Genomic DNA, 144,179 nt, shown 5'->3' on the forward strand with positions numbered 1-144,179 from the left:
CAGCAGTTTCATTTAAAATGCTCAGGACTATATTATATTAAATGTGTTAGTATCCAATGTTAATTCTGTAATACTAAAACAACTCTCATTTGATCAGGATCTCTATCCAGAAGAGTGTAATCTGATCGTGAGCCTGAATTATTTTTCTTTTCAATGCATTTTCCATTCATTTCTATAGAGCGTACAGTGAAGCGTGAGGTGATGAAGCGCGTCACACGTCTTCTCTCGGGCGAGTGTTGAGGGACTCAGACTCGAAAACATCATCTTCCATTCCTTCTTCTATTGGCTTCATAGTCGTGGATCCTTTTGGCAGAGGATTTTTCTCTGTAGAGAGAGAGAGAGAGAGAGAGAGAGAGAGAGAGAGAGAGAGAGAGAGAGAGAGAGAGAGAGAGAGAGAGAGAGAGAGAGAGAGAGAGAGAGAGAAACAACACTTGTTGTCAATGTGCAACGTTATTTCATAATAACAGTATCTTGTTACATATTAAGATTCAAGTGTAATGTTTTATAAAGTCATATGGAGGCAAAATGTATCATTCGATGTATTAAGGGTATTAACTGTTTCCACAGCTCAACAATATCATCACAGTAATGTGAATAAAATCACTCAAACAATAAAATGACAACTCTGTTAAACACACTCTGTGCATGTTATATCACACTTCTGGTTCTGTTGACTTCCATTTATACGTATGTGAACGCGGGCGATCGCAGAACGCTGACCTGCAGATTCATAGCATTGCATTGCAGGAGTGGAGAAGATAGTATTTTGTTTTTTAATTATTATTTATTATATGTTGAATTTATGGTTCACTGGACCGTTGGAGTGTCTGAAGAAATTCTGCATGCCCAAAGTCCAGTGTGACCCTGGCAGTGTTTTAATAGTGACCTTTATTAATAATGTCTGAAACGCATGCTTTCAGAGTGCATTAGTTTACACACCCCTTTCATAATCTTAAACTTTTCTTTTATTTAGAATTTAAAAGATAATAAAGAAAGATATTGTTCGAGAGCTGTAGTTCCAGCCATGCAAGTTTGCGATGCTTTTTGCGAATGTTCGTTGGAACTGTGGTTTCAGGAGACGTTAAACTACAGTCGTAACGACAGAACTTGGGTAACGATGCTTTGGGTTCGTACAAGGTGATTAAAGTGCTTGAATTTGACTTTTGGAAATTGAAGTCTTGGAAAACCCTTGAAAACAGCCATTTTTATGAAGAAGTACTTGAAAAGTACTATTTATTTATTTTAAATTTATTGATAAAACTATCTTTTCACACAAATTAATGCTGGAGCCCGCGATTGGCTCACTCTCTCTCCTCCCCCATCATGAGTGGACATGCCCCCTACTGCTGATTGGCTCACTCTCTCTCCTCCCCCATCATGAGTGGACATGCCCCCTACTGCTGATTGGCTCACTTTCCCTCCTCCCCCATCATGAGTGGACACGCCCCCTACTGCTGATAGGCTCACTCTCCTCCTCCATCATGAGTGGACACGCCTCCTACTGCTGATTGGCTCTATCTCCCCTCCCCCATCATGAGTGGACACGCCCCCTACTGCTGATAGGCTCACTCTCTCTCTCCTCCTCCATCATGAGTGGACACGCCTCCTACTGCTGATTGTCTCTCTCTCCCCTCCCCCATCATGAGTGGACACGCCCCCTACTGATGATTGGCTCACTCTCTCTCTCCTCCTCCATCATGAGTGGACACGCCTCCTACTGCTGATTGTCTCTCTCTCCCCTCCCCCATCATGAGTGGACACGCCCCCTACTGATCATTGGCTCTCTCTCCTCCCCCATCATGAGTGGACACGCCCCCTACTGCTGATAGGCTCACTCTCTAATCCCCCATCATGAGTGGACACGCCCCCTACTGCTGATAGGCTCACTCTCTCTCTCTCCTCCCCCATCATGAGTGGACACGCCCCCTACTGCTGATAGGCTCACTCTCTCTCTCTCCTCCCCCATCATGAGTGGACGTGCCCCCTACTGCTGATTGGCTTACTCTCTCTCCTCCCCCATCATGAGTGGACATGCCCCCTACTGCTGATTGGCTCACTCTTTCTCTCCTCCCCCATCATGAGTGGACACGCCCCTACTGCTGATTGGCTCACTCTCTCTCTCCTCCCCCATCATGAGTGGACACGCCCCTACTGCTGATTGGCTCTCTCTCTTCCCCCATCATGAGTGGACACGCCCCTACTGCTGATTGGCTCATTCTCCTCCCCTGTCATGAGTGGACACGCCCCCTACTGCTGATTGGCTCTCTCTCTCTCTCTTCCCCCATCATGAGTGGACACGCCACTACTGCTGATTGGCTCACTCTCTCTCTCCTCCCCCATCATGAGTGGACACGCCCCTACTGCTGATTGGCTCTCTCTCTCTCTCTTCCCCCATCATGAGTGGACACGCCACTACTGCTGATTGGCTCACTCTCTCTCTCTCCCATCATGAGTGGACATGCCCCCTACTGCTGATAGGCTCACTCTTTCTCTCCTCCCCCATCATGAGTAAACACCAGGGGCATGTTCAAGATCACAACGGTGCGCAACGTTTTGCTACGGTTTCCGGGTTGAACGTCATGTTTCCTGGAAACGGGGTGCACCGTGTGCAACGGGGTTTGAGATGTGTTTTCTCTTGTTTGGTGGGCGTGTCAGAACTGCAGTCCAATCAGCAGCAACATGTATATAAAGCACACGGTATTAAAGAGAACTCGCACAATGGAAGTAATTTACAAATGTGTTCCATACGCAACAACTAAGGATATCAGAAGACATGTTTGTCACAAGTATTATTGTAAAAATATAGGATATCAACATAATGATGTAGTTGTTTATATTTTTAGCTTCATTGCAAGTGTGTGGCATTTGGTATAGAAATAAACAATGCATGTAAAGTGCTTTTCCTAAAAATGAGAAAGAAAATACAGGGTATTAATAAAACATTATGAACAACAAGAATGTGGGGCTAAATAGATGTGTTTTAGTCTTTATTAGGTAAGATGTGCTTCCATTTCAGTTTCCACAAATCCCTTCACTCGATTGGGATGTTCTCTTGTGTTCTGGGCGGCAAGTGCAGTAACTGTAACATCGGGCATATTTTGTAGTATTAAACATATTTATACCGACTTCATCAGGCTCCGAAAATTCTTCACAAAGAACACAAAAAGCCTTCTCAGCTGCCGTAGTTGCAACTCTTGCGTCATCACAACAGTGCGTTCAACGCATCACCGTTTCTGTTTGAAAAACGTTCTGCAACGTTTTGTCGGCGCTGAACGCAGCCCTGGCTTGTGAACAATTCAGAATTGAATTGAGAATGACTCCTGAATTCCAATTCAATTCTTGAATTTAAATTGATGTCAAAAACAGGATCTAGAATTACAATTTGAATTTGAATTAAAGGAAGCAGAATTAGTCACATGACCATCATGTTTTTTAAATACCTCAGTTTTCACAGTCCACACTACAACACGAAAACACCGTTTTAAAATGTATAGCGTTTTCAAAAAGCTTGATTTTCATTAATAAAGACGCCGTCTCAGTGTGACGGAAGGCCAGACCGGAGAGGAAAAGATGCGTTTCAAACGGACACTCAATAGTGTGGACAAGGCCTCAGTTCTGAAGGCGAAAGTGGGTCCGACCCGCTACTAACAAAGTGTACCTAATAAAGTGGCCAGTGAGTGTACAGTGCAGTGCTCATTATATCATGATGAACTCAGTGAAAACTGTACGGCGTGATGTTATTGGGAAAACTCATCAAATGCAGTGTGCCGTGTGTTAAAGGTTAACTTCATAACAGGTCTGGTTATCAGAATTCACGTGTTCTTATGAAGGTAAAAGAGTAGCAATACTCGAGAGCACGTAGATGTGAATTTGAGAACTTGTACAATAAATATTCGTTCTTGTATGTGAACATTTACACTCACAGCTCCAATGTGAAAACCTGTAAAATAAAAATCTGAAGTTGAATGTTGAAATTTGCACTCGCAGACAATAGTCACAAACCTGTATTCTGAATCTGAAGCTGCAGACAAGTAGTCACAAATGTGTAAAATGCCATTCAAAAAGATACAACGACAGACACAAACTTGAAATACAAATTTGCACTTCTTCTAACATTCAAATTCTCAGTACAACCTCAAATTAGCACTTGAACTGTCACTGCAAGTTCAAATTTCGCGCCTTGACTTTTGCTACTCTTTTCGCGATATATGAGGTGCAAAACTGATTTGTGCACTTGTAACTCAGTGGCGGCGAGAGAGAAAAGGGGGCGGGAGCGGGGGGTGAATTTGTGTTGAATGTTGAAAGTTTGTGTTTGTGTTGAAAGTTGAATTTGTGTTTGTGTTGAAAGTTGAATGTTGAATTTCAACATTCAACTTCAGATTTTTATTTTACAGGTTTTCACATCGGACCTTTGAGTGTAAATGTTCGCGTACACGTACGAATATTAATTGTACAAGTTCTCAAATTCACATCTACGTGCTCTCGAGTTTTGCTACTAATTTACCTTCATATGTTCTGAGCACGAGAAATGAGTTAATCTACGTTCTGGTTATGTTTCAAAATGACAATTGGGTCATTTTTTGTTGGGGTTGAGGAAGAGAAAGACAGTGAGATATAAAAAGAAAGCATCTTACAGCCCATCATCAGGCCCGATCTGAGGTCACAGCTAGAGGAGAACAGGAGAGACGTCAGAGTTCACACAGCACAGGGGTACACACACACTGACATCACACCTGTGCGCATGCACTGGACTACTTGCACAACTACTCCTGCATTATACTCATACATCTCACGAGTGTCCGGTAACAGCAGTCAGCACGTTTACAGTCTTTTACCGTTAAAATTACAATCATTCGTATACAGTGTATATCATATTTTGTATTCCATTTTTATATGAAAAGGAGATGCGTATTGAATATTCTAAATATACATGTCTTTTTTTCTGCATACCTGTTTGGAAAAACATGAGGATGAGTAAGAAATGACAGATTTTGTGTATTTTTGTTGAACTATTCATGTATTCAATACTACATTTTCTAAATGTCACAAACATTTGTTAACGCCGCGAGTATCGGGCTTGTGTGGAACCATCCGCCATGTCCCGAGCACTTAAAGGCTGATGATTGGTTTTTGGGGGAGGCAAACCCAAATCTTTTCTACCCGGACGTGCATGAAGAGGTCATGAGATCGCGGGAGTCTCCTTTGACTTTTCGCGACTGCTCAGCGGCCTCTTCCTCCTCCTCTGCCCTCGCAGAGGCCGCGGACAAGGGTACACTGGGGTTCCCTCCGTGGAATGTTCTGTGGCAACACATCTGTGTCCCCACAGTGCCTCCACCTGGCGTGGCAACCCTAAGCACCCCTCCAATGCCTGTAGGTTGTTTGTCTACTCCGGTGGCAAAGACCTATAGAGCTTTAAACCCACTGTCCCCTTCTCCCCCGGGTGAAGGGGGGGTCCGGAGCCTACGGATACCCGTCAGGGTTGCAACTCTCGCCATTTCAATTGTTTTTCACCGAAGCGGGTTTCTGGAGCGGACCCGAGGCATTTGATTTTCATTCCTGGGATGGCTAGGCCCGGAGACCTGTAATGATCCTTCCGCAGGTTCACCTACGGAAAACTTGTTATGACTTTTACTATCTCTAGATGGTCAAGTTTGATCGCCTTCTCGACGCTCCACCAGAACCCAGCGAGAAGCTCCGGCGGGGCCGATCCAATAAACCACCCAATCGGTAGTAGCGACGGGCAGTGTGTACAAAGGGCAGGGACTTAATCAACGCAAGCTTATGACCTGCGCTTACTGGGAATTCCTCGTTGATGGGAAACAGTTTCAATCCCCAGTCCCGATCACGAGCAGGGTTCAGCGGGTTACACGCACCTCTCGGCGCAGAGTAGGCACACGCTGATCCGCCCATTGTGGCGCGCGTGCAGCCCCGGACATCTAAGGGCATCACAGACCTGTTATTGCTCCATCTCACGTGGCTGAACGCCACTTGTCCCTCTAAGAAGTTGGACGCCGACCACTCGGGCCGTGTATCTAGTTAGCATGACGTTCGTTATCGGAATGAACCAGATAAAACGCTCCACCAACTAAGAACGGCCATGCACCACCACCCACAGAATCGAGAAAGAGCTATCAATCTGTCAAGCCTTCCCGTGTCCGGGCCGGGTGAGCTTTCCCATGTTGAGTCAAATTAGGCTGCAGGCTCCACTCCTGGTGGTGCTCTTCCGTCAATTACTTTAAGTTTCAGCTTTGCAACCATACTCCCCACGGAACCCAAAAACTTGTGGTTTCCCGCACGCTGCCCGGCGGGTCATGGGAATAACGCCGCCGGATCACGGGTCGGCATCATTTACGGTCGGAACTACGACGGTATCTGATCGTCTGCGAACCTCTGACTTTCGTTCTTGATTAAGGAAAACATTCTTGGCAAATGCTTTCGCTCTCGACCGTCTTGCGCCGGTTCAAGAATTTCACCTCTAGCGGCGCAATACGAATGCCTCCGGTCGTCCCTGTCAATCATGGCCCCGGGTTCCAGAAACCCACAAAATAGAACCGGAGTCCTATTCCATTATTCATAGCTGCGGTATTCAGCGGCGATGGGCGGCCTGCTTTGAACACTCAAATTATTTCAAAGTAAACGCTTTGGGCCCCGAGGACGAGACACCCAGTTAAGGGCATCCGGGGGGCGCCGTGAGGCAGGGGTCCGGGTCAGGCGGTGGCTCGCCTCGCGGCGGACCGCCGGCCCGCTCCCGAGATCCAACTACGAGCTTTTATCTGCAACAACTTTAGTATATGCTATTGGAGCTGGAATTACCGCGGCTGCTGGCACCAGACTTGCCCTCCAATGGGTCCTCGCCCATGGGTTTAGGATACGCTCATTCCAATTACAGGACCTCGAAAGAGACCTGCATTGTTATTTTTCGTCACTACCTGTCCATGTCGGAAATGAGTCATTTGCGCGCCTGCTGCCTTCCTTGGATGTGGTAGCCGTTTCTAAGGCTCCCTCTCCGGAATCGAACCCTGATTCCCCGTTACCCGTGGTCACCATGATAGGCGCCGAATGTACCATCAAAAGTTGATAGGGCAGACATTCGAACGAGTCGTCGCCGTCGTGGAGGGCGCGCGATCGGCCCAAGGTTATCTAGAGTCACCAAAGCGGCCAGGGCGGCTGGAGCCGCACCCAGATGTGTTTTGGATCTGATAAATGCACGCGTCCTCGACCACCTCGGGGGGAGACGGGTTGGCGCTCGTTTGCATGTATTAGCTCTGGAATTGCCACAGTTATCCAAGTAGTGGGTGGAGCAATCAAAGGAACCATAACTGATTTGGTATATGTTTATTTATAAGGGTATTCTGCGTCTGCTCCCCTCATATCTGTGTGAATATATTCAACCAAAAGGGGCTGGACTGTATTCTTTACGTTCACAAGACTTACTGCTAATGTCTCTACCAAGTGTCCGCACTGAAGCGGGTAAGGTGGCATTTCACTATTCTGCCCCCACAACATGGAACAACTTACAAAATTTCTGGAAATTAAAGGAACTGGTTTCAATAGGCCAGTTTAAACTTTTGCTCAAAAGTTTGGAAAAGAAATCTATGGTTTGTGAATGTTTTTAAATAGTCTTATGAAATTGTTATGAAATTGTCTGTAATGTACTGAATTGTTGTGATCTGTGCCGCTGTCTTGGCCAGGACTCCCTTGAAAAAGAGATTAGTAATCTCAACGGGATTTTCCTGGTTAAATAAAGGTTAAAATTTTTTTTAAAAATAAAAATAAAACCATAACTGATTTAATGAGCCATGTGCAGTTTCACTTTACCGACCGTGTGCACTTAGACCTGCATGGCTTAATCTTTGAGACAAGCATATGCTACTGGCAGGATCAACCAGGTAAGAAATCCTGGGAAGGAGAACCGTGACACGCTGGCTTCCTACACACGGGTCTCGCTCCGCTCGGGCCCCGGGGGCTCAAGGACGGCGCGGCCGCTCATAGGGCGTGTGCGGAACCCTCCTCCGTGGGGAAAAGAGGGGGGTGTGTGGCCGCTGAGTCGAAGCCGCAACCGGTAAGGGTGTTTTTCGGGCGGGGCGAAGGTCGGCTCGAAGACTGGAAGGGGCGAGCGTCACCTGGCCCCCCGAACCGTCCGATCCTACCTACGCGCCCACATCCTCCGCCGCCGTCACAGACATTCATTTCCAATAGAGCTGCGGGGCAGGCTGCCGCCTCACTGCATGTTATTGCCATCTTTCAGGGTGCTCAATGACATGCACGAGGGTAGGGCTGATTCAGGGCTCATCCAAGAGCGGCCTGCCACCACCGAACTCGCTCTACGAGTGACGAAGGTGACCGCACGCTCCCTGAGTCAGGTGATGTCCACATGCGTGGTCAGACATCTCTGGCTTAACCTGGTTGATTTGCGCGAGGCTAAGCGAACCTGCTTCCTCAACTCCCCCATATCCCAGGCTGGCCTCTTCGGCGGCGCGGCTGCCCAACAGTTCTCGGCTGCCCAGAAGCAGACTGAGGCTACCAAACTTGTTCTGACCCCGCGGCCAGCTGCTGCCACCCAGACGCCGGCTCAGACACCTCAGTCCGCTTGCCACTGAACGCGCCCTCCTGGGACTTCCGGTCCCTCCCGCCCAGCCCCAGCAGCACCGGGCCGCGCAGGTGGTCGAAGGGAAGGCGCCCCTGCCCATTCCAGTCCCGCAGCCTGCTGAACGCCAGGCGATGCGGCACTCCATTTACGGGCAGTTCAGACATGGGTTGCAGTTCTTTCAGGAAGTGGTTGCAGGGCCACTCCTTCCCCCGGTGGAGGGCCGGGGGAGAACCTCTTCTCCAAAGAACTGACATCCCATCTCTGTTGCTAGATCCCTGACAGAGCAGGCCCCCGTGGAACGCTGGTCCTTCCCTGGCCTTCCTCTGTCAGGATTCGGCATATGATTGTGCCCCCACATCGGGACACTCCACCTCCCACGTCTGGGCCAGTCATTCTGCCTCGCTGCCCCATCGTGGGTACGTCTGTGGTTCACATGACCCCGCTGGTTCAGTTTTGAAGCTTCCAATCTGCCCCACTGGCTCACGAGAATCATCAGCCTCGGCTTTGCGATTCAGTTTGCATGGTCTCCTCCCCGCTCTGGGGAATCCACTATACCGTGGTGGGTGGCAGTGCCCCTGTCATGCGTACGGAGGTCACCCTACTGGGAAGGTTACAATCGAGACCACCCCTCCAGCCGAAATGTAGTCCAGCTTCTTCAGCCCCGACCTCATTGTACCCAAGAAAACCGGTGGGTTTGACCAATCCTGGACCTGCATGTCTTAAACCACTCCCTTCTAAAAAGGTTTCCGTTCAAGATGCTCATGGCCAAACGCATTTTCGAATGTGTGCGGCCACAGGATTGGTTTGCAGCGATCAACCTGAAGGACGCCTACTTCCATGTCTCCTTTCTTCCTCGACACAGACCGTTCCCTAGGTTTGTTTTCGAGAGGCGGACATACAAGTACGCGGTTCTCCCATTCGGGCTAGCCCTGTCTCCTTGTGCCCTTGCCTCAAACAATACCGCAACAGTGGCGTACATCTTCCGACAAGGTGGTCCACGCTCTCGCCGTTTAACGCAACTCGCCCGTCACCTCCTCTTATGGAGTCAGAAGCATCTGAGGTCGCTTCGAGCCATTATATTCCGGGAAACCTAGATAGCCTCTTCCTGGATAATGGTGACTCCCATCCCCAGTCGGATCAGCTACAGATAGACCTGTTTGCCTCCCACGACTTGTCCCATTGCGACCTGTTTTACTCCCTGTCCGAGGGCACGCTCGGCACGGACGCACTGGCGCACAGCCAGTTTACCCCAGTGAGCCTTCTTGCACAGACCCTGTGTAAGATCAGGGAGGACGAGGAGTAGGTCATATTGGTTTCGCCTTATTGGTCCAGCCGTACCTGGTTCTTCAAACTTGTACCCTTTGCGACAGCGCCTCCCTGGCCATTTCCTCTGAGGAAGGACCCTTTCTCAGAGACGAGGCACCCTATGGCACCCTCGTCCTGATCTTTGGAACCTCCACGTGTGGCTCCTGGATAAGACAAGGCAAGTTTGAGTACCCTACCACCAGCGGTGGTGGCTACCATCAGCGGTGGTGGCTACCATCAGTTCCGCAAGAGCATCGTCCACGTGTCATGCCTACGCGTTGGAGTGGAACCTCTTCGTCAACTGGTGCTCTTCTCACCAAGAAGACCCCAGATGGGCCCTATGAAATCCGTTTTATTTATTTTTTATTCATTTCGACTTAACGTAACGTAACCGAGACGTTCTCTGCATTAACATGAATTATCTTGAGCCTGCTGAAATGTTCCTATAAGTATATTTTCTTTACAACTGTGCAATCTGAATAATAAATATATTTCCCACTAACCTGCATCAGTTCAGCGCTCGCCTTCTCATTAATAATTTTCCTGATCATATTTCCATTTTTTAATGAATTTGACTAATAAAAAGGATTGCTCGTGTGCGCTGGTGCTTTTATTCCAGTCTTTTCAAATAGTTGAATGAATTAATGCGCGGTACGTGCCTTAAATAAATGTAACGATGGTAATATTTAATTAATCTTGAACAGTAACACACACAGCGTAGAGAATGACAGTCAACTACTTTGAATATTAATGACCAATTTTGTATTTTGACCAATGAAAAATGACAGAATAGTGATTAAAATATTTAATACAAATAAATAAATGTTCATACTGATCTGATTCTTCACTAGTTTAGACGATCAGCTTGGTGTATTCTGTACACAGTAATCATCAGAATATCTATTTTCTCGTCTCTGAAAATGTCAAAAAATGTTGGTAACACTTTACTTGAAGGGGTGCGCATAAGACTGACATGACACCTTCATAATCATGACATGACACATGTCATGAATATGAAGGAGGGTTTATGCATGTTTACGATAACTGTCATTAAGTGTCATTCGCTCAATTATGTCATTTTTAATGCAAATATGAAATTGTTTGGGATGTCTTTGTTATGACAACTTGACATAAACCAATACATCATAACCTGTCAGTGTCTTGGTAATGGCAACTTGACATTACTAAGACAACACAACACAACCTGTCATAAATATGTCATAAACATGACATAGCAGATTAATTATCAAACTTAAGAAACCACTTAGCTTTATGGGTTAACATTACATTAAACTCATTACCAAGACATTGACAGGTTATGATGTATTGGTTTATGTTAAGTTGTCATAACAAAGACATCTCAAACAATGTCATATTTGCATTATGAAGGTGTCATGTCATGATTATGAAGGTGTCATGTCAGTCTTATGCACACCCCTTCAAGTAAAGTGTTATGGATTTTTTAAAACTCTTCTTGCAGACACTCCTTTTAGTTTGCGTTTATTGAACTCGATGACTACAAGTACATTGAAAATATACATAACCGGAAATAATTTATATGTATTATATCAAAAGGGAAGTGTGTGACGCAGCTCAGTGCAAGTAGCCCGTTCCACAAGTGCAGTGTCTGTGAGCTCACACTGGAACCGCTGGACATGATGAATGAGCATTAGAGAAGTTTATGACAGAGACTTGTGTTGTGGTGTATATCAGCATTTGTGGGCATGAAGGGTCTGATGTCAAGGCATACAGGGGTTAGTAGGGTTGGGTATCGTTTGAATTTTAAATATTTTGATTCCAATAAGGTAATAAAAAAAAAATCTTTGATATCATTGACATTTATTCTTACTGCAACACATTTAATTGTAGCTGAATATCATGAACAAAAATCTACAGGCTAAAGAACACTTACACAAGGAACGCTTGTCTGAGGTTTAAAAATACCATAGAAGAACAACTAGCCTAACTAATATACATTTCAAGCATTATTAAAGACAACTAAACACTCAGTAATTAAAGTAAGTAAAAAATTTGCAATCGCAAAAAAAGGTTACAACTGAACAAAGATACGATTGAAATAAACAGTGTTTTAAGATTTTCAGGTAGAAACTGGAATCAAATGTAAAATAACACTGTACTTTATAGATAACATATACAGTATAAATATAGTTACAAAAGTTATTCAGTCAAAAACGAGTGAATTTTCTCTTTGTCTTTTGTTGTGTGATTAGTGTTATTATAGAGATGGCAGGAATATTAGTGCTGTCACTTTAAGAGCTGCACGGATCCAATATAATGATACACATGAACACAGCGAGTCGTATCACGCTTGAATTTTTTAAAGTCATATTGAAATGCTCACAAAGGAATCGATAAGAGGAATCCAAAATGTAATTTTATTACAAGTATCCAATTCCTGACCTCAAGTATTCGATTCCCAACCCTAGTGGTTAGTGCTAGTGGTGATTCTGTAGCGCGGGAGACTTACGCAGTGAGGATCCGGTGGATCCGCCTCTCAGGATCTGGTTGAGCACGTCGTCGGTGTCGCTGGTGCTCGCCATACTGTTCCTCATCTGCATCATGGAGAGCTGAGAGCACAGGCTCGGCTGGCGGTCCATCTTCTTCACAGCCTACGGTACAATCAGCTTCACTTCAGTTAATCCCAGCACACACACACACACACAAGTGAATCCAGACAGCAACATGAGCCGCGTTTCCACCGCAGGAACTTTCCCCAGGAACTAGGGACTTTGGGCTGGTTCTCGGTGTGTTTAACCCGCAGGAACCAGGGTCTAAATGAAGTTACGGTTAAATATTTACAAGGTAGTACCAGAGCCCGACTGTGTATGACGTCATTGACATTTTAAAAGACTTTTTAAAGCAAATAAGTGACTCTAACACCCAACAATGTGTAATTTCTTTGCATTTCATTTCGAATACAACATTCAAATTACTAGACAAAAAATTATATCCTGAGAAAAGTGGATTTTGAGGGGTATAGCTCCATAGACCTCCATTCATTCTGCACTCGTCCTGTGAGCGCCCTCATATGGAACCAGAGTGGAACTGCAACCAGTTCAGAAGCCGGAAGTTTACTGAGAGTTCTCCCCTTATTAGACATTCTCTGGTAGTACTTTTCCAAAGTTCAGGAACTTTCAGGAGTGGGACTTGGGCTGTCACAGGTGTGGTGCAGATGAAGACAGGCTGAGTCAAAAGGCTCCAATTCAAACATTTACTAACTCAAACTGATACAGGCAGGCAAACGGGCAGAGGGTACACACACAAAGTAACATTAACACTACATAACATTGACGAGAACCGACAAGGACTGACTGAACAGAGGGAAACTAAATACAGATACAAATGAACACTAACGAGGTGAGGACAGGTGACACGGATGATGATGACGATGAACAGGTGTGTAATGAGGGAGTGAGTTCAGGTGTGAAGACACGATGGATTCTGGGAAGTGTAGTGAAGACGAAGACAGGATGGTGCAGACGATAACTGTGACATGGGCGCTGAACATGCTGATTGGTTGAGTTAATGCCGCATTTTGATTTGTTGACTCGACGCAGAATTTTATTTCAACCACCATTTTTTTAAATCTGTTGCGCCGCGTGCAGTAACAGTTGTTTGCTATTCGAATTAATAATGGATTTTAAAAAATATGACAGATGGACCGACGACGAGGTTCAGGCTTTATTAAGCTTAAATTCAGAGGATGAAATCCAGCGGGAACTGTAAAGTAGCACGCAGTCCTATGTCACCGGACTAATTTGCCTAATCTTCAAGGTACTTTAGACCATGGTGGAAAAGCAGACAGCAACAGGTCTGGGGGAAAAACAGTTCCTAGGACAAATTGTTCCGGGTAATTTCGCTGGAAACACGGCTATGGTGTCGGCCCAGATCCAAATGTGGATTCCATGCATGCCGGATCTAGGCCGACACTACAACAAGTATGCATTGAAAACATTTTATGAAAACGCTATTTCTGAAAGTTCTCTGAAAATTAGTTCTTTGAAAATGTTTTTCTAGGGATGCAGTGCACCGATATGAACATTTTGGTCGTTACCGATAACCGATATATTGGCCAATAATCTAAATACAGATTTTTATATAATTTTTGAGAGCCTGATTACAAAAACAAATGTCTCACCATTAAAAGCCATGTCCCAAACACAATTATAATGATGTGCTCATTATAATGTTATGTATCTGATATGACAGACTTGCGCTGCACATGTTGCACTGAACTGTATTTTCCTTTTTTGAAGTGATTCTAATCATATTTCAAGCAATTCAAAACCATCATGTTGAACAGTGTGCATCTGAAGCGTCTCAGCTGAAGGAAATAATACATTATTTATTTGGCTTTAATATATCGGCCGAATCTTCTTATCAGGCTGATAATGATAACATTAAAAATGGATACGGATATGGTGGCCGATATACTGTATCGTGCATCGCTAGTTTTTTCTTGGTTATGTGAACGTTAAGGAAAAATTCCATTTCATCGTTCTTCAAACATTCTGGGAACGTTACTTTAGAATGTTCTCGGCACGTTCCGAAACAAGTAACATTTAAAAAATGTGTCTCCAATTTTTCTTTATATATAAATTGCATAATCTCTGAAGTCAAATAAGTGGTTAATCATCTTGAAACAATAGACAAGAACATCACCAGTCAGTGTTTGGTTCTCATTCATTACTATTTTCCATATTTTAGTTGTTAAAATTGTGAAATAACACATATGGAAGTATGGAATTATGTAGTTACCTAAGTTATGGATTTATGTAGTAAACTATATTTGAAATTCTTCTTTGTCTTTATTCCAGCTCAATCTGTGCACTTCCTCAACCAACTTTATGAGAAGCATCCATGCTTTTAAATATTGGACTGTTTTTGTTTTTTATATGTTTTTAGCAATTAGACTGGTTTTCCTTCACTATTCTCATTTTAAAGCTGCTGTCCGTAACTTTTTTAAGTTAAAAATAATCCAAATTAGTTATTTAAAAAAAAAACATCTTCAGCCAGTGTTCAAAACTATCTGCTTGCCATAGCTAGATTCAAAACGGTTAGCTTGTAATAATGATTTTAATTCCAGTGGTACTGGTGGGTTTTCGCGGGAAATTCGAGCATGTCTTTGCGTCATGACGTCACACCCGTACACATAAAGAAGGAGTTTCGGCTAGCCGGCTATACTGCGCGTGAGGAGATGTAGAGATAGGCTTTTCTCGCAGCACTTTACATAATTAAACTTATGGCATCCAGAAAGATCCAAACAACAATCATCAGTGTCAACTGGAGATTCAGCAGTTATAAAACCCAAACGACTTCGTACTTCGGATTTAAGGTGGAAAGAGAAAGAAACCGTCTCATGCGAACACAAGGATACACATCGGTGGGGCTTTTGAAAGGTGCGTGAACTCCCGAAGGGGTTCGAAACGGAAGAAGAGACGGCTTTTTTCTGCTGAACAAGTAAGACATTTCAATATTTCAATCGTGTAACAGTACGTTTTCTTAATTCACACAGTTATGGAGTTTCCTTTGTTGTGCCTTTCTCGTTTAGCTATTATGGAGAATATGAATTCTGAACTACACAGGTAATCATAAAACACATTAAATAACGTTAGTCACGCAATGCTGATGTTGTTAACATGAACAATTTGAGAACAAAGTAGGCTATGATTTGCACGGTTGCTGTAAATCGCGTTGATTAAATCTAACGAAGCTTGTCATGTCGAATGCTTTTCCCCCCTTAGTTGGTCAGAACAAAAATGGATGTTACTTACTTGTTCAGAAGACATTTTCCGGTGAAAATTCTTATGTTGGTCAAACTTTCAAAAAGTGAATCTGTGATTCTGAATGACAGTATATCCACACAGCGCGGTGACTGACAGCAGCACTCGCCTCAAAGCACTGTGTTCATCCGCGCTGTTTCATGCCGATTTACAACCCACGTAAAGATGATAATTCCGCGAATCACTGCAGTTACAGATTTCGAACAGAGATGGCGACAAAAAGGGAAAAAGCTACGGACTGCAGCTTTAATAAGATTAAAATTTGTATGTAGCCACAGATTATATTCGTCTACAAAAATAATTTTAGGAACATAAGTGGGCATTTAAGATCATCAGAGTCAAAGTCCATTTTAATATATTGTAAAATGTCATTTATTTCTGTGATCAATTTTCAGCATCATTACTCCAGTCTTCAGTGTCACATGATCCTTCAGAAATCATACATAATACATTAAAGTAACACCAGGGAACTTTTGCTCTCGGGGTGGGGTCCCCCTACAGTTGGGAAACAGTATTGTCCTCTAGACCTCTACTACTGTCGTAAACTCTGTCATCCTACATGCACGTGCAATTGTTGACAACCACGATAGCCCTGAACACTGTAGGAGGAGGTCACATGCAGGTGTTCTGCTTGCGTCGCGTGTGAAATGTCTTCATCCGAGGTACAGTGGCATATATTTCAGCTTGTCATATGAATATAATTTAATGGGTTTTATTTTTTTTCTAACGACAAATGATCGCGATGATCACGTTTACAAGCCAGCGTCATTATAGTAGCCTAGTCTATTGGTTACCGTTTTACTGGATCTATACTTCAATGCAATGTTTGAGTGGTTGATAATAACCATATATCGTCAATATTATAATATCAAGCTACCATAAATGAATCTGCAAATTTTACAAATCGATTTGCATTATAGCTTGAGGCAAGACAAATAAACAAATATCACAGACATGTTAGGTATCCTAAAATATGATTTTGTACATCTTATGTATTTACTTGCAAGAATGTAGCCCCTACCAAACTTGTGCACGCCGTTTAGACACAGGCTTTCATTTGATTTTTTTTTTTTGCCAAGTCCGCATCGGTCGGGCACCCCTCCTCCTCCTTCAGCTCACGCCAGCGAGAAAATGCTGGCCCAATGTTGATCCTCGTTCTGCCTTTAACGCGATCACTTTCTCTTTTTCTCTTTTTGCTTTGCTCCAATAAAACCTTTGCTTTCTTGTTTTTCTGTGCTGCTTCGGCCATGACTATAACATTTGGCTCGCACGTCCGATTTTAAGGAAGTGGGGGTGGTGGTGGAAGTGACGTATATGCCGTAAAGCAGTCGAATTTTGTAGTTCTCTTTGTTCGCCGTTACTACCCGAAACCCGAAGTTTAAAAGTACGATTAAAAACGCTACAGACCCCGTCAGGCTATGGCAGACGTGTCATTCAACCTATTGTAAGTCGATGTACCATCACAAGAGACTTGGAAATATATTATGAAGGTTGAAAAGTAACCTAGTGCTGCTTTAATTTATCTTAGAAATATTTTTTAACATTACAAATGTCTTTTGATCAGTTTAATGCATCCTTACTGAATAAAACTGTTTTCAACACTGAAAAATACTCATAAATGTTTCTCTATCATCAAATCATCATATTAGAGTGATTTCTGAAGGATCATGTGACACTGAAGACTGGAGTAATAAAGCTGAAAATTCAGCTTTGATCACAGGAATAAATTACACTTTACTATATATTCACATAGAAAACAGCTGATTTACATTATAATAATATTTTTACATTTTTACAGTATTTTTTTATCAAATAAATCAGAAGAGACCTCTTTAAAAAGAAAAATATTTAAAAACATCTGTATTATTCCAAACGTTTGACCAGTAGAGAGTAACTGGATCTGCCCTGACCTTGTCGCTCAGGGTTGGGTCGTTGAGCGAGTAGAGCTTGTTGGTGATGTCTTTGCCGATGAGGTACCGGAAGACCTCGTTCAGGAACGACTCGGACTCCAGGAAGTACGTCAGACGCTCCCTGGACCAGCACAGGAGCTTGCAGTTCTCCTCAGCGGTGATCGTCACCTGGACAGTCCGGCACAGATCAGTATAAAGAGTGTGTATGACAGGGTACAGCGTGCTTGAATTTGACTTTTTGAAATTGGAGTCCCGGAAAACCCTTTAAAACAGACATATTTATAAAAAAGGTACTTGAAAAGTGTTTGAATTATTGAAAGAAAATGTGAAATTAGTGTTTAATTTTATTGATAAACAAATCTTTTCATGCAATATTAATGCTGGAGCCCGTCTGATATAGATATAGATATTGCTCATAAAAACCCAAGTATATGATACAGCTTTCATTCTTCAGGTCAATCATATATTCATGAGGAAAACAATCAGTTTGAATAAGAAAGCGATATCTTTATCAAAGTATCCTCTCAATGGTTAAAGTTTCCACTGTTATTACATCTGCTGCACTTTATTTGTACCATTTTTTGTTATTAGTTTATTTTTATTTATCCATTTACCTTTTTTTAGAATTTGAAAGATAATAAAAATATTATTTAAAAAGTGAGATCTCTGATTGTAGTCCTACAAAACCAAAAAAGTAGTGCTTGAAAAGTCCTGGAATTTTATCTTACAGCATCTGTACGAATATATATAGTGTCTCCCCACATCTGGGACATGTGGACTCCACGCATACCAGATGTGGGCCGACACTATGTTGCTCTCTGGATTGTTTTACAGTATTATGGAATATGATATATCTATCATATATTTCATATAGTATATATACACTCACCTAAATGATTATTAGGAACACCATACTAATACTGTGTTTGACCCCCTTTCGCCTTCAGAACCGCCTTAATTCTACGCGGCATTGATTCAACAAGGTGCTGAAAGCATTCTTTAGAAATGTTGGCCCATATTGATAGGATAGCATCTTGCAGTTGATGGAGATTTGTGGGATGCACATTCAGGGCACGAAGCTCCCGTTCCACCACATCCCAAAGATGATCTATTGGGTGGAGATCTGGTGACTGTGGGGGCCATTTTAGTGCAGTGAACTCATTGTCATGTTCAAGAAACCAATTTGAAATTATTCGAGCTTTGTGACATGGTGCATTATCCTGCTGGAAGTAGCCATCAGAGGATGGGTACATGGTGGCCATAAAGGGATGGACATGGTCAGAAACAATGCTCAGGTAGGCCGTGGCATTTAAACAATGCTCAATTGGCACTAAGGGGCCTAAAGTGTGCCAAGAAAACATCCCCCACACCATTACACCACCACCACCAGCCTGCACAGTGGTAACAAGGCATGATGGATCCATGTTCTCATTCTGTTTACGCCAAATTCTGACTCTACCATCTGAATGTCTCAACAGAAATCGAGACTCATCAGACCAGGCAACATTTTTCCAGTCTTCAACTGTCCAATTTTGGTGAGCTCTTGCAAATTCTCCTCTGACCTCTAGCATCAACAAGGCATTTTCGCCCACAGGACTGCCGCATACTGGATGTTTTTCCCTTTTCACACCATTCTGTGTAACCCCTATACATGGTTGTGTGTGAAAATCCCAGTAACTGAGCAGATTGTGAAATACTCAGACCGGCCCGTCTGGCACCAACAACCATGCCACGCTCAAAATTGCTTAAATCACCTTTCTTTCCCATTCTGACATTCAGTTTTGAGTTCAGGAGATTGTCTTGACCAGGACCACACCCCTAAATGCATTGAAGCAACTGCCATGTGATTGGTTGATTAGATAATTGCATTAATGAGAAATTGAACAGGTGTTCCTAATAATCATTTAGGTGAGTGTATACAGTCAAACCAAAATTTATTCAGACACCTTCAACAGTTCTCACATTATCTCAGTTTATTCGCTATAGTTTAGGAAATGGTGATAAATATGAGCAGAACTCAGAGTTCTCAGATCAGTGGATATTTGACTGGTTTTGTCCGTCCTTCTGTTAGACTCTCACACATGAATTATGTTGAATATCTGTCAGCTGTTAAATTTAAGAACACAATTAGATAATACCAGTTTAGCTCAACCAGTGACCAAGCAATGCTTCATGTTGTTCAGTCTGTGTGTAAAAAGAGCATTAGCAATTACAGAAAACACACTGAAGAAAAAAACATGATCAGCTCAAAGTGGAGGAATCATTTCTGGTCCCGAATGTGTATAAATGTTACTGGTAGTCACTGTATGAAGAGTTATTGGGTATAATATGTTTACTTTATTTTGCTCTCCTCACTTACATAAATGAACTATAGTGTCCTGCACACACTAGTGAAACATATCAAAAATGTTATCTGGTGTCTGAATCATTTTTGGTTTGACTGGTAATAACAAGAAGCACATATTCAATGGGTATTATGTTTAAATGTCACTCTTACCTGAAACCTCTCTCCCCTGTTCAACTGAGTGGACCTGAACTCAGGAGAGTCGATGAAGGCATTGGTGTAGATATTATGCAAGAAATGGCCGCGGTACGAAACCTTCATCCTGTGTGCAGTGCAGAAACGTGGTCATAAGTCACGCAACACACAGTATTATAGGAGATCTGCACTCTGAGTGACGTAACGCACGCACTTCCCCTTGAGGAGAATGCTGAGGCGCTCGTCCACGGATGTCTTGTCTTCGGCCGCGTAGATCTGGCTCTTCTTCAGGGTCTGGATGGTGCAGAACTGGCCGGTGAGTCTCTGAAACAGAGCTTCTCGCACGTGTAGCGGCTCGAACATGCGCTTGTACACTGACTTCAGCTCCCGGTCGATCTTAATCTGGAGTTAAACAGCACACACACTCAATTCACATTTATTTCTATCGCGCTTTTCACAATACACATCATTTCAAAGCAGCTTTACAGAAAATGCACGAGTCCACATTACAGTTTACAGTGATCTGTTATCAGAGGAAGCTGTCTAAGGTATGCATTTCAGAAATGTACATATACTTTATTAGCCTGACTTCGTCATACTCATATTCTAGTCAGATGTGAGTCTGATGCTGCTCCATAGGGCTTTGATTATGAGGCGTGTCTTAACCGAACCAGAAAAAACAAAAAAAACTCTGCACTCAATTGGATAGACCTACAACCAATCAGAGCAACGCAGTAAGCCAGCTCCATAGTTGCATAGCATATTGTCAACAGAACTCAACTGCACGCACGCTGGAAGAAGTAGTAAAATAATGAGAGTTGCTTCTTTTACTTGGTCCTCCATGAGTGCGACCAAAGGAGAAACCACAACGACCACAGGGCTTTCATTGCGTTCCATCTTCTTAGTGACCATCGGAGCCAGCTGATAAAATAAACTTTTGCCGAATCCCGTAGGAAGGACGGCAAACACATCTTTCCGATCGACAAATGCCTTGTTTGCAGTTCTCTGTGCGTCTTTTAAAATTAATGCGCTGTCGATTTCTTCTACAACAGACGCGATAGCGAAATCTCTACATCTCAGTTCTCCAGCTGCAGTCTCTGAGGAAAACCAGTTAAGCGCTCTTTGATAACGTGAGGATTACGTAACTGCAGATCATCTGTCCATCATCGTATAAAGCCCGCCCTGGCAATTTGATTGGCCCGACTAATTCTGAACCGATCATAATTACTCCTCAATGGATCGAGTCCAGACCGAACTTCCCGACCAAAAAATGTTGTGGGCGGGGTTCGGGCTGGCATCCAGGCTAATACTTTATTACAATTAATGGCAAAAGGAATGTTTGGTAATGTAAACTGATATTTCCTACTGACACACTACAGCAAAATATATAAATCTTTTTTTGTTTTTTGGGGGTGAAAATACTAACGTGCCAGTACTCTCTATATTTTACTAAATAATTTGGACCCTGAAATTTCTATAAAATGAAAGGCAAAAAATTCAAATTTGAAGTTGACGTCACGAAAATTGAGGCCCTTTAGCAAAAATATCCATCAGCCAATAACCACATTAGATTTATTAGTCAATTTCTGTCACAATATCCCTTCTATCACGAAACAGTCACCAAAGATGGAACCTAGACCTTTTCCAAAAATAGCATTTTTTGTCAAGATTAGAAAAAGTTGATTATAAAATAGATAGTGCAGTCAATTTTGTAATATGAATTATGACTCCACCCATTAGGGGGTGGAGCCTACTAAAAGCTTTTAAAGTACCGTTTCCAACACAATGTCCAATTTCAAAACAGTGTTAACAGGATGAATACTGAGGGTTTAAGCTTTCGAATAATACCTCATTTATTAATAAGTATGACGTGACAGGATGAAGAGGCGATAAAAGAAGCCGTGAGTGTATCAGTGATGTCCAGCTGAACTCACCGGTCTGCGTTTATAGAGCAGGAAGAAGAAGTGCATGAAGTTGACCAGCAGGAACACCACGTTCCACACCATCACATCCAGTGTGCATCTGTACAGCGCGGCCCAGGCGATGAGCAGAGAGCAGCCTGAGGTCAGAGGTCACATGATCAAACATCATCAAACATGATCACATGAGCAACACCTCCACCGCTGCACATGTGCACAGATCAAACACCATCAAACTGCAAAGCTTGCCCAGGAATTACACTTTTTTATTATTGAAGGGACATACTTTTTTTCTTTCTCATAATTCAGTCATCTCATAATTCATTCATTTAGACTTTCAAAATATTTATATATTTAAAATGTTAATAAATTAAATAAATATGTTAAAATATTCTTTGCAGATTTTCATATTATTTTTAATTATAACTGATACGACATGCCTAAACATTTATTATTGTTTTCGTGTGATTAAATGTGCTTTTGTCAATTTTATTAGTTTTAAGTTGTTTTTAATTATTCAAAGCTTTATTATTACAATTGTATTTTTTGTAATTGTAGTATACCTATTTCAACTTTCTTTCTATTTTCTTAATTTCTCATATTAATATTTTCTTTATTTTATTTCAGTTTATTTCAATTACTGAAAACAGAATTGTTACAAGTTTAGTGTATCTCACCTTATACTATCACATGTTTTTAAAAGTACATTTAAAGATTATCCGTTCACGATTAATTTAAATTAAAGGTGCATTGTGTAATATTTAGGAGGATCTGTATCATACAGCTAGGATGACTTGAGGGAGAGTAAATCATGGGCTAATTTTCATTTTTGGGTGAACTATCCCTTTTACTATATTTTACTTCCAAATAATAAAATTGTTTCAGTGCATTTGAATGGCATTTTTTATTTTCATGTTAATAAAATGCAATGTTCTACTTCTAACTTCAGAAAGTAGGCTAGGGTCGTATGCACGGGCGCGCGCAGGTGAAACTGCGGTGTCGTGAGTTGTGTGCACGGGCGCGCGCGCTGTACCCGTGATCAGCAGCAGTCTGAGCAGGATCATGTGCAGTGTGAGGGTGGTGGGGATCAGCAGACCCACTCCGAGGCTCAGGTGGGCCAGGTGGAACAGCAGGTGATGAGACTGGGCCCAGTCCTGGCATGACGTGGCGTTCGCGTCACCGGGGAGCGCGGGCACGCTGGAGAGCAGTGGAGATGAAGTGTAGGACAGAGACACGGACATTCTCTCGAGCTGAAGAGGAGATGCAGAAACTGTTACAACTCACACATGCATGAAGCACAAACACGCCAGAATGGTTCCTACAGAAGAGCTTTTATGGTGCATTCTACACAACATACATTTTATTTCATGTCAAATGTTTCTCGTTGCTTTGTCTAAATTGATTCAACTTCGCAAACATTTATCTTACGTGAATAACACACACATATATTCACTGGCACATTCATAAAGCAAAAAACACGCCACAATGGTTCCTTACAGTAGAGGTTATGTTGCATCTGCTATTTTTATTCAATTCAATTCTCATTTATTTGTATCGCGCTTTTCACAATACACATAATTTCAAAGCAGCTTTACAGAAAATACATGAGTCTACATTACAATTTACAGTGATCTGTTATCAGAGGAAACTGTCTAAGTTATGCATTTCAGAAATGTACACATCACAGTTAGCTAAAAATTTATTAATTTAAGTAATGTAATAATTTAAGGCAGAAACAATGAGCTCATTGAAGTAATGAATATTATACAAGAGTGTGCGTTTCATGTTAATTTGTTCTCGTTGCTTGATCTAAATTGATTCAACTTCACCAACATTTATCTTACGTGAATAGCACACACACACACACATGCTATAAATGTCAGTCTGCGCTCCGCAATTATTAGTGACGTGAAAACACTGAAAATTTAAGTCATAAATCGAGAACGCGAACAGAACTATCCTGGAGATTTGCCAACCGAGCAATGCAGTCAGTGTCCTGTGTCCTCCAGTAAACTTTCTAATGAAACACACACACGTGTATCAGCTGTTCTCCGTGTGAATCTCACACAGCTTCAGTTAAAAGAAGATGGCACTTTATAGTACATTATTATAGATATTATTCACAGTATTGCCTACTCACCGGAGTTGAGGTTGAAGTTGTAATGTGCGCGGTCTGGAGGAATGTCCAGTAGAAGATAACAGATTGTGTGTGTGTGTGAGAGGAGCGCAATGACAGGCATTGACTTAAAATGGGCACAAACCAAGCGGCCACTCCTCTGCGCGTGCACGCGACTCCACCGCTAGAGGGCGTCTGTTTTTCCTCAATAGACTATTTAATAGGTTTAATATGTTTCCTGAAATGCACAGTTCGTGTGTAAAGCAAAATAAAAAAAAAACTAGTGAAACAGAACAATCTCAGGTCAATAACAGTGTTCTGTTTCATATGACGGACGATAGATGATGTACTGATAATACAGAGGAAATTAATATGAGAGCTTATATTCAGCTAAATGCTGAAAGTGAATCTCTCATCCATCCAAACACAGCGTTCCCACAAACACAGACACGTTACAACGGCACAACACTTCTCCTTCAGAACAGCTGATTCTAGTGATGTTCTAACTGTGATTTCTGATCATACAAATAAATAAAACAAGGACATTTTGGGGGGGAAACATCCCAAGTGCATCCCATATAACTCATCTTTGATCACCAGAGTGACATATTTAAAGTTTTTTCCTTGAAAAAAAATTCTTCATGCCTTAAAATAGAGATAATCGGATGGTGTCAGGTCCGTGTTATGTACGTCAGGTCTGAAAGTGACAGCAGCCTAATATACTTGCTGCTGTCTGTGCCATTAAAGGGTTAGTTCACCCAAAAATGAAAATGATGTCATTAATGACTCTCCCTCATGTCGTCCCAAGCCCGTAAGACCTCCGTTCATCTTCAGAACACAGTTTAAAATATTTTAGATTTAGTCCGAGAGCTTTCTGTCCCTCCATTGTAAATGTATGTACGGTATACTGTCCTTGTCCAGAAAGGAAATAAAGACATCATCAAAGTAGTCCATGTGACATCAGTGGGTTAGTTAGAATGTGTTGAAGCATCGAAAATACATTTTGGTCCAAAAATAACAAAAACTACGACTTTATTCAGCATTGTATCGTCTTCCGGTTCTGTTGTGGATCCGCGTTCAGTGCCGCTGCTGATGTAAGACGCTGCTGACGTGTGTCTGGTGCGCCCGAGCTTCGTTTACAGTCTGAGGGAGACGCACGCTGGAAACAAAACAATCTCCGCAAACATGTCTAAGGATTTCCACACAGAGGAACACATTCCACACATTTTTTTGCCCAGCCATATTTATTTGAACCCGAATACACGGACACACCAGAGACACGTCAGCAGCGTCTTACGTCAGCAGCGGCACTGAACGCGGATCCACAACAGAACCGGAAGACAATACAATGCTGAATAAAGTCATAGCTTTTGTCTAAAATATCTTAAACTGTGTTCCGAAGATGAACAGAGGTCTTACGGGCTTGGAACGACATGAGGGTGAGTCATTAATGACATCATTTTCATTTTTGGGTGAACTAACCCTTTAATGTTAATTAAAGTACAAAAGACAAAGAGAAAATCACTCACTGCTCTTGACTGAATCACTTTTGTAGATTTAAAGGTGCAGTACGTGATTTCTGAGACACAATCTAAACAATAAACCACAAGGACAAGATTTTTGGGGGAAAACATCCCAAGTGCATTCAAGATTAAAAAACAAAACAAAACAATAAATGGCAGAAATTAATAATGACAATCGATTAAGAGTAGACATGTGGTGCGCGCTTCTCACGAGTCTCTCTCCGCCGGTTTGGCTTCACTCTCTTCCAGCACTCGACGGGATTCACTCGTGTGTTCTCCAGCCGGCTCTGGCGCGTGACAGAAGCTCGGTAACCGCAGATCGTAGCGGAACCCGCGCGCGTCGAAGGCCCTGTCGTTCAGAGAGAAGAGTTTCTCCGCGATGTCGTTGCGCACGAGCAGCGCGAAGATCTTGGCGATGTAGCGGTGGCGCGCGAACAGCAGGTAGAGCTTCTTCCTTCGCCACGACACGAACCTGGAGCGCGTGTCCGCTCGCAACGTCACCTGAACAACACAACACGGCCCGTTACACACCACACAGCGGGAACGCATAATATGAGCTATTTAATAATCATTCACCTGGAAAAATCCTTCTTCTGAGGGTCTGAGGGAGTCCCACTCTGGGGAGTCCAGGAACTGAAATGGATGGATGAAGTGCAAAAACTCCCCGTTCACCGTCACCCGGATCCTATTGTGGAGAGAGATGTGCGATATATATCATCTACTATAATATGCTATAGTTGTTTTAACAATGAGCGATGTGACATTATCGAGTATGTATCCTTTACAGAAACATATGGAGCTAGAAATGTGTCTTTATTACATGCGAGAAAATAAATGATCTGAGAGAAAAAAAAAAGTTTGAGAGAAAAAGTTATCACACTGATAGCAAAAAAAGCATTTCATGAGAGAAAAAATAATATTTGAGACTAAAAAAAGTTTTGAGAGAAAGTATTTTCTCATAGAACATAAAAAAATATAAATTTGACATTTTTAAAATTATTTCTGAGAAAAAAATCTCTCTCAAAATACTTTGAAAAAAATCTTAAATATATATTTTTTGCTATCAGTGTGAAAACATTTTCTCTAAAAAAAAAAGTGTTTCTCTCAAACCGCTTTTCTTTGCTCTCAATGCATTTTTTTTGCTCTCGTGTCAGGATTTTGCTTTCGCTGTGAAAATTGTGTCATGGGCGGGGCCACGTTCTTTTTTTCCTATTGGAACGTTCCTATTGGCCAGTCGGGTGAGCATCGTCTTGTCTTGGGAGTCGAACTGAATCATTACACCATTGTTCGCGTTCGGTTCACCGTCGTAGATAGATGCCTCCTCTGCCTTAGTTGAGCACAGACACTCCAAAGTTTGGGTAAAATGATGACACACACACACAACTCGATGGGTTGCTGGCTGAGCAAGTTCAGCATCACTGAAGATTAAACATTAAAAAATAGCACTCATGCAAGTTTACCTAGCATGATGGCTAATTAATAATTAAGCTTTACTAGCGGTTAGCAAGCTAATAATATAATACACATTCATTCATGAATATGAGTGCTATTTTTAATGTTTAATCTTCAGTGATGCTGAACTTGCTCAGCCAGCTAACATCCAGTTGTGTGTGTCATCACCTTACCCAAACATTGGAGTTTCCGTGCTCAACTTAGAGCTTAGATCGGGCCCAAAAAATCAAGCCCGACCCTACCCGAGCTGTGCACGTTGTGTCCGAGCCCGGCCTGACACATTAACTATAATTATGAGCCCGAGCCCGATTTAAACCCGGCCATTTTAATACATGGGACGTTATGACTGACGTTCTCAACTACTTTCTATGTTACTTTCTCCTCCTCCTCCTCTGTTCTGCACCTCCAAAAGACCAAATACTTTCAAGTTAGCCTACGTGTCGCCATCATACACATCACCATAAATGCTCACTGATAAATTATTTGTTATTAAAGCGGTGAGGGGAGTCTATCTTAAATGCTTCTGATTGGCCATTGCGTTCAAGAAATCAACACATATGTCTGTGATTGGCTACATCGCTCAACGCTGCAAACATGTTATAAAACGAAACTCTGGCCTGTAAATCATTTGTATTTTGTTTTAGTTGTTCTTGTTGCTTTTCTGCAACAGATGAATAAAAATGTATTCGTTTTTATGTTTTATTCATAGATATTTCTAGTTTGCGGGAGTCCCACGAATCGTTTTATTCTCCCTGAACCCTCACACACAGAGTGAGAGCATTACAGCCCGCGCCCGCGCTCGCACTCGGCCATCAAATCTAGTCCCGCGCCGCACTCTATTGCGTTGGGAGTGCACGTCTCTAGATCAAAGGCCCGGCCCGGCCCGGCCCGGCCCGAGGATAGTGACGGGAAATTTCGGCCCGACCTCAGGCTCGGGCAGAGAATCTAAAGGCAGAGGAGGCATCTATCTAGGTGAACCGAACAATGGTGTAATGATTCAGTTCGACTCCCAAGACAAGACGATGCTCACCCGACTGGCCAATAGGAACGTTCCAATAGGAAAAAAAGAACGTGGCCCCGCCCATGACACAATTTTCACAGCGAAAGCAAAATCCTGACATGAGAGCAAAAAATTGCATTGAGAGCAAAGAAAAGTGGTTTGAGAGAAACACTTTTTTTTTTTTTAGAAAATGTTTTCACACTGATAGCAAAAAATATATATTTAAGATTTTTTTTCAAAGTATTTTGAGAGAGATTTTTTTTCTCAGAAATAATTTTAACAATTTCAAATTTATATTTTTTTATGTTCTATGAGAAAATACTTTATCTCAAAACTTTTTTTAGTCTCAAATATTATTTTTTTGCTATTGATATGAAAACTTTTTCTCTCAAATATAATTTTTTCTCTCATGAAATGCTTTTTTGCTATCAGTGTGATAACTTTTTCTCTCAAACTTTTTTTTTTCTCTCAGATCATTTATTTTCTCGCATGTAATAAAGACACATTTCTAGCTCCATAGAAACACACCTAGAGCGCGCACGCATACACTACATAATGTAGTCTAGTATGGTTCGTGCTTGCGCATTTAGAGCGCACGCATTCACTGCGCGATTTAGTCTATTAAAATGCATTTAACTGCACAGAATATTCAAGATAAGGGGGCAAAAATACCTCTTTATATATTTATATAATTTAATATAGTTAATCAAGATCACAAAAAGAGTGCCGTTTTTTCTCCAAATAGTATCAGCATGATTAATATGTTATTAATTTTATCCAACAGTTCAATAAACAAGAAGTTAATATTAAGTGACTTACATTCTTGACACAATATCACCTGTTTTTGCTCTATTTCACCAATGAAAAGTCAGTAGCACCTCATTGCAGTACACGAGATCCAGGGGGCGGAGTTGGATCCAGATCTAAGGGGTGGAGATGGGTAGGATTAGGGGTGGGGTTAGGGATCAGGGGGTGGAGATGGGTAGCTTTAGGTATTTGTAAGGTGGGAGGAGTTGGGAGGCAGGACTCCTCCCCCTGGATTTCGTGTTCTGCAGTGAGGACCATCTCAAAATAGTTCCAAACAAAGACATGGACTGTTTTGTGTCTCTGTTTCATTACTGAGTGAATGATCCGTTATTTGTTGCGTAGTGACGTGTGTGTTCAAGTAAGCCAGAAATGAGCAGATTCTGCTCAATACGCTGTATTTAATATATCATGAGGACTCACGAGTTGCGTATTTGCGCAGATTTGGCTTACACGAACTTCCCCAGCAAAGAAAGTGAGTAAGAAATACGCCGGATTGGCTCGTGATTTGACAGCGTTACCCGCCAAAGTTCATTTTTACCCGCATTTGGTGGGTTGGAGGGTGTTAATTTCTGTTTGTCATTGTGCATGAAACTTCACGCCAATAAATCATCAGAAATATTGCTGACTTCCGCGTCTCAAGCATAGGTCTCAAGCGCCCTCTTTACGTTCGTCCTAATGCCTGTTGGGTGTCCGTGGATTTGCCTGTATTTGGTGATGAAAATGGAAACGTCTTTAGACATGGAAAATCGATTTTACAATCGATTCAATGAACACTTATGTCTCAAAAATCGAACAGGATTTTTTCACAAAAGTGACAGCCCTACTCAGCCGTGGTTTGAATGAATCGGTTGAAACTCAATGACTCACTCATTAACAGTGACTTGCTGCCATCTACTGGCGGTTTTAATTTCACTTTTATGATTTTTTTTTTTATCATATCAATATTCAACGTTTTATGTTTAAAACATCAAAACATTATGCATGTGTAACTGCAGGTTAAATGCATTCATGTCATTAAACAGTCTGTGGAAATGCTTCTGTGCATTGCAAAGATGAACTTTGTTGATACTGATTTCTTTTCCCAGATCCGGGCCACATCTGGTACACGTGGAGTCCACACAGCCCAGATCCGGGCTACATCTGGGCCGACACTACAGTACACTATGTTGCTTTCTGGGTTGAGTGGTAACAGTCCTATTGTGTTTTAACTGATTAAATGTAAGAATTTGACAAAATATGATGCATACTTTTTTTTTTTTTTTTTTTTTATGGCTTTAAAAAGGTTACAAAAAAATCATATAAAAGGTTAAAAAAAAGCAATTTAAACTTATTGGAAAAGATGATTTCTGTCACTGCTCTGAACTGACCAGCGCACACAATATGAAGAATATCAAACACTTCAGGATCTCTGTTCACAGAAGTCCTTAACCTGCCAAAGTACCAATAAATAATACACACACTCAGCAAAATATAGTCTAATTATTGTTATCGATAAAATCCCAGAAAATATGAATATATCATTTTTTGTCAATATCGAACACCCCTACATACAGTCAGAAGTATCTTAAAGGAGTAGTTCACTTTAAAATGAAAATTACCCCATGATTTACTCGGTCTCAAGCCATCCGTGTATATGACTTTCTTCTTTCAGACGAATACAATCAGAGTTATATTAAAAAATGTCCTGTTTTTTTTTTCAAGCTTTATAATGGCAGCCTTTTATCATGGACAGATGCACTTTTATGATGGACAGATGCACTTTTATGATGGACAGATGCACTTTTATGATGGATAGATGCACTTTTATGATGGACAGATGCACTTTTATGATGGATAGATGCACTTTTATGATGGATAGATGCACTTTTATGATGGATAGATGCACTTTTATGACGGATAGATGCACTTTTATGATGGATAGATGCACTTTTATGATGGATAGATGCACTTTTATGACGGATAGATGCACTTTTATGATGGATAGACGCACTTTTATGACGGATAGATGCGCACTTTTATGATGGATAGATGCACTTTTATGATGGATATATCCACTTTTATCATGGACAGATGCACTTTTATGATGGATAGATGCACTTTTATGATGGACAGATGCACTTTTATGATGGACAGATGCACTTTTATGATGGATAGATGCACTTTTATGATGGATAGATCCACTTTTATCATGGACAGATGCACTTTTATGATGGATAGATGCACTTTTATGATGGACAGATGCACTTTTATGATGGATAGATGCACTTTTATGATGGACAGATGCACTTTTATGATGGACAGATGCACTTTTATGATGGACAGATGCACTTTTATGATGGATAGATGCACTTTTATGATGGACAGATGCACTTTTATGATGGACAGATGCACTTTTATGATGGACAGATGCACTTTTATGATGGACAGATGCACTTTTATGATGGATAGATGCACTTTTATGATGGACAGATGCACTTTTATGATGGATAGATGCACTTTTATGATGGACAGATGCACTTTTATGATGGACAGATGCACTTTTATGATGGACAGATGCACTTTTATGATGGATAGATGCACTTTTATGATGGACAGATGCACTTTTATGATGGACAGATGCACTTTTATGATGGATAGATGCACTTTTATGATGGATAGATGCACTTTTATGATGGACAGATGCACTTTTATGATGGACAGATGCACTTTTATGATGGACAGATGCACTTTTATGATGGACAGATGCACTTTTATGATGGACAGATGCACTTTTATGATGGATAGATGCACTTTTATGATGGACAGATGCACTTTTATGATGGACAGATGCACTTTTATGATGGACAGATGCACTTTTATGATGGACAGATGCACTTTTATGATGGATAGATGCACTTTTATGATGGACAGATGCACTTTTATGATGGATAGATGCACTTTTATGATGGATAGATGCACTTTTATGATGGATAGATGCACTTTTATGACGGATAGATGCACTTTTATGATGGATAGATGCACTTTTATGATGGATAGATGCACTTTTATGACGGATAGATGCACTTTTATGATGGATAGACGCACTTTTATGACGGATAGATGCGCACTTTTATGATGGATAGATGCACTTTTATGATGGATATATCCACTTTTATCATGGACAGATGCACTTTTATGATGGATAGATGCACTTTTATGATGGACAGATGCACTTTTATGATGGACAGATGCACTTTTATGATGGATAGATGCACTTTTATGATGGATAGATCCACTTTTATCATGGACAGATGCACTTTTATGATGGATAGATGCACTTTTATGATGGACAGATGCACTTTTATGATGGATAGATGCACTTTTATGATGGACAGATGCACTTTTATGATGGACAGATGCACTTTTATGATGGACAGATGCACTTTTATGATGGATAGATGCACTTTTATGATGGACAGATGCACTTTTATGATGGACAGATGCACTTTTATGATGGACAGATGCACTTTTATGATGGACAGATGCACTTTTATGATGGATAGATGCACTTTTATGATGGACAGATGCACTTTTATGATGGATAGATGCACTTTTATGATGGACAGATGCACTTTTATGATGGACAGATGCACTTTTATGATGGACAGATGCACTTTTATGATGGATAGATGCACTTTTATGATGGACAGATGCACTTTTATGATGGACAGATGCACTTTTATGATGGACAGATGCACTTTTATGATGGATAGATGCACTTTTATGATGGATAGATGCACTTTTATGATGGACAGATGCACTTTTATGATGGACAGATGCACTTTTATGATGGACAGATGCACTTTTATGATGGACAGATGCACTTTTATGATGGACAGATGCACTTTTATGATGGATAGATGCACTTTTATGATGGACAGATGCACTTTTATGATGGACAGATGCACTTTTATGATGGACAGATGCACTTTTATGATGGACAGATGCACTTTTATGATGGATAGATGCACTTTTATGATGGACAGATGCACTTTTATGATGGATAGATGCACTTTTATGATGGATAGATGCACTTTTATGATGGATAGATGCACTTTTATGATGGACAGATGCACTTTTATCATGGATAGATGCACTTTTTTGAGCTTCAATCTGGTGGTTGCAATATGCTCGGAAGCGTCAGGGTCAGGCCCGTCGCCAAGGGGGGGGGGGGGGGAGGGGGGGCATTAGATAAAAAGTCGCAATTATCTTTTTTTTTTTTTATTCCGTGGCGAAAACAAGCTTCCATATACTTCTGATTGCTTTTAGAGGGATAAGCTGTCCATAAATGCTGGTCTAAATGCCGTTTTCTCCGTAATAAAAGAATATTGGCTAAACTCCGGTGTTTTGAGCGGTGAGTGGATTAGTTCTACGCGCGTGCAAATCCTCTCGTTATAATAAGCAGTTAGGCTATGCAAAGGCATTATTGTGTATCAGCTTTACTGATAGCCTAGGAACTTTGTGAGATCGCGATGAAGTTGTATAACCGCTTTTTAAAGATAATAAAATAGGCGCTCTTTGCGAGCTTTCTGCCATGTCAAATCCTGCATATAGCCTAGTAAATGTTTTAAAGGGGAAGCGCATATCCTCATGGTGTTGGTTCACCCTCCGCCTATGATCAGAAACTTAATATTTTGTGTTTTGGTGTTGTTTAAATATAGAATTTGGTCTATTTCACTAATATTACACTAAATAGGGGATGTTATTGTTTTTGTGACTGTCTGTTTTGTAGATCATAAAAAGTCAGGGTGTTGTTTAATAATATAACTTGATTGTATTTGCCTAAAAGAAGAAAGTCATGTGACTTGACGGTGAGTAAATCATGGGCTAATTTTCATTTTTAAGTGAACTACTCCTTTAATACTCACCTGCCTGAGACCAGAACTGAGAGTTTGTCGATCGGGGTTTTGCCCTCTATGGCGAAGCATTGCTCTTTATCTATAGTGTGGATATCGCCCTCACAACACTCAACGATCTTCCCAAAGTGAATTAAGGACACCCCCAGCTTTTTGAACATGTAATCGTAGAGATTCTGGAACTCCTTCTCGAAAGTGACTCTTCGCAGTCGGTAGGACACGTGCACGAGCTGCGCGAGACTTAAGGCGAAGAGAGCGAAGGTCCACGAGAACGAGTCGCTCGTGCACGGGTCGGACCACGACCAGATCGAGCAGCACAAAAACCCCAACGACAAGAAGCAGAACATGTAGAGTAGTCCATAAAAGCCACTGCCTCCCATGAACCCTAAAACCAGCAGGATATGAGCGAGGTGAAACATTGATCCTTCGGGATGTTCCTTCCATTCTGAGCACACTGGATACTCCAGAGACTCGGTCGCGTTATTCTCTGGGAAATGAGTCAAAGGATCCATGACGGGAAAGAAGAATCAACACGCGCGCTGTATATTCCTCAACCTCTCCCTCTCTCCCTCTCTCTCTCTCTCTCTCCCCCCTCTCTCTCTCTCTCTCTCTCTCCCTCTCTCTCTCTCTCTGAGATGGGATCTGCTGTGAACACACACACACACACACACTCGAGCCTGCAGACACACACAGGATAGTTTTACTTGCGCAGTTTTGGAAACGTAATGGACTTCAAGTTCTCAGTTGTCATAGTTCGAGTGTGTGTGTGTGTGTGTGTGTGTGTGTGAGTCTGGGATGTGTTTCTCCCGAAATCCCTGCTTGAGATCTAAGTTGTGAATACTTTTGGAACATTATATCTAATTTTAGTATGATGGCATGAATTAAATCAGCTGAAATACAGAAAAGCCGATTATATGACATTGTTCAATCACTACTATTATTATGTAGCAGTGAAGTTATAAGGCTGTTAAAAATAACACGTTTTTTCTTTGCATAATATTTTCAGTTTAACACGTTAAAAATATAGGTTGCCTAAAAGTTTACAAGGTTCCATTTGTCAACATGAACAAACATGAAAATGTATTCTAAAGCAGAGTTACAGGATCAGGCTAGATGTCCAGCTCCGAGAAGCGAGCGAGGATGTTTTGCAAGTAAGCCTGTCCTGATCAGCCAATCATTCATTCAAGTGCTTTTTACCATTCGCAAAAACTCAATGCGGCTCAATGTGACACACATCACAGTGTCCTCGCAAGCACGCTTAAATTAGTTAAAAAGTCTTAAATTAACGTAAAGGGCTGGGAGAAAATGGGATTTGTGGTCTGTGTCATGTGCGTCAGGTCTTAAAGTGACAGCAGCCTAATAATTATTGCTGCTGTCTGTGTCATTAAAGCTAATTAAAGAACAAAAGATGAAGAGAAAATCACTCACTGCTCTTGACTGAATCACTTTTGTAGCTTTAAAGGTGCAGTCCGTGATTTCTGAGACACAAACAATCAACCCAAACAAACACACCAGATGTAGATGCTTCCATGTATTGGTGACAAGAGTTGAGATGACCATTATTTAGAGCCGAGACCTGGAGAAGTGGAGATGGTAGTGGTACAGTAGCTCCTTCAGTTGAGAGTGTCGCCGATGCCCTCCCTGGCTGACTCTGCAAGTCGCTAATCTCCTTTGTTGCTCCCTCTTTCTGCATTTTAGCTGAAGGTGAGAGTACATGCTTTCATGTAACAGGTATGAACCATAGACTGTAAAAAAAGATGGACGACGCCCCTTCGCTCTCTTCCATTGGTCAGAAGTGAAGCCGCCAGTATCCCGATTATGGTGGGATAGTGAGCAGGAAGTAAAGCCGCGAAATCAAGGCCCCGCCCCCACTCTCGCAGAATCAATCGCCAGCACACGCTCCGGCACTTTTTTAAAAATAAATTATTGAAATTTATATATTAAATTTAAAGCTCCAAACTCCTCAGTCCTCTGAAGATCCCGAAAAAAAAAGTCTGTTGGTGCTTCAGTGACTACTTTGCTCAGAGAACCTGTCAATCACAGTTGTCAATCATGACGTCACAGCACCGCACCAAATAACTAACTAAAAACAAACTTATTTTAAAAACAAACACTTGAAATTACATCAGCGTGATAAAAACTATCGTTAATGACAGAAATCATCTTTGGAATAACGATATTTGAAGTGTAATTTAATTGTTTAGTTGGTTGAATAACATGGGGGGGTTTATGACCTATACTAGGACCGGCCACCGGGGGGCGATCGAGACGCTTTGGCTTCACTTTTCAGGGCTTGTGCGGCACGCTTGGTGTGAACAGCTTAGAACCATAGACAGTAAAAGAAATGGACACAGCGACCCCATTGATTTCAACGGAGAAAATTGAAGCCCGTTAAAAGCTGATCGCCAGGCGTACTGCAATTATTAAGGGAATAATTCCCTTCCGAATCTCAGGAGTCAGACGGAGAGAGTGAGTATTAGCTGTCCATGAGCAGCAGCAGGATCAGCTTTATGACTCTCTATGGGCTTCTCCCTCGACTTTATCGGACTTTATACCTCCACGTCCCCCGAATGCCTGCGAGCTTCTCCTCCTGTCTATACGGTAATTTCTCTACTGTGCCACGGAGAGTCGATTCGTTATGACGCAATCGTTAGCCTATTTTTACAAAAACTGCTTCTACGGGGCCATAATGCAAGATACAAGGTAATGGAGCCTTTTATACATTGTCGTGTTTCTTTAGAAATAAATAATGGACAAATGGAGTCTTTGGACGCCTCAGATGTAAAGTTATTCACTGTCAAAGTGACGCCAAAATGAATGGGAGTCAATGGAATGCTAACAGCAGGAGAAGGCTTGCTAGCCAATGGCGGCCCCCGGGAGGCTTCAGTTTCCGGCGGATGGATTACCCCCTTGCTTAGAACGTACGGTTTGCTGAGTCTGGCGGCAGTAGCAGAACAGAAGCCCTGTTCTAGGCCCTGTCCCAAATGGCGCACTTCATGCGGACTTTCGGACTGGACTTAAATTGCGCGTGCTCGCCGAGTCTACGAGTCCGTAGGCCGTCCCATTTAGCATTTTAACGCTCTGAAGTGTGCTCAGCAGCGCCCCCTGTGTACCGTTGAAGCGGTCTTCCGCGAAGCCCGCATAGATGCAGGCTCCACGCACTTTAACTACCCAGAAATCCTTGCAAAAGGCCAATCAGACGACGGATGGGAGGAGATTTCGCTCACGGACAATTGTTAACATGGCTGAGAAGAAAATATTTAAGTGTAATTATCATTACGGTTTTTATGACAAGGTTATACAAACATTATGATCATCGACCAGTGGTTGATGTCTCAAACATAGGCTAATAATAGCGAGCTGAATAATACGATCGCATTATGATTCATTAAATAAATAGAACAGTATGTCCGGGCTTTACTGAGTCATATGTAAACACAACAACAATAGGCAGCATATTTCCCCGAACCTGCAGCTCCTGTCCATAACAACAACCAGACCGTCTTCCTGTTTCCGGCGTGACGATCGAGTCTGTCCCAAAAATACCTCTCAATGCGCCCTCGCGGACTCGCGCTGAGGGCCCTATAGGCCTGCACTACATGACGTCACCGAAGTGTGGACTCTGAGGAAGTCCACAAGTCCGGAGTGTGCCATTTGGGACAGGACCATAGACGGAAGTTGCCGGTGTGTTGAAGTATTGGGTCCCACTGAAGTGTTGAGTCCCAGCTAAGGACCCCAGCAATCCGATTGGTTCAAAGCACGTTTTATGGGTAATCGTTTTAGTGCCTGGTTACAAATCAGAGAAAAGCACTTTATTATAGAAGACGTTTGAACTACGTTATAACGAGTCATTAATGTTTTTTTAACTTATATGTTTCATAAACTAGTATATAACCGAAGCTATAGATTGTAAATTTAAACATTTCTCGTTCTTTGTGTTTTTTAAAGTTAGCTTACATAGTAGCATAGCATACAGCTATCGGATGATCGTGCTAGCTGAGGTTTACCCATAGACAGTAAAAGAAATGGACAGAGCGATCTCATTGGAACTCAGTTGAGACAGTTGAAGCCCATTTTTAGTGATTTTTGAGCACTTCCGTTCCTGACGCGCAGACTCAGACCGACCCAAACTAAGCTTGATGACGTGAGCAACCTGTCTGACAGACGTTAATCTTCTAGTAGCTGTGCGTGAAAACTGCCAACGTTAATCTTGCAGAGACGGGGAACTTGAGCAAAGAGTTCTTTGGTGTGAGTGAGCAGGAGTAAGAATTCCGTTGCTTTTATGGACTCATTATCTATGGGCTTCTCCCTTGACGGGACGTCCCCCCGATTGCCTGCGAGCTTCTCCTCCTGTCTGTACGGTCATTTCTGTACAGCGCGACAGAGAGTCGAGTGGTTATGACGCAATCGTTAGCCTATTTTTACTAAATCTGTTTCTACGGGGCCATAGTGTAACATAGAAGGTAATGGAGCCCTTTATACATTGTCGTGTTTCTTTAGAAATAAATAATGGACAAATGGAGTCTTTAAACGCCTCAGATGTAAAGTTATTCGCTGTCAAAGTGACGCAAAAATGAATGGGAGTCAATGGAAATGCTAACGCAAGTGAAGTTCTGCTACAAGATGGCGGTACCCGGCCGGCTTCAACTTCCGGTCGATGGATTACCCCCTTGGGTTTACCTGAGCTTATACTGCCTTACCGTATTCACAGCGATTCGAAATGCAATCATAATTATGTCATTATTTTTATCGCAATAATCAGCGCAATATGGTGTACAAGTTTTGTTATTAAAAGAACCATGTAATAATGTTAAGTTGTGTTTATTACTATTTTTCTTATTAACAGTTTATCCTTTTAAATAAATTACAGAATGTTAGCTATGTTTTGTGTGTACTTAGTATAAATATTAATTGGTTGTCTAGCCTTGATTACAGAACAGTGTAATAAAAATACGGAATCACAAATCTTAATGTAATCAATCAAACCCCTTAATTCATATAATAATCTTGTATTTTTATTCTGATTAATGAAAGAAATTGCATTTTCAGGTATGTTTTGCAACGTTAAGTCATTTGTTATTAAGCAATAAGGAATAATTTGTATTTACATGCATGTCATTTTGTACTAATTCATATGATTTATGTCATAATTATTTCTTAAAACAGAACATCATTCAATACAATAACATTCAATGCAATAAAATGAGTGAACCAAAACTTACAGGCTATAAAAAATAGATTTTTGTACTAAATTACACAATACAAAATGAATTCAACTGAATTATGAGATGTAATGGATTACATTTTTATTAACACAAAACTACAAGCAAAATGCACATCATTTTTGGACATTTATAGAGCAATACAAAGCAGCTTTAAACAGACATACTGTAGTGTGTCATTCATTTCCTAAATACTTCTGTGATAGTCCTCTGGCTATACAGTGTGAAGATTAAAAAAATAATAATGTTGAGTTAGCTGTGTTAAAAATGTTTAATGAACTGTAAAGTTACAGATTTTCAGAGAAAGTTTTTTTTAGGTCCATCCTGGATAAACTAATGAGACCCAAATAGATGCAGTGTCTTTTGCTGTATGTCAAGTCAAATCTGTAGTTTGAAGTAAATCGTATTGTGTGTGCAGACAGTTCTTTGTGGAACCATCCTGAGGCCTAGATGATGCAGTCAGGTGAGATGTGCCGAGGCACCTAAAACCACGAGACGAGGAGGCTGAGGAACTCTGAAAAACACACACACATGCTGTAACGTGCATTTGTACACGCGCAAAGTCTGTTGTGCTGTGTCAGCCTGATCTCATGAAAATCCATCTCTATAGCACGCGTTGTGTTTATCGTGCAATTTATACGCAAAAATGAGTTTTTACGTGCATGATACGCAGTTTTCGCGTGCATTTGATACGCACTTTATTGCGTGAAATACACACGCACCCCACACCACTACTAAACCCTATGCGTATCATATGCACGTAAAAACTCATTTTCGCGTATAAATTGTACGATAAACAATGCGTGCAATAGAGACGCATTTAATTCAATTCAATTCAAATTTATTTGTATAGCGCTTTTCACAATACATATTGTTTCAAAGCAGCTTTACAGAAAGTGCATTTCAGAAATGTACATAGAAGAATATAGTTAGTTAATCATCATGTATTAATTTAGGGCATAACATATCGCCGGCGTTGAGTCGTCTCTTCACAGGCGTCGAGTCGTCTCATCGCAGGCGTTGGGGCATCAGAAGTCTCCGTGAGAGGCTGGATACAAACTGGAGCTGATGAACGCTATTTACCTCGGGACTAGCGTCCCGAGATAACAGCAGAAAAGCAGATGGGAAATAATTAGCGTAGCTGCTGTTCATAATATTAATGCATTCGATCTGATTCAACAGTGGTATAAAAGGTAAGCATTATGTGAATGCTTGGCTGAAGAGATGCGTCTTTAATCTAGTTTTGAACTGGGAGAGCGAGTCTGAGCCACGAACAGTATCAGGAAGGCTATTCCAGAGTTTAGGAGCTAAATGTGAGAACGCCCTCCCTCCTTTAGTGGACTTAGATATCCTAGGAATGACCAGAAGCCTCGAATTTAGGGATCTTAAAGAACGCGATGGATTGTAGGGCGATAGAAGGTCCATTAAATACACAGGAGCTAAACCATTTAGGGCTTTATAGGTCAGTAGTAGTACTTTGTAATTGATACGGAACTTAATAGGTAACCAGTGCAGAGATGATAAAATCGGTGTTATATGATCATATTTTCTTGACCTAGTAAGAACTCTAGCGGCTGCATTTTGCACTAACTGTAGCTTGTTTATTGAAGATGCAGGACAACCAGCTAATAAAGCATTACAGTAATCTAGTCTCGAGGTCATGAATGCATGAACTAACTTTTCTGCATCTGAAACAGATAGCATGTTACGTAATTTAGCAATGTTTCTAAGGTGGAAAAAGGCAGTTCTTGTAACATATGAAATATGATTTTCGAAAGACAAGTTTCGGTCTAGTATAACCAGAGGTGGAAAGAGTACTAAAATGTTCTACTCAAGTAAAAGTACTATTACTTCAATAAAATTTTACTTAATTACAAGTAAAAGTACCGGTCTAAAAATCTACTCAAGTAAAAGTAAAAAGTAGCTCATAGAGTAAAAGTTGCTGAGTAACTTGTTTAACAGCGGGGGTTGGGTGGGGGACTCTCCCATGCAGGGCTGTATCCTATGAGTTTCACACTATGATAACCGTCTCAGAAAATATCACGGTTTATATAAACTGTATTATTAAATTATGGTTAAAATTAAAATTACCGTATTTTCCGCACTATACGGCGCACCGGATTATAAGGCGCACCTTCAATGAATGACCTATTTTAGAACATTTTTCATATATAAGGCGCACCGGATTATAAGGCGCATAAGATACTGCAGTCAAACGTTTGACTGGGTTTGCGTTATGCATCCACTAGATGTCAACAAATGTCAACAAAACAGTCAGATAAAGTCAAACTTTATTAAGTGTTCTGACAACTCCGTTCACTCCCATGGTAACGTTGTTCACACGTTAAAGGAAAACTCCGGTCAATTTTAACATTGAGCTCACTTTTTTGTAAATTTGGAGTGCTGTCAGTACAGATAACAACGACAAAAAACGGTGTGGCCTACACCGTGTTATCCTCTTTTTAAAGTTTGCACCCTGTTGACTTAAATGGGAAAAGTTTTAAACCTGCTTTTAGCCTCTTAACAACCTTAATGTGTCATTACAAGTGCACAGCCATGTGAGTGAACACGGAGAATCTGACTCCAGTAAATGTGAAAGATATGAATAAAAATGATGTTTATTCAGCCAGCTCACATACCCGTATTTTCTTCCTGTTTTCGGTCGAAGTCCACAGTAGGCGATTGTCAAGTGTGCGCGCGCGATCATTGGCAATTAAGCAACAGTGGAGACTCAGACTGTCAGCCGATGACGGTGCTGTGTGGTGTTCTGAGAATATCAGCTCAAATGCATAGTTCATCCGAATCAGATGTTGAACACACGGAGGAGGTTTGATCGCGCGCGCGAACTCGATAATCAACTACTGTGGACTTCGGCCGAAAACAGGAAGTGAATACGGGTATGTGAGCTGGCTGAATAAAGAGATTATTCCTGCCTTCGTGAAAGCTCGGATCACAGTTGAGACTGATATATCAGCCCAGGCATCCACGATCCATTGGCAGATAGTCGCGTAAGTCGCCCGGCGCGGTCTCCCCGTCTTGGTGAACGTGTGTACACCATCCATATATAAGGCGCTCCGGATTATAAGGCGCACTGTCGTTTTTTGAGAAAATTAAAGGCTTTTAAGTGCGCCTTATAGTGCGGAAAATACGGTATGTCAGTTAAAATGACATAAATGAAATAAATGAAACATTTGTTCAATAAAACATATCTAATCTACTAATTTCAATAATTGTTTATGAATTAGATTAACAACTTATTTGTATCATTAATAACTAATTAAAATGTTTAAAAATAGAGTTCTATGAAATGTTTCTTATACAGAATTTTTTTTCTTTTTATGATTTAATACAAATATATTATCAAAAACGGTGGTAATCAAATAAAAGTTTAGCAAACGTTTTATCCTTTTAGTTTTTGGCAAAGTGCTGCAAAACAGATTTACTCAAACCATTGACAAATAATATATATTCCTTAAATAATGTTTAAATACATTGTAGTATTATTATTGTTGTTGTTAATATTATTATGAGAAGTACATTCTATTGTAGGCCTAAAATCGTAGTCATAATTTCTAGTAAAACCGAACTTTTATTTTGACGGGTTGTTAAGTCCTGTTTCAGAGTGTATTTGACAATGGTTTTTCTCAAATAAAATTAGGAAAATGCTCAATAGGCGTTCTCTCAGAGCAGCTCTGGAAATGTTTATGTATTCATGTAGGCCTATTCGTATTGTTTGTGAGATGCTGAAAACACCATGAGCGCGTCGCGTACTTGAGTAGTAAGTAGACGAAACAGCACAGTTCATTCACACAGAGACACGCAGAACAAGCAGATTATATATTTACATAGCAGTCTTTTGTGCTTTAATATTCACAGATCATGGCGTGATTTGATTTATTGTACAGCTTTACTTTCGATTTATTCATCCATTATCTGCATGTTTTACGTGACATCTGCATTATACTGTAAATTCCATTTTCTTTCTATATCCAAAGTATTCCCTGACCAGGGCTTCACATACCGGTTATGTGTGCGAGTGAGATTTCGACAGCATTTCGCGTTCAGCTGGGTCTGCATCACTGTCTGTCTTGTCCGTCACCTTCTCCATATTGTTTTGTGATTTTAGCGCGTTTGTTCTCCCGCCCTTCAATCAATCAATGCTGTAGTTTCCGGAGCGCGATGTTTTTTTTACTCAGTAACTGATATGTTTTAAAATGTAGCGAATTACAATACTGCAAACAAAACATACTTAAGTAAAAGTAAAATTACAGATTTTAAAAACTACTTAAAAAAGTAGAAGTACACAAAAAAACTACTCAATTACAGTAACGCGAGTAAATGTAATTCGTTACTTTCCACCTCTGAGTATAACACCCAGGTCTTTTACTGTAGTCGATAAGGTAACAGGACATCCTTCTAAATTAAAGTTGTATTGTAAGAGATTTTGTGGGTAGTTTTTTGGACCAATAAGTAATACCTCCGTTTTATCTGGATTTAATAGCAGGAAATTACACGTCATCCAGTATTTTATATCTTTAAGACATTCTGTCAATTTAGATAAGTTAGTGTTTTCATCTGGTCGTGATGAAATATATAATTGAGTGTCATCAGCATAGCAGTGGAAATTAATTCCATGTTTTCTTATAATATTACCAAGTGGCAGCATATATATTGAGAATAGCAGAGGGCCTAACACCGATCCTTGCGGCACTCCATAGTCTACTGATGTTATCTTCGATTTTTCCCCATTTAAACAGACAAAATGGTAACGGTCTGATAAGTACGATCTGAACCAGCTTAATGCCTGTCCCTGAACACCAGTGTAGTTTTGTAGTCGATTTAGTGCTGTGTAACATCACTCACTGTTTTAACTTAGATGGTCACACTGGAAGGCACAACGCAGCAGACGTAGTTAACTCGCTGAACCTTGTCGTGTGTAACATCACTCACTGTTAGGATGTTGTGACATTACAAGGCCATTTTAATGACACACTCCACAAGATAAGATATCTCAGCCCAAAAGTGACTGAATGCTTCCGTTCGTCTCAGTATTATAAGGCTGATCTGAACAACAAAAGATTAAATTTCTTAATTAAATATATATGCTTAAACACAGTGTTGTCGATGTGTCCTAGAAGTTCCTCAACATGTGCTGACAAGGCTGGACGAAAGCTCTTTGGTTGTGACATTTTCCCAGTCTTCGTTTGCCACCATTATTTGTTCCACGTAGGTTTCAGTGAGCCTTTCACAAATCCTTGGAACAACTCCTGAAAAAAATATTTAGTATAGCAAACAATATCTAGACATTTTTAATTTGGTAAAAGCTTATATGTACCTGAATTTCAGTGTCACTGACAAGAGAACAAATTCTTTTTTCCACCTCCTCAACTGTCCTATATTTTAAAAAGCATCGATTTACTTGAATTATTAAACGTATAAGTTGGTTTATATGAATGAGGACACACATTTTACACATGCCTTTTATACGTCATTGTTTTCCCCTACGGGGTAGTTTTGTTTGTATTTTTGTTTTGTTATTATCTTTAAAGAACCCATTATCTCTGCACCTGAGTCCTCGCTCCTTTCACCTCCACCACACCTGACAGTCATATGCTGCCGTTCATGATGCGTGATATCTTCTCAGATACCACAGATCTTCTCCCTCGTTTTTCATAGAGGTCCATTTGTTCCTCACCTCCATTTCTGCCATCTAATGTAATAAACACAGTTGTTAAAGTAATGTAGATGTTGTACACAAAAAAATATAAAAATAAAAACATTTATTTAACTTACTGTACAAACCAAAAGCCCACAGTTGTTAGAGTCAGCCAGCCTCCACTGTTCTGAGTACTCAACAGTCCAGTTTCTCAAGTCCCAGGTATTTCGGAATGCATTGCTTTTGTACAAAAGAAAAAATATATTAATGGTACAATATGTAAGAATTTTGTAATAAAATATCCAAAAATCACGTGCACAGTGTGATATATTTCCTGCAGTTGTATACTTAAAAAATCTTTGGAGACTTTTGGGATATTGTATTTCAGAGAAATTCCAATTTTAAATTAGTGGCCGTCCCGGAAAAAAATGCCGCCTGTCAATGACGCAATATCCGCGCTATCCTCGGTTTCCGCTCGTACTGCCATAGCCATGACGTAACCATTGCGACAGACGTGGACAACTGCGTAGTGCGTAACGTTTAGCGGCACGCAGTTCTCGTTTCTTTCGAACATATACCATGGCAAGGAGTCTTTGGGACACACAAGGAGAAATAAAATGAGGATCAATATCAGCGTGGCGTTTGTGAGATGGCGAGAGCTAGCGTCCGCGACTAACTTGGACTCGACAGAGCTTCACGAGTCACGACTTGACAGCTTTATTAGACAGGTGAGCAAATGTACATAAAACAAATTAATGTTAAATAACGTTAGCTCAACATGATGAATATGGTCAGTATGTTATTCTAATGTTGATCTAGCTTACTGCTAGTTTCCTATAGCAAACGAACTAACACGTAGTATAACATTATAACTTTCAACACACATTTAAATGCCGTTTAGTGTGATAGTGTAACGTTAGACCAAGTGAAGCAGCGCTGCGTTACCTCACAAGTTTAAATCGTCTAATAAACGGACCTGTGTGAGTAATCCAGCACTCACGGGTAGTTCGGTAGAATTAAATGTCCTTATTCCTTTATATCCGTGGGACTCGCGTGTGATATCTGTCTCTTTAGCAATCGCGACCTGCTTCATACCACTGTAATGTTAAAAAACATGAATGTTTGCACTCATCCATAAACATTATTAGATCCTTCAGCTTGACAGCAAGTCCCATCATTAAGCTCATCACTGCGTCATCAACCTACGCCTTTGTTATTGTTGGAAACTGCGCCCTCTTGTGGCAAAAAAATCTTACATATTGTGCCTTTAAGAAATGTACATTAGTAAATAAAGATACATTTTGTGTCATTTACAATGCACAAAATACCATAGTATAGCCAGGTCCATCTCAGAAATTGATTTGTAGTTGCCAGTCGGGTCGTACACTCGGATATGATTCAACAAACCATCCAAGACCTTTACAAAACAAACAGAAACCGCTTTAACCACAAAGAGTAACAACTGTTGAGCAAAAATGTTGTTGTTTTTTCACACATACCCACAAAATGAAGTGGTTTCCCTTTTCAGGGCTCTGTCCACCAACAATTCTTGGAATAAGGACCTAAAAAAGGGACTGAGTTGCCCGTTCCTGATTTAAATTTACAAAGCACCACAGTACATTATATTATATACACATTGAAGAATTATATATTTAATATTGCAGTACATCATATTAGCTAAGTACAGAACAAAAACTTTTTTTTACCTATATTATCAACAGAAAACTGTTTTTAAAAGATCTTTTAGAAAGGCTTGGTCTCTTTTAAGCCTTTGCCAGTGATGCTTGATTTCTTTCAAGACAACATACTCTGAAATTCTTCCCATCCCATACATGAAAAATACATGCTGTGTTGGTGATATCATATTTTATATATTAAAATATTCTTACATAGATACACATATATGAAATAAAATGACACAACCCTGTCTCTTTTTGTTAAATTTCAATTTTATTGATCAATAATAGCCATTATTAAAGTAGCCTATACAAGTCAAGAAATAAAGCAAGTTAAAAGATTCAGTCAAACATAAGTCAGCAGGCTACAACGTTAAAGTTAAATAAATATATAAAGTTATGAAACTTCACTTTGCCCTCAGCCAAAACGATTTGCCAGGGCACAAATCATAGATTAATGAGACCAAAGATCGCCCGTTAGATATACACAAGCCGATTTATATCCCATATTTGACCACTAGACACAGAGCCCGCGGCAAACGTCAGAAGCACTAGCCGAGGTAAGGCTGTTCCAGGCGGGGTATATGAGCGCTGAGCGCCCGCTGATCCCGCTGGATCTCACAACTCCGAAAACATCAGATCAAATTTTTAAATAGGCGCTATCTTTATAAATAAAGATTTGAGCTTTAAACAACTACATTGAAAAACTCTTAAAACTACTTTTCGTGAGACAATAACAGTAATATTTTTAAATTTCGCTGCCTTTCTCCTCTGCTGTTGACGCAACCTACTATGAAAAGCGCTAAACAAATAAACGTATTACTTGATGGAAACAAACTGCTTTTATCTTTTATTTTTCTCTTAAAATAAAAATTTTAAGCAGCAGGATATCAGCGGGATTTAGATTCTAGGCCTACATAAAGGTACCACATAAAGCTTAAACAGCTCACGTTAGCTACAAGTTAGCGCGAGAACATAATCAGGCATTCTTCTGGCATACTATGGGGTCTTTAGCTGGGACTCAACACTTCAGTGGGACTCAACACTTCACCACACCGGCAGATGCAATTGACCCGTCGGTAAGCCCCTCCCCTCGAACGCAGATCAGCCAATGGCAGTCGAGTGTCAGTTGCACGGGAACTCGGACATCTTTAGGTTTCAGCGCCATAGAGAAGCATTGGAAGATCTGAAGCTCTCGTGGGTTTGATGGTGTTTATGGTAATGTTAAAACAATGTGCGCTGGGTTCTTGTCAGACTGACTTCAGGATCCTGAGAGGGTATTCATGTATTGAATCACCGTACTGTGCGCGCGTTCACCGGCTCAATTCAAAAGAGTGATAAGATTTGAGCGAACGGACCAATTATCTGCGCATTACGACTGAAGCCCGGTTTATTTATAATATCACTGATGTGAGCGCAGTAACCTGGTTCCCTAAGGATTCAACCCCAATCCCGATGAAGACGAAAACGTTCATTTTCTGCTTGTCACACTGTCATTAAGTTACAATTTAAGTTAGTGAGTCCATGCTAACGTACAAACCTAAATAGCTGTTCTCCCGTCATGTTCAGTGTAGGTCGAAACACATAAACGACGGTCTACATGTCAGTGCCTCTTCATATAAACTGGTTAAATGTAAATTAATGTAATCTTATGAACAGTGTTGATCCTGGATGTTGTTCATCTGAGATCGTGACGAGCGTAACATGAGCTTCTCCCGCTTGATCTGTAAACCCTCGCTCACAAATTAATCTTTTATTTATTTTTAAATCTTTTATGTATCCCTCCATAGCATATTTAAGTCCCACTTGATGCTCCTCGACGAGAGGTGGTCCTTCTGTCTCCAAACTGTGTCAAAAATATCTTGTGACGAGGTTTTCACACTGACGGCTGTCATTGTAAGACAGTTAGCAACTCTGTTTGTTTGTCTGAGTTAGCAACAGTAACTAAGGGGGGCGGGGCTTACCGATAGGTCAATTGTAGCTGCGGCTCCTTTAGTAGGCCGAGATTTATCTCTTTCTCTGCTGCCTCACTCAGCGAGGTGAAGGTGAAGGTGTGTATGCTTTCCTATAGGACAGCGGTAGAGTTTAAGGTGTTGTTTAGCCTGGGATGGTACTGTTATATTAACCGTCGGCAGATGTGTTCGTAGCTGCGGCCTCATAGTTGACTAAGTTCCCATTTTGTTTCTGAAGTCACAAACTACTTTTTAATGTTGTTTATGTGTCTATGTGGTGTTTTTAATATGCTTTAAGACAAACCATGTGTAAATTCATAAGTCGACAGCATTGCTGAGTATTTTCTCCTTAAAACTGCAGTGAACCAAAGACATTCTCAAAAACACGGTTTGAAATCACTGGTGTTTCTGACGTCACAAACGACCTTGTAACCAATCAGATCAACGTGTGATCGTCAACCAGTGGATCTCTGAGCTGAGTGAGTGAGTGGAGGCGGGGCTCATTTGCATATTCATAGAACCGCACATACTAAATGAGGCAAGGGTGTCGAGTTACATTCAAGACACTTTAAGGCATGAAGACATTTCTTTTTCACACGGCAAATTTTTTAAATATGTAATTTTGGTGATAAAAGATACGTTTTAAGGGATAACATGATTGACTACAGGGGGACTTTAATTTATGTGACTTTAATAAATTCCTTAGTCTATTAAAAATAATGGAATATTTCATGCCCATGGTTATTTACATTTCTTTTGGTGTCTATATAAGCAAGATCCATGAGATATTTTGAGAATACAGTAAAACCTGTTATGGTCCCATGCTTAAAACCCCTAATATATTAAATTTAAAACCTTTTCAACTGACTAAAAAAACATTTTGTAATTTGGTAAGAAGTATTCAACAATTCATCAATTTTGAATGGAATTTACATCACATAATGTTCCTAATTACCCTAAATAGACTACTTGAGAATAGCAATGAAGTAAATCGAGTGCTGTATACCCCCAAAATTACATACAAAACATATAAACATATTTGTTATGTTAATAAAGGTTGCATGTACAATCCAAAATTTTTCAAGGACTTTGCTTCAGGATTAAAGGAGAATGTCAGGGAGTGTTTTTGGCTGAAACATCTCAGTAATGAGGCATGAGATCATGACTCCGGGACGCTACTGTTCTCCTTGGGACACAAATCAGGGTGTTTCAATTTTGTTCTGGTTGAAAATAACTCCTGGTTAACAGCCCAACACACACACACACACACCCCACTCCACAGTCTGGCAGCTGAAGGTGCCTTTCATTCACACTCTGGGGTAAAACACACTTCACCTGAGGAGGAAATTGAGGACAAACCATCTCTACAGACTCAGGGATCAGTGGAAGTGCTAATAAACATGGCATCCTTTGAATCTCTGTGCTTTTTCTCTGTATAAACATGGAGATCGTAGTAGAGTGTGTTGTTCAGAGCTGAGTGTGTTGTTGAGAGAGTGTGTTGGAGGGTCAGACATGAACTGGCTATCAGACACCAGCACTCTATATATAGATCCACACCCCAGTCCCCGGATCCTTGTGTGTGTGTGTGTGTGTGTGTGTGAGTGAGTGAGTGTGTGAGTTTGAGTGTGTGTGTGTGTGTGTGTGTGTGTTTGAGAGTGTGTTTGTGTGTGTCTCCCTTGCTGCTGGTTTGTGTCTGTAAGCTCCGTATAGCTTTCTGTTTTGAATCTCTATTTTACTATCATTCCTTGTTGTTTTTATTTGCTAAATTTAACTTACTCATCAACATATATTAGATACTGTCTAATATTGCCTATCACATTAATCTTACATCGCTAGCTTTTAACTAAATTGTTATCGCTAGCACAACACGCTAGTATCTCGCTAGCCTGTTAACCTGCCATCCGTGCTTGCCGTCTTTTTTCTCCTGTGCACTCGCGCCTATTCTATTAGTCTATTAAAGGGGTCATATAATGCCATTTTTGTACAAGTTAATATGAATGTTTAGGGTCTAAATGAAAACTTTGTAATATACTTTTATTAAAAATTCTCATTAGAATTGTAAGAAAACACTAATTTTACCTGGTCAAAAACAGCTCTGTTTTCAGCACGCCGTTTCAGTGCATATGCCTTTAAATGATAATGAGCTTCGCTGACTCCGCCCCTCTGTTCTTTGGTGCTTTGACACAACGCACGTGGAGTGTTGCCTTGACAACAGTTGAGGGTATATTTTGGAGAAAGAATGGCAGCGGGAGTCTCTGAGGACACATCTGTGCAACCGTATCAGTTTGAACCAGAGTCGCACCCGGAACAAGATGACGGCCCCGAAGGAGTTCGACAATAAAGGCTCGAACAGGACGTTTCTGAATGGTTGGTTAACGTAATGTCACTTTGATCTATCTTTGTATGCACTGGCAGGGCCGAGTAGTGAGATACGAACGCTATGTGTTTACTGATGTATACGTTAGTTCATTGACAGATTGACGTTACAACTAATGGTCATGAAAAACTTTTTTCCGCTATTTGCAAAGATTAATATAAAGGTCAATAAAACTTTACACCCACTTCTTCTGGAGGTGCAGCAGGGACATGAATAGTTGGTACCGATTCTTTTTTCAGGAGGAGCTTCTTAGCAAAACCAGCTTTATACTGACCCTCGTTTATAAAGCAGTCTGGTGAGAAAGGATTCGCGCAAACATGAGAGCATTGATGTTGCTTGTGGGGAATATTCCCTTCGAAAACAAAACTCAGCCACTGCGTCTTCAGCGGTTCGGATTTAGGAACATCAAAATGACTGTGTTCGTTATTACACCCAAGAACAGAACACCACAGTCGCTTAGACGCCATTCTGCTCCAGCGCATCAACAATGACGGACTATGATGACAGCTCGCTCAGGGTGTGTTGAAACGCTGCTGTCAATCAACAACCGTGGGAGGGGCGTCCGATCTAGTGACGTCACACGGTCAAACGGCTCGATTTGAGACAGGGGAAAACATATAAGGAGATTAAAACAAAAACACTGGATAGATTTTTATCGTTATATGATGGTTGTGTACAGGCACTGCCAACACACATTTCAGTACAATCACCTTGTAAAAGGGCATGTACCATTATATGACCCCTTTAAACAACTGTGGTGAGTAGGATCAGTCAACAAACACGGTGAGTAATGTCTTTTCCTTTTATTGTCACTTGCACTTCGTGTCACATGTATAGTATAGCATTCTCTGTCAGCGATGAGGGATTTACATGTGATAAATGCAGGGAGACAGTCAGGCTGATGGAGAAGATTTCAGAACTAGAGACACACATCCAAACTTTCATCGAGGATAGTAAGAGTGCAAGGGCTTTAGATACTGCTTTGGATGTGACTAGTTTAGTGAACACTGTACATTGTTCGGTTCCGGTTGTAGGAGGGCAATTGGGTGACCGTGAGACGCTGTAGTCGCGGGACAAAACACCGCTCTTCCGTTACGATTACCATAACAAATAGATTCTCCCCACTCAGTAAAACACCCACTGTGAATCCTGTTGAATGTGCCCTAGTTATTGGCGATTCTATTACACAGAACGTGAAAATAGAGACACCAGCCACCATAGTCACATGTTTGCCGGGAGCCAGAGCGCCTGACATCAAAGCAAATTTAAAAGTGCTGTCTAATGCTAATCGTAAATTCTCTAAGATTATTATTCACGTCGGCACTAATGATGTTCAACTTTGCCAGTCGGAGACCACTAAAATTAATATTAAAGAGGTGTGTGAACTCGCAAGTATGATGTCAGGCACTGTAATTTACTCTGGCCCCCTTCCTGTTCGCAGGAGTGATGAGATAGTTAGTAGACTGTCCTCACTCAATGGCTAGCTGTCGAAGTGGTGTCCGCAAAATAATATAGGGTTTGTAGACAATTGGAAAAGTTTTTGGGGCAGACCTGACCTGTTAAAAAGAGATGGTATTCATCCCTCCTGGGATGGTGCTGCTCTTCTTTAGTAATATGACACAGTCTTAGAGCTCAAACATGACAATCTGGGGCTCAGGTCAGGAAGCAGACAGACTGGCTAAACCGACCGTCTGCTAGCGGCCTCGCGTCAAGGTCAGATAAATCCCATCACATAGAGCCTCTTTCACCTAGATATCATCATATAGAGACTGTGTCTGTTCCCCGAATTTGGAAATACAAAAAACTTCCAAACCCATTTAAGGGTAAAAATGTAATTGATGTTCAACAAATAAAAAACAGATATAATACAGATGAACAAATGATAAAGCTCGGGTTGCTTTATCATTTCGAATATTCGATCCCTTACTTCAAAAGCACTTACTGTTAATGATATGATTACAGATTATAACCTAGATGTGCTGTGTATGACAGAAACCTGTCTAAAACTAGACGATTACATTACTTTAAATGAGTCCACCCCCCAAGATTACTGTTATAAAAACGAGCCTCGTCTGAAAGGCAAAGGGGGAGGTGTTGCTGTAATTTATTAGCCTGACTTCGTCATACTCATATTCTAGTCAGAATGTGAGTCTGATACTGCTCCATAGGGCTTTGATTATGAGGCGTGTCTTAATCGAACCAGGAAAAAAAACTCTGCACTCAATTGGATAGACCTACAACCAATCAGAGCAACGCAGTAAGTGACGTATGTTGAGCGACTCATATCAACAGAACTGAACTGCATTGCACGCACTCTGGAAAAAGTATTTAAAAGAAAAATGAGTGTTAACGACCTTTGCCGGTGTTGCAAAAAGAATTTAAGGATTTGCAGAGTGCTTGCAAACTCGAAAAACATTTTTGAACGAAATAGAAAATGTGAATGTATATACGAACAAGTTCTCCGGTTAGGATTAGATCTCGACAGTAAAGCTTAATCTACTCGCATTTGTCTGACCTGTCTCAATTTTATAACAGGGTTGGAGCGCGACTTGACTGATTTTAATAAATGGAGAGACGACGAAAGACACCAGGCTGAAGAAGCGTGTTCATTTGAGTCTTCAGAGAAAAGAGACCGGGAGCCAAAATTATGTTTTAATGATGATTTAAATACAAAATGATGAGTAATTCTTGTACTTGTACTTTGTCTTGTTTATTTGTTCTGTCTTGCGTGGTGTTTTGGACTAACCTGACTCCGCCAGATGGATTTGCTCCGCATATCCATCTGGAAACCTTCCGTTGAAGTAGTTTTGGTAAGGGGCGAAAATACTGGTTAGCTGATTGGCCTATGTTGGTGATAGACGGGCCAAATCAACCAATCAGATCAACGAAGCATATGACGTACTAACAGAGCGACGACAAAAACACAACCACAAGCCAGGCTACTCTTGCTGCTGCAGGTAAAGGCTCGTTAGCTCAGCAAATAAGCAACATGTCGGCAAAGGATATTTGCCGTTTATGTAACTACAATTTGCGAATAAAAGGCACAATTTCAGGTGCCCGGTCCATATTTCACAAGAAGGATGCAAGAGAAAAAAGCATTAGCGAGCAGCTAAAAGAATTAGGACTAACGTTACCGCTGTCTGAAAATGTTTCTAGATCAGTTCGTATTTGCTTGCGTTGCTTCCGCTTGATTGGTAGACTAGAGGAGGATTTCGACGTTTTTAGAAGATGGCAGAGAGCAGAGAAAGAGAACTGTCGCGCTTCTCGTTGCGTCACACCTCAACCCGCCTCAAAGCCAACGCTGATTGGACGTTCGTTTGGTGAACTGCTCCCAAATTTTCTTTAACGGAAAGTATCCAGACTGATCTGCGAGTGAAACCTTGAAAGCTCGCGAGATCAGGATGGTCTCACGAGGCTAGTTTTGGACATGAGTCTGGCAAATAAACTGAATTGAGTAACATCATCTAATGGTTTATTTAAAAAAAATAAACCGCTCATAAGGGGTACAGTGATTACCAGTATCGGTATGGTGTGCGAGTACAGTATGACAAAGCGTCACCATTGTTTGATGTAGCGATGGCTTTGACATGAGTTGCATCGCCCTGATGCCCATTTCGGTTGCTTCTTTTACTTGGTCCTCCATGAGTGCGACCAAAGGAGAAACCACAATGACAACAGGCTTTTCATTGCGTCCCATATTCTTAGCGACCATCGGAGCCAGCTGATAAATTAAACTTTTGCCGAATCCTGTAGGAAGGACGGCAAACACATCTTGACGATCGACAAATGCCTTGATTGCAGTTCTCTTTTCGTCTTTTAAAATGAATGCCCTGTCGATTTCTTCTACAACAGACGCGATAGCGGAATCTCTACATCTCAGTTCTCCAGCGGCAGTCATCTGTGAGGGAAACCAGTTCAACCCAAGCACTCTTTGATGACGTGAGGATTACGTAACTGCAGATCATCTGTCCATCATCGTATAAAGACCGCCCTGGCAATTTGATTGGCCCGACTAATTCTGAACCGATCATAATTACTCCTCAATGGATCGAGTCCAGACCGAACTTCCAGAACAAAAAATGTTGTGGGCGGGGTTCGGGCTGGCATCCAGGCTAGTAATTTATAGTACATCTTCAGAATTACTGGGAAGTCTTGTTTTAAATATAATTCTTTTGAAGTGTTGGTGCTTAATGTAACACTATCTAGTGTAAACGATAAATCCCGCTGGACATTTGTGCTAGCTACTGTATACAGTTTATCAAAGAATTAGTATTAGTATTAGTATTAGAGTTAGTATTGGCTGCAGATAAAGTCCTAATTGTTGGTGATTTTATTATACATGTAGATCATTAAATGCCAATCCCAATGCATCTTTTTCGAGACATGCTGAACTCTATTGGAGTTAGACAACACGTGTCAGGACCTACTCATTGTCGAAATCATACTCTAGATCTAATATTATCTCACGGAATTAATATTGATGGTGTTAAAATTCTGCAGCAGAGCGATGAGATCTCAGATCATTATCTAGTCTTGTGTATATTCCATTTAGCCAAGGCTGCACGCTTAATAAACAAATTACAGCTGGTCCAAAACGCAGCAGCTCCAGTTCTTACCAGAACCAGGAAGTATGACCATATTAGCATATTAGTGTTCTGTCAACACTGCATTGGCTCCCTATTAAACATCGCATACATTTAAAAAAAAATTGCTGATTACTTAAAAAGCACTAAATGTTTTATCTCCGCAGTACTTGAGCGAGCTCCGCATTATAGTCCTTCACGTCTATTGCGATCTCAAAACTCCGGCCAGTTGATAATACCTAGAATATCAAAACTTTGGAAACAGTCTTCCTAACATTGCCCGGGAAGCAGACACAGTCTGTCAGTTCAAATCTAGACTAAAAACACATCTCTTTGTGTGTGTGTGTGTGTGTGTGTGTTTCAGTGACAGATGAAGCACCTGTTCGGTCATTAATCTCCAGAACAGCTCTGAGTCTCGGGACCGAGGACACCTTCGCTGAGAGAGAAATGCAACCCTGACACCTGTGCGATCCTCAGTGTTTCCTACAACACATCTGATTATGTCCTAAAATATCTCTGACAGCGCAAGTGGAGAGTCTCCGCAAATAATGCTTTAATACACGCCTGGATGTGTCAACATGAACAAATATTTTCCCATGTACATTTGTATGGTATATGTGTTTACAACAGTGTTATTTTAGTGTCATTGAGATACTATTAGTTTCTGTATATTCATATATTTTTTTTATGTCTTTTTAAAAATGGAAGTTTTTTTTCGTATTTTATTTTATTTCAGTTAAAGACTATTTCGAGTAACGAAAATAATGAAAGTTATTTTTATCTTTTTACTTAGGCCTAACAATAATAACCCTGGTATAGGGGAGACCGGGGACGGTTGTAACACTTTTTTCTTCAGCACCTAAAACGACCTTTTTTTTTTAGCTACACGTCTGAAACTTTTAGGCAAAGTACCCATATTTGTCTACTACAAATGGCAACAATTTAAATTTCTTCAAAATATATCACAGACTTTGTGAGATGATCATGAATACAAGGTGGTCCTTTGTTACAACCTACCCCACTACTGGGGTAGGTTGTAACACATACTGGGTAAGTTGTAACAGGTAGACAAAATGCACAAAAACTAAGGGTATTCCAAGTGATATGCCAGAACATCATTTTTATTTTAAATGAATGGCTGCAACAATAAAATATGTGTGAATATGGGGGTGTATGTGCATATTTCGTGTTTGTGCATGTGTAAACAATGGTGACAAGAACAAACAAATTAAATGCATTTTTAAGTCACAATGGTGAAAAAGAACAAAGAAATGAAATGCATTTTAAGTCACAAAGGACTTATACACTAACACAATAACACTTTCAAAACACGTGTTACAACCTACCCCGCCACTGTCACAATTGTTTAACTAGCTGTATTAGCATGGTGCTTTGAAATTACCAGGAGATTGATACACCATTCTTTACTATAGAAACTACAGTTTGACCTGATATAACTCATACAACATTATCTACAACGGTAGAAGTACTAAACAAAATATTATCTTGTTATGTTTTTTTACTTTCTTATCTCAGAATTAGATTTTCTGCTGTAGCTTCAGGAGAGATTGCAACAAAGACTTGAAAACCTCAAAAACCTCCGTGTGAGATCGTAAAGGAAGCCTGAGGAAACTAAAACTGTCACATGACTCCTATCTTATCCCTGATTGGTGGAATTGGTAGTGTTACAACTAGCCCCGTGTTACAACCGTCCCCGGTCTCCCCCTGTGATCATGGACATTGGAAATATATAATAGTGTAATTTGTCCCGTTGCCCCCTTTGGCATGAGCTTTATTTACACAAACCTTGTCGGTAATATTTATATTTATAATATAATATTTATATTTATAATATTGTAATGTTTGCTCATATTTCCTGTTGCACTGTGAAGTTTTGTGTCGAGTCGGAGACACGTGTTGAGTTTAGACTCGAGTGTGTGATTAAAATACACCACAACACCATCTGTGTGTGTGTGTGTGTGTGTGTGTGTGTGTGTGTGTGTGTGTGTGTGTGTGTGTGTGTGTGTGTGTGTGTGTGTGAAACCCACGCTACTGTTCTTCATGACGCATGATCTCATCAGCTGATGATCTTCCTCAGAGAAACACACTTCAGACCAGGGGCGGTTTCTTCATTAGGGCGATTGGGCGACGCACCACCAAAGTGTGAAAGTGACTTTTTCAATCACATTCACAATCTCATTCAACCACAGAGTTACGCTAGCCGGGTCCGTGTCACTATAATCCAATCAGCGTCATGTCACGTTCTGTGGAGTACCGCCTCTTTTTGGGCGATTTCACTCTGGCTGAGAATCGCCCCGAGTGTTCCCATAGACTTCCATTCAAAGATGTTTTTTTTTCGAATTGGAGGCACTGCAATGCATTCTCTATGGGTTCCGGGAGGGCTCGCACTAACGTGCTTACGTCATCATACGTATCCTTAACTTGTGCAGCGATTGGTGGGAACAAACATACACTATTAAATATCTTTAAGATTAAGTGACAAATAATATTTAAAAACAATTTTGAATTTGAATAACAAGAAAAAATGAAACACTACTATAATATCTTTATCAAATGTGATTAAAAAAAATAAAAAATAAAAAGAACGAGAGCGAGAGAGACTGTTGGGTTGGGACATCTCGCGACTCGCGCGTTGAGGCCAGCTGAACTTGAACAACGTCATGGCAAACGCAGTCATTTATCGTGTCATTAAAATAAATACCATTCAGCCCGTCGTAGTTATCAGCATACATTGAGCAGGAGCAAGTAGCAACAGGAACAACACGATCTAGGAGGGCCTTGGGAGAAGAAGACAAGCAGAGGCTGTCTAAAGAGGTATTGCTGAACAATCAGACGCCCGTTACTAATGAGTAAATCCTGCATACGCATACAGTGATACACATTATAAAATGGCTAACAATATAGTAACAAATTAATGGTTTTACTAGCATGCAATTGAGGGGGGAAATGGTACGATAAGCCTAGAATAAATACTACATATTCATTTTAATTTTACTTTGTCTCATTTAATGTAACATTGATTTAAAAATCTGTATTTATTTGGACTCAATAGCCTAATTAAACACACGCACACACACACACACACACGCACACGCACAAATTTCAGGACCACCGACTCACATTTCCTTTGTTCTCATGTTTTCTGCAAAAATAATCTCTGGAGCAGGAAATGAAAAAGATTGAAGGAAAAAGTATAGTCTCATATGAAAAGATAATATGTAACAAACATATGACAAACAAAACAGCAGTCGATGTAGAGAGGTGACTTTACCCCCGCCCCCTCCCCCTCCCCCTCCCCCTCCCCCTCCCCCTCCCCCTCCCTCTCCCCCTCCCTCTCCCCCTCCCTCTCTCTCTCTCTCTCTCTCTCTCTCTCTCTCTCTCTCTCTCTCTCCCCCCCTCCCTCTCTCTCTCTCTCTCTCTCTCTTTCTTTTTCTTTCTTATGATGACTATCTTTGTTCTCTTAAAGACACAGTGATTTTATTTTATAACTGTAAAATGAGACACAGAAGAGCCTAAGCCAAACCAATCCCCCATTCCTGAAATCTGAAGGCTGATATAAATGTTGCTCCAGAACCAACAAGGATCATTCCCGGTGAAACAATGGTCAGTGGTCAAATTAAAATAATTTTACATGAAATTAAGGAAATGTGTGCTCTTGTGATGTATCAAACTAAGGCTTGAGCTAAGAAACAATGCAGGGTCTCCAACTCCTACACACTCCCTCTACACACACTTCAGCCGCTGCAATCATACTCAAGACTGTCCCAGAATGCCGAGTGAGGTGTGTGTGGTGTGTGAGGGTCAGTGGTGTTAATCAGTGGAGGACAGTGGGGGTGTTCGGACTTCTGATCATGCATATTATTAATGACGCACAAGAACCACTCGAAAATAACTTCAGCAGGCTCTTCAAAGTCAGCATTATCTTCAGTTATTATTATAATCTGTGATGCTGAAACAGATCTGAGCAACAGAGCACAACCTTGAGTATTGGGTCAGCATCGGTGACCTTTGACCCCTGAGGAGCCGCTCACTGATGTTTATTGTGCGCCACCTGGTGGATGAACAGTTATATGGTGTTTAGCTGTCCTACTTAAATCAGTTTATTCATAAGAATATAGGACCAAGACATTATTTATTATTATTTATCATTTTTATGATTTGCCTTGGAAATAAAATCATTACAAGTCAAACCTATATTTGAAGGATATAACCTGCACTACTGTGAGATATAATCTCACATCTTTAAAAGTGAGATTTTTGAAAGAGTCTCTTCTGCTCACCAAAGCTGCATTTATTTAATCACAAATACTGTAAAAATAGTAAGATATTATTCCCAAATATTATTCACATTTTTCTATGTGAATATATTATAAAGTGTAATTTATTCCTGTGATCAAAGCTGAATTTTCAGCATCATTACTCCAGTCTTCAGAGTCACATGATCCTTCAGAAAACACTCTGATATGATGATTTGATGCTCAAGAAACGTTTATGATTATTATCATAACAGGTATGCTGCTTCAGATTTTTGTGGAAAACGTCATACATTTTATTTTTCAGGATTCTTTGATGAACAGAAAGTTCAAAAGAACAGCATCTTGGTGAATAAAAGTATATATATATATTTCTGAGCCCAAACTTTTGAATGGTTATATTGTATAATTAACAGTTTATTTATTTCATTTCTACTTTTGGAGTGTAAAGTCTTAAGCAGGATCATCAACAACCTTTCTTTCTCTGATCAACTGAAATACAATAGATATGAAGAGCTGAAGAACAATGTATTAAAACTTATTTGATCTTTATTATGTACTACCAAGAAATACATTTACTTGTGAGAATCAAAGCACTGTGCATTAAATCATACACAACATCAAAACAGTTTCTTTTAGTTCATTTAAAGAAAGAAATATTTCTTAAGAGTATGTATTTTGCATAATTTCAGAGAAAAATTTACCAAGACCTGCAACAAAATACAAGTTGTAAAAGGAATTACATTCATGCAAACTGAATTCTTGTGTTAATGCTGTACTGTATTTGCTCCAGATAATTCACAGACAAATATATGATATAGAAACTATTCTCTTACTATCAGTGTATCACACACACAGATACACACACACTCTCACTCTCACACACAGACACACACTCACTCACAGATACACTCTCTTAGACACACACACACACACACACACACACACACACACACACACACACACACACACACACAGATACACTCTCTTACACACACACACACACACTCTCTCACACACTCAACACCGGAGCAGGATCCAGTACTTCTGTCAGCTTTAGCTCTCATCTTATCTGATTGCTTGCCAAATGATTATAGCAAAGATTGTTGCCACTAGCGACATGACAAGAGCCAGAATACACATCCTCTTGCGGGATTTTCTCTTAAAAGGAAAAAAACACACAATCATGAACAGTTTCTACCAGCACTGAGACGTTAACATAGCATCAGTCACAATGTGTGAAGGTGTGGTGGTCATACCTGATAGTAAGCGGCGTGCTGGATCTGCTCGGCCCCTCGCTCCACATGCACCTCTGCACTCTCCACGTTAGCTTCAATGCTATCTGTATATGATGACACAAGGAAAGCAGGCTTTAACATGTGTGAACGACTGAACCTGTGCAGAAAATGAAGAGAGAGAACTAGTCTAACCCACCTATCATGTCACCTTGGTCATGGATCATGACTGCGAGATCCTTGAAGATCTGATTCACATCCATGATGTCTGACTGAATCAAGAGCAGAAGGCAGCTGAGACATTGTACAATAACTCATCACCCAATTACCATTATCAATAAGTGATGACAATGTATTAAAGTGTGAGTAAAAATAATACCAGGTTATATCTAACTTAAAGATGAACTGAACTGAAATTTGAAAAACGGTGATATAACAGATCTATTTTATTTATTATCATTGGTACAATTATTAAAATGGCAGAATTTGTTAAAAGGGATAAAACTGTACGTTGAAAATGTTGTTTTTGTTACATGGGCGCCGCCATCTTGGATTTCAACATTCGGCTACGTCACTGGCATGGTAGGCTACTCCGTTGCCAACCAACACCAGCAGAGCAGCCATTAGCATGTAAATAGTCTGAGGCTAGCTGACATGGCTGGGGAAACAGAAACCAACAGGTCTAGGGGGGGTTCATACTGTATTGCCCCTGGCTGTAGTAATGAATTGTATAGGGCTAAGGCAGCTGGGGTTACGATACATTTTCACAGGCTACCTTTGACAAGGAAACCAGCCCTCAAGTCAAGGCTAGCTGCCTTTAACTGTCTAGCCCTCCGACAGCCCCTGGATTTCGAGTCTGTAGTGAGCATTTTTTAGTGACAGACTATTTAGTAGGCCTGTCGCGATAGTCAATAAATAAATTAATCACACGATAAAAAAATTAGCTCGATAATTTTTCCGGCCGCGATAATTTCCATTTGCATGCTTGTTTGTTTTCCTCGTCTCTCTCTCTCTCTCTCTCTAGCAAAGAGACTGGATGACAACTCTCGGTTCCTTAGCATAGGAAGAGTGAACTAGAGCTTATTCTGCCCGAGCGATATTTCCCGACACTATCCTTGAGACGGCACTCCCAACGCAATACACAAGTTTATGAGCCGTTTCCGCTCTACATCCTAAACTCCTCCCGTCGATGCAACCCACTTCCGTTCTGGCGGGCTGGGTTTGTTTTGCTAGCTAGCTCCGACAAAGCGCTGATATCGCAGTGACATAACAATTACAACATGAAGAAATGTGGTTCGGGAACGATGTGTGTGGTAGTTGGTTGTAAACACTCGAGAAAGCACCTGAACGAGTGGTTAGATAGAGAGTGCTACGACCGCAAACCAGCTACGAAGAGGCAATGTCCATGCGCTCCATTGTTTACACACAAACACACTCACACACAGTATCGCGCCCGCGCCTCTCTCTCTCACATACACAGTTCGATCGCCTAATTATTATCATCATGGCACACACAAACACTTTGCACTCTAGCTAAGAAGTCTATGATATAGTTCGGATACCAACGTCAGGAAGACATTCACTGACAGCGCGTTCTCTTTTGTCTTGTCGCGCATGAGTGGTTTAAACTAAAGCATTTGCGTGAATAAGAGCATGGTCATAACCCTAGCTAAAGGATGACAGAAAGAACATGCTACTGCATTTTATGGGTTAGTTTCGACATTTAAAGGTATTTTAACAGGTAAAAGGGCTGGATTTTGACAGCAGGCAAAACAATGCAGAGTCATAAGGATAATTGCAAAAGAGATCATGTCTTTATTTATAGCTCAGCAGTAAGTCATGTTATTATAGGTTACAGTCCGTTTTCCAAATACAAACACGTATTCCATCCGCAACAACAGGCTTCTTTTATTTCCTATAATCATGTAAATGTCATCCCTGATTAAGCTATAAACTGCAAACACTTATTTGGCCACAATTGTTATTATTATGTTAAAAGAAACATTAAAGTATCACACAGATACATTTGCTATTACCACGGACATAAACTGATAGTTATTTGCACGTTACTGTTTGATCTAGCTGTGTATGACATGACACAACCGACTTTGTTGCTGTGCAGATATTGATATGCCTCGGCTTTCAGATTGTCCAATTGCTTTTCCATCTATTGCCATGGATTGCACGAAGTAGGAGCAAATCTCGCTGTACGTTATGCTGGGCCACGTCGTCATGTTAGTGTTCTGCACTGAATTCGGGTGGATTTTTTTTTTTTTTTACCGTCGCTGTGTTTACGGTTTACACCGGCAGACGCTGTGCAAACCACTTCCGGCGGAAATGAAGTGCATTTGAGTAGAGTTATGGCGGCGCCCATGATTTGGCGCGTAAACTTGTGTATAGAGTGCTGCGCGGCACTAGATCTGATGGCCGAGACTCCGAGTGCGAGCGCGGGCGGTTACACTCACTCTGTGTGTGCGGGTTATAAATAAAACGATTCGCGGGGCTCCCGCGAACTAGACATATCTATGAATAAAAAATAATAGATTTTTATTCATCTGTTGCAGAAAAGCAACAAGAACAACTAAAACAAAATAGAAACGATTTACAAGCCAGAGTTTCTATTCATAACATTCTATTCATAACAACGCTTTAACATCGCGTCGAGTGATGTAGCCAATCACAGTTATATGTTTTGCTTCTGATCGGCCATTGCGTTCAAGAAATCATTTAAGATAGACATTTTTTGTAACAGAGCCTGTTGACTCCGGTGCAGTGTCCATGCTCCGGCAGCTCACACACCCACACCAGTCACTTCGCCCAAACGATCCTGTGCTGTAGGCTATGTGGAGCCTGAAACTGATCCTCCATGTGGTGGTGGTAGTCAGAAACTACTGGACTGTCCCTCACAGGTTCAAATGCGTAACCCATGCTGTTAAAAGTGCTTATTTTCGTCTGTGTATTAGGACCTGCAGCTGTTGCCTATGCACCTTTGCGTGTCCTACCATGCCAGTGACGTCATCGAAACTGCCAGCGTAACAAGCGCAATTTTTGTGTTGCTTAAAAAAAGCTATATTGATATTTTTAATAAATTTTTTTAGTGTAATTTACTTTTAATTGTCATAAACAACACGTTATCAACGTCGATTTTTTTCAGTTCAGTTCATCTTTAAGCTTGACAGCAACATAGTGTCGCCCCAGATCCGGGCCATGTGGATTCCACGTGTACCAGATGTGGGCCGGATCTGGGCCGACGCTATGTTGCTGTCTGGGTGGGGTCTTCATTTATTTTCAATCTGTAGCTGCTGCTTTGACTAAATTACTATTTTTTTTTTAATTTACAGTAGTTGTAGAGTAGTTGCTAGATTATCAGCGAGAGCAGTTCAAACTATTATCACGTAAATAACGTCTCTATGCTGATTGGCTGATCAACTTTTTTGAGAGAGAGAGTAGCTAAAGCCTGCTCAAAAAGCCGTTAAATGTCTCTAGATGACGCAGTGCAGCAACCGTTTTCTCTGCTAATCCGTGCTCATATACTGTCTTTTAATATTATAGCCGAATCTACAATAAAGCTGTTCCATTTGCATATTTTCTGTCAGACAATGGAACAAGTATGATATAGTGACTGACTACATGTTAACCAGCAGTTCAAAATGTTGTTAGATTTGACGTTTCCCAGACAGTGTCGGACTTTTTACATTTTTTTTAAAAAGCGACGACCTACTTTTTAAAAAAGTCTGTAAAGGGGTCTGATAAGTTGCTAGTTGGTGGTAAATATACCTGTCACAAATTGCTCAGAAACACACAGGTTGAGGATCCAAATGCAGCTGTTTATTGGGGCAATCCAGAATCATAATCCAAAAGACAGGCACATTTTCAAAACCATAAGGAAAACAACCCAGATAACAACTGGGTAGAAAACACAGGCAAACAGGAAAATCCAGAAAACCAGACAGAAGGGCCCAATCCCAAATGGCACACTTCATGTGCACTTTCGGTCTTGTGGACTTACAATGGCTGCCGCGTGCGCGTGTCCGTTAAGTCCGTGAGACCGCAGTGTGTCCCATTTGTCATTTTTAGATCTCAGAAGGGTGCTCGCGAGCGCCCCCTCTGCGGTCGATTTGCGCCCTTGATGCGCACTTTTGCCGAGCCCGCGCGGATGCGGACTCCACAGCAGACTTCTTCCCGACATTCAAAGCGGCGTTACGTCGCGAAAGTGCGGACTCAGAGGAAGACCGTGAGTGCTTAGGGTTCCACTTGTGACAGGGCCAAGATCAAAAACCATGACACGGGAAACCAGAGCGAACACTCGGAAATGCAGTGTGACCCTAACAAGACTTTGCAATGAGTGAGAGAAAACATGAGGCTACATAGGCAGAGCTGAACAATATAATGAGACTCAGCTGAACTTAATCACAACATTATAAGTCCAAGCAATGGGTAATGGGAATTGAAGTTCATGATGAGATAGCCCAGGATTCGAGAGGAGTGCCTTTTAGTGGAGATTATGGACACACCAGCCGGTGGATGAGACATAGCCACATCTTAATGAGAGTACTCCAGACGCTCCTCAAACAGTGACTGAAATCCAAGAGGGAGGTGGAGGTGGGAGGTGGGAGGGGGGCCAGAGGGCGGGACGGAGGGCCAGGTCCATGGGACTGGTGACTACCAAGGTGGAGCAGATGACCACCACAGAAGAGTAGATGGGACTGCAGATTCCAACAGCAGAGCAGGACACTAGCACAGCAGAGTAGACGACCACCACGGCGGGGCAGGCATAGCTGAGGAGCACCACAGTGTAGCAGGCAGGACTAGTCACCACAACAGCAGAGCAGGTGGAACTGGAGAAAAGAGCACAGAGAGGTTAGGGTTGGCCTCTGGGGGTGTGTCAAAGTAGGCAGGGAGTTCAGTAATGGCCTCTGTGGCCATTAGAGGACAGGCAGGGAGATCATGGATGACCTCCATGGTTGAATCAGGGCAGACAGAGGGATCAGGGATAACCGCCATGATTTTCTTAGGGCAGACAGAGAGATCAGGGATAACCGCCATGGTTGTATCAGGGCATACAGGGCGATCAGGGATAACCAGTGGCGGATTTAGCAAATTGGGGGCCCAAGGCGAAGGTAGTATGGGGCCCCCCCATCCGATCTTTAAAAGAGAACGAAAAAAAAAATGTTTTTTCAGAATTTAAAAACAAAACAAAAAAACACATTAAATGGCACTTTCTGGAGAGTTTTGTGCAAAGAAATATGGAAAAAAAGTAGGTCTAGCAAGTCTTATATTTCTGTAATTCACACAGATCAAACAGAAATATGCTGACTGAATAGATTGCTAGTTGAGAAACACTGCTTTAATTAATGTTTTTATGATGACTTTGTGAAAGGTTAACTAAACAGCATGAGCCGTCTTCCTGCTGGCTAGTAAGTTATTTGGCAAATGTCATTCATACAGATCTGTATTATGCTATAGTTTCTGATAGTGTTATTATACATTTCTTACAGATAATCACGATGATCATTGCGTTTGTCTTACCGAATGTGGTAGCTTTATGCAATTACAGTTTGTCTATAAGCTTTTTTTTTTATTAATGCCGACAGTAAAATGTTGCCAGATATTGCTACGAAAAACAAGAATTAAAAAAAAAAAAAATTCGGATTATTGTCTTTTGGAAATAAGATTAATATATCATTAACCCTAACATGCAACTTTCCACTTTAATAACTTCCTAAAGTGTCACATTAAATCAGAAAAACAGGTCCAGAAGACTACTGCCACCTTTCCATTAGGTGGATCTGGCAACACTGGATCTGGCCCTCACTCACAGCGCGCTCTCAAGCCCCGTTTACTGCGCTAGCTTCTCGCAGCAACATGAATTGCAAACACTCATATGAGGTGGTTTAAACGGCTAATTAATCATTCAGAGAGTTTGACATTTTATTTTTGAATGTAAAAAATTACAGAGTTCCCGGCCTCGGCCACCTCATAGCTGGTTACGGCCATGGAGTTGTAACAAATCGTTAGCACCTACCGGGCATCACATACAAGTTTGTTACCTTCTGCAATTTTGCTAAAAACGTTTTGCTTTCCTCCCGCTTCCTGCTTTTTCAGCACCGCTTGGGTAGCTTCTCTGTCTGTCACTCTGTAGCCTACACTGTCTGTCAATCACTTCTTTTTCTCCGTCAGTTTTTTGGCGCATTACAGCTTGTCACTTTCGCACCGTTTCGCACGCAGAAAGTGAGATAATGGAATAGTCCGATGTAGTGAGGTGGGGGGCCCTCTCCTGTCTGCGACACTAATGATTTGATGCCTTTTTTCGCAAATGTTTTTTAGAAATATATAATTAAAAAAAAAAAAAAAAAAAACTTAAGTATAATTTAATGGGGCATTTTGGGGGCCCCTAGGTAGCTCGGGACCCAAGGCAATTGCCGACCTTTGCCTAATGGTTAAGTCCGCCCCTGGGGATAACCGCCATGGTTGTATCAGGGCATACAGGGAGATCAGGGATAACCTCCATGGTTGTTTCAGGGCAGACAGAGAGATCAGGGATAACCGCCATGGTTGTATCAGGGCAGACAGAGAGATCAGGGATAACCGCCATGGTTGTATCAGGGCATACAGGGAGATCAGGGATAACCTCCATGGTTGTATCAGGGCAGACAGAGAGATCAGGGATAACCGCCATGGTTGTATCAGGGCAGACAGAGAGATCAGGGATAACCGCCATGGTTGTATCAGGGCATACAGGGAGATCAGGGATAACCTCCATGGTTGTATCAGGGCATACAGAGAGATCAGGGATAACCGCCATGGTTGTATCAGGGCATACAGGGAGATCAGGGATAACCCCCATGGTTGTATCAGGGCAGACAGAGAGATCAGGGATAACCGCCATGATTGTATCAGGGCATACAGAGAGATCAGGGATAACCTCCATGGTTGTATTAGGGCAGACAGAGAGATCAGGGATAACCGCCATGGTTGTATCAGGGCATACAGAGAGATCAGGGATAACCGCCATGATTGTATCAGGGCAAACAGAGAGATCAGGGATAACCTCCATGGTTGTATCAAGGCCTACAGGGAGATCAGGGATAATCTCCATGGTTGTATCAGGGCAGACAGAGAGATCAAGAATAACCGCCATGATTGTATCAGGGCAGACAGAGAGATCAGGGATAACCTCCATGGTTGTGTCAGGGCATACAGAGAGATCAGGGATAACCTCCATGGTTGTATCAGGGCAGACAGAGAGGTCAGGGATAACCGCCATGGTTGTATCAGGGCAGACAGAGAGATCAGGGATAACTGCCATGGTTGTATCAGGGCATACAGAGAGATCAGGGATAACTTCCATGATTGTATCAGGGCAGACAGAGATATCAGGGATAACCTCTGTGGTTGTATCAGGGCAGACAGAGAGATCAGGGATAACCGCCATGGTTGTATCAGGGCAGACAGAAAGATCAGGGATAACCTCCACGATTGTATCAGGGCAGACAGAGAGATCAGGGATAACCGCCATGGTTGTATCAGGGCATACAGGGAGATCAGGGATAACCTCCATGGTTGTACAGAGAGATCAGGGATATCCGCCATGGTTGTATCAGGGCAGACAGAGAAATCAGGGATAACCTCCATGGTTGTATCAGGGCAGACAGAGAGATAAGGGATAACCTCCATGGTTGTATCAGGGCATACAGGGAGATCAGGGATAACCTCTGTGGTTGTATCAGGGCAGACAGAGAGATCAGGAATAACCTCCATGGTTGTATCAGGGCAGACAGAGAGGTCAGGGATAACCTCCATGGTTGTATCAGGGCAGACAGAGAGGTCAGGGATAACCGCCATGGTTGTATCAGGGCAGACATATAGATCAGGGATAACCGCCATGGTTGTATCAGGGCATACAGAGAGATCAGGTATAACTTCTATGGTTGTATCAGGGCATACAGGGAGATCAGGGATAATCTCCATGGTTGTATCAGGGAAGACAGAGAGATCAGGGATAACCTCTCTGGTTGTATCAGGGAAGACAGAGAGATCAGGGATAACCTCCATGGTTCTATCAGGGAAGACAGAGAGATCAGGGATAACCTCTGTGGTTGAGAACTCTGGCCTGGCGTCCATGATGGCTGAAGACTCTGGCCTGGCGTCCATGACGGTTGAGAACTCTGGCCTGGCATACATGATGGCTGAAGACTCTGGCCTGGCATCCATGACGGTTGAGAACTCTGGCATGGGTCCATGACGGTTGAAAACTCTAGAATGACGGCCATGACAGCTGAAGACTCTGTCATGGCATCCATGACGGTTGAGAACTCTGGCCTGGCGTCCATGATGGCTGAAGACTCTAGCCTGACATCCATGACAGTTGAGAACTCTGGCCTGGCGTCCATAATGCCTGAAGACTCTAACCTGGCATTCATGACATTTGAGAAATCTGGCCTGGCATCCATGATGGCTGAAGACTCTGGCCTGGCATCCATGACAGTTGAGAACTCTGGCCTGGGGTCCATGATGACCGAAGACTCTGGCCTGGCATCCGTGACTGCTGAAGACTCTGGCCTGGCATCCATGACGGTTGAGAACTCTGGCCTTGCGTCCATGACGGTTGAGAACTCTGGCCTGGCGTCCATGACGGTTGAGAACTCTGGCCTGGCATCCATGATGGCTGAAAACTCTGGCCTGGCATCCATGACAGTTGAGAACTCTGGCCTGGGGTCCATGATGACCGAAGACTCTGGCCTGGCATCCATGATGGCTAAAGAGTCTGGCCTGGCATCGATAACGGCTGAGAACTCTGGCCTTGCGTCCATGACGGTTGAGAACTCTGGCCTGGCGTCCATGACGGTTGAGAACTCTGGCCTGGCATCCATGATGGCTGAAAACTCTGGCCTGGCATCCATGACAGTTGAGAACTCTGGTCTGGCATCCATGATGGCTAAAGACTCTGGCCTGGCATCCATGACAGCTGAAGACTCAAGCCTGGCATCCATAACGGCTGAAGACTCAAGCCTGGCGTCCATGACGGTTGAGAACTCTGGCCTGGCCTCCATGTTGGCTGAAGACTCTGGCCTGGAATCCATGATGGCTGAAGACTCTGCCCTGGCATCCATGACAGTTGAGAACTCCGGCCTGGCATCCATGACGGCTGAAGACTCTGCCCTGGCATCCATGACGGTTGAGAACTCCGGCCTGGGATCCATGATGGCTAAAGACTCTGCCCTGGCATCCATGACAGTTGAGAACTCCGGCCTGGCATCCATGATGGCTGAAGACTCTGCCCTGGCATCCAAGACGGTTAAGAACTCCGGCCTGGCATCCGTGACGGCTAACGACTCTGCCCTGGCATCCATGACAGTTGCAAACTCTGGCCTGGCATCCATGACGGCTGAGAACTCCGGCCTGGCATCCATGATGGCTGAAGACTCTGCCCTGGCATCCATGGCGGATGAGAACTCTGGCCTGGTGTCCATGACGGTTGAGAACTCTGGCCTGGTGTCCATTACAGGTGAAGACTCTGGCCTGGCGTCCATGACGGTTGAGAACTCTGGCCTGGCATCACAGATCAGCTTAGATTGTAACGGCTTGTTAAATCCATAGTAGACATAATCAATGAGAGCAAAGTCTGGGAAGTCAGTGAAATTAGCAATGTCCAGAAAGTCCAGGATGTGGTCCTTGAGTGAGCGAGTTCAGTGGCGAAGGCGGACTAGAGTGACTGCTGGATCCATTTGTGGCAAAGTTTTCTGTCACAAACTGCTCAGAGACACACAGGTTCAGGATCCAAATGCAGCTGTTTATTGGGGCAATCCAGAAACGCAACCCAAAAGACAGACAAATGATCATAACCATAAGGTAGAGATGTTTCAGCAGAATTCATGATGAAAAACTACATTGCTCATGATGCAGTACAGAAAATTACACTAATCAGAGAGTTGAAACAAGCAAAACATGTCAAAAGAGCTTTTTAGCTCCGGCCACTCTCATGAAGCACTGCAAATGACATAATCGAGTCTTCCTACGCTCTCAAAAGTTCACAGTCTTGTATCTTTGTATTTTTATCAGATTTTCTAATACTTGTTTTGCTTCAAATCAAAGTTTGTAATGTTGTGATTCTCCTCTTAGCTTGCTTTTTTAATCCCTATGGGAGAAATGAATGGGAAAAAATACTTCGGGCACTAATCTATACTCGACAATGATTGGTTATTTTATTTTTTTACCAATGGAGGCAAAAAAATCTGGCTATTGATTTTGTGTCCTGTCCTCTTCTCTATTCACTCAGACTCGCCGTATAGAATAGTTTTCCGAATGGCTGTAATTACATCGGCATATCTGACACGATCACAGTAAAGAGTAATTCAGTATCATTTTATGGTGTTAACTTACAATGGTGAAATTACAAACAAGAAATACACATTCTGAGACATGAAATGATAACTAGGAATTCAAAATTAAATCATTCTTCTCCCATTTCCCAAATAAGTGTTGGGTACGCTGTGACGATCCGCCACTGATTTTATGCCAGATTAGCTTGAATGCATATGGGTCTTGAAGAAAAGATCATTTTGGTACGCTGATGATGTCATACAGGAAGTGCTCACTCACCTCCAGCTGACGGATATTGGTCTCTCTCTCTTTAATAAGCTCCAGGTCCTCTTCAGTGACAGGCTCCTCATCTATCTGCATTCGCCACCCTTCATTTCTTTTCAAATAAACATGTCTGCAATCAGATCTCTAACCAGACCCACATTGTTCAGATTTGATTCAGATCATATCATCAGCATTAGTTCACCCCAAAAATGAAACTTATGTTATCATTTACTCACCTTCATGTCAATCTAAAGAGTGAAAACAAACCTCATTGTTTCTTGCACAAGTTCAAACGTGCTGTTTTATCTTTGTTGCCAAATATCAAAGCCATAAAGAACTAAGTTTGGCACAAATCAAATATTTCCCCTTAGTACAGGCCCGTTCACATCATTATTTTCTTAATGCTTTAAGGTTTTGTCACAGGGCTTTCAGCAACCCAGACAGCAGCATAATGTCGGCCCGCTGTCTGGGATGCGGGCGAGTAAATGATGACAGAATTTCCACTTTTGGGTGAAACTCTTTTCACACAGATTTGAACACTACAACAGAGACTCAATGAAGTCATGCCTCAATGAATATGTTGAACCTACTTTTCAAATGTCACAAGCTGTTCGTCTTGATTGAGCTCATCAACCTGCAAGATTAAAGGCTTTTTTTACTTTTTAAAGGCTTTTTTTTAGGTAATGACACATAAAAAAATAAGCAGTAGATAATGATGAAATGTGTGTTATTTTCCTGCAGTCTGGATCCGGCCCGCGCCCGGGCCACGGACTCGCGCTCCCTCTCCGCGGCTCGACGCTGAACCACCTGGAAGTTGTTGAGCGCGGCGGAGAAGTCGTTCATCAGACGGTCCTTCTGGATCCGCTGCTGGCGCTGTGAGAAGACTAGCGTAAGCATGAGCGCGAGGGGTCGAGCGGATTTATCCGAGTGTGGGATAAATTTCCTACATAATATATATGATATCTCTTATTTATTACACGGCTCTGTGGAATGCTTGATTCTTATTGGTCAATCGCACCATCCGGCGGTATATTATATTATTCCCAGATAACAGCCCCTGAGAACAGAAACACAGGCTCATCCGGTCACTGAAGTCAGCAGCGCTATACGCTCGCTAGGAACGTTTTTTCTTTGTGGAAGTTTTGCGTTTGGTGAGCTAATAAAGTATTAAAAGTATATTTTGTGTACAGTTATTTAATTATGCCATCCAGTATCGTGGACTCGGTCTCTCTATTGTTTCATACAAACGCAGCGGCGGCCATTTTGTGACTATTGTTTTGTACACTGTTGAATTATAAGATACAAAGAGGTACGATTTTAAAACAGTTTAATCTGAAATCAATATCTCTTATCCCCATTATTAATTTGTTGAAATGCTGTGTAAGTGTTATGACTGTATACCGTATCTCTTAAATGTCCGTCTAGTTTGATCTTGCCGCTGAAACTGTTCTCTCCGTGGAAGCTTTGTGTTTAAAGACCTAATAAAAAATTTCAAATCAGATCAATATTTTGTGCCTAATTGTTTACTTATGTGGCAAGTAGCCGTGTAATAATCGGGATAATGTACATCCAGCCGGTTGTTATCTCAGAATGAACCCCTTCAGGCTGATGGAGACCCCTCCGCTTCGCGTCCTCATCACCCTGACGGGGGTTATTCTCAGAGAACAGCCGGCTGGATGTACATTACCGCTTATATAGTGATATAATATGAGCGAGAGCTGTCTACTCACCTGTTCTGAAGGGGACCGGGGCTGTGGCTGAGAGCCTAGCTCCTTCAGGTGTCTGTTGGTCTCTTTCGCTAGCTGGTTTGTGTAGTGCTGCATTTGCTGGCTGTGTGCAACAATACAGAGATTTAAACCACCAGTGATTGTTATTATTTATTACACTCTCTTCCCAGCAAGCAAATTTGTGTTTAAAAGACGTCAAATAGCCGTCCAAACACAGCCCAGACGTCTAGTCAGTGGAAATTTAATAGACCATAGCCCAAGAATAGACTAATCATCAATTAGATAACAAAGAAATGAAATGAGGGAAGAAATTAAACCAAACACCTTGTAATCACTGTTGACTTTGCTTACATGATGGAATATCAAACATCTCGCAAGTTATTCTGGCAAAAACGACATGTTACCAAATTCAAGGTTATTTTGGCTAAGAGTGTGTTACTCATAGCCGGACTATATCAGGTCTATAGTTAACCTAGATGGTGAAATGACGGCTATTGCTTGAATTCATTGAATTTCAGACCAAAATGAGCTGAAACAGTGTGCCTGGGAATCTCTATAATCAGGGATGGGCAGTTTTCCCAGAGGAAAGATTGCGTTATCCAGTCAGTCTTGATAGTTAAGCAGTTGTTGTTTTCATCAAGTAGCAAGTCAAACGTGTTTAAGCGTTACTGCTTGCTAGGACTGACTGATATGACGATATATATCATGGAATTGATTAAACCTTTTACATATCATTTATATATCGTTGTATGCAAATATATCCATGTAGATTTTAGTGGACAGACGTTATTGACACATTAGAGCGATAAAGAAACAAGGACGAATCAGTAATAAAAAGTGGGGAGTGCTTGATGTTAAAAACAGTTATTAAAGGAACACGCCGACTTTTTGGGACTTTAGCTTATTCACCGTATCCCCCAGAGTTAGATAAGTCCATACATACCTTTTTCATCTCCGTGCGTGCTGTAACTCCATCTGACGCACCCACCGCTAGCCTAGCTTAGCACAAAGACTAGATGTAAATGGCTCCAGCTAGCATACTAATCCCAATAAGTGACAAAGTAACGCAAACATTTTCTTATTTACATGTTGTGATTTGTATAGTCACAGAGTGTACAAATAACAAGATCATATGAGACACATCCATCTTTTAACCGTATAAATATTGGGAACTATATTCTCAGAAGGCGAAGCACTGCTACTTGGGCGGAGTGATAACCGCAGCACCCGAGACACACCGTGATGAGGAGCAGAGAGTTCGCTCAGAGTTGGCTTTATGCACAGCTGCACTACTTCCTGAACTTTAGCCAGCTCTTTTGTTTCCTGTCTGCCATTATTGGACAAACTGATTAATCCAGGTGTGCCTGGCCTCAGTAACAATAATCAGGCACACCTGGATTAATCAGTTTGTCCAATAATGGCAGACAGGAAACAAAGGAGCTGGCTAAAGTTCAGGAAGTAGTGAAGCTGTGCATAAAGCCTATTGGAGTAATAGAGTCAGCAATTACTAGACAGTAAAAGCATAGTTTACAATCATGGGTGTTCGCTGTATTGTAAAGAGCTGCGACAATAAACAGTGGAGACCAGCTAATATCATGATGTTTCATAGAATTCCAACCAAAAACGCTGACCTGATGAATCAATGGCTAAGTTACTTGCTCTGGATATAACGATAAGATCCACATTCCACACACACCTGAAGAGATCATCAAGGACTGACACGTCGTCCCTCTGTGCGTCGCATCATAAGTCGGTCCCCATTAAATTAGATCATACCTTTGATAAAGATACTGTAAAATATTTAAGAACAGCTTACTTAAGATTTCCTCTTCCTCCCAAAGCAAAAGAGACACACTTTAAGATTCTAAATGTTAAAAGCCTGTTAAGCTTCACCAAGCGTAACGCTCTGAAGCGTTTTTTTTTTTTTTTAAATAGTTCAAAGTTACTATCATAATTAATGTTATTAACTTGACAAACTTTACATCATTAAAAAGATATAAGACTCAAGTTTCAGTATTTGACCACTATTGTATTCTGAGAAACTTATAGTGACAGTTATGTCTTAATTTGTGTCAGGAGTTATAAAATAAAAAAATGAGCCGTTACCTTTAATATGAATTATGAGCGTCAGCTGCTCTCATTCAGCAAAAAACTCCCGTGCGATCGTAATAACAGCGCTTGACAAAACAACGTCCCTCAGGGCTTTTAGCTCAAACATGTGCAGATTTGGAGAAATATTGATAGATTCTCATAGGTTTACATCAGATTTCTATAGACAGGAATAATGTTTATTGAATTTATACCCAAATGCGTCGATGTAATCATTATGAGCGCTGTATACTCTGATGTACTGTGTTTTCAATTCATACTGGCAGTCTGGGGGCGCTGTTTGTTCAGTAAAGTCCATATATGGAACACACGAAGAAGTGCATAACCATGTGACATTCAGGAAGTCCTGCCACAAAAACAAAGCTTCCAGAGATCGCTGTAAAGTGCAGATTACTGCCCTGTCCCAAATGGAACCCTAAGCACTCGCGGTCTTCCTCTGAGTCCGCACTTTCGCGACGTAACGCTGCTTTGCATGTCGGGAAGAAGTCTGCTGTGGAGTCCGCATCAGCGCGGGCTCGGCAAAAGTGCGCATCAAGGGCGCAAATCGACCGCAGAGGGGGCGCTCGCGAGCACCCTTCTGATTTCTAAAAATGACAAATGGGACACACTGCGGTCTCACGGACTTAACGGACACGCGCACGCGGCAGCCATTGTAAGTCCACAAGACCGAAAGTGCACATGAAGTGTGCCATTTGGGACAGGGCCAAAGATGTTTTGAAGACAATAAACATGATTGCAATGATATTTGAGTTACCTGTGTTCTTCAAGCCATGCCAGGTATTTCATAATAATAGATTATATTTATAATGTAATGCTAATCGATATAGATTTCATCATCGTGCAGAGCACTATAAATAATACATTTTCTGTCTGATTTTTTTTTTATCTGAAGCCAAATCAGATCACAGAAGATTATTTAAAACACTCGACTTGCGTTATAAAGTAAGTTTGGAGAACAGACATGGTTTTAATCTCATAAATGGTCGTGTATTGATGGTGTGCTAAGCTAACATGCTAGCTAGCCCAGGTGCACCTGCTATACCAGCAGTTATTGTTTTATGATTTTTTTCTAAATAGGAATGGTTACTGAAATGTTTCAGTGCATTTGATACCAGTTTCAAATATTTAGTGAGAACTTTGATAAAAGAAATTAGGGTTTGAAACCCTATGAATAGCCTGTGAATAGCCAGTCGTTAGTAGCTATAATGCAGATAAAAGAAATGCATATTTAGAGCCATAACTAGTCTGGAGAGGTGTAAATGTGTGCAGGGGAGACTGAGACTGAATGTTCCTCGTTTTGCACCACAAAACAATAGCTAGACAATAGACTGAATAGATGACTAAACATCAGTTTGCATTGAAGATACTAAATCAGTCTAATCAAAATAAAGTAATTTGACATGATCTTGAAAAACATTTAACTAAATACAGAGTTTTAGACTTATCATTTTCAGATTTTAAATATAAAATGGTCACACATATGGCTTTAGCTGCAGTGCATTTCTAGATTGCTCCAGGGCCAACTTCAATTTTATTTTCATGAAGATGTTTCATAAAAATAAATTTCTAATAACTTTACAAAACTTTGAAGCTATTTTAAAAAAAAATTCATTATGACAATAATTAATTCTACATTTACAATAAACTACCAGGTGTAAGCTTTCAAATGAGATCATACTTGTGCTTTTAGTGCAAAGGGTTCATGAACTGTATCTGTTTCAGTTTGGGAAGGCCATTTCTGGGGATTTTTCAAAAGTGGGCTTGCAGCTTAACAGGTTAAAGTGAATTTCGTTATGTATAAAATTGTATCTTAATTTTAATATTTTTTCCATCAACCAATTGCCAGTATTTAATAAATAAGAAGCAAATATAGCAGACAATATAATCATGACATGGAGGCGCCGGCGCGGTCACCTGCATTGCACGTAAACTAGTGCACATCTCAATATAAATTAACCAAAACTAAGCTTATGCCTCACAGTCACAGACATGAGAAATATATCTATATAGAGTGCTTGACATGTCTTTAAACGAAACAATTCAAAACGTAAAGAAATAGGCTACTCTCTGATTATGTAAACCATTATGTGTTTCTCTCTAGGCCCCTTCATTACGGAGATTGCGATCGTCAACTTCTTTTTAGCAGCCGACACTGACTTATTAATAAAAAATAGGCCTAATGCACTCGTGTCACCGGATTTACAAATGCACATCTTGAATAATACGCACACATATTATGTCGAAATAATGAGATATTATGTTGAAATAACATTATTTATAAAATATATATTTAAGAATATTTGATTGAATGCTGAATGCTGTGCTTGTTCAAATTAATACAATTAAAATTTTAATTGTGATAATTAAAATAATTGAATATTAAATAGAGTGGCCAAGTTTTGCTAATTTATTAATATATAGGCCTATATATATATATATATATATATATATATATTGTGATTAAAAGACTGTCTTATATTTTGTCATTGTTGATTTCTTGAAAATAATCGGCTATTAAAATACTTTCTTGTCACCTTCTCATGAAAACAATATCGTGAAAAGTTTCATGTTGTGTATTCGCCCATATGGTCAACTGTGTTCTTACCCACCATCAAAAGTAAAAACTCAGAATGACACATTCCAGAACATTGTGTTTATAGATTATAATTAATTAATTTATCTGTTCAACTTTAAAGTTGTTGTTAATAATTGTGTAAATTACATACAATTGTGACTTTGATGTTTAAAAAAAAAAATGTATTAGGGACCGTTCGGTATTTATGGGAAGGGCCACCGGAGGAAAATAGGGGAGGGTCATGTCTATTTATTCTTTGTTGAGGGGAGGGTCACCCAACTTTTTTTAGTCTATAGGGGAGGGTCACCCAACTTTTGTATTCATCAAAACAGCTAAATTTCAAAGTGGCTTGTTTGGTGCATATTTCTTTCCATGTAGCTACAGCTCTCTCGGTCTCGGCCCCCCATCGCTATCAGATGGGTCTGACCCAACAAAAATCCAGTTTGGCGCTGTTTGACAGTGCGCGCGCGCTTACGCGCTCAGAAAAAGTGCATTAGAACAGAACGCCAATGAAATGTTTACCCGGCAAAGCTTTAAAGCACGAGCAAATAATGAACTTTTGTGATTGCGAATAAGTGCAGTGTCCTGTGAGTGTAACTCTACCGCTACATTAACATGTGATGTGAATGTACGTCGAGTTTTACTGTATTGGGACTGAGGCGCCAGAACTGCAGCTGATATAATGTGCACTGTAGCACGATACTACCATATTTCAGTTTCCATTCTTATTGTGTTTCCACAACAATTTTAGTGAGCAAATCTACTGAAATTGCCACAATAACAGTGGAGTGTGATGTGTTGGACATAGGGCTACCACATTTTTAAATTACTATTATTTGAAGTTAACATAATAAAATACAGACCTACACTATAAAACTAGTTGAGGATAAATTCTTTAAAATTGGGCAATTCCAGCGTCATGGACGTGACATTTGCAGTCAAAACTTGAAATATAAATTCTCAGAAAATGCATTTAATACTGAAACGTCTGTTTATATATTCATACTCCCTTAAGGCGGGCTTACACGGTGCGATTTTTTGCTGTTTTAAGAGCTTGCAGATCATTTTTTTCACTCGGGAGAAATGGCGTGGAAATCGGTTGTGCTCGCATGTTGCGGCTCATGTCGTGTGCTAGGAAGATACGAGCCGAGCCGAAACTCTCGACCTCACGATAATTTTTAAACATGTCTAAAAAGTTTGGGAGCTGTAGGCTTGAATTCGTGAGGTGTGTGCGCTGTGCGGTTGAATGAGCCGATTTGTCAATCTATCTGAATTTGAGCAATCAGGAGCTGAAGAAATCCACAGAAGAAAGACGAAAATGGCAGCGCGCGAATTTGGACTATTGAAAGGGAAGCCTACTACTTTATTATGATTTTAGTATCATAATGATTAATAAATGCATGCACAATTATCAGTGAACTTGATAAATGTTGCAGATATGTTTTACTATGCACAAACAAATGCCTTTTTAACTTGTGTGCAAAATTCTGAATTAAATGAATGTGCAGCAATTTGTACAAATAGAGTGTTGTACAAATATGTGTTGTATGTGTTGTAGCCATAATAAGCGCATTTAGTTTCATATTTATTATGGTTTTTTTTCCATCTATGTTTATTATGAAAAGTATAGCCTACGCAATATATCGGGAGACATGGCCAGACATGATTTTGACCAGTTCATTAAGTGTTGTTTTGTAGAAAGCCTTTCTTTAAAGTGAATTTCGTTTTGTATAAATTGTATCTTAATTTTAATCAATTTTTCATCAACCAATTGCCTGGATTTAATTAATAAGAAGCAAATATAGCTGGATTTACAAATGCACATCTTGATTGTTGCATGCACACATGACATAATCACAACAACCATCTATCGAATTGTCCTGGTTTGAGACTGTTAATTCACATAACACAAAATATTATTTTTATTTTTTCGTGTTCGCATTTATGAGGGAAAAAACAATGTTACGGGCCTGACAGTTCTCCATTATGGACATGACCGCTCTGAAAGTGACTTTAAAACTTTCACAGATACCTCAAAGAAAAAAGCACAAAGCCTTTCTTAAAAGTGAATTTCGTTTTTTATTAATTGTATCTTAATTTTAATCAATGTTTCATCAACCAATTGCCTGGGCTGGATTTAATAAATCAGAACTTAGTAAATAGTAGAAAATCATCATGACACGGAGGCGCCTGCCTCCAGACCTGGACTCTGGTCTAATAAATGAACCGAAACTCAGCATATAGCCTAAGGTAGGCTACTTGCCTCACAGACCTGATAAATATATAGAAAACTTGACATGACTACTTTTTAACAGAACAATTAAAAAAGAAAGAAAACAGACAGACTGCTCTCTGCTTATGTAATCCGTATGAAATGTGCATTTCTCTCTGGCGCGTTCACTATTGCGAAGATCGCGAGTCAGCATCGTCACCTTTATATTTGCAGCCGACACTGACAAAGACTTGTTTATTAATAAACAATTAAAATGTCCCCTTGCTATATTATTCATAATCATTACTTTTGCCGGTTCTTTGTGGCAGTTTTAAGATATATTGGCAGCGCCACCCTTACTTTACATGAACGCGCCACCACTGCATCAGCACCGAAAACATGATTTTTGATTTATTTTATTTTTTTAATCAAAAATCGTGATACGAACCGAATTGTAGGTTTGGTCTATCGTTACAGCCCTAGCAAGATGAGAAAGCAGGAGTTTAGTCGTTTATCATGGAATGGCTATCTGAACATCTTTGCCAAGCGCAAACCAGTACAGAAGTTATCAATAAATTATCGGGGAGGGTCATGCCTTTTTTCACAATCATTTTGGAGGGTCATAGAAAACATTATTGCTGGCGAAGGGAGGGTCAAGTCTTTTTTGACTACAGATCTCAAATCTCCTCTGGTGGCCCCTTAAATAAATATCGAACAGTCCCTTAGTTTGTAAACAATTCAGAGATGACATTGAATATATAATTGATACAAATTGTGTATTGTATACAAAGTTGTATATCATTAATGTCATCAGAACACAAGCAAATAAAAGAAAAAAGTTAACAATGATTGATAAGAAAGATAACCAAGCAAAGCTAGGGAAAAAACACAAGGGTGAGATATTAAAGCTGCAGTAGGGAGTTTTGAGAAAACGTTGATTTAGCCTGAAAATTTGAACAAGCACAACTTACAGGTCCCGCCCCCTTGCTCTCTGCTGCACTACAGCCCTCCCTCCACAGCTCGTCCTCCACAGCGGAGCGCGCAGTCGTGAACGCGCAGGCTAGTAAACAGGGCCACACATAACGGCGGATAAAAAGTTATATGGCACATTCACTAATAGGGACTAAACGTCAACAATATGCTTTACATTGACTATGGCCTGCCCATACTTTGACTACAAACTTGGTCCTCAAATCATTATGTATTTTCCAATAGCCTACATGTAACTTTATAACGTTGCACTCTTTCTATAAGTTATAAATAGCTAGTAAGATAACGTTAATATAACGGTAACTAACGTTACAGTATGTAAGTAATTATTCTAGCGATATATAATGCTAGATAAGGTGTGCTAGTACATTATTTCAGCAACATGACAAGCCAGTGAATTAGCAGGTTTCAATTGTTGCTTAGCAGAGTGCGTGACATTTTATCTACATGTTATTATCGTCATCGGTCTTTTTCCTTTTACCTCTTTGTTTTATGAGCAGGTGTCACTCGAAAATTGGCCGTTTAGGTTGTTTCTCCGTCATAAGCACAGCTGCAGCACGTCGGCAATCTTGAGTTTGAACCGGTTTGAACGACGGCTCGCGCTCCGGCGCTCGCGCTGTGCAAGAGAGCGATGTGATCAGCGCGTACACGAGCGTGATTGACACCGCTAAGACACTCCTCTCGGCTCTGATTGGTTGTTTCTGACCGGGAGCGTGTATTTCTTGCAAATGGCAATAGGACCACTGGGAGGAGCCAGAGGAGCTTGATTTTTACACAGATTATCTGTCTCATATTCTACTGTCAGGACATAATGACAGTTTTAGCAAATACATGTTTTCAAAAGTTACCTACAGCAGCTTTAATTTATTGTGGTGGCAATGTAGTTTTTTTTAATGAATGCAAACACTGAATACAACAAAATGGCTGGTGGCAACATGGTAGCTCAATGAGTAGTTCAATGTGGTGCGACGACGTTGGAGTCACACGTAAGTTCACGCGTCTGTGGTGCGACGACGTTTGAGTCACAGGTTAGTGTCACCCGTCTGTGGTGCGACGACGTTGGAGTCACACGTTAGTTCACGCGTCTGTGGTGCGACGACGTTGGAGTCACACGTTAGTTCACCCGTCTGTGGTGCGACGACGTTAGAGTCACAGGTTAGTGTCACCCGTCTGTGGTGCGACGACGTTGGAGTCACACGTTAGTTCACCCGTCTGTGGTGCGACGACGTTAGAGTCACAGGTTAGTGTCACCCGTCTGTGGTGCAACGACATTGGAGTCACACGTTAGTGTCACGCGTCTGTGGTGCGACGACGTTGGAGTCACAGGTTAGTGTCACCCGTCTGTGGTGCGACGACGTTGGAGTCACAGGTTAGTTCACGCGTCTGTGGTGCGACGACGTTGGTGTCACAGGTTAGTGTCACCCGTCTGTGGTGCGACGACGTTGGAGTCACAGGTTAGTGTCACCCGTCTGTGGTGCGACGACGTTGGAGTCACAGGTTAGTTCACGCGTCTGTGGTGCGACGACGTTGGTGTCACAGGTTAGTGTCACCCGTCTGTGGTGCGACGACGTTGGAGTCACAGGTTAGTTCACGCGTCTGTGGTGCGACGACGTTGGAGTCACAGGTTAGTGTCACCCGTCTGTGGTGCGACGACGTTGGAGTCACAGGTTAGTTCACGCGTCTGTGGTGCGACGACGTTGGTGTCACAGGTTAGTTCACGCGTCTGTCGTGCGACGACGTTGGAGTCACACGTTAGTTCACCCGTCTGTGGTGCGACGACGTTAGAGTCACAGGTTAGTGTCACCCGTCTGTGGTGCGACGACGTTGGAGTCACAGGTTAGTTCACCCGTCTGTGGTGCGACGACGTTAGAGTCACAGGTTAGTGTCACCCGTCTGTGGTGCAACGACATTGGAGTCACACGTTAGTGTCACGCGTCTGTGGTGCGACGACGTTGGAGTCACAGGTTAGTGTCACCCGTCTGTGGTGCGACGACGTTGGAGTCACAGGTTAGTTCACGCGTCTGTGGTGCGACGACGTTGGTGTCACAGGTTAGTTCACGCGTCTGTCGTGCGACGACGTTGGGAGTCACAGGTTAGTGTCACCCGTCTGTGGTGCGACGACGTTGGTGTCACAGGTTAGTTCACGCGTCTGTCGTGCGACGACGTTGGAGTCACAGGTTAGTTCAAGCATCTGTGGTGCGACGACGTTGGAGTCACAGGTTAGGTCACGCGTCTGTGGTGCGACGACGTTGGAGTCACAGGTTAGTTCACGCGTCTGTCGTGCGACGACGTTGGAGTCACAGGTTAGTGTCACCCGTCTGTGGTGCGACGACGTTGGTGTCACAGGTTAGTTCACGCGTCTGTCGTGCGACGACGTTGGAGTCACAGGTTAGTTCAAGCATCTGTGGTGCGACGACGTTGGAGTCACAGGTAAGGTCACGCGTCTGTGGTGCGACGACGTTGGAGTCACAGGTTAGTGTCACCCGTCTGTGGTGCGACGACGTTGGAGTCACAGGTTAGTTCACGCGTCTGTGGTGCGACGACGTTGGAGTCACAGGTTAGTTCACGCGTCTGTGGTGCGATGACGTTGGAGTCACAGGTTAGTGTCACCCGTCTGTGGTGCGACGACGTTGGAGTCACACGTTAGTTCACGCGTCTGTGGTGCGACGACGTTGGAGTCACAGGTTAGTGTCACCCGTCTGTGGTGCGACGACGTTGGAGTCACACGTTAGTTCACGCGTCTGTGGTGCGACGACGTTGGAGTCACAGGTTAGTTCACGCGTCTGTGGTGCGACGACGTTGGAGTCACAGGTTAGTGTCACCCGTCTGTGGAATCACAGGTTAGTTCACGCGTCTGTGGTTCGACGACGTTGGAGTCACAGGTTAGTGTCACCCGTCTGTGGTGCGATGACGTTGGAGTCACACGTTAGTTCACGCGTCTGTGGTGCGACGACGTTGGAGTCACAGGTTAGTGTCACCCGTCTGTGGTGCGACGACATTGGAGTCACAGGTTAGTGTCACCTGTCTGTGGTGCGACGACGTTGGAGTCACACGTTAGTTCACGCGTCTGTGGTGCGACGACGTTGGAGTCACAGGTTAGTGTCACCCGTCTGTGGTGCGACGAAGTTGGAGTCACACGTTAGTGTCACCCGTCTGTGGTTCGACGACGTTGGAGTCACACGTTAGTTCACGCGTCTGTGGTGCGACGACGTTGGAGTCACACGTTAGTGTCACCCGTCTGTGGTGCGACGAAGTTGGAGTCACACGTTAGTTCACACGTCTGTGGTGCGACGACGTTGGAGTCACACGTTAGTGTCACCCGTCTGTGGTTCGACGACGTTGGAGTCACACGTTAGTTCACGCGTCTGTGGTGCGACGACGTTGGAGTCACAGGTTAGTGTCACCCGTCTGTGGTGCGACGACGTTGGAGTCACAGGTTAGTGTCACCCGTCTGTGGTGCGACGACGTTGGAGTCACACGTTAGTTCACCCGTCTGTGGTGCGACGACGTTGGAGTCACACGTTAGTTCACCCGTCTGTGGTGCGACGACGTTGGAGTCACAGGTTAGTGTCACCCGTCTGTGGTGCGACGACGTTGGAGTCACAGGTTAGTGTCACCCGTCTGTGGTGCGACGACGTTGGAGTCACAGGTTAGTGTCACCCGTCTGTGGTGCGACGACGTTGGAGTCACAGGTTAGTTCACCCGTCTGTGGTGCGACGACGTTGGAGTCACAGGTTAGTGTCACCCGTCTGTGGTGCGACGACGTTGGAGTCACAGGTTAGTGTCATCCGTCTGTGGTGCGACGACGTTGGAGTCACACGTCTGTGGTGCGCCGTACCCCTTCTCTCACGTAAAAGTACACGACTGTCACCTTCGGAAAGTTATCCGTGGCACTATCCACTCGTTATACGCGCCTACATTTGAAATAACAAACTTGAGCGCGCAAAAGATGCGACATGTGAGCAGGCCCTAATGTTAGTATTGTTTTGTCTATCGCCCCAGTAACAAATGAGCGGAGCTAGAGGTAAACTCAGGACTGTAGCCTTCACCTTGCTAATGAATCAGAATTATTTTTATTTTTTTGAGAAACAGTGACCTTGTCCAGTACGGGTAGGCTACTGTCTGTGGGTTCATTGTGCAAAAACCATTTGCCTTGTGCAAGTTGTGTTATTACTTTCCCCTTATTCTAGCCTATTGTAATGCAATTATCTAACATTACTGTATTATATGCTGTTGAATAGTCAAGTCAAGTCAAGTCATCTTCATTTATATAGCGCTTTTAACAATGGATTGTTTCAAAGCAGCTTTACAGAGATAAACATATAATTTAAGGTAACAGAGATTGTTTTGGCTTTATAGCGGTTCTCAAATAATGTTATTTCCAGCTAAAGTTAATTTTGATTGATTCACCACCGTCGAAATGATCAGACTTTAAGCGCGAACCTGTGATTAACGCTGACGGCGTTCACATGCACATTCAGAATTGATTCTATAGTTATGTGCTTTTGAAAATATGTGCGCAGGTTTGTAATTCCATACAACCCAGCCTAAACAAACTACTTGTCTTGCCTATAAATTGTGATACAGAATTTTGTTTTATTTTATCACTTCGGGGTACGCGAGCCGAAATTCACAACGCTTTATCTGTAGAGTGGGAAAGGGATCCTCCATTGGGTTGGAATACATTGGGTTCAGCTGTAATTAATTGCATTTAAAATATATCGATTCCTGTAATAATAATTCTTTATTCGTGTTCTGTGATATTTATTAATCAGGTCAGCGTTTTTGGTTGGAATTCTATGAAACATCATGGTATTACCTGGTCTCCACTGTTTATTGTCGCAGCTCTTTACAATACAGCGAACATCCATGATTGTAAACTATGCTTTTACTATCTAGTAATTGCTGACTCTATTACTCCAACTCTGAGCGAACTCTCTGCTCCTCATCACGGTGCGTCTCGGGTGCTGCGGTAATCACTCTGCCCAAGTAGCAGTGCTTCGCCTTCTGAGAATATAGTTCCCAATATTTATACGGTTAAAAGATGGCTGTCTCATATGATCTTGTTATTTGTACACTCTGTGACTATACAAATCACAACATGTAAATAGGAAAATGTTTGCGTTATTTTGTCACTTATTGGGATTAGTATGCTAGCTGGAGCCATTTACATCCAGTCTTTGTGCTAAGCTAGGCTAGCGGTGGGTGCGTCAGATCACACCCACCGCAGAGTTACAGCACGCACGGAGAAGAAAAAGGTATGTATGGACTTATCTAACTCTGGGGGATACGGTGAATAAGCTAAAGTCCCAAAAAGTCGGCGTGTTCCTTTAAAAGTGCAATATGCCGCAAAGGAGAACTCATATTTAGTATCCGAACACTGACAATCGGCTAAAAGGTCAAATACACACAATTTTATTTTGATTAAATCTGAGTATTCATAACAGGTGACAGCAGGTTTATTTAAATAAAAATATATTTCACACAGTGTTTAGTATTTTATTTTGAATCATTTCATATTTTTATTTTAAATAAATAATCATGTATTTATGCTCATCTCTGGATATACTCTGGATATACTCTACATTCATTCCTGTTGTGATTGGTTTTGAACAGTTCACATTAACTGTATTTTTTTGTTGCTAAAGTTAACACTTAAATGCTATTAGTATTAGCAATTTCACTTTGGCTAAAGTATTTATTTCAGTATACTGAGTGCCTTTTGCTTTCCCTACATAATATACAGTATATAATATATCTTTTATAACAATATAGAGTGAGAGCAGCTTGGTCAGGGATGGAGGACACTGGACTCACAGTCTGTCCTGGAGCTCCGGTGTGTCCGGTCTGGTACCCAGTTGGAACAGCATGCTCTTGATTTGGCCAGCTATGCACAGAAAGCACACATAATGAGACATTATAGCACTGAATTATGGGAAAAGACTGCAGAAATATGCTATTACAACCCAGACTGGAACATAGTGTCGGCCCAGATCCGGCCCACACCTGGCACGCGTGGAATCGACATGTCCGGATCCGGGCCGACACTTGCTGTCTGGGAATTGAGTTATATTAGAACATTTATGACAAACGTAATCTTCTCTGTAAGTGAAATACTCACTGTTTTGTGTGATTTTCTGGATGTTTGAGCTGCATGTTTGAGTGAGATTGTTGAAATCTCTCGGCTGTGAGTGACAGCTGTCAATCATTCCGTAAGACATGATGACTGAAAACAACACAGCTGTTTGCATCAGATGCCTTCCAGTTGATGATATAAATGTGCTTTGCCAACATTATAACGGACAATTGTATTATAGGTTACATGCTTTCTGATATTACCGTAATAGATTAAAGAAAAAAAAAAACGTAAATCAATAAGGCTGAGAAAATCTGAAAATACTGCGCATGCAATGCAATAAGACATTTCATATGAGTTCGGGGCGGGCTGAACAGGCCTTTGATCAAATATTTACTATTTTTAATGTTATATGTCATCTTATATAATGCAATAACACTTGCAGTAATGTCAACATAGCGAACAGTTTAAAAAAAGAAAGCGTGAGAGAATGAATCGCGTACCTGTGATGCTCAGATGCGGGAACGCGCTGCTCTCCTCTCACAGAAATACACCAGACGCGTAGGAATGACGAACACAAACACATGAACGAGCATCGAGTGGGAGGGGCTTATCGGGAAGTTTCGACGGGTCTAAATAATTGCTCTTATATATTTGACTATTCGCTTTGTTTAATAACTATTAAAGTTCTCAGAACGTTATTAAGGTGTGAAATAATGTCTATAACCTTGCTGAAGCAGAAAAAGTGCGACGTTGTCAAATGTTCTTTGTTACTTTTCTCAGCGCTTATCAAGGAGGACCAATCACAGTCGACTGTGAATTCTGGACAGGCCATTGTGTTTAATAATTGTGTATAGTTTTCTAGGTCATTTTCCCGTTTATATGTCAGTTAGTTACCAATCTTTGGAGGAAAATTAGACCTAAACGCTACAAGGTGACCCGTTTCGAGCACAAATGTCTCTATACACATCAATGTGGGTGAATGAAGGATTCTGTGTTGAGCCACCGCGCGCCACCTACAGGATTTATATGGTTTTGTTTCTGTTTGAAGTCACTTATCTCCTCTATGAATTTGACTTTTCTCATCTTTTCTCATTTATGCCATGGAAATCTTTTTATTTTATTTTATTTTTTAGCGAATGTAAGGTTCCATGTGTCCTCTCTGCACTAATAAAAAGCCATAAATAATAGGCCTTATTTAATATACCATTTAATATTGAGTGTCTGGCTGTGTGTTTAGCTCTGGCAGAGTCAGGCTTCTGTCTCATGACTTTCACAGGATAATAATCTCTCATGATCACATGACTGCAGTTACACTGAGCCTCTCTCTCTTACACACACACACACACACAAACACATGCTTATATGTTAAACTAAAGATTAGACTATGAAAGAAAACGCATGTTTTGAAGAAAATCAAAAGGTAATAACGACTATAACATGTTCTGTTGTTATGTATTATTATTAGTTTATGGTATATTCAAGTATTCTCACTCTAAGAAGTGGAACACAGAGGATTGTTCTTATTTTCTACTCGTATAAATAAATATTATTAATTTACATTTATGTGATTAAATGTTAATGTAATATAGGCTGACATTCAAGTCCAGTCACCTTTATATAGCGCTTTATACAATAGAAATAGTTTCACGATAAATATCAGCTTCACGATATTTAATAAAGACATAATAAAGACTTTAATATTAAACGGATTTAGGCCACTGTTGTAATCTGTCAATATCTATAATATTACAGATGATAATATTATACCTAAAGTGTGATATCAGTCTTCACAATAGGGTTGTTATACTGTTTTTTCCTCGCATTTCATTTAAGTTATTTGAATAAGATTTAATGTAATATTTGATAAGTCATAGAGCAACACCGAGTATCGCCACTGGAGGGCGAGCGAACACCAGCCTCTGTTCACAGGACCCTAACCCTTCCTTTAAAACACTGTCATAACAGAAGTGTAAGAAATATATATATATATATATATATATATATATATATATATATATATATATATATATTCCATGGAATTGATTCTCTGACAATGACTATTATTATCTGAAAATGCCTATTTAAATCTCTTTCTCTCTCTCTCTCTCTCTCTCTCTCTCTCTCTCTCTCTCTCTCTCTCTCTCTCTCTCTCTCTCTCTCTCTCTCTCTCTCTCTCTCTCTCTCTCTCTCTCTCTTTCATCTTTTATCTAAGAGCCAATCAGAATCAATATGCAAATTACATACATTACCAAGATTATTTTAATGTTTTTGAAAGAAGTCTCGTACGTTAAACCAAGCTTTTAAAAATACAGTAAAACAGTGAAATATTATTCCAGTGTAAATCAGCTGTTGTAAACATATAGTTAAGTGTAATTTATTCCTGTGATCAAAGCTGTATTTTCAGCATCATTACTCCAGTCTTCAGTGTCACATGATCCTTCAGAAATCACTCTAATATGAGGATCTGATGCTCAAGGAACATTTATGATTATTATCAGTGTTGGAAACAGTTGTAAAAAATTTTTTTTACGACCAATCTCACAATTTAATGCATCCTTGCTGAAAAAAAAATAAAAAAATTTTTTTTTAAAAGCCCGTTTTGAACAGATCTTGAGACGCACAATGCTGCAACACTTAAAGACATTATTTATCAGATTTTCAAAAGAAAGCACTTAAAAGAGCGTTAAATAATGTGTTTTTGGATGTTTATAGGATAATAAATGCATTATTATCATTATGATTATTGTTAATCTTTCATGATGTTGCATGGCAGGATCATCAGGTCATTTAAACAGTCCGGCGAACGCTTGCCTCTGTTTGTTTCTCACTGAGGTCAAAGGTCATAGTGCATTCCCACTTTTTCTCATTGTGTCATTCATTGATAAAACATCTCTCCTCAGTTACCATCTCTCTCTCTCTCTCTCTCTCTCCCTCTCTCTCTCTCTCTCTTATCACTCTAGGTCGTTCATCACCTCTCTTTCTCTTTCAAAGTTCCTTCCCCTGTCATCAATACGACCTTAGCATCTCCCGTTTGACCTCTGACCCCTCTTCCCTCTCCCTGTCCTTCCTCAGACATTCATCCGCGTCGATCAACCTTTTCACAGAGTGTGTGTGTTCATATACGTGGACATGCACGTCACCCATGATTGGCCGCGCCGGACACTGACTAACTTCATTGGGTAAGCTGGTGTGTGTTGGGAAAGTACCCTGAAGAGCTCATGAATCCCAGTGTGTGTGTGTGTGTGTGAGTCCTTGAGGGATTGCTATGAAGAATACACACTTATATGCCTGATCTACCTGTTCTTGTAAAAGCCTCTTACACAATGAAGGCACTTGGGTAAGAGAGTGTTTTCCGGGACAGTGTGGATGTGTGTGTGTGAGTCAGTGAGAGCTATAGATGAACACACGGCCAGTAGTTTCAGAATCCTGTTGAACACACTCGTGGATCTGTAACCGCGGGTCGTGACCTGAAGTGGGCTCTCGTGATAAGATTACGACACAGAAACAGAGACTTATTTTAACCCCTTCAGGGAGACTTCCATATCTCCTGTTGTTAATGTCGAAGGCTGTGTGTAAGAGCATTATTATATCCGTCACTTCATTAACTCTTTCTGAAACGGGACCGTAAAGTCCACACTAGACACTTCATAACTACTAAAGTTACTAACTAACTCTCGGTGTACTCTATTCAGTTTTAACCCTCTATGGTACGCAATATGATCTACATGAGGATAAAATGATGTGTGGTGTTTTTCCTGCTTAAAATTCTGACACTATAAAAATATCAATAAACATTGTAAAAGTTTGAGGCAACATTGGACCACAACGGACAAATTGAAACATTTGACATTTTCACATAGAAAAAAAGAAATATATTTATTGAAAAAAAACATATATATATTTTACCAGACACTTCAACAAATACATTTATCCAGTTTATAATGTATTACAACTTTCATATTTAATACAAAGTAGCATTTCATATCTAGCTGTTGCTCTGTACCATAGTGGAACACAAGTATTACCAAAGTTATCATGTCCATATCATATATATATATATATATAAAATACTCTTTTAAGTGTTGAAGGACTAGTGTCACACGGCTCTGTCTTCCACAACTACAATATTTGGATTATATTTTAAAATAAGGTAAACATTTTTAACATCAGTCGATACATTAGACATCTCGACTTAGCAGTGAACAAAATCATTTATTATACTTTATTATATTATTATATTTTACAGAACGTATTAAGCTATGTTAATTATAACAAGTATAAGTTGTTTATTGTTGCTTCATGTTTAAAGATAATTAATGTTAACTGTAGGTAATTTTTACAAACTTATAGATGTTATTACAGTTATGGCGAATGAAGGACTAACAGGTATGTTAGAAATATTATAATGTTAATACAATATAATAGCCTATAATATAACACAATATAATATAATATATTATAAAATAATAATATAATATACTAATCATTTTGATGCGTAAGTTTTGACTGTGTGTGTCTAAAGTTTTCAGGTTCACTAATTTTAAGAACAATTTTGTTACGTTTGTATGATCAGCAGTTTTGGTGTGTAAAAGCATATTAAGTTCAGATCTGCTGATAAATGACTTCGTTGGGCTTTGAGAAGACAGTGTTCACCGCTGTTTAAGGGAAACCCCTGGACGAGGCTTTGAGAAGACAGTGTTCACCGGTGTTGGACGGTCCACTAGCGGAGCGAACACTGAGGCGAGATCAGGCGAGAGCACTGAGGCGAGATCAGGCGAGAACACTGAGGCGAGATCAGGCGAGAACACTGAGGCGAGATCAGGCGAGAACACTGAGGCGAGATCAGGCGAGATCAGGCGAGAACACTGAGGCAAGATCAGGCGAGATCAGGCGAGAACACTGAGGCGAGATCAGGCGAGAACACTGAGGCGAGATCAGGCGAGATCAGGCGAGAACACTGAGGCGAGATCAGACGAGATCAGGGGAGAACACTGAGGCGAGATCAGACGAGAACACTGAGGCGAGATCAGGCGAGATCACGCGAGAACACTGAGGCGAGATCAGGCGAGATCAGGCGAGATCAGGGGAGAACACTGAGGCGAGATCAGGCGAGAACACTGAGGCGAGATTAGACGAGATCAGGCGAGAACACTGAGGCGAGATCAGGCGAGATCAGGCGAGAACACTGAGGCGAGATCAGGCGAGAACACTGAGGTGAGATCAGGCGAGAACACTGCGGCGAGATCAGGCGAGAACACTGAGGCGAGATCAGGCGAGAACACTGCGGCGAGATCAGGCGAGAACACTGCGGCGAGATCAGGCGAGAACACTGAGGTGAGATCAGGCGAGAACACTGCGGCGAGATCAGGCGAGAACACTGAGGCGAGATCAGGCGAGAACACTGAGGCGAGATCAGGCGAGAACACTGCGGCGAGATCAGGCGAGAACACTGCGGCGAGATCAGGCGAGAACACTGAGGCGAGATCAGGCGAGAACACTGAGGTGAGATCAGGCGAGAACACTGCGGCGAGATCAGGCGAGAACACTGAGGCGAGATTAGACGAGATCAGGCGAGAACACTGAGGCGAGATCAGGCGAGATCAGGCGAGAACACTGAGGCGAGATCAGGCGAGAACACTGAGGCGAGATCAGGCGAGAACACTGTGGCGAGATCAGGCGAGAACACTGAGGCAAGAGGCGAGAACACTGAGGCGAGATCAGGCGAGAACATTGAGGCGAGATCAGGCGAGAACACTGAGGCGAGATCAGGCGAGAACACTGAGGCGAGATCAGGCGAGAACACTGAGGCGAGAGGCGAGAACACTGAGGCGAGATCAGGCGAGAACACTGAGGCGAGATCAGGCGAGAACACTGAGGCGAGATCAGGCGAGAACACTGAGGTGAGATCAGGCGAGAACACTGCGGCGAGATCAGGCGAGAACACTGAGGCGAGATCAGGCGAGAACACTGAGGCGAGATCAGGCGAGAACACTGAGGCGAGAGGCGAGATCAGGCGAGAACACTGAGGCGAGATCAGGCGAGAACACTGAGGCGAGATCAGGCGAGAACACTGAGGCGAGATCAGGCGAGAACACTGAGGCGAGAGGCGAGAACACTGAGGCGAGATCAGGCGAGAACACTGAGGCGAGATCAGGCGAGAACACTGAGGCGAGATCAGGCGAGATCAGGCGAGAACACTGAGGCGAGATCAGGCGAGAACACTGAGGCGAGATCAGGCGAGAACACTGAGGCGAGATCAGGCGAGAACACTGAGGTGAGATCAGGCGAGAACACTGAGGCGAGATCAGACGAGAACACTGAGGCGAGATCAGGCGAGAACACTGAGGCGAGATCAGGCGAGAACACTGAGGTGAGATCAGGCGAGAACACTGAGGCGAGAACACTGAGGCGAGATCAGGCGAGAACACTGAGGTGAGATCAGGCGAGAACACTGCGGCGAGATCAGGCGAGATCAGGCGAGAACACTGAGGCGAGATCAGGCGAGAACACTGAGGCGAGATCAGGCGAGAACACTGAGGCGAGATCAGGCGAGAACACTGAGGTGAGATCAGGCGAGAACACTGAGGCGAGATCAGACGAGAACACTGAGGCGAGATCAGGCGAGAACACTGAGGCGAGATCAGGCGAGAACACTGAGGTGAGATCAGGCGAGAACACTGAGGCGAGAACACTGAGGCGAGATCAGGCGAGAACACTGAGGTGAGATCAGGCGAGAACACTGCGGCGAGATCAGGCGAGAACACTGAGGCGAGAACAGGCGAGAACACTGAGGCGAGATCAGGCGAGAACACTGAGGCGAGATCAGGCGAGAACACTGAGGCGAGAACAGGCGAGAACACTGAGGTGAGATCAGGCGAGAACACTGAGGCGAGATCAGGCGAGAACACTGAGGCGAGATCAGGCGGGAACACTGAGGCGAGATCAGGCGAGAACACTGAGGCGAGATCAGACGAGAACACTGAGGCGAGATCAGGCGAGAACACTGAGGCGAGATCAGGCGAGAACACTGAGGCGAGATCAGGCGAGAACACTGAGGCGAGATCAGGCGAGAGCACTGAGGTGAGAACACTGAGGCTAGAACACTGAGGCGAGATCAGGCGAGAGCACTGAGGCGAGAACACTGAGGCGAGAACACTGAGGCGAGAACACTGAGGCGAGAGCACTGAGGCGAGAACACTGAGGCGCGATCAGGCGAGAACACTGAGGCGCGATCAGGCGAGAACACTGAGGCGAGAACACTGAGGCGAGAGCACTGAGGCGAGAACACTGAGGCGAGATCAGGCGAGAACACTGAGGCGAGATCAGACGAGAACACTGAGGCGAGATCAGGCGAGAACACTGAGGCGAGATCAGGCGAGAACACTGAGGCGAGATCAGGCGAGAACACTGAGGTGAGATCAGGCGAGAACACTGCGGCGAGATCAGGCGAGAACACTGAGGCGAGAACAGGCGAGAACACTGAGGCGAGATCAGGCGAGAACACTGAGGCGAAATCAGGCGAGAACACTGAGGCGAGAACAGGCGAGAACACTGAGGTGAGATCAGGCGAGAACACTGAGGTGCGATCAGGCGAGAACACTGAGGCGAGATCAGGCGAGAACACTGAGGCGAGATCAGGCGAGAACACTGAGGCGAGATCAGGCGGGAACACTGAGGCGAGATCAGGCGAGAACACTGAGGCGAGATCAGACGAGAACACTGAGGCGAGATCAGGCGAGAACACTGAGGCGAGATCAGGCGAGAACACTGAGGCGAGATCAGGCGAGAACACTGAGGCGAGATCAGGCGAGAGCACTGAGGTGAGAACACTGAGGCGAGAACACTGAGGCGAGATCAGGCGAGAGCACTGAGGCGAGAACACTGAGGCGAGAACACTGAGGCGAGAGCACTGAGGCGAGAACACTGAGGCGCGATCAGGCGAGAACACTGAGGCGAGAGCACTGAGGCGAGAACACTGAGGCGAGATCAGGCGAGAGCACTGAGGCGAGAACACTGAGGCGAGAACACTGAGGCGAGAACACTGAGGCGAGAGCACTGAGGGGAGAACACTGAGGCGCGATCAGGCGAGAACACTGAGGCGCGATCAGGCGAGAACACTGAGGCGAGAACACTGAGGCGAGAGCACTGAGGCGAGAACACTGAGGCGAGATCAGGCGAGAACACTGAGGCGAGAACACTGAGGCGAGAACACTGAGGCGAGATCAGACGAGAACACTGAGGCGAGAACACTGAGGCGAGAGGCGAGAACACTGAGGCGAGATCAGGCGAGAACACTGAGGCGAGATCAGGCGAGAACACTGAGGCGAGATCAGGCGAGAACACTGAGGCGAGATCAGACGAGAACACTGAGGCGAGAACACTGAGGCGAGAGGCGAGAACACTGAGGCGAGATCAGGCGAGAACACTGAGGCGAGATCAGGCGAGAACACTGAGGCGAGATCAGGCGAGAACACTGAGGCGACACCGGGGCTTTAGGAGGATTCGGATGTTTGCAGAAACACACCTTTGGACAAACGGAGTCAGTGCTTGCTTTCCTGAAGCGGGATCGTTTTTCAGAGGACAGAGGGTCAGATGGCAGCGATTATCTCCCCCCCCCCCCACACACACACACAGACACACACCGGTCAGCGGTGGGCGACGGCTCAGACTATAGGAGCCACCATCACTCTTCCTCATGGCAGATTGGGCCCCTAAGGGCCGTCTTGCCCATCTAACCTATACACTTTTCCCTCTGTTTTCTTTATCTCCTACTAATTATTAGTGTGAAGACACCATGTGACTGGTCTGTCAGACGGGTCTTGGACTTGTTCTTCGTCATAAACAGTGTGGAATGTGTGTATCAGTGTTTCCAGTGCTGGATCTGATCGCTCAGTTGCGCTGACATAGACCATTCTTAGAATAGAATTTATTAGAATAGAATTTATGATCTGTGTTTCCACTCTTGTGTGTTTGTGCAGCGCAGACCCTCAGTCTGTGTATATGAGCAGAGGATTGTTTTGGAAACTTGTTTCCACCATAGAATAAAAAATAAAAAAGGTAATTGCGACTTATTATCTCACAATTCTGACTTTTTATCTGAAAATTGCGTGATATAACGTCGCAATTGTGTGTTATAAGGTCAGAATTGTGTGATATAAAGTCATAATTGCGTGATATAAAGTCATAATTGTGTGATTTAAAGTCATAATTGTGTGTTATAAAGTCACAATTGTTTGTTATAAAGTCATATTTGCGTGATATAAAGTCATAATTGTGTGATTTAAAGTCATAATTGTGTGATATAAAGTCACAATTGTGTCATAAAGTCAGAATTGCATGATATAAAGTCACAATTGTTTGTTATAAAGTCACAATTGTGTGATATAAAGTCACAATTGTGTTATAAAGTCAGAATTGCATGATATAAAGTCACAATTGTTTGTTATAAAGTCACAATTGTGTGATATAAAGTCACAATTGTTTGATATAAAGTGACAATTGTGTTATAAAGTCAGAATTACATGATATAAAGTTACAATTGTGTTATAAAGTCAGTATTGCGTGATATAGTCACAATTGTGTTATAAAGTCAGAATTGCATGATATAAAGTTACAATTGTGTTATAAAGTCAGTATTGCGTGATATAAAGTCAGAATTGTGTTATAAAGTCAGAATTGTGTGATATAAAGTCACAATTGTGTTATAAAGTCAGTATTGCGTGATATAAAGTCAGTATTGCGTGATATAAAGTCACAATTGTGTGTTATAAAGTCAGTATTGCGTGATATAAAGTCACAATTGTGTTATAAAGTCAGTATTGCGTGATATAAAGTCAGTATTGCGTGATATAAAGTCACAATTGTGTTATAAAGTCACAATTGTGTGTTATAAAGTCAGTATTGCGTGATATAAAGTCAGAATTGCGAGATATAAGGTCGCAATTGCGTTATAAAGTCAGAATCGCGTGATATAAATGTGCAATTGCAAGAAATAAAGTCAGAATTGCGAGATGTAAAGCTGCAATTGTGAGATAAACAGTCGCAATTATCTTTTAAAATGTTTCATTCTGTGGGGAAACGCTTCCACATGTAGTTCAGTGACTCTCTTCTCTGCTTATATTGTATGCCAGTGGCGGTGCAAGTCTATGAGTGAGTCATTGTATTATTCACTCCACTGATTGGTTCAAAAACACTGATTCATTCGCAAGCATAACTACTAATATTGTAAACGTTATATGTTGCTTTTAGCCCACGTCACTCAGTCTCACAGCATCATCCAACTCAGGACATAAATCACTCCTTTAACACTCTCGAGTGTGTTGCGCCGCTCTGTTTAAAGTTTGAAGAAAAAGAAAAAGTCTTTCAGAAGACTTTTATGATGCTTTTTAACTTTATTACTTTTATTATAACTTTATGTTGCTTCAATGATGTTTTCTGACCTTGATTAATTGACAAAACCTGCTGTTTAAATAAATAAATATATTCTGGGAATGTCAAATTATGGGGTTTCACTGTAAATTATTAAATATGATTTTTTACTTCCAAAAACTGTAGGCTACATTTAACAGTATTTAGTATTTACTGTAATATTCCATGAAATGTCCCAGTATGTTTTTCACCATATATATATATATATATATATATATATAGTACAGTAACTTTCAGGTAAGGTTTGACCAGTGCATGTTACAGTCTTTTACCGTTAAAATTACAATAATTCGTTTACAGTGTATAGCATATTTTGTATTCCATTTTTATATGAAAAGGAGATGCGTATTAAACATTCTAAATATACATGTCTTTTTTTCTGCATACATTTTTGGAAAAACATGAGGATGAGTAAGAAATTTGTGTATTATTGTTGAACTATTCATGTATTTAATACTACATTTTCTAAATGTCACAAACATTTGTTAACAAACAAGTATTCATTACTTCAATCAGCTCATTATTTATGATAATAGTATACATTAATACATTTTTAGCTAACTGTGATTATGTACATTTCTGAAATGCATAACTCAGACAGTTCCTCTGATAACAGATCACTGTACACTGTAATGTGGACTCGTGTATTTTCTGTAAAGCTGCTCTGAAACCATGTGTGTTGTGAAAAGCGCGATACAAATAAATATGAATTGAAATATAAATATGAATTAAAGGAAATTATACAAAGATTAAACTGGGTTGAAATGTGAGCTCATTAACTGCTGATGAATCTAATTTTTTTTCATTTTCAATGGCATTTTTTTAAATCGTATAATTAAAGACAAAAAAGAGAGAAATGCTATTGCACATGTGCTGAACTCCTGTGTCTGTGCCAGAGTGAGCTGTGATTGGCTGGAAGAGTGAAGAACCGAGAGTAGAAGTCTAACCCAGCCTGACCTTTGACCCTGCGCTTTAATCTGAGCGGGGGTCAAGGAGGGGTCAGGCCGATCGTAATGACTTCCTTCCAGCGGTTTGATATACGCAGTGTTTAGCACTAACCCTGTCAGAGGAGATCGCTCCAGGTTTAGAGAGATCACGAGTGTGTGTGCTTCTGCTTGACTCCGGAGAGCAGGACTCTTCACTGCTGTTCCCGCGGCATATTTCTACAGGTGTAAATAACAATGAGGATTCATGTCATTTCATATTTGGGTGAAGTAACTAACCCTGTAATGACACACACATTACAGAGAGAGAGAGAGAGAGAGAGAGAGAGAGAGAGAGAGAGAGAGAGAGAGAGAGAGAGAGAGAGAGAGAGAGAGAGAGAGAGAGAGAGAGAGAGAGAGAGAGAGAGAGAGAGAGAGAGAGTTGTTAAAGCGTAACTCTCCAGTAGGGGGCGACAGATATTATTATGAGTTATTAAATTGGCTTGTAGTTGTTGTGCAGATCCTGAAGTGTCTTCGTCACAGCCGTGACTGATCATGGCTTCCCAGTGTCATGCACACGTGTGTCTTTACACACACTCCACAGCTGCGAATAAAACTGCTGTTCTCCGGTTCCGTTGTTTGAGAAACAATAAGCGCTCTCCAAACGTGTGAGAATGAATCAACAGCTGGAAGGAACAAGTGAATGAGACGGAGAGGAAGAGAGAGAGGGAGAGAGAGAGGTAATCTGTTTCCTCTCTCTGTTACGCGCGCACACACACACACACACACACACACACCTGTAGAGAACAAACGCAGTCTCTCTGTCCTGTGGGAAACACAGCTTCATGTGTTCAGGAGTTCACTTCAGTTCCCATCATCATCATCACAATGCTTTACTGCATATTTATTATGTTTTCATTTTAATTTCAGTTGTTTTACACACTTTGCTGTCAATTTTTTTGTTAATATGTCTATATCATTTTTATTTCAGTTTTAGTTTATTTTAGTAAACTAAATGAACAAGGTAAATGTTGCTTCAGTTCACTTTTATTTTATTTCAAGTAACGATTTTTGAATGGTTTTAGTTGGTAACACTTTACAATAAGGTAGTTAAAGTTAGTTAATGCGTTAACTAATGAGCAATACATCAGCTACAGTGTTTCATTCATCTTTGTTAACATTAGTTCATAAAAATGCAACTGTTTTATTGCAATCTTTGTTAGTTCAGGTTCATGAAATAATGTCCAAATCATGTACTAGCAAATGTTGAGATTAACATTAACTAAGATTAATAAATGCTTTAGCGATACTATTCATTGTTAGTTCATATTAATGGATTAATGGATGTAGTTAACAAATGAAACCTTATTGTAAAGTGTTATACGTTTTGGTTTTAATGTCTAATATAAAAATTAAATGCTGGTTAACTAGGTTACAGAGGTCTTTGTGTGCCCAGCTTATAGCTGGTGTGTTGCCCCTGCAGATTGAGGTGGGGCGCTATAAAGGTGTCCCAGAAGAGGATAGATTATGTGTTTTGTGTGATTTAATGGTGGTTGAGGATGAATGGCATTTTTTGTTTTTTTGTCCTTTATATCATGAATTAAGAACGGGTATGTTTGAGAGAATTCAACAAAAAAAGCCTGATTTGTTTTGGATGACGGATGGGGATATGTTGAATTGGCTCTTTGAAAATGAAATTTATAGTTTAGCTAGATATGTGGAAAAGGCGTGGAAACTTAGGCAAAGGAATTTATATCCTGATCTAAATTGACGGTGTCTTGTCTTGTTTTGTTTGTTTTTATACTGTGAAAATGATGATGATATAGTTTTCTTTTTGATGGTTGTTTTCCTATGTGCTTTGTATGATGGTCATCTTTGTGTATTATGTTTGTTTTATGTCATTAGTGTCTTTTAAGCCTAAGGGCTGGGCATGTAAGTGCAAGACACTTTAATAAATAATAAATAAAATACAAATAAAATAATAACCTTGATATAATAATGTTAAAACATGTACAGTCGTGTCCAAAAGTGACGTCCCCTATATTTGCTTTTAATAACCATACAAGTTTGACTGAAATCATCAAAATATGAGGAAAATATTTTAAATATGAGGAAAACCCAAAACACTAAACTTGGTTAAGGTTTTTATCTGACAGAATGATTTGGTCCAACTACAGCTACAGGTTATAGTTTACTATGAATAAAATGCACAGAAAAACAAATAATCTGACAGGAGAAAGTAAACATTGACTACAACATATACAATATTTCATCGGTTCTCTCTTGTTTTTGCATGTGTTCATCATTTCTTTGTATGACAGTCTGGACAAAAATGATGTTGTACAATTTGTCATGTTTCATTGCATTATTATCACTAAACAACTCTGATTGTGCAACTATAACATCTTTAATAATATTTGAATAAAGGATGAAGATGTCAATATTCCCGGGCCGGACGTCACTGTCGACCACTACTGTAATATGTCCGAAGCAAACCTTCCCATGATGCAGTGCAGTGACACACAGACAGAGAAGCTGATCCGATATTCCTGCAGCTTCTGGGAGAAGAGCGAGAGGGAAGCAGGGAAGAGGAAGGTGGATATAAACGCATGTGTTTGTTCTCCTCACACACTTTTCTTCCTGTCTCAGCCGGATTTAGACTTCCTCTTTCACTGGCGCTATTTCAGGCCTGTTGTTTTCCAGACAACATGTGTTCGCAAGCCAGAGAAAAGCCGCTGATATAATAGAAGTCGGATCGTCTGAGGAGAGACTGAGAGCTGAAATGGAGACTAATTGATTTGGGAAATGATTTAAAGAGTTGTAGGTTGTCGGTCGACTCGCATTCTTGTGTTTCTCACACAGTTTCAGTATGACAGCTATGGCATTTGTATTGCCTACAGCACACAGTCGAAGTTCAGCTGGAAATACCAAGAATGAACCATAATAACAGTCACTTTTACATTGCTTTTATTGCACGTTCATTTATTTATTGAGTCGCTGTGTAATAATAAGTGGAGTGTATCACCCTGTTGATGCTGTTTTTAACCGACTCACTGTACATTATCCCTAACATTTGTGTTTAACACAGAGAAAATGACTTAAAGGCAACTTTTATTTTCTATTTTCTCTCCCGGTCTTTCTGAGGACATTCCCATACCGTGACACGACAACATCTTCCTGTGATTCTCACTCCTGATCCATACTATCTCTTTTCCTGTTTATCACAGCGAGTCTGAACCAACATTTAGTCATCGGCCGCTGTCGGTCTCTCAAGTTTTACACAGTGCTATCAATCTAATCGGGAACATTATAAGTCTGTTACAAAAATAAAACTCAATGTTGGGATGTTTACTTTAGGCATGACTGGAATCATTACAATATTTCAGCAATATTTCAGCAAAATCTCTAAAATAAAAAAATATGCGCTCCAAATTTACTGCAAGCAGAATGAGACAGTTCTTATAGTTAAGATGGACCCACTTTCACTACTAAGTAACATTTAAATTAATCATTTCATACAATGCACATGTTTAAAAAATACCCTTATGTTATTACATCTGTAATTAATTTGTGTAATTGCTTCTATAATTACTCTGTTAACCTTCGGTTACCCATTAACCCACGCTTAACCCTACCCACACCAGCAGACCTGTCCCTAACTGTAGCCATTTTATATAAATGAAACAAAAACAGAATGTTGGTGCAATATTTGCTTAAGCGGTTATTATTTACAACAAATGAGAACAACAGAAGCAGTGAAACTAACACTAGGACAACAATATGCAAGTGCTGTAACCCCTCTCAGTTTAATCTAACGCAGTTCATGTAAACTATTATTATTATATATTTTTTAATAATAATAATTAAAAAAATTATAAGGAAGCATCTACTTACATATTTCAGTATATCCTGCTATATTCAGAGTAGTGACTATTTCTCCAATATAAAGCTTTATCTGCTTTTTTATAAACATGACTTTCAATAAAAACTATTTTTTTTACTACAAATCATATTGTATTTCCTTAAAGGGTTCCTTTACCGCTGGCAAACTGGGCTTTCTATGAATCGGTGCTCCTGACTAGAGGAAAACATCCCTTTAGCCAAATATGTTGGAAAACTTCAACACCCATAATGCACTGGGCTATTGCGTCCAAGGCCACGCCCACCAGTCTGCTATGGACACGCCAACCAGAGTCAAATACAGCCTTGCTTTTGTAGGAAATACTTCTTAGCAAACTTTCAGTCATAATGACTTGTGTTGTTCCTGGTGCAGGAATTCAAAGAGTAAACGTTCAGTGGGAGTGACCCAGATGCGGCCCACATCCGGTACACATGGATTCCACACGGCCCAGATTTGGGCCGGATCTGGGCCGACACTGTGTTGCTGTCTGGGGAGTTACTGTGGGTTTCCAGTGAAGGATCCACTAGGTTTTAGGCAGCGGCTAAAGCATGCAAAGAATCGTAAATATGGAGAGAACTGAGAATCTGAAAACCCCTCCGCGTTTGTAGTCTACATCTCAAACTGGGTGACCACGAAGAAAAAAAAAATGGAAAGAAACTGCCAGCAAAACGCCGTACAGTTAAGAAAGCTTAGTGTTTTACCCAAGCGGTCTCTCTCTTAAATCCAACACTGAGTGAGTTAAACTGCAGTTCCTCCACTGGCCACTAGAGGCCGGCTGCAGAAGAGACTCAATCCCATAGACCCGCATGTTAAAATGCCCAACTTTACAGCAGAAAAACATGTGTTTACAGCCTGGTGTTAAAAGTGTTTATGGTCTATTTAGCTAATTTTGCCCTTCTGAAGGGGGTGAATTTTTTATAACTCGTCCGTTCAAATTATTGTAAGCCTTAACGTTCTGCATAATTAAGGGCGTGGCCACTTGAGTGACAGGTGGATGTCACTGCTAGCCGTTTGTCTGCTGTGTGTTAGCGTCACGTCACCTCAGCTAATCCGCCTCGCTGCACATGTTCGTTTATCCGGGAGTGACGCTGCCAAGATGGCGACGGCCGGCTCCGCCCACTTTGGGCTTCAGAAACGCTCTTCAGGAACTTACGGCTGACGATACGCACACTACGCCCATATTTTTACCATAATGCAGTTTAAAGAGTAGATAAAGTACGACACAATTTTTAGTGATAACCCTACCTGTTCTGGTAATAACCCTCTTCCGATCTGACGGTCCGTTGGCGAATAGATCTGTAGTTTTCTCCAAAGCCCCGGAGGAGCACTTAGGACGAAACAGTCAAGTGAAAGACTTTAAACTGTCCTTTATAAAAAGTGTAGGATGAAGTGTTGAGTTTCATAATTGCAGACAGTCTGGACAGATGTTTATGACGGACCATTTTCTGCATCGTTTCAGGGGATGCATTCTTTATTCGAGAGCATTTGTGGCAAACCCCAACAAATGAAAGCATGTCCCAGTAAACCCACTGTATGTTGCCTATGGCCCAGTTCAAATCATGTGACTTTCCCCCTCGCTGACTCTGAGTGTCCCTCGTCTCCCACCCAACAGACACTAATTACTGCCCTACATGTTTGTGTCTGCAGGATCTTCCGTCGACAAAACAAAAAACCACAACAAACATTTTCCACTGTTTTTACAAAGCTCTGATGTTATTTATAGGGCTGTTTATTAGTCAGAATGAGACAGAGAGAGACAGAAGGAACACAGCATGAACTGACAGCGTTCGAAAATGATGTGCATGTGGAAATAATAATGCTAGATTCTTGCTTTTGGTGTCATTGTTAGACTGTGATGTTGTGCAGGTTTATTGCCATCTGTGACTCTGCTTCAGTGGCGTATTTTAAAGTCTCAAGGTTGCTGAGAGTGTCATCAAACACTTTTGTTTTGAAGGCAAAAAACTGGAAGGAAGCGTTTTTCCCGGGGAATAATGGACAATACTCACACATCGCAACAATGAGTGTAACAAGGTCCCATCAGTTAATGTTAGTTAATGCACTCACGAACAATGAGCAATGCATTTTTACTGTATTAATCTTTGTTAATATTAGTTTATAAAAAATACAACTATTCATGTTAGCTCAGGTTCATTAAATAATTCGAAAAAGTTTTCATTTTTAATAATGTATCAGTAAATGTTGCAATTTAGCATAAATTAACTAAATAATAAGCATACTTTATAAGTATTTTTCATTGTTAGTTCATGTTAACTAATACTTTTGTGGAACCTTATTATAGAGTGATTCTCACAGTTTTCCATGCTAGATATTGACATTATGGCATCTCTGATTGGATATTTTCTGTCTAATAATATTCTTCAGTATTATGGGTTAAATATTGTGGAGGCCTGCAAATGACACGTAGAAAGAGAAATAAGTATCGCAGCCACGATTTACTAAAACGTGGAACTGAATTCCTAATTCGTGGCCCTGATATCTTGTGTTTTTGTCTTGCATGTCGAGAGCGGCTCCATACATTACAATTAATAGTGATACATTAATAACAAAATGTGTTCACAAAGTTGCTCTTAGTGAGACGTTTTCAAGACACTTGAACACTTTTGAAACTCTGTGAAACCATGAACCAGTGTCTGTATGTTTTTATACATTATTATGGAGCCCCGCTCATGACATGTTTGTGAAAACATATGCATATCGTGGCCACGAAATTAACAATTCGTTCACACAACTAATAACATGTCAGCACGTTTTACTAACTCGTTCCCTCGTTTTACTAAATCATGGCCACATTGTAATAATTGGTTCCCTTGTTTTAGTTAAATCAGAACGAGGGAACATATTAGTTCAACCTGGCCACAATTTACCAAAACAAGGGAATGCGATAATAAGTCTGGGAATAAATTCATAATTCGTGGCCACAATATACATACAGGTATACAGTTTGTGTCCGCATGTCATGTGCAGGGCTCCATAATTTGTAATGATACATATGTATAAAAAAAAGAATAGTTTTAGTTAAGTCTCTTATTGGGTCTCCATAAAACAAGCGAAAGACACTTTATATTCAATGGTATTAGCTAATTTTTTAAATTCCATTTAATAGATTACACTCTCTATAAAACATTTCTATTTGGTTTGTAAAAGTAGTTTTATGCATATTTTTATTGCATTGACACCGTTCTGACTGGCAGGCGTTACCAGCGTTTCCAGCATTTCAAAAATATAATTTTACGATGCAATTAGTTGAATTGATTAAAAGTTTTTAAAATCTTTGTATCTCCCATCACTAGGATTGGTTTATTAAGTATGCGATAGGTTGCTCTTGCGGTCCTGAATAGACCTAAAAAGAACTTTAAAGGTGAAGTGTGCAATTTTTGTGGAATTACAAAATCGTGTCTGTTTTCAAACAGGTTTTATTGGTCAGATAGTCATGACATCAGTTGAGTCACTGTAGCTTGGGAAACTCAAATAAACACAGCATTGTTTTTAAAACGTCGAGTCGAGTCATTGTTTACAGTTTTCAGTGCACTCATCCTTCCAGTGGCTTATTTATAATTGACTCATTTACCCGGGATAGGAGAAAGTATTTTAGCATCTAAAAAATGACACACATCAGCTTTAACAGTTCTTCATGCTCATTTCTTGATTGTCTGTTTTCTTCAAGTACGTGTGTGTGTGTGTGTATCATAAGTTTATGTCTGGTATCATGTTTGTATCCCCACGGACTGGAATGGGAATGGACCTCTCTTTTGACATTCCTTGAATTTATTAATCTTGCGCTGACATGTTTCCACATACCCGGAAACATGGATTACTCATCAGTGAGCACGCATGCCGGACCCTGGGTGGCTCCTTTCCCTCCAAACGAACAAACATGTGACCACAAACACAAGTGTAGACCAAACATCAGATGAGCTGGAAATGGTCAGTGTTTACGCTGTCAGAGAGAGGAATGACGCTCTGAGACTGTTTACTGTTGATGTTGAAAAACATGTAATTAATCAGTGCTGTTATTATTTGTTGAAACGTGCCCACTGCAGCGTACTCTTAATCAAGGCCCGCGTCGCTCTCAGGGAGATGGACGGAAGTTGCTTTGGATTTATTTGGAAACCGTGAGGTCACAGCCATTCCAGGGAATCTCGTCGTATTGGAAAGTGTTTTTGCATTTGTCCTTGATTCTTCACTAGACACATTGTGCTGTTTCTTCTGCGTGTTTATCTGGTATCTGGGACCATCTGGATGGGTGCAGAAATTACACACAATTAGTGGTTTTCGTGAAGGCAAACATCCCTATTACTATTGCTCATGCAGTAGGTTAGTGACTTAACCAAATTCCCAGGAAACTGAGATGCATAAGCTTTGTGCTACGAAAGTGCATGAAGCATCAAATTGCGCTGCTTATTGAGGAAAGGTGTGCAATTATTTATTTAAGTTTTTCAAATGGCAGATGATAAAATGTGCAGCATCTCATAGACTTACAGGTAGGGGTTACGGTAGGGGTTTATGGTAGAGTGTTATAGTAGAGCATTACGGTAGAGCGTTACAGTAGGGCGTTACAGTAGAGCATTACAATAGAGCATTACGGTAGAGCGTTACAGTAGGGCGTTACAGTAGAGCATTACAATAGAGCATTACGGTAGAGCGTTACAGTAGGGCGTTATAGTAGAGCATTATGGTAGAGCGTTACAGTAGGGCTTTACAGTAGGGCGTTACAGTAGAGCATTACGGTAGAGCATTACAGTAGAGCATTACAGTAAAGCGTTACGAAAGAGCGTTGCGGTATAGAGTTACAGTATAGCGTTATGGTAGAGCATTACATTTGAGTGTTACGGTAAAGCATTACGGTAGGGCGTTACAGTAGAGCGTTATGGAAGAGCGTTGCGGTATAGAGTTACGGTATAGCGTTATGGTAGAGCATTACATTAGAGTGTTACGGTAAAGCGGTACAGTGGAGCGTTATGGTAGAGTGTTAAGGTAGAGTGTTATGGAAGAGCGTTGCAGTAGAGCGTTACGGTAGAGCATTGCGGTATAGCATTGCGATATAGTGTTATGGAAGAGCGTTGCAGTAGAGTGTTGCGGTAGAGCATTACATAGAGCATTGCGGTAGAGTTTGGCGGTAGAAAGTTACGGAAGAGCGTCACGGTGGAGTGTTACGGTAGAGCATTACAGTGGAGTGTTGCGGTAGAGCATTACGGTAGAGCATTATATTAGAGTGTTGCGATAGAGCGTTACAGAAGAGCGTTACAGTTAGGGTTGGGTATCGGTTGGGTTTTATCCGATACCAGTACCTACTCTGTATTTTTTAAAAGGTTCCGGTGCTTAAACAGTTTTTGAAACGGTACTTAACCCTCTGGGGTCGGCCGGCGCGCCGGCGCGACGAGCTCGATTTTTCCTTATCAGCGCAAAAGAGAATCAAATTACTCTGTTGATTTTGATCTTACATATAAGTGTTGTACATCATTAGATCCTGTTAAGTGTCTATTTTTTTTGTGGGTACTCACAGGAATTTGAAACTTGGACGACGAACGGCTGCATTTTGAAGAACGAATTGACCCCGCCGAGGATACAAGAGTAAGTTGTTTAGTGTTATATAATTCCTTTTCTGATCATAGAGCTCAAATGAATTTTCAGACTATATTTTGCCTAGTTTTGGCTAGCTTTTGACATAGGAAATATTACCTATACGCTCGTGTAAACTTTTTGAATAACTGCTTAGGTTATAATGATTTAGTGAAATATATCGATCCGCAAGTTTTGCCTGAGTAATTCAGTGGTCTAGTGGCAGATCTTTTGCCAAGCGTGTCAGAGGTTACGGGTTCTAATCCGCCCTCGGTATCGTTTTTTTTCTCTCATCAAAACCGAATATGTTCATCAGTGGTAACAGTCTATATCAAAGCAGTTGTGTGCCTTTTATTTTGTGATTTCACCGGAATGAATAGTGTCCGCCACAACGGCGATAGATTGAAGAGCGCGTCCGAGTGAAGACTGCGCGCGCACCGCCACAAGAGAACACTGTATCAATGACACTGATAGCAGCGGACACGAGCGCTTAACTTGAGTTCAAAAACAAAACATTTTAGCGCTAGATCTCTTATTTAAGAGCAGACTAAATGAATGCTCTGCTAGTTAACTGGAGATGTTTTATTTGTATTAGGTACATCCGTGCCTCAATGTTTCCAAAAGTGGTGGGTACAAAATGACCCATGACGAAATCTGGTGGGGACGCGTACCCACCGCCCCCACCGAAATCGACGCCTATGCAAATATGTGATACTGTCTAAATACAATATATTTTTTATATATAAATGTTCAGTTTTGGTTAGTCTATTACCCAGGCTGCCAAGGCAACTGCAAAAGGCTGCAAATATAAATGGACAGATGTCAGCATCAGTGAGATGTACCGCTAACTTATCTAACTAACCATCAGCCTTCAGAAATCATTCTGATATGATTTTTTTTAAAAATCAATGTTGGAAACAGTTGTGCTGCTTAATTTTTTTAACCTATAATAGTTTTTTTTAGGATTCTTTGAATACATTTCTTTTTTTATAAAAAAAAACAAGTTTGGTCTTTTTATGTTTGTTTTTTTGAAAGGATGTGTTAAGTGATAGGAATGACTTTAAGTCTTTACGTTCTTAGGAAAGATTTCTATTTTGAATAAATGCTGTTCTTTTTAACTTTTTATTCATCAGTGAATCATTCTTAGTTCAGGCTGCCTCACAGCACCTTGATGGGCCATTGGGGGAGTGTCTTTAGTCTTCCCACCCAGGTGTAAATCACATTAATATTCATGGCCATTCACACTCCCACGCATACAGCAGTACTGACCAAAAACTGACGTAAGAAATTTAAATCGTTATATTGTTGTTTGTGAAAGAGTGGTCAGAATGATTTTCACTTCATTTTGAAGTAAAAATTCTAGCCTACAAGAATAGTAACTCAAAAGTCTTGTGGACAACTATTCAGTATGTGTTAAATGGCCTGTGACATTTTTTTTCCCAAAACGTACTAACCACGCATAATATTTTTTTTCTATAAAATGCAAACATGTACATTCATTTTGCTCACATATTATTGTAGCAGAGTTTGTGCTGAATACAGAAAATTTATATGTTGGCAAATGGTATGTTTTAAGTAGCTGAAATAAGCACAAATGTCAGGGCATGTCAAAACATCTCAAGGACCCCAAAAACACCTCAGACCCTAGAGGGTTAAGAAAACGAAACCGCACACACTTTGTCAAAAAATAATACCCCTTTATTTACAGGGCCAAACTGGACACAATATTAACTTATATCTTTAAACAATATTAATACAAGTAACATATGGTAATAATAAATAAACCAATTTAAAATAAAAATTCACATTACATAATATCAAATAAAACAATATTGTATCAAACAATGTAATAATACTGGAGATTAACAGAGATTACTACCTGGGTAATCTAATATCGACATGGCTACAGGTTCCCATATTTTGTCTGCTTGAACCAGTCATGTAAGTTATCTGATCATTGTACTAGTTAAGCAGCGCTTAGCTTGGCAAGTTTGGTATTTCGTTCCCACTGCGTCTTAGCTACGCAGCTTTGAGTAAACTTATGAAAGAGAACGTCTCTGGTTACTGGTGTAACCCATGTTCTCTGAATAGGGAACGAGACGCTGCGTTCACTGCCAAACTCCTCGCGCTGCCGACAAGCTTCCTTTTTCGGCAGAGAAATCTGAGGAGCAGATGATGCGCGCGCTAATATAATACGATGACGTGAGCGACAAGGCGGCGGCCGCGCCATCAGCCAATGGATTGGAGTGAATCGTGATTCTATATGGGCTTCAGACAATCGTTCTGACGCTTAATTTTACACGTGAATTTTACAAACCTTGGAGCGTTTTGTCTTCGGCATCTTCAATAAGCCCCTCGCTATCAGCAGACGTTCCCGCATATTGATAATGGCTCCCTGATGCCCACAAATTAAAATCTCCCGGAACGCTTGAGCGAGCGAGCAAAAGCGCGCATGTGAGACAGAACAGACAGTGCTCCAATAAACCGTATAGTGCGTGCACGGCAGAGGGAGAGAGCGAGAGACTTTGCGTGTGTGCGCCTTATGCCACAGAGACTCAGGCACCGAAATCAGGCACCGACATTTTCGTTCTTATTCGGTCTGGTTACTACGGTTTACGTCAGAACCGGTTCCCTATTGGCACCGCGTTTCGGTACCCAACCCTAGTTACAGTAGATTGTTACGGTAGGGCATTCCGGTAGAGCGTTACGGTAGAGCATTACATTAGAGCGTTAAGATAGATCATTACTGAAGAGCGTTTTGGTAGAGCATTACAGTATAGCGTTATGGTAGACTTTGATGATAGATCGTTACAGTAAGGCGTTACGGTAGGGTGTTATGGTAGAATGTTACGATAGAGAATTACAGAAGAGCGTTACAGTAGAGCGTTACGGTAGAGCGTTATGGTAGAGCGTTACAGTAGAGCGTTACATAAAGCATTGCAGTAGAGCGTTGCAGTAGGGCGTTACGGTAGGGTGTTATGGTAGAATGTTACGATAGAGCATTACAGAAGAGCGTTACAGTAGATCGTTACGGTAGAGCGTTACATAAAGCATTGCAGTAGAGCGTTATGGTAGAGCCTTGCGGTATAGCATTGCGGTAGAGCGTTACAGTAGAGCGTTGCAGCAGGGCGTTACGGTAGGGTGTTATGGTAGAATGTTACGATAGAGCATTACAGAAGAGCGTTACAGTAGAGCGTTACGGTAGAGCGTTACATAAAGCATTGCAGTAGAGCGTTATGGTAGAGCCTTGCGGTATAGCATTGCGGTAGAGCGTTATGGAAGAACGTTGCGGTAGAGCGTTGCGGTAGAGCGTTACAATAGAGCGTTACAGTAGAGTGTTACAGTAGAGCGTTACAGTAGAGCATTACAGAAGAGCGTCACAGTAGAGCAGTACGGTAGAGCGTTACATAAAGCATTGCAGTAGAGCGTTATGGTAGAGCCTTGCGGTATAGCATTGCGGTAGAGCATTATGGAAGAGCGTTGCGGTAGAGCGTTGCGGTAGAGCGTTACAATAGAGCGTTACAGTAGAGCGTTACAGTAGAGCGTTACAGTAGAGCATTACAGAGGAGCGTCACAGTAGAGCAGTACGGTAGAGCGTTACATAAAGCATTGCAGTAGAGCGTTATGGAAGAACGTTGCGGTAGAGCGTTTCGGTTGAGCGTTACAATAGAGCGTTACAGTAGAGCATTACAGAATAACGTCACAGTAGAGCATTACGGTAGAGCGTTACATAAAGCATTGCAGTAGTGCGTTATGGTAGAGCCTTGCGGTAGAGCGTTGCGGTAGAGCGTTGCGGTAGAGCGTTATGGTAGAGCGTTACAGTAGAGCGTTACAGTAAAGCGTTACAGTAGAGCGCTACAATAGGGCATTACAGAAGAGTGTTACAGTAGATTGTTACGGTAGAGCGTTATGGAAGAACGTTGCGGTAGAGCGTTGCGGTAGAGCGTTACAGTAGAGCGTTGCGGAAGAGCGTTGCGGAAGAGCGTTACAGTAAAGCGTTACAGTAGAGCGCTACAATAGGGCATTACAGAAGAGTGTTACAGTAGATTGTTACGGTAGAGCGTTATGGAAGAACGTTGCGGTAGAGCGTTGCGGTAGAGCGTTACAGTAGAGCGTTGCGGAAGAGCGTTGCGGAAGAGCGTTACAGTAGAGCGTTACAGTAGAGCATTGCGGTAGAGCATTACAGTAGAGCGTTACAGTAAAGCATTACAGAAGAGCGTCACAGTAGAGCATTACGGTAGAGCGTTACATAAAGCATTGCAGTAGAGCGTTATGGTAGAGCCTTGCGGTATAGCACTGCGGTAGAGCGTTGCGGTAGAGCGTTACGGTAGAGCGTTACAGTAGAGCGTTACAGTAAAGCGTTACAGTAGAGCGTTACAATAGGGCATTACAGAAGAGTGTTACAGTTGATTGTTACGATAGAGCGTTATGGAAGAACGTTGTGGTAGAGCGTTACAGTAGAGCATTGCGGTAGAGCGTTACAGTAGAGCGTTGCGGTAGGGCATTTTTGAGCTTTTAGTCGATTGTTTTATATGTGATAATGCAATGAAACATGACAAATTGTGCAACATCATTTTTGTCCAGGCTGAGAAAAATGATTAATCAAAATGACAAAGATTTGACCATATACTTTTCAAATGAATCACTGCCATTACATTTAGTGTACATTTATTTATGTACTGCACTAAAGCAACACTACCATTCAAAGTCAAATCAGAAGATGAATCCTACAGAAATGACTAATGACACGCATTTTGATAAATATTACAGCACGTGTCGCTTCGGTTCTGATGTTCTGTGTTTATGATCGTACAGGTAAGTGTGATATGTGCGCAGCGACTGAAACTTTACTCGTCTTCTATTGTGAAATAAAGCTACAACAACCAAACACATATGGGAATTTCCTCAGAAAGCCTGACATCCGAGAGGAGCGTACACACACACACACACACACACACACAAAGCCTTTCCCAAGCTCATTGTGTATAAAAATCTCACCACATTTGTTTCCTGTAAGTGCATTATTATTTATTTCCGCTGCTTGCACCGGTTTAACATCTATAAATATATTTGTTTCCAATCTGCAGCACTTGGGGCGTTTTACACACGCTGGAATGTGCAATTATTACCTCACATAATCCTACAATGACACTCAGACAGTTGCAACATGCGGGACTAATGCGTCTTGAGACCCAGATTAACCTGAAACTGAAAAAAGTGAAACAAAACAAAAGTCTTAAAGCAGTTTCATTCAAACAGTGTAAATGGTTTGCTAAACATGGGTGTGTGTTTGAGAAAGAGTTACGCAGCAACATTCATGAACCGTGTCTGATACTACAGTAAACACAGTGTAAAAAAGAGCCAAGTTTGAAACACAGAGAGGACTTACTGAATGGAAAACTAGACAATTTAGAAGAAAAAAACTAGACAAAGAAGAAGATGTTCTTTATATCTTCACAATGCAACACTATTTATTTAAAGTGCATTTTTATATCGGCCAAATCAAAAACATCACGGGATCCGGTTGAAACCTGTTTTGTCCAGTTTCTCTAAAAGTGAATGACACTCAACACAGGAAACAATTAAAGAAACTATTTTGTTAATAAAGTATAACTCTTGATGTGCAGAACACATACTGGCTTTACTGACTGCAGACTTTATTTAGAGTTTTATTCACTTTTTAATTTGGTCCCTTTTTTTGTGCATAAAAGAAAAGATGATTTTAAAAAGACATAATAATAAAACATTAGAATATTCCATTTATTTATAGTAAATCAAATATTGACTGACAAAATGTTTTGGTTCTATCTTAAGTGAGACTTTTAAATTATGGTGCAATTAAGATTTCAATTATATTGACCTACATTATACAGTATATACAGTAAAGGCCACAAGTGACGTCCGGCCGATTGGAGTCGATTGTTTTATTTATAATTTTTGTCCAGACTGTCTTACAAAGAAATGATGAACACATGCAAAACCAAGAGAGAACCAAACAAATATGAATGACTGATTATGTTTTGTAGGCAATGTTTGCTTTTTCCTGTCAGATTTTTGTTTTTGAGTGCATTTTTTTGTTTGCATTGTAAAACCTGTAGCTGTAGTTTGACTTTATTTACCAAATAATTTTTTTTTCAAATAAATACCTTAACCAAGTTTAGTGTTTTGTTCTTCCCTCATGTTTAAAATATGTAAAAAATATAATATATTGTCTTCATAGTTTGATGGTTTAATCAAACTTATAGAGTCATTAAAAACAAACATCCCCTCCGGACAACATCACTTTTGGATACTATATATTATTTTGATCGATTTAAAAAAATGTAAGGTTTGAACTAAGCCATATAATTTGAGAAAACGTATATATTTTCGGGTGGGGTTCATGGGCGGTTGCCAGGGCGTTGCTATGCGATTAGCAGAAGTAATAATGACGCTTGCCTTATGAAACCGCACTGATGGTTCTGTGCGCACACACACACACACACACACACACTGTTTTTGTGCATCGAATCAAAACATTTTATGGCTGACCAACATCCGGCTCATTTACATAAGAAAGGCTGAGGAGGGACGAGTGTCTGTCCAGACCTTTAATTTCCCGGTGTAATAGTTACGGGACAGGCGAGTAATGACAGGAGAGAGAGGAATCCTCAGTGAATCAGCTGAACTGAGTCACGCTCATAAATGTGCTTTTAAACATCCAGCCTCAGGACGTGCTGCATTAACCCGATAAAAGCATATCAATCAGTCTTATCTCTGACTGGATCAGTTTCATCACTTCTTCTTTGGCTTTGACTCTCAGGAAGAGGGCTGAAGAAAGCTGATGTTCCTTTAATAACAGCCTGTGACACAATCCCATTGAAGTTACTCTGAGATCATGTCAACATGTTCACAAAGGCAACACTGGCTGGGTTAGACACTTGACGCTGGTCTAGACATGTGAGGAAGAACACCCGACAAACAACAACATGGTCCCTCAGCAGATGAACATGAGTTTGAGGAACACTGCAGTCATGTGACCCGAGCGCTTCTCTAACCGCAGATCTCAGATCAGCCTGAGTCAAAGTCACGAGGGCCAATGAGCTTCAGCAGAACAACTGCGGCACGATGATCACATTTACTGTTAAACCTCAAGAAAACAAGAAAAAGAAACAAAAACACACACCAGTGTTCAGGCCTCCATAAGTGCTTTATGGAAATATGTGGATTATTCTTAGTAAATTAGGGCCCTATGAAAATCGTTTTATTTTTTTCCCAAATTCTGTTTTATAAAGTCATTTTTTTCTGTATTCCATTTTGTTGTACTCCATTTTAGTAGTTAAATGAAATGTGACTAATTAAAAAGCATGTCTAATTAATTGAAATCTGTGAAAAAAGGCCCTGTGTAATAAACTGTGAATTTTGTTTCTCAAATTCATTTTTATTTTGAACAAATTCTGTATTCTCTGTTTTAAGTTTTCTGAATTTCATTTGAATGAAAATTATTAAAATTACATTTTAATACAAAAAAAAAACTATTTCATAGAAATGAACAAATTAATAAATTTTTTGTTGTTTTTATGCATTCAATTAATTAGACTTGCTCTTTGTTTTTTTATATTTGAAATTTTCTAGCAATCAAATGAAGCCATAAAACGTTTAATCATATGAAATTAAACAAACTTTTATGTTAAACAAAGTTCTGCACAACAAGTAAAGGTGTGATTATTGCTTAAGAATAAACTTTTAATAATATAAATGTATTATTATTATTAGTGTTATTATTACTATTATTCTACTGTGATAATATATTTATATATATCTACTGTAATATATTTCTGTCACAATTTCTTCAAGTTAAACCAAACTTTTATTTTGACGGGTTGCCGTGAAGACCTTTGAGTTTTATTAATCAAACATATTTTAGTAATCATGTCATTTATGGAAGCTTGTTTTCACCACAAAATATAAAAGGTTATTGTGACTTTTTTTTATCGCACATTGCGAGTGTACAGTCACAATTCTCTCAGAGTTGTGAGATATAAAGTGCAACTCTGAGAACTAAAGTCAGAATTGCTGTTGGAAACAAAATCCATGACTGAGACATTGCTTTATCATGGGAAGGCACTTTAACACTTTAACGCCTGTTAGCGGCTCAATGTTTGTGATATTAACTTGCATAACTTGGTCAGACATGTGGCTTTGATGTTCTTGAAATCTTTCCGTCCAATATATATATATATATTGTAAAATATATATTTTCCATAAAATCAGAAGTTTTTAGTTTCTTTTAAAGTAAACACACTTCTGTAACTTTAATTACACTTTTATTGTTTTTGCTTTCACTTCTGCAATAATGTCTGTGTTCCAAAGCATTGATGAATTGACCATTTCAGTTCAGACCTGTGCGGCGCGAGCTAATGAGGAACAGACACAGTTAAAGAGTGTGTCTGGGTTAGTGAGTGTGTTAGTGAGTGTGTCTGGGTTAGTGAGTGTGTTAGTGAGTGTGTCTGGGTTAGTGAGTGTGTTAGTGAGGGTGTCTGGGTTAGTGAGTGTGTCTGGGTTAGTGAGTGTGTTAGTGAGTGTGTCTGGGTTAGTGAGTGTGTCTGGGTTAGTGAGTGTGTCTGGGTTAGTGAGTGTGTTAGAGAGGGTGTCTGTGTTAGTGAGTGTGTCTGGGTTAGTGAGTGTGTCTGGGTTAGTGAGTGTGTTAGTGAGGGTGTCTGGGTTAGTGAGTGTGTCTGGGTTAGTGAGTGTGTTAGAGGGGGTGTCTGGGTTAGTGAGTGTGTCTGGGTTAGTGAGTGGGTTAGTGAGTGTGTCTGGGTTAGTGAGTGTGTTAGTGAGTGTGTCTGGGTTAGTGAGTGTGTTAGTGAGTGTGTCTGGGTTAGGGAGTGTGTCTGGGTTAGGGAGTGTGTCTGGATTAGTGAGTGTGTCTAGGTTAGTGAGTGTGTCTAGGTTAGTGAGTGTGTCTGGGTTAGTGAGTGTGTCTGGGTTAGTGAGTGTGTTAGTGAGGGTGTCTGGGTTAGTGAGTGTGTCTGGGTTAGTGAGTGTGTCTGGGTTAGTAAGTGTGTCTGGGTTAGTGTGAGTGTGTCTGGGTTAGTGAGTGTGTCTGGGTTAGTGTGAGTGTGTCTGGGTTAGTGTGAGTGTGTCTGGGTTAGTGTGAGTGTGTCTGGGTTAGTGTGAGTGTGTCTGGGTTAGTGTGAGTGTGTCTGGGTTAGTGTGAGTGTGTCTGGGTTAGTGAGTGTGTCTGGGTTAGTGAGTGTGTCTGGGTTAGTGTGAGTGTGTCTGGGTTAGTGAGTGTGTCTGGGTTAGTGTGAGTGTGTCTGGGTTAGTGAGTGTGTCTGGGTTAGTGTGAGTGTGTCTGGGTTAGTGTGAGTGTGTCTGGGTTAGTGTGAGTGTGTCTGGGTTAGTGTGAGTGTGTCTGGGTTAGTGAGTGTGTCTGGGTTAGTGTGAGTGTGTCTGGGTTAGTGTGAGTGTGTCTGGGTTAGTGTGAGTGTGTCTGGGTTAGTGAGTGTGTCTGGGTTAGTGTGAGTGTGTCTGGGTTAGTGTGAGTGTGTCTGGGTTAGTGTGAGTGTGTCTGGGTTAGTGTGAGTGTGTCTGGGTTAGTGAGTGTGTCTGGGTTAGTGTGAGTGTGTCTGGGTTAGTGAGTGTGTCTGGGTTAGTGAGTGTGTCTGGGTTAGTGAGTGTGTTAGGGAGTGTGTCTGGGTTAGTGAGTGTGTCTGGGTTAGTGAGTGTGTTAGGGAGTGTGTCTGGGTTAGTGAGTGTGTCTGGGTTAGTGAGTGTGTTAGGGAGTGTGTCTGGGTTAGTGAGTGTGTCTGGGTTAGTGAGTGTGTCTGGGTTAGTGAGTGTGTCTGGGTTAGTGAGTGTGTTAGGGAGTGTGTCTGGGTTAGTGAGTGTGTCTGGGTTAGTGAGTGTGTCTGGGTTAGTAAGTGTGTCTGGGTTAGTGAGTGTGTCTGGGTTAGTGAGTTTGTCTGGGTAAGTGAGTGTGTCTGGGTTAGTGTGAGTGGGTCTGGGTTAGTGAGTGTGTCTGGGTTAGTGAGTGTGTCTGGGTTATTGAGTGTGTCTGGGTTAGTGAGTGTGTCTGGGTTGGGTTAGTGAGTGTGTCTGGGTTAGTGAGTGTGTCTGGGTTAGTGTGAGTGTGTCTGGGTTAGTGTCTGGGTTAGTGAGTGTGTCTGGGTTAGTGAGTGTGTCTGGGTTAGTGTGAGTGTGTCTGGGTTAGTGAGTGTGTCTGGGTTAGTGAGTGTGTCTGGGTTAGTGTGAGTGTGTCTGGGTTAGTGAGTGTGTCTGGGTTAGTGAGTGTGTTAGTGAGTGTGTCTGGGTTAGGGAGTGTGTCTGGGTTAGTGAGTGTGTCTGGGTTAGTGAGTGTGTCTGAGTGTGTCTGGGTTAGTGAGTGTGTCTGGGTTAGTGAGTGTGTCTGGGTTAGTGTGAGTGTGTCTGGGTTAGTGTGAGTGTGTCTGGGTTAGTGTGAGTGTGTCTGGGTTAGTGAGTGTGTCTGGGTTAGTGAGTGTGTCTGGGTTAGTGTGAGTGTGTCTGGGTTAGTGAGTGTGTCTGGGTTAGTGTGAGTTTGTCTGGGTTAGTGTGAGTGTGTCTGGGTTAGTGAGTGTTTCTGGGTTAGTGAGTGTGTTAGTGAGGGTGTCTGGGTTAGTGAGTGTGTCTGGGTTAGTGAGTGTGTCTGGGTTAGTGTCTGGGTTAGTGAGTGTGTCTGGGTTAGTGAGTGTGTCTGGGTTAGTAAGTGTGTCTGGGTTAGTGAGTGTGTCTGGGTTAGTGTGAGTGTGTCTGGGTTAGTGAGTGTGTCTGGGTTAGTGTGAGTGTGTCTGTGTTAGTGTGAGTGTGTCTGGGTTAGTGTGAGTGTGTCTGGGTTAGTGAGTGTGTCTGGGTTAGTGTGAGTGTGTCTGGGTTAGTGAGTGTGTCTGGGTTAGTGTGAGTGTGTCTGGGTTAGTGTGAGTGTGTCTGGGTTAGTGAGTGTGTCTGGGTTAGTGTGAGTGTGTCTGGGTTAGTGTGTGTGTCTGGGTTAGTGAGTGTGTCTGGGTTAGTGAGTGTGTCTGGGTTAGTGAGTGTGTTAGGGAGTGTGTCTGGGTTAGTGAGTGTGTCTGGGTTAGTGAGTGTGTCTGGGTTAGTGTCTGGGTTAGTGAGTGTGTCTGGGTTAGTAAGTGTGTCTGGGTTAGTAAGTGTGTCTGGGTTAGTGAGTTTGTCTGGGTTAGTGAGTGTGTCTGGGTTAGTGTGAGTGGGTCTGGGTTAGTGAGTGTGTCTGGGTTAGTGAGTGTGTCTGGGTTATTGAGTGTGCCTGGGTTAGTGAGTGTGTCTGGGTTAGTGAGTGTGTCTGGGTTATTGAGTGTGTCTGGGTTAGTGAGTGTGTCTGGGTTGGGTTAGTGTGAGTGTGTCTGGGTTAGTGTCTGGGTTAGTGAGTGTGTCTGGGTTAGTGAGTGTGTCTGGGTTAGTGTGAGTGTGTCTGGGTTAGTGAGTGTGTCTGGGTTAGTGAGTGTGTCTGGGTTAGTGAGTGTGTTAGTGAGTGTGTCTGGGTTAGTGAGTGTGTCTGGGTTAGTGAGTGTGTCTGGGTTAGTGTCTGGGTTAGTGAGTGTGTCTGGGTTAGTGAGTGTGTCTGGGTTAGTAAGTGTGTCTGGGTTAGTGAGTGTGTCTGGGTTAGTGTGAGTGTGTCTGGGTTAGTGAGTGTGTCTGGGTTAGTGTGAGTGTGTCTGGGTTAGTGTGAGTGTGTCTGGGTTAGTGTTGGTGTGTCTGGGTTAGTGAGTGTGTCTGGGTTAGTGTGAGTGTGTCTGGGTTAGTGAGTGTGTCTGGGTTAGTGTGAGTGTGTCTGGGTTAGTGTGAGTGTGTCTGGGTTAGTGAGTGTGTCTGGGTTAGTGTGAGTGTGTCTGGGTTAGTGAGTGTGTCTGGGTTAGTGAGTGTGTCTGGGTTAGTGTGAGTGTGTCTGGGTTAGTGAGTGTGTCTGGGTTAGTGAGTGTGTCTGGGTTAGTGAGTGTGTTAGGGAGTGTGTCTGGGTTAGTGAGTGTGTCTGGGTTAGTGAGTGTGTTAGGGAGTGTGTCTGGGTTAGTGAGTGTGTCTGGGTTAGTGAGTGTGTCTGGGTTAGTGAGTGTGTTAGGGAGTGTGTCTGGGTTAGTGAGTGTGTCTGGGTTAGTGAGTGTGTCTGGGTTAGTGAGTGTGTCTGGGTTAGTGAGTGTGTTAGGGAGTGTGTCTGGGTTAGTGAGTGTGTCTGGGTTAGTGAGTGTGTCTGGGTAAGTAAGTGTGTCTGGGTTAGTGAGTGTGTCTGGGTTAGTGAGTTTGTCTGGGTAAGTGAGTGTGTCTGGGTTAGTGTGAGTGGGTCTGGGTTAGTGAGTGTGTCTGGGTTAGTGAGTGTGTCTGGGTTATTGAGTGTGTCTGGGTTAGTGAGTGTGTCTGGGTTGGGTTAGTGAGTGTGTCTGGGTTAGTGAGTGTGTCTGGGTTAGTGAGTGTGTCTGGGTTAGTGTGAGTGTGTCTGGGTTAGTGTCTGGGTTAGTGAGTGTGTCTGGGTTAGTGAGTGTGTCTGGGTTAGTGTGAGTGTGTCTGGGTTAGTGAGTGTGTCTGGGTTAGTGAGTGTGTCTGGGTTAGTGTGAGTGTGTCTGGGTTAGTGAGTGTGTCTGGGTTAGTGAGTGTGTTAGTGAGTGTGTCTGGGTTAGGGAGTGTGTCTGGGTTAGTGAGTGTGTCTGGGTTAGTGAGTGTGTCTGAGTGTGTCTGGGTTAATGAGTGTGTCTGGGTTAGTGAGTGTGTCTGGGTTAGTGTGAGTGTGTCTGGGTTAGTGTGAGTGTGTCTGGGTTAGTGTGAGTGTGTCTGGGTTAGTGTGAGTGTGTCTGGGTTAGTGAGTGTGTCTGGGTTAGTGAGTGTGTCTGGGTTAGTGTGAGTGTGTCTGGGTTAGTGAGTGTGTCTGGGTTAGTGTGAGTTTGTCTGGGTTAGTGTGAGTGTGTCTGGGTTAGTGAGTGTTTCTGGGTTAGTGAGTGTGTTAGTGAGGGTGTCTGGGTTAGTGAGTGTGTCTGGGTTAGTGAGTGTGTCTGGGTTAGTGTCTGGGTTAGTGAATGTGTCTGGGTTAGTGAGTGTGTCTGGGTTAGTAAGTGTGTCTGGGTTAGTGAGTGTGTCTGGGTTAGTGTGAGTGTGTGTGGGTTAGTGAGTGTGTCTGGGTTAGTGTGAGTGTGTCTGTGTTAGTGTGAGTGTGTCTGGGTTAGTGTGAGTGTGTCTGGGTTAGTGAGTGTGTCTGGGTTAGTGTGAGTGTGTCTGGGTTAGTGAGTGTGTCTGGGTTAGTGTGAGTGTGTCTGGGTTAGTGTGAGTGTGTCTGGGTTAGTGAGTGTGTCTGGGTTAGTGTGAGTGTGTCTGGGTTAGTGTGTGTGTCTGGGTTAGTGAGTGTGTCTGGGTTAGTGAGTGTGTCTGGGTTAGTGAGTGTGTTAGGGAGTGTGTCTGGGTTAGTGAGTGTGTCTGGGTTAGTGAGTGTGTCTGGGTTAGTGTCTGGGTTAGTGAGTGTGTCTGGGTTAGTAAGTGTGTCTGGGTTAGTAAGTGTGTCTGGGTTAGTGAGTTTGTCTGGGTTAGTGAGTGTGTCTGGGTTAGTGTGAGTGGGTCTGGGTTAGTGAGTGTGTCTGGGTTAGTGAGTGTGTCTGGGTTATTGAGTGTGCCTGGGTTAGTGAGTGTGTCTGGGTTAGTGAGTGTGTCTGGGTTATTGAGTGTGTCTGGGTTAGTGAGTGTGTCTGGGTTGGGTTAGTGTGAGTGTGTCTGGGTTAGTGTCTGGGTTAGTGAGTGTGTCTGGGTTAGTGAGTGTGTCTGGGTTAGTGTGAGTGTGTCTGGGTTAGTGAGTGTGTCTGGGTTAGTGAGTGTGTCTGGGTTAGTGAGTGTGTTAGTGAGTGTGTCTGGGTTAGTGAGTGTGTCTGGGTTAGTGTCTGGGTTAGTGAGTGTGTCTGGGTTAGTGAGTGTGTCTGGGTTAGTAAGTGTGTCTGGGTTAGTGAGTGTGTCTGGGTTAGTGTGAGTGTGTCTGGGTTAGTGAGTGTGTCTGGGTTAGTGTGAGTGTGTCTGGGTTAGTGTGAGTGTGTCTGGGTTAGTGTTGGTGTGTCTGGGTTAGTGAGTGTGTCTGGGTTAGTGTGAGTGTGTCTGGGTTAGTGAGTGTGTCTGGGTTAGTGTGAGTGTGTCTGGGTTAGTGTGAGTGTGTCTGGGTTAGTGAGTGTGTCTGGGTTAGTGTGAGTGTGTCTGGGTTAGTGAGTGTGTCTGGGTTAGTGAGTGTGTCTGGGTTAGTGAGTGTGTCTGGGTTAGTGAGTGTGTCTGGGTTAGTGAGTGTGTTAGGGAGTGTGTCTGGGTTAGTGAGTGTGTCTGGGTTAGTGAGTGTGTCTGGGTTAGTGTCTGGGTTAGTGAGTGTGTCTGGGTTAGTGAGTGTGTCTGGGTTAGTAAGTGTGTCTGGGTTAGTGAGTTTGTCTGGGTTAGTGAGTGTGTCTGGGTTAGTGTGAGTGGGTCTGGGTTAGTGAGTGTGTCTGGGTTAGTGAGTGTGACTGGGTTATTGAGTGGGTCTGGGTTAGTGAGTGTGTCTGGGTTAGTGAGTGTGTCTGGGTTAGTGAGTGTGTCTGGGTTATTGAGTGTGTCTGGGTTAGTGAGTGTGTCTGGGTTGGGTTAGTGAGTGTGTCTGGGTTAGTGAGTGTGTCTGGGTTGGGTTAGTGAGTGTGTCTGGGTTAGTGAGTGTGTCTGGGTTAGTGAGTGTGTCTGGGTTGGGTTAGTGAGTGTGTCTGGGTTAGTGAGTGTGTCTGGGTTGGGTTAGTGAGTGTGTCTGGGTTAGTGAGTGTGTCTGGGTTGGGTTAGTGAGTGTGTCTGGGTTAGTGTGAGTGTGTCTGGGTTAGTGTCTGGGTTAGTGGGTGTGTCTGGGTTAGTGAGTGTGTCTGGGTTAGTGTGAGTGTGTCTGGGTTAGTGTCTGGGTTAGTGAGTGTGTCTGGGTTAGTGAGTGTGTCTGGGTTAGTGTGAGTGTGTCTGGGTTAGTGAGTGTGTCTGGGTTAGTGAGTGTGTCTGGGTTAGTGAGTGTGTTAGTGAGTGTGTCTGGGTTAGGGAGTGTGTCTGGGTTAGTGAGTGTGTCTGGTTTAGTGAGTGTGTCTGGGTTAGTGAGTGTGTCTGGGTTAGTGAGTGTGTCTGGTTTAGTGAGTGTTTGCTGAAGAGGCGTCTTCTTCTTGAGCTCAGTGTGTTCAGATCGGGTGGAGTTTGGCAAATAGAGAGCGGCCGCGTCCCAAATCACACATTCTCTTATTTACTTCACCACCACTAAAAAAGTACATTCTCTATACAGTAGTGTGAATGAAATACATTCTCCATGATGTTATTGTCATGTGATCTATGTCGCTTCATCAATCCCCTCCCGTGGCCTCATGGGATATTAATTAAAGTGTCCATCAAATACTTATTGGAAATCAGTCTTCGGGCTTTATTGTGTCATCCCTGACTATTTATGTATTTTTAATGTATGACACAGAATACTGTTTCATATTTTTTTATATTTAAGTGGTCAAATAAATTCAATCAATCAATCAAACACTTTAGCTTATATCTGGAAGAAGTAGATCATCTGGATCATAATCTCTAATGAGAACTGTGAATTCAGACATGCTACTCTTGCTTTGCGCTATATAGTAGGCAAGTGTGATTTCAGATGCAGTGTTTCCAGAAAGACTTTGGAAAACATCTTTGTGGAGGAACAACTCGCACACAACTAGTGTAATAATAATAATAATAATAATTCATTACATTTATATAGCACTTTTCTAGGCACTCAAAGCGCTTCACATGGAAGGGGGAATCTCCTCAACCACCACCAATGTGCAGCATCCACTTGGATGATACGACGGCAGCCATATTGCGCCAGAACGCAGTGTGTGTAGTGTGCAACGCAAAACAACTTCAACGTTAAGATTTTATTTTGTTTTTTACTGTTGTGTTCAAAAGTATACACACCCCTTGCAGAAAATTCAATTCAATTCACATTTATTTGTATAGCGCTTTTCACAATTCACATTGCTTCACAGCAGCTTTACAGAAAATGCATTAATGAGTTAATACGAGGCATCATATGTGTATCATATGTTTTATTGGCATGTTATTTCTTATTTAATACTGCCATAAGCTTTTTAACATAACAGATGTTCACATGTAGTCCACAACACAAAATAATATAAAAATCACCCTGTTCAAAAGTTTGCACACCCTTGATTTGTAACACTGTGTGTCGTTGCTGCTGTTTTCATGTGTTGTGGTGGTTGATCACGAGTCCCCTGTTTGTCCTGGATGTTCTCCGGGAAAATCCTCCAGAATCTTCTGCTTAGTTGAAGCCTTTACAGCAGTGACTGTATGATCCTCAGATTCATCTTTTCACACTGAGTCAAACCGAGGGACTCAAACACCACTATTACAGAAGGAGAAAACATTCACTGACGCTCCAGAAGGAAAGACCTGGGGGCTGAACACTTTTGAACAAGATGATGTGTACATTTGTTTTGTTTTTTCCCCTTCAGAAGATACGCACATGTTTTACAGAAGACAGCATAAGTATAATTTACCCTGATCATCCAATTCAAAAAGTTTTCACCCCCTCCGGATCTTCTTCCTTCTGGAGAATAAGAAATCAGGGGTATGAAAACTTTTGCACAGGACCCTTTTGATATTATCTAGTTTTGTGGACTATATGTAAATAATTGAAATAACAAACCATTTTTATGATTTTACTTATTTTGTATACCTATACGGTAACACTTTACTTGAAGGGGTGTGCATTAGACTGACATGACACCTTCATAATCATGACAGGACACATGACATGAATATGAAGGAGGTTGTATGCATGTTTATGACAACTGTCATTAAGTGTCATTCGCTCAATTGTGACATTTTTAATGCAAATATGACATTGATTGAGATGTCTTTGTTATGACAACTTGACATAAACCAATACATCATAACCTGTCAGTGTCTTGGTTATGACAACTTGACATTACCAAGACAACATAAATTGTCATAAACATGTAATAAACATGACATAGCAGATTAATCATCAAACTTAAGAAACCACTTAGCTTTATGGGTTAACATTACATTAAACTGTGGTTGGTTTTGACATTGGCTGTCATGAGGCCATTATAACATTTAAATGACAAATTCAATGTGTACCACTAGTTGAGGTCAAGAAAAAATATTCATGACACAGTTATAATGGCCTCATGACAGCCAATGTCATGAAAAACCAACCACATGACAGTTTAATGTAATGTTAACCCATAAAGCTAAGTGCTTTCTTAAGTTTGATAATTAATCTGCTATGCCATGTTTATTACATGTTTATGACAATTTATGTTGTCTTGGTAATGTCAAGTTGTCATGACCAAGACACTGACATGTTATGATGTATTGGTTTATGTCCATGCCTACCATGCCTGAACAAACTATTTGTCTTGCCTATAAATTTGATAGAGAATTTTATTTTATCACTTCGAGGTACGCAAACCGGATTTCAACAACGCTTTATCTGTAGAACATGTAAAACATGCATGTGTCCTGTCATGATTATGAAGGTGTCATGTCAGTCTTATGCACACCCCTTCAAGTAAAGTGTAACAGTTCAGTGGGTCATATATTGAGTTTAGCAAAGAACAAAGTGTCGCCTTTAACCTGTTTACTGTAGATCATGGTTGTACTTCATGAGTGCTTTGGAACACAGATAAATAGTTACATTTAAATAGTTTTATTTTATAGAAAACATATATTTTACAAAATAAAATTGCAAGAAAACGCCTGAAATTGGAAGTTGATATCAACAAAATTGAGCTGCTAAAAAAGGTTTTGAAGGATTGTTGCACGGTAAAGCAATGTCCGTGTTTACGCTTTCGAATGATAACTAATTTATATAAATATTTGATATGGAAAAGAGGCAATAAAAAGCATGTGAACTAGCGTTGTGAAGATGTGAAGATGTACATGTGAAGTGTTGAACTTGCGGAAATGAAAAACCATGCCTTTACTGTCTGCGTTTTCTCTTAACATACTATATGCATTTTAATATGTCATTGTTTTTCCAGCCCGTTCTCATCCCAAGGCGTCATACATGTGACGCTTTTGACATTTCGTCGAAATCTTACGCACATGGCATCCTTTAGCGTCAATATGAGACGCAGATCCCAAGGCGTCATAACCGTACCCTACCCCAGACCTAAACCTACCCATAACAGTGCGTGTTATATTGACGCTAAAGGATGCCATGTGCGTAAGATTTCGACGAAATGTCATATGGCGTCACCTATATGACGCCAAAGGATGAGAATGCGTTGTTTTTCACGTGTCATGTTTACAGTTGCACTGTACAGGCGTCAGAGAATAAGCAGTTCAGCCCTGTATTGGGGAAACATCATATAGCGATCAGTGTTATCAGATAACAGTGTCCTGCAGTGCTGACTGTAAATAAAGCCCAGCGCTCACTCAGAGTTTGCCTTTCTTTGCATCTTCAACATCAGAACAATTTGAATGTAATTTTTCCAGTTGTTATATGATGTATTACAAGGCAAAGAAGTTTTCTGAGAAGCTTTTGCAAGACACTAAACTTAAAGCGAACAAATGAGTTTCCAAACAAATCATTATGAAGCAAGGCAATAAAAGCTGTCTTTATTATTGAGATAGCAATTCAGTTTTAGAAAGCATGTGTACAGGTGATAAAAATGAATACATGATTTACGTGAGAAATATCTTGACCTACAGACCAGAACTTTACGTGAGAATAATTCAGAATATTCTTCTGAACAAAATGGGAAGGATTAACAAAACAGGAGGAATAAAGACTCACACTCACACTCACACACACACACACACACACACACACACACTCACACACACACACACACACACACACACACACACACGCGCACACACACACACACACACACACACACACACACACACACACACACACACACACACACACACACACACACACACACACACAGACACACACACACACACACACACACACACACACACACACACACACTCACACACACATGTTGGTGCAACAGCATTATGAGGACTCTCCATAGGCGTAATGGTTTTTATACCGTAAAAACTATATATTCTATCCCCCTACACTGCCCCTATCCCTAAACCTACCCATCACAGGAGACATGCAGCATTTTTAATTTTTTAATAAAACATTGTTTTTTATGTTTTTTAAGCCATTTGATTTATGAGGACTTTTGAAATGTCCTCATAAACCACCCATAAGTTGTAATACCAGTGTAATACACATGTCATTATACAAATTTGTGTCCTCATAAATCACATAAACCAACTCACACACACACACACACACTCACACACACCACTCACACACACCACTCACACACACACACACACACACACACACACACACACACACACACACACACACACACACACACACACACACACACACACACACACACAGACACACACAGACACACACAGACACACACACACACACACACACACTCACACACACCACACACACACACAGACACACACACAGACACAGACACACACACACACACACACACACACACACAGATATCAGACTCATCATCAGCGTCTGCTGTGTGTTAGAGTGTGGTAATCTGGCTAATGTGAGGTGAGGATATTGTGTCTGCGCGCGCTCTCTGATTGTGGGGTGTTTGATGGTGTTTGATGTGGACGGAAGTGTTTTGGACACACAAGCCGAGGGAGGAGGGGGGTGGGGGGACGGTGTGTGACAACACTGGCAATTTAGTCTACAGGTGTGTGTGCCCGTGCGCTCGGGGAACACACCACTTCAAACACATCTCTTCCTCTCAGGATGAAAGAGGGATTCGGTCTAATTGTACAGCGAAGAGAAGACAAAACAAATAAAGGAAAGATAACTTTCTAGTGGCTGTTTTATAAAGCGTGTGCCGATCGCCACAACAGAGGCTCGTAACCACGGCTACAGCAAAGGCCTTTGCTTTACCTCTGATCATACACATTAAACACATTAAACACACACATATTCATGGATATAAAATGAAAACATGAATATGACCGCATAATAAACTCTAATACATATGTAATATGCTAACCATTTTTTTTTTTTTTTTGGAATGGTAGGCTACACTGAAAAAAAAAACAAGTAAAATTTACCTAATTTTTCTTTGGCAAGTTTTTGCACACATATTTTTAAAGTAAAATTCACATGTGGAATTAAGTAAACTCTAATTAACTAAGTTAAGTGAAAGTAATAAATAAAAGAAGTAATTTTAACTTGGCTAGTAAAAGGTTGAGTAATATCTATTTAGTTGAAGTTTCCTTTGCAATACATTTCACTCAAACAATATAACATGGAATTAAAACACACTTTTAAAGTATGCTTTACGTAGTAACATCAAAGTAATTAATACAATAGATATTGTGTGAAACACCAAATCTACATATCACAGTCACACATCATGAACACAGAGTCCCCAACACTAGACATTTGATGGATCGTTTGTGTGTTTGAATGTCATTTTGAGTGGAAAATGAACTCCAAAAGCCACCGAATGTCCAGTTACTGATAACAGCAGAAGCGATGATGATGAAACTGTAAAGCTGGAAAACAGCGACAAATCAGCCTCGTTAATTACTCAAGCCCCAGTAGCAGAGAAGTGGAGTCATTTCACTTCATTTTATAACGTTGATTGCGTGATTGTCCTCAAAAGCGGTTCAACTTCACATGTAGAGTCGATAGGTTGCATGTCAGGAACAATGCAAACAGAACCGGATCCATATCTACCAGAACCTTCTGTCACTCAGGAGTTATGCCCAACTCAAGCCTCAGCGAACACATGGCTTTCATAACTGGCAGAAGACAATGATTTAGCACAAATCTGTGTAATCGTACTGTAATATTCAAGTTTTACACGCCGTACTGGAAATGCTGTAAAGCGAGACGTCCCTCCCCCCGTAAGTCAACTGACCCTTTATCAGATCCATGATGCCTTTCTGACTCACGGCTCGTGCTGGAAATAGCTTTAAATGGTCCGGTAACATGTTGTGGGGCTTTCCAGCTCTCTCATGTTGGCACAGCGGATAGATGGATCCACCAGAGGACAGAGCGATGGACAAACTCACACGACACAGCGATGGAGATCTAGAAGTCTTGTAATGTTACTTCAACATCAAAAATGCTTTCTAAACGTTGCTTTATCCTCTTTATTCCTGAGGATCTGACTGTGTTGTGGCACTTCCGGTTTGGGGAACTTCCCTTCAGAGACACTGAAACAAATCATTTCAAATCATAAGGTTGCGCTACATATAAAGCTGATCCGTCAGTTTCCCTTCATGATTTATCTCGAGAATAACGCAACGCTTGGTATTTTAACGTGACGAATATCCAACGCTATCACGACCAATTCATACGAGGGATTAAAAGCTGGCTAATTCGTACGATTTGTCTAAGTGCACGTGGCGGTTATGTTTGCTGAATGTTTGCTGTATCCATGACACTGATAGCAGCGGAAAACGAGCGCGCAGCTTGATTTCAAAAACAACAGATCTCTTATTTAATAGCGAACTAAATGAATGCTCTGCTAGTTAACTGGAGATACCCGCAAATTACGCCTATGAACGACTTCACTGGATCTAAACAAATTAATCTAACCATAGATGTTACCAGTAGCGGTGGCTTTTTAAAATCTATTTAAAATAATTTCGCAAGGGTTCTATGACATTAGTATATATTTTTAGGAAGTTCAATGTGGCCAGTCGAGTTCACATTTCAACAGTCAGCCTGGTAGCTGAAGTAGTCCTTAAACCACATTTAGCATAATTGTTTGATCTGACTACAGCACTTTAAAGCTAAATGTAAAAGCTTTTTATTTAAGTTTTATTTTAAACTTGAATTAAATGTATTTGAAAGCTGGCCAAAGCTTGGCACTTTGCACTTTTTAGTTGCAAAAGTTTTTATTTTTGTATGAAAACATATAAAGTAATATCAAACTACATTTAATTTGTTGTGTTTTTTGTTCTTTTTAATTGTGTCTACTGCAATCAATCACATAGGAAAAAGTAAACTACATTTATACTGCGAATCGTTTTTTGAATCGAGAATCGTTTTTGAATCGAAAATCGATTTTGAATCGAATCTTGAGACAAAAAATCAGTATCGAATCGAATCGTGACATTTTCTGAATCGTGCACCCCTAGTGTTCTCTGTGGGCTGTGGCTCGCGCAGTCTTCACTCGGACACGCGCTTCATATCGCCGTTGTGGAGACTTGATGAACATGATGGGTTTTGATGAGAGAGAGAAAAAACTAAACGAGTGCGGTTTAGAACCCGTAACCTCTGACACGCTTGGCAAAAGATCTACAGAACTCAAACATAAGATCTGCGTATCGATGCATTTATTTACGGGTTGAGCAGAGAGGCTGCACAGTTTGACCAGCGGGCGGCAAGAACTTGCAATGTAACTATTTATCAGACCGGCCCTCGCGGCCTCGAAACACTACCGGACCACCGGTAAAAGTCCTGACTCACCCGATTCCCACTCCGCCCGTGCACGCCATTAAAAAAATATATATGAATCGATTTTTGGAATTCTATGAATCGATTCTGAATCGGTAAAGATTAAATCGCGATTCAAATGTGAATCGATTTTTTTGCACACCCCTAGTAATCAGTCAGGCTATCCGGGGTTTATAATGCTCAGAAATGTTCACAAACGCAAAACAAAACTTCGCACTGAGAGCCGTTCGAGGTGCGGTTAAATAGTCTGGGTGATAGACTGCAGCTGGGCGAGGTGATGAGAGTCATTAGGAGTTGCAGCTGAGTAAGATGAGTGTGATTAGAGGGCTTCTGGGGAATGTAGTGCAACGGAGAAAATTGGAACTCGGGTGAAAGCGGTCTTGGTTGGCTAGCAAGGGAGGTTGCAGAATCTGGGATCGTAACAGAGCCCCCTCCCTGCGAGCGACTCCCGGCGCGAGGAGCCTGATGGCGTCGGGGTCTTCCACGAGGTCGAGGGGCCGGTTTGGTGGGATGGGCCAGGTAGAAGTCCGTGATCAGATTGGGATCCAGGATGTCCGAAGCGTCAACCCATGAGAGTTCCTCAGGGCCATACCCCTCCCAATGCACGAGGTACTGCAAGGACCTGCCCCGACGTCTGGAGTCCACGAGTTCTTGAACCTGATAGGCCTCCTCGCATTCCACTAGAATGGGCTGAGGAGTCTGGTCATGGGAACTTCCCTCCTCGCCCTCGTTAGGACCATCGGCAGGCTTGAGAAGTGACACATGGAAGGTTGAGGCGATGCGGTACTGTTTAGGCAGATCTAGACGGTAAGAGACAGGAGTGATCTGCTGAGTGATTCTGAATGGGCCTATGAATCTAGGGCTGAGCTTCTTGCTGGGGAGCCGAAGACGTAAGTCTCGGGTTGACAGCCAGACCAACTGGCCCGGTTGGTACTCCGGCCCTGGCCGACGACGGCGGTTAGCCTGAACTCTCTGACGGCGGACCGCTCGTTGGAGGTGGGTGTGGGCCTGGTTCCAGGTCTCCTCGCTGCGCTGAAGCCAGTCGTTCACAGCGGGGACATCAGTGGGTTCACCTGACCACGGGAAGAGAGGCAGCAGGAAGCCTGGGACGCACTGAAAGGGAGTCAGACCGGTGGAGTGTTTCCGAATGGAGTTCTGGGCATACTCGGCCCAGAACAGGTAACGACTCCAATTATCCTGGCGCTGGTGGCAGTAGGAGCGCAGAAAACGGATCACTTCCTGATTCAGGCGTTCAGCCTGACCGTTGGATTGCGGGTGATATCCTGAAGTGAGGCTGACATTAACCTGAAGGGTCCTGAAGAAGGCAGACGAAACCTGTGAGGTGAACTGGGGTCCTCGGTCGGAAACAATATTTTCAGGTAAGCCATAAAACCGGAACACCTGGTTGCAGAGGTGTTCGGCGGTCTGCAGAGCTGTGGGAAGCTTGGCGAGTGGAATTAGACGACAGGCCTTGGAGAAACGGTCAATGAGGGTGAGGATGGTGGTGTGCCCCTCAGAAACTGGAAGATCAGTAATGAAGTCGATGGCTATGTGTGACCATGGACGTTGCGGAACAGGAAGTGGGTGGAGGAGGCCGGCAGGTAGTAGACGCAAAGACTTCTGGGTGTTGCAGACCCGGCAGTGTTGGACGTGGGCTGTGGCCTCAGCGGCTAGGGAGGGCCACCAGTATCAGTTTTGGAGAAGCTGGATGGTGGCCGTGATTCCTGGATGTCCTGAACTTGGATGGGCGTGAACAAGTTCCAAGACTTGGTTCCGAAGAGTCTCGGGGACAAAGACACGATCAGGTGGACAGCCTGGTGGGACATCTGCGTGGGAGTTGACCTGTTGAATCTCTGTGTCGAAGTCCCACTAAATGGGGGAGACAACGAGGTGGGGCGCCAACACTGTCGTGGGGTCTTGAGGCGTGAGTTCATGATCGTCTTGACGTGACAGGGCGTCGGCCTTTGCATTCTTAGAGCCTGGGCGGTAAGTGACGGTGAACTGAAACTGGGTAAAGAAGAGTGCCCAACGGTTTCAGTTTACGGGAGTAGAAAGCGCAGGGGTACAGCTTGGGGGGCGAACCTTGACGTCGGGAGAGGATGGCCCCCAGGGCGGTGTTAGAGGCGTCCACCTCCACTACGAATGGTAGCCCGGGGTCAGGATGGTGCAGGATAGGCGCAGTGGTGAAACGTTGCTTGAGTAAGTTGAAGGCCTGGGAGGCCGAGTCGTTCCACGGGAGACGGTGGGTTCCCTTCTTGACCAGGGAGGTGAGAGGGTTAGCCACAGCACTGAAATTCCTTATGAACCGTCAATAAAAGTTAGCAAACCCAAGGAAGCGCTGCAGCTCCTTCAGGGTCGTGGGCCGGGGCCAGTCACTGACCGCTTTGACCTTACTCTCATCCATAGCAACCCCATCTGGGCTGATGATATACCCCAAGAACGAAATAGAGGTTTGGTGGAACTCACACTTCTCCAGCTTGGCGTATAGGTGGTGTTGGAGGGGTCTTTGGAGCACGGCCCGAACGTGCTGAACATGGTCCGAGAGTGTGTCGGAGTAAATCAGGATGTCGTCGATGTACACTATGACGGTACGGTGGAGCATGTCTCTGAAGATGTTATTGATGAAAGACTGGAAAACGGAAGGACTGTTCGCCAGGCCGAACGGCACCACCAGATATTCGTAGTGCCCCGTGTTGGTGGAGAAGGCCGTCTTCCACTCGTCCCCCTCCCTGATGCGGATAAGGGTGTAGGCGCAGCGCAGGTCAAGCTTGGTGAAGTACTTTGCGGTACGAAGGAGTTCCAGGGTGGCAGGTACCAGAGGGAGCGGAAAGCGAAATTTCACAGTGATATCATTCAGGGCCCGGTAATCGATACAGGGTCGGAGGCCTCCGTCCTTCTTCTGAACAAAGAAGAAGCCAGCAGATGCTGGAGAGGTGAAGGGGCGAGTGAAACCTTTAGCAAGCTCCTCCTCAATGTACTTCTTCATTGCTTCGGACTCTGGTTGGGAGAGAGGGAAGATACGGCCCTTGGGTGGTACTGAACCGGGTAACAGATTGATGGCACAATCGCCGTCGCGATGAGGAGGGAGCAGAGAGGCTCCAGCTTTGCTAAAGGCCTCAGCCAGATCATGGTATTCAAAGGGAAGACCGCTCAGTTTTGCCCCCTCCGCGGGCACGGCGATGACCTGGATGGTGGACGGAGTGACAGGAGTAACGCACTCAGACAGGATACATCCCAGCGGGTGATCTGGTTTGTTCTCCAGTGAATCTGGGGATTATGTTTTGCGGAGCCAGGGCGGGCCGAGGATTACTGGAGTGCGTGGACCGTGGAAAATGTAGAATTGAACAGCTTCGGTGTGAAGGGCACCTGTCTGGAGCTGGAGTTCCTGGGTGTGGTGTGTGATACGTCCGGTGCCTAATGGCCTTCCGTCGATGGCTTCGACTGCAAGAGGAGAAGAGCACTGGGTTAGAGGAATGTGGTGCAAACGGGCAAAGTCAGTTGAAAGAAAGTTGCCAGCGGCGCCAGAGTCCACCAGAGCTCTGGCAGGTATCCGCTTGCCGTTTGTCGTTATGACAACAGGCACGAACACAGACATGGTGAGGGTTGAGGTCTCTAGGCCTGAACTCACCGGGCGTGAGGCGGTCGGACGAGGTCTAGATGGGCAGGAGTTGCGCAGATGGCCAGCCTCGCCGCAGTACAGGCACAGATGGAGCCGGAACCGACGATCTCTTTCCTCTGTAGACAAATGGTAGGCATTAACCTGCATGGGTTCCGGTTCGTCGGGGCGAGCGGGAGTCGAGGCCCGGGTGGTTTGAACGGTTCGAGCAGCGGGGATGGTGCGATGACCAGCACGGCGAGCTCTCATGAGATTGTCAATCTGGATGGTTAGGTTGATAAACTGGTCGAGGTCCCTGCCCTCGTCATGGCAGGCTAACTCAGATTGAAGATTGTGGTTCAGACCTCTGCGGAAAATAGTCTTGAGCGTGTCATCACTCCAGGCGGTCAGCAACAGTAGATTTTCCCTGCGTGAGCTCCAGCAAGCACTCACCAGCGCTCTTTCCCTCCCTGGAATGCTCAAAGACCTCCCTGAAGCGTTGAAGAAACACAGAGAAAGAAGGAAAAGCTGAACCATCGGGTCTCCAAACTGCAGTTATCCATTTCAAGGCCTTTCCCGTCAGCAAAGAACACACAAATGCAATCTTCCCCGTGTCTGTCGAGTACAGGGCCGGTTGTTGTTCGATAAACAATGAGCACTGAAGAATAAAGCCCCTGCACTTGTCGGGATCCCCGTCGAACTTCTCCGGGAGTGCGAGAACGTGCAGTAGCAGTGGGCAGGGCTGGTGCAGGGCTGATAACGGCAGCAACGGCTTGTGGGGACGGTTGTTCAGCTGATGAGGCTTGGAGTCCACGCACAGCCTTGACTAATTCGTCCATCAGCGAGGTGAGATGACTCAGCTGGTGATGGTGAGCTGCAATCTGATCCGCTTGGGCTGAGTAGGCGGCTGACAAGGTTGACATCGCTGCTGGATCTGGTTGCGGCGAAGTTTTCTGTTGTGAGTCACCAGTCTGAGATAGATCCATTTGCAGCGAAGGTTTAATAGAAAAAAAATCTGAAACAGACAGAGGTAAACCAGAGCAAACACAGGGGAACAGGGAGGGCTAAATCGTAGTCAAATACCAGGCAGAGGATCGGGGCAGGCAGATAACAGGCAAGGTCGGAACTCCAGGCAGAGGGTCGAGGCTGGCAGACAACAGGCAGAAGACAGGGGCAAAACAGGTCAGTAATCAGTCAGGCTATCCGGGGTTTATAATGCTCAGAAATGTTCACAAACGCAAAACAAAACTTCGCACTGAGAGCCGTTCGAGGTGCGGTTAAATAGTCTGGGTGATAGACTGCAGCTGGGCGAGGTGATGAGAGTCATTAGGAGTTGCAGCTGAGTAAGATGAGTGTGATTAGAGGGCTTCTGGGGAATGTAGTGCAACGGAGAAAATTGGAACTCGGGTGAAAGCGGTCTTGGTTGGCTAGCAAGGGAGGTTGCAGAATCTGGGATCGTAACAGTATGTCTATTTGTGCGATTATGGTGCATTTCGTAAGGGTTAAAAATGCTGTTTTGTATTTCTTTTTTAAATCTTGGTGCGCCGTCGCCAGACGCTCATTGCGTCTCGGTGTGTGCGCCTAGCGCAGTTTGTAGGAGCGAATAAGCTGTTTTTGTACTTTAAAGCTGTACTGCTGACACAATGTTTTCTGACTGTAGCCTATTCAAGTCCTGGTGCGCCGTCACCAGACCAATAGTGTGTGTGTTGCTGTCTGTGCGCGTTTGCGCATTTTGAAGGAGTGACTAGGCTGCTTGTCGGTTCGCTGACACCGCGCCGGCGCCGCCTCCCTCTCTTACTATGTCCTGCACAAAACATTTGTTTGTTGTATAGCCTAAGTCATAAGATATGTGTCCATTAATTTGATTATTCGATTTGATTGTGCATTAGCCTCACATATGACTGACTTTGCTGTATGCAGGCAGCGATGTAATGATGCCTGATATGAACTTGGGTTGCTACATTAACTGAATGAATATATGAACATACATGCCACATTGATAGGTCACAGCCTACCCATGACAAGATTTCACCGCACGTTACTGATACAGATATAGTATATTACAGTGATATTTAACTCGCCCGTTATTGCTGTGGAATGAATCACTTTTCTTTGGTTATTCAGGGTCTGTTGTTGAAAGTGCGATTGATTCTTTTACACGTTTAAATGTCCTTTTAATGTTCGCTGGTTGAAGGGTGAGTAGATAAATGTCTTCTTATCATGACACCTTTTTAAAAAAACGTATAATTGCGTTCATAGAGCCTTTCACTGGTTGTTTACAGCTTAACGCAAGTTACACCTTTAACTCACGCAAAGCATCATGGGGCGCAGGAATAATGTTGATAAAGAACAGCTCGATGTCACACATGCTTTATAGGCTCTTTTGTTCATATTGTCTTCTGACAAACATCAATAATCTAGAATCAGCTGTCAGACGACACTCCCTCGGATGCACACCGCCCAGAACCGGAAGCTCGGATCTGATTGTCTGGTTTGAAACAAAGTTGTGTTTACAAGGTGCCATTCTGCTAGATCTGGGGAAAACGAAGTAAAAAGTTCATGGCTTAGAACATTTGAAAGACATTCAGAGTTTAGTTTGACAAGATGCCCTCGAGCCCAAATCTGTGAAAAAGGTTTGGAACAAGTAATTCTGATCTCATGGTCTACACAACGTTATCTGTACAATCTCTTGAATTGGCTCTTTGCGGTTTTGTTGCATCATGTATTTTCAGTCCAAGCTCAATGGAAAAATGTGGCTGTGAAAAAGTGCAACACTTTCAAAGCGAAGCGTCCAGTCAGTGGCGTGTCCAGTTTAATCTGAAACAGATGAACGTGAATCTGGCAACGTTTAAAACATTGGTTGTTGTACGCATCGGTAAGCCCCGCCCCTCTTAGTTACTGTTGCTAACCCGGACAAACAAACGGAGTTGCTAACTGTCTTACAATGACAGCCGTCAGTGTGAAAACCTCGTCACAAGATGTTTTTGACACAGTTTGGACACAGAAGGACCACCTCTCGTCGAGGAGCATCAAGTGGGACTTAAATATGCCATGGAGGGATACATAAAAGATTTAAAAATAAATATGGTGGGTAACAAGATTAATTTGTGAGCGAGGGTTTACAGATCAAGCGGGAGAAGCTCATGTTACACTCGTCACGATCTCAGATGAACAACATCCAGGATCAACACTGTTCATAAGATTACATTAATTTACATTTAACCAGTTTATATGAAGAGGCACTGACATGTAGACCGTCGTTTATGTGTTTCGACCTACACTGAACATGACGGGAGAACAGCTATTTAGGTTTGTACGTTAGCATGGACTCACTAACTTAAATTGTAACTTAATGACAGTGTGACAAGCAGAAAATGAACGTTTTCGTCTTCATCGGGATTGGGGTTGAATCCTTAGGGAACCAGGTTACTGCGCTCACATCAGTGATATTATAAATAAACCGGGCTTCAGTCGTAATGCGCAGATAATTGGTCCGTTCGCTCAAATCTTATCACTCTTTTGAATCGCGCCGGTGAACGCGCGCACAGTACGGTGATTCAATACATGAATACCCTCTCAGGATCCTGGAGTCAGTCTGACAAGAACCCAGCGCACATCGTTTTACCATTAGCATAAACACCATCAAACCCACGAGAGCTTCAGATCTTCCAATGCTTCTCTATGGCGCTGAAACCTAAAGATGTCCGAGTTCCCGTGCAACTGACACTCGACTGCCATTGGCTGATCTGCGTTCGAGGGGAGGGGCTTACCGATGGGTCAATTGAAATGTCTGGTGAGTGTCGTTTAAAGGTTAATGCTCTATCGTGTTTTAACATAACACACCAGCTACACTACTACAAGTCTTTGTGCTCTTGTGATTTGAGTTTCACAGGACTCGGCTCATTACTCGAGCTCATTATGTGATGCAAACATCAAAACATATTAGTTTACCAATCATGCACTATGGTAAAAGTGTTCTAGGGTCATAACATAGTATTGTGCAACCCAGACAGCAACATAGTGTCGGCCCAGATCCGGCCCACATCTGGTACATGTGGATTCAACACACACCAGATGTGGGCCGGATCTGGGCCGACACTATGTTGCTGTCTGGGAAGGAAAAGTGCAAAAATAAGTCTTAGTAATCGATAATCTGCCCCTGATATCATATTTTATGTGAAAAGGAATAACAGTGGTTGGTGTTTTACTGCCACTAGTGTTTATTTCAGCTGGAACCTGCAGGGAATTGTATGAACTGGTACATGTTTGGAGATTTGCACAAATATAGGTATAGAAGCACATTTGGTAACACTTTATTTTGATGGTCCCTTTTTAACATTCAGTTGACTATGAGTAACTTTGCAACTACATGTCAACTAACTCTCATTAGAGTATTAGTAGACTTTCTGCTTAATATCTGCTATTTGTTATGATGGTTCTCCAACAGACATTATACTGACTATAAGTAACTTTGCAACTTATTATACTAACCCGAACCCGACAGTCTACAATTACTCTACTAATACTCTACCAATACTCTACTAATACTCTACTAATACTTTATTAATACTCTACTAATACTCTACTAATACTTTATTAATACTCTACCAATGCTCTATTAATACTCTACCAATACTCTACTAATACGCTATTAATACTTTACTAATACTCTACCAATACTCTACTAATACTCTACTAATAATCTATTAATACTCTACTAATACTCTATTAATACTTTACTAATACTCTACCAATACTCTACTAATACTCCACTAATACTCTATTAATACTTTACTAATACTCTACCAATACTCTATTAATACTCTACTAATACTCTACCAATACTCTACCAATACTCCACTAATACTCTATTAATACTTTACTAATACTCTACCAATACTCTATTAATACTCTACTAATACTCTACCAATACTCTACAAATACTCTACTAATACTCCACTAATACTCTACTAATACTCTACAAATACTTTACTAATACTCTATTAATACTCTACCAATACTCCACTAATACTCTACTAATACTCTATTAATACTTTACTAATACTCTACCAATACTCTATTAATACTCTACTAATACTCTACTAATACTCTAATGAGAGTTAGTAGACATGTAGGTGCAGCGTTACTCATAGTCAACAGAATGTGTTAAAGGGACCATCAAAATAAAGTGAAACCGCACATTTTTCCAATGAGCCTGTGTTGTTTCTTTTTTAAATTTACATGTGTATGTAAGCAAATCTATATCCATCTATCTCTAACTCCAATGCAGATTATATGTAATCAAACGCAAGACAACCTATAGTGTCTGTTGAATGTCTCTGTGATGAACCATGATTCTTGAAAACTGTTACATCACACTGTTGCCCGAAGCATTGCACGAGTGTATATCTTCCAATTACTGTTCAATTATCGTCTATTACACATGGGGCGTAAAGCTGTGGTTTTCAACCTGCCACGGCTCATCACAGATTTACAAATAACTCCGAAGGTAATCGAGAAATGCAGCTCAGATCCAGTGACGTCATGAGTTTAGGAAAAGAGCCGATCCGATGGGAGTCTCAAACCCACCACAGCTCAGGATGACAGGGCTCCTACACACCGCTTTCCATTTCCCACATCAGTCGAGAGGCACGTGTGGTTACTCAGATGCCTTTAATCAAGGGTGTTTCTTTCATTTGCGTGCCCCACCACCCCAGTAATGCACACACAGATCTGTCTTTCCTTCCCTGTACCTGTTCCCGGCTCCCAGAGCTGGTTCTGGGTGGTCTCGGCTCCGGGTTTTGGCACCAGTTTTCTGGGGGTTGTTACAGGACTTCCTCCTCGGGCTCGAAGCTTCCTGTGGCATTACGCTTCAAAAGGCCTCGCAACACCCACACACAGACCATACACACACACACGGGGGATGTTTCTTCCGTCGACGTTTGGGGTTTAACCGCTCCTGCTCAGCGCACCCCAGATCTGGAACCAAACACACACTGAAAAACATAACTTGTAGGATTTACCTGATAAAATCCTCGAAACAATTTTAAAACGGCATTTTCCAAAAGATGGGCTAAAATCTTACACTAAACCATATCAAATTATCCATGTTATCCCCATGAATGAAAGTTAGATGTCTTTTATAAAGTGAATTTTACATAAAAAAGCTGTTTTTGTCACCGGCACAAGACATCGTTGATTGCCAGCGACTGATTATTTTCTATATCTACAGAGAACAACATGCACAAACATAAAACACAGACAAAAACATAAAATAACCTAAATTAACTGGTTTTATTCAAGTCAAAAATAAAATGTAATATTGCTGAATCAAAAATATGAACTGTTTTCAACACTGATAATAATCATAAACGTTTCTTGAGCATCAAATCATCGTATTAGAGTGATTTCTGAAGGATCATGTGACACTGAAGACTGGAGTAATGATGACAGGCTTTGATCACAGGAATAAATTACATTTTACTAGATATTCACATAGAAAACAGCTGATTTAAACTGTAATGATATTTCACAATATTGCTGTTTTTAGTGTATAAATGATCACGTAAATCCAGCTTTGGTGAGACTTCTTTCAAAAAACATCAACAAAACTTAATGATTCCAAACTTTTGATAGTATATTCTAAGGATTTTTAGAGAAACATTTTAGACAAAGTTGAAACCGCTACTAAACTCTCAGAAGGAAAGTGTTATTCCTTTGTTCACAGACTCAGAGTAACAGGTTTATATCGCCCATGACATTTTGGCAATCTTCCAGCACATAACCTATAGACATCTTATAGTTTTGTGTCGATATCACATGTCTGTGTGACGTTATGATGCATCACATGTGAGGAATATCAGTTTTGAATGACAGGATCTCACTGTCTTTGACAGATTTTAAACAAAATTGTATCAAATGCTATACTTTTGTTCACTGTTGTTGAACAGATTGTTTACCTGTTGCTGTAATGTGTCTTTTGCAACTCACTGAGTCACAGTTTTCTAAGAAAAAACTTCTGCTTTTTTGCAAGATGAGGGACGGACTAAGGGGCTTGTGGGAAAAATAATATGAAGACAAGCTATTTGAGGAGCTGAAGTGATTGTGATGTCATAAGTCTAGTTCCCTCTTTCTCTCACGCACAGACTCCTAGTTTACGATTAGTTTACACACTAATCTCTCACAACACTATAGAAGCGTTTCACCTGAAATGTGTGTAAATGTGTTTGATGTAAGAAATTCCCCTTCATTGCCACATTACATATAATGCTGCTTTCTGCATTGCTGTGGCAGTGTGTCTTTATACCGTCTGTATCTGTATCCAGGCCTGAAAATACAGCGAGAATCAAAACCCCCAATCAATTAATAAAATGTGAAGTGAAAGTGTGAGAAAGTGAATTCTGAGATTGGTCCAGGCATCACACCAGATAAGTATGGCATTTGTGGTTTGATTTGAGGAAGCGAGAGTCATTGTTTGTCATTGGAGATTTAACAGGGAAATGCTTTTCTGCTGAATTCAGACGTTTAGATCTGAATTATGTCGTCGATTTCCCATCACTGACTCCTGTCAGTCAGTCTCTACGCCGGTTTTCTTCAGAATTTTAAAGGAGACACTCAAAACTATGTAGCAGTGCATTGTTAAATTCATATACTGCACAAATATGACAGTGATTTTGCATCTTTTGTCGGTCTAGGATTAACATTCCTGTCAAAGCACCACAGTCCCAGTAGGAGATGAAAGAGGGAACCAATGTTGTTCAGACCTTCCGGCCCCACAGTGCAAAATATCATTCTGGCAATCAGTATTTGACTCATGTCTTCCAGTGCAATTTTACATCCTTAAATTTAGATAAACACATTGCTATATAAACTTCCCAACTGGTGAATTGTCTTAAGCCTACATTTTGAGAAGCAAAACTGCGATCTTGTTTTAAATTTAGTAATTGACCTCATCCTAGAAACTTGCTCTTTTTTCATTCATCATAGATATGCACAAAATAACATTTTTGGTCAGTCAGTTTTTTTTTTTAGAAAGAGGATGCATAAATAGACAGACATGCATAAATAGACAGATAAACCCCAGATCTGGGCAGGTGGAGCTGGGGAGGTGGAGGGGTTCATTCAGAGGAACTCACTGCAGGACTCGCTTACACAAACACTGAACCACACTATTCAAATGTTCAGCAAGAATCTCATTGGCTGCAGGATCAGCAGAGGCCAATCAGCTTGTGCCATGCGGTGATGATGTGATTGCTTGCAGATTGCATGTAAAGGACCAATCAGCCTGCGCCCTCTAGAGCTTTACGACTGAACTAGATATATAATTATTAGGGCTGTCAGTTAAACGCGTTATTAACGGTGTTAACGCAAACCCATTTTAACGGCGTTAATTTTTTTATCGTGCGATTAACAGTCTTTTTGGCCTAGCAAACTTTGTCGTTTTTTTCACATGCTTTTGCAACAGGACGCGGCGCTGCGCTATGAAACCCATTCATTTCAATGGCTTGCGCCGTGCGAGGACGTTTTGAAAGCGCAAGCGGATCTAGCTAGACCGGAAACAAAACAACAGGCACGACACCGCACACACTTGTTTGGGCTTGCGAGCCGGACAAATAGTTGGTTAACGTTACGTTTTGAGTGGATGACGAGCGCGAGACGCCGAAATGGATGCCAATAAGATTCTGAATGGAAAGTTTACTTTTAAAAAGTTGCCAAATGGTTCCATTGACGAGACCAAAGTGATCTGTGTGTTTTGTCGTTGTGAACTGAGCTATCATCATCGCAGCACGTCCAGTCTGAAATACCACTTGATGATGGCCAAGCACACACACACACACACACACACACACATAGCCTAGAAATCTAGACGCACCCTAGCGGCAGCAAAAAATTATTTTGCAGCAAATTGTGGTCTAGCAACTCTCCATTGGCTTTTCGAGCTGGAAAAACCAAACTCTGGTCAGGCCAATCACATCGTGTATAGAGTTGGTGGGCGGGCTTAACAATGACGGCAGAGATGTGACGGTTTCGCGTGATTTCCATAGGAGATTTTGCTGCTAACTTTACTTGTTACTTGTAACGTTACAAAGAAGATGCTGCTGGCGAACAGCGGTCTTTCGAATCGGCTTTGGCCGCGGCTCTGGAGGACTTGGAGTTAAGAGAACGTCACTTAAGTCATTCTTAAAAAAGGAAGATGAGTTCGGAGTTTTGACGACCGGATACGGCAAAAGTTTAATATATCAACCAGCTCTGCTGGTGGGAAAACGCATGGGACTCACTCATCCACAGCCGTTCGTTGCTCTGGTTGGTTGAAGCGCTGTCCTATTGCGTGCCGAGGGAATTTGAAAGACAACCGTTTATCCCGCCCCTCGGATTGAGGCATGCCAATTGTGAGTTCCCAGACCTAACATCTTGATGTAGGTCTGGCTTGCCAGGCTAACACACACACACACAGCTGATGCGAATTCTCCGCCCCCTCGTCAATATCAGGACCTCGTCAGTATTTCTTTCACCCTTTTATTGATGGACAGTGTTACATTGTGTGAGAGATTATTTGCTCCAAGTGAGAATGTTAGTGTGAAATTGAACACATTGTCAATGTTGTTTTCAATAAAAAAACATTTGCACAAAGCAAGACGATCCACTTTTCCATGTTGATAAGAGCATTAAAATGAGAAAAAAGAATGAGACAAAAAGAAATCAAGAGACATTTAGAATAGATAAAAATGTGCGATTAATTGCGATTAATCGCGAGTTAACTTTGACATTAATGCGATTAATCGCGATTAAATATTTTAATCGTTTGACAGCACTAATAATTATTAAAAATGTAATATATATGTGACCCTGCAGTGAGTTTTTCAAGAGTGAGCTCAGTCTAGAGTATAATATGTGCAGCTGTGTAGTCAAGGCCCATATAACAGGACGCGATGTCACGCGTTTTTTAGGCCAAAACATTTTTTGTCACATACAGCAAACATCTCCTCACTATCCGCTGGCTGCCTGTCCCCTGAACACACTGTAAAAAACCGCGGTCTCTGCAGACACCCCAGGCTCCACAAACGGCAACAAAAACAAACTGGGCTAACCCGCACCACGAAACATAGCAAACTGTTCCAGCCAATGACCGACAAGAAGGGTTTGGGGTGTGGTTTGGGGGGTTAGTGTGCGGATGAGGAGGAGGGAGAGTCTAGCTAGCCTCCGTTTTGTTTGACAATA

The 144,179-nt window shown here is 41.8% G+C and overlaps 3 protein-coding genes across 6 annotated transcripts in view; all 3 read right to left on the reverse strand.

The window, feature by feature from the left end:
• bves (blood vessel epicardial substance) overlaps window positions 1-24,321 on the reverse strand; it is a 25,528-nt gene extending 1,207 nt beyond the window's left edge. Inside the window, exons 1-8 of one of the 2 annotated variants that reach the window (XM_056251650.1) lie at window positions 24,148-24,321; window positions 23,041-23,257; window positions 22,023-22,147; window positions 20,303-20,490; window positions 20,107-20,215; window positions 17,610-17,777; window positions 12,384-12,525; window positions 1-324 (exon numbers count right to left, since the gene is read on the reverse strand). The exon at window positions 1-324 is cut by the window's left edge and continues 1,207 nt beyond it. In XM_056251650.1, coding sequence (XP_056107625.1) covers window positions 212-324; window positions 12,384-12,525; window positions 17,610-17,777; window positions 20,107-20,215; window positions 20,303-20,490; window positions 22,023-22,147; window positions 23,041-23,248 — 1,053 coding nt within the window. In that variant the 5' untranslated portion in view covers window positions 23,249-23,257; window positions 24,148-24,321 and the 3' untranslated portion in view covers window positions 1-211. Of the gene's footprint in view, window positions 325-4,634; window positions 4,667-12,383; window positions 12,526-17,609; window positions 17,778-20,106; window positions 20,216-20,302; window positions 20,491-22,022; window positions 22,148-23,040; window positions 23,258-24,147 lie in introns of those variants that run through there. The other variant, XM_056251651.1, reaches the window with a different exon arrangement.
• A 1,336-nt stretch (window positions 24,322-25,657) lies between these two features.
• popdc3 (popeye domain containing 3) lies at window positions 25,658-34,376 on the reverse strand. The gene is made up of 3 exons (XM_056251653.1): window positions 33,813-34,376; window positions 26,223-26,331; window positions 25,658-26,147 (listed from the first exon to the last, which is right to left on the reverse strand). Exons 1-3 carry the CDS (start codon window positions 34,310-34,312, stop codon window positions 25,854-25,856), a joined length of 903 nt encoding a protein of 300 aa, XP_056107628.1. The 5' UTR covers window positions 34,313-34,376; the 3' UTR covers window positions 25,658-25,853.
• A 25,693-nt stretch (window positions 34,377-60,069) lies between these two features.
• On the reverse strand, window positions 60,070-87,645 carry stx12l (syntaxin 12, like). 3 transcript variants are annotated; one of them, XM_056251655.1, is made up of 11 exons: window positions 87,555-87,645; window positions 87,097-87,201; window positions 86,793-86,862; window positions 73,093-73,192; window positions 72,097-72,235; window positions 71,953-71,995; window positions 71,378-71,474; window positions 60,975-61,047; window positions 60,800-60,882; window positions 60,561-60,701; window positions 60,070-60,409 (listed from the first exon to the last, which is right to left on the reverse strand). In XM_056251655.1, exons 2-10 carry the CDS (start codon window positions 87,194-87,196, stop codon window positions 60,609-60,611), a joined length of 798 nt encoding a protein of 265 aa, XP_056107630.1. In that variant the 5' UTR covers window positions 87,197-87,201; window positions 87,555-87,645; the 3' UTR covers window positions 60,070-60,409; window positions 60,561-60,608. The 3 variants fall into 3 exon arrangements, with proteins under 3 accessions (XP_056107630.1, XP_056107629.1, XP_056107631.1); XM_056251654.1 differs by having other exon boundaries at window positions 60,070-60,415; XM_056251656.1 differs by lacking the exons at window positions 60,070-60,409; window positions 60,975-61,047 and having other exon boundaries at window positions 60,569-60,701.
• Between the last annotated feature and the right edge of the window lie 56,534 nt (window positions 87,646-144,179).

The sequence above is a fragment of the Rhinichthys klamathensis genome, unplaced genomic scaffold (genome assembly GCF_029890125.1).
Source record: "Rhinichthys klamathensis goyatoka isolate OS25496 unplaced genomic scaffold, OSU_Roscu_1.1 h1tg000087l_1, whole genome shotgun sequence".
Classification (NCBI taxonomy): Eukaryota; Metazoa; Chordata; class Actinopteri; order Cypriniformes; family Leuciscidae; genus Rhinichthys; species Rhinichthys klamathensis.

Excerpts from the sequence above, each read along its gene's own strand:
- popdc3 (XM_056251653.1), bottom strand. The coding sequence starts at position 34,312 with ATGGATCCTTTGACTCATTTCCCAGAGAATAACGCGACCGAGTCTCTG. Across the intron at positions 26,332-33,812 it reads TCAGTTCTGGTCTCAGGCAG|GATCCGGGTGACGGTGAACG; the intron begins GTGAGTATTAAA and ends TCTCCACAATAG. Across the intron at positions 26,148-26,222 it reads CAGAAGAAGGATTTTTCCAG|GTGACGTTGCGAGCGGACAC; the intron begins GTGAATGATTAT and ends TGTGTTGTTCAG.
- stx12l (XM_056251655.1), bottom strand. The coding sequence starts at position 87,196 with ATGTCTTACGGAATGATTGACAGCTGTCACTCACAGCCGAGAGATTTC. Across the intron at positions 71,996-72,096 it reads GGCCGGATCCAGACTGCAGG|TTGATGAGCTCAATCAAGAC; the intron begins AAAATAACACAC and ends TAATCTTGCAGG. Across the intron at positions 61,048-71,377 it reads CCAATATCCGTCAGCTGGAG|TCAGACATCATGGATGTGAA; the intron begins GTGAGTGAGCAC and ends CTCTTGATTCAG.